This window comes from Juglans microcarpa x Juglans regia, chromosome 3D, assembly GCF_004785595.1.
Source record: "Juglans microcarpa x Juglans regia isolate MS1-56 chromosome 3D, Jm3101_v1.0, whole genome shotgun sequence".
Taxonomy (NCBI): Eukaryota; Viridiplantae; Streptophyta; class Magnoliopsida; order Fagales; family Juglandaceae; genus Juglans; species Juglans microcarpa x Juglans regia.
This window is the reverse complement of record NC_054598.1, coordinates 26,468,208-26,612,386: the sequence shown is the minus strand read 5'-3', so window position 1 is coordinate 26,612,386 and position 144,179 is coordinate 26,468,208. Positions and strand designations below refer to the sequence as shown.

Below are 144,179 nucleotides of genomic sequence, written 5' to 3'. Positions count from 1 at the left end.
GCTAAAGGGATTAAGCTTGACTTTCCAAAATTTTTTAGCAAGAATCCTGCAGCTTGGATATATAGGGCCAATCAGTATTTTTTGTATCATTAATTTCCTCCTGGACAAAGAATTTTTTTGGCTTCATTTCACATGGAGGAAGAAGCCCTTGTTTGGTTTCAAGATGCTAGTGAAGCTGGCACTTTTCATTCCTGGAAAGAATTTACACAAGTTGTTCAAGTGAGGTTTGGATCATCAGCTTATGATGATCCAATAGAGGCATTAACACGTTTAAAACAAGTTCATTCTGTTACTATTTACAAGGCAGAGTTTGAGTTACTTTCAAATAGAATAAAAGGGGTTTCCGAAAAAAACAAGCTTAGTTGTTTTTTGAGTGGCCTGAAGGATGAAGTAAGGCTCCTAGTGAGGATGCTTAACCCAACTACTTTAAATGATGCCTTTGGTTTAGCCAAGATACAAGAACAGTATGTGTGGGCAACGAGAAGATCTTGGAAGGGCACTAGTAGTGATTTTGGTGGGAATTCTGCAGGTGGGTCAATCTTAGGAACACCTAAGGTATTGTCTAATAATAAGCTGCCTTATCAGAAAGTTTCTGAAGCACATATGCAAGAAAGAAAAAAGAAAGGTCTTTGCAATTTTTGTGAAGATAAGTGGCATCAAGGCCACAAGTGCATTAAGCCAAAGATCTATGTGTTAGAGGGAATGGATATTTTTGGGGATGAAACTGTTGAAGATCAAGATAAGGTGGAGATTGTTGAAGAAGAAATGCAGCATGGTGATATTGCTTCCATCTCTTTGCAAGCAATTGGAGGAACTCCAAATCCTAAAACAATGAGGATTGTGGGGCAGATTAATAAAAAAAGGGTGGTCATTTTGATAGACACTGGTAGTACCCATAACTTTGTGGATACAATAGTGGCTGCTAAGTGTGACTTGGATGTTGATACAGATCAATCCATTCAGGTTCGTGTGGCAAATGGAGATGTTGTGGAAAGTTTGGGTAGAACTTCTGCTGTAACAGTCCAGATGCAAGGTACAAGCTTTATTGCTGATTCTTTACTCTTAATTTGGGAGGTTGTGATGTGGTTATGGGAGTGCAATGGATGTTATCACTTGGTCCCATACTTTGGAATTTTACTGAGCTACAAATGCAGTTCTCTTATGGCACAAAAACTGTGGTTCTTAAGGGGCTGACATCAACAAATGCTGAGTTGGTTGATAACAGGGAATTAGCTACTATTTCTAAAGTGGGATCAAAAGGGTTTTGGCTCCAATTCCTGGCTGTGGAGCCTATTCAGAAACAGTCTACTATACCCCCCCCCCCCCAGATTGAGGAGCTGTTGCAGACTTATCAAGTGGTTTTTGAGGAGCCTAAAGGTCTTCTCCCCATGGATCTCGAGACCATCAAATTATCTTAAAGAATGAGTCTATTCCAGTATCCTTGAGACCATACAGATACCTACACTTTTAGAAGGCAGAAATTGAGAACATAGTAGTTGATTTACTTAAAACTAGAGTTATTAGACCAAGTCAATCCCCATTCTGATCACCTGTGTTACTGGTCAGGAAGGTAGATGGTTCTTGGAAGATGTGCATAGACTATCGCATGCTTAATGAGACTACCATTAAAGATAAGTATCCAATTCCAGTAGTTGATGAACTCTTGGATGAATTATTTGGTTCAACTATTTTTTCAAAGCTTGATCTTAGATCTGGTTACCACTAGATAAGAATGAGACCTCAAGACATACACAAAACTGCATTTAGAACACATGAGGGCCATTATGAGTTCTTTGTTATGCCCTTTGGACTCACTAATGCTCTCTTAACTTTTCAAGCTCTCATGAATGATGTTTTTAAACCATTCTTGAGAAAATTTATAATTGTGTTCTTTGATGATATTCTAGTATATAGCAAAGACCTAGAAGCTCATTTGACACATTTAGCTACTGTTTTGGGAGTTTTGAAGCAAAATCAGTTATATGCTAAAAAGTCTAAGTGTCATTTTGCATGCCAAGAGATTGAGTACTTGGGCCATCTGATTTCTAAGGAGGGTGTGAAGGCTGACCTAAGGAAATTAGAGGCAATGATTAACTGGCCAGTTCCAAAAACTCTTAAAGCTTTGAGAGGTTTTTTGGGTTTAACTGGTTATTACAAAAAGTTTATTCAACACTATGGTAAGATTGCCAACCCTCTGACTTCCTTGTTGAAAAATGATGCTTTTTTGTGGAATGAGGAAGCTTCTATGGCCTTTAAGGAGTTAAAGGAAGCTGTTGTGACTCCTTCTGTGTTAGCATTGCCAGATTTCACTCAAAAGTTTGTCATTGAGTGTGATGCGTGTGGAGTTGGGGTGGGTGCTGTGCTCCTGCAGAATCATAAACCAATTGCTTTCTTAAGTCAAGCTTTAAAGGGAAAAAATTTAACACTCTCTACCTATGAGAAAGAACTGTTAGCATTGGTTTTAGCCATTAAAAAATGGAGACCTTATTTGTTGGAATCTGTTTTTACAATAAGAACTGATCATTTGAGCTTGAAGTATTTGTTGGAGCAAAAAGTAGGTACAGCAGCTCAACAAAAATGGATCTCAAAGCTATTGGGCTATGAGTTTTCCATTGAATACAAAAAAGGGATAGAGAACAAGGTTGCTGATACCTTGCCTCGAAAGGATTGCCAAGAAGATGAAGCTACACTGTATGCCATTTCATATCCTACCCCAGTTTGGTTGGAAGAACTTAAACAAGCTTATGCCTCAGATCCTGTAACTCAACAGCAGCTGTCCTTGTTAACAGATGGGGTTACTTCACACAATTCTTTTACTGTGAAACATGGAGTTGTTCAGCAAAGGCAAGATTTATGTCCCTAATTGTCAACAATTAAAACTGAAGTTACTACATTTTGTTCATTCCAGTCCATCTGCTGGTCATTCAAGATTTCATAAATCCTTACAAAGGGCAAGGTGTGACTTTTATTGGCCTGGTTTAAAAAATGATGTGAAGACCTTCATTCGAGAGTGTGAAACTTGTCAAAGAAATAAGGTAGAAAGCATCCATCCAGCTGGTTTGTTACAGCCCTTATGAGTGCCACAGACTATTTGGACTGATTTATCAATGGACTTTGTGGAAGGCTTACCTAGTTCTAAAAGTTACTCGGTGGTGATGGTTGTTGTGGATAGATTGTCAAAGTACTCCCACTTTATGGCCCTTAAACACACTTTTACAGCAGAGAAAGTGGCTTCCTTATTTTTTGACCATATTTTTAAATTACATGGTATGCCCCAGAATATTGTTTCAGATAGAGGAGCTACTTTCACTAGTTCTTTTTGGAAAGAATTGTTCAGATTACAAGGTGTCACCCTTTCCTATTCATCTGCATATCACCCTCAGAGTGATGGCCACACTGAGGCAGTGAATAAATGTCTTGAACATTTCCTGAGATGCTTTGCAGCTGACAAGCCCAGCTCATGGTTTGATTGGTTGACTTTAGCTTAATGGTGGTATAACACCACGTTTCATGCATCTACCAAGTTAACCCCTTATGAAGTGGTTTATAGCAGATCTCCAACCAAGTTGCAATCTTATATTCCTGGGTTATTTGCTAATCAAGCAGTGGAAGAAGTGCTTAGAACAAGAGAAGAGCTATTGGCTACTTTAAAGCTGAATTTACAAGCTGCCCAAGAAAGGATGAAGTACCAGGCTGATAAGTCAAGAACTAAAAGATAATTTCAGGTGGGAGAGTGGGTGTTTCTCAGGTTACAACCCTATAGACAACAATCTTTGGTGGCTAGGAGGAATCTAAAATTATCTCCTAAGTACTATGGGTCATGTCAGATACTGGAAAGGGTTGGGCAAGTAGCATACAAGTTGAATTTGCCTCAGACTTCGAGTTTGCATCCACTGTTTCATGTTTCTTGTTTGAAAAGGAAGTTAGGCCAGTAGATCTCTCCTCTGTCCATTTTGCCACCAGTAAATTTTCATGGAGAGTTAGCCCCAGAACCTGAGTATATTCTGCAGAGGAGAACCAGGAAAGTCAATAACAAGCCATTGGTTGAGGTTCTTGTCCAATGGAAGGGAGCTGCAATTGAGGAAGCTACATGGGAATCTTATTGGAAGTTGCGTGAAAAATTTCCTCACCTTGTGGGCAAGGTTCTCTAAAGGGAGATGGTATGTTATGTGCTTGAAGGTTGGAGGGAATACAATAGAAGGTTGCTGTATTGAAGGTGAAGTGCAAAAGGATCGACAGTTATGTTAGTTGTAATACGGTGTCGTTTTCTTTTAATAAATTGGTTAAATACGGTGTCGTTCTTCCACTTGTATTGACAGTTGTAATTAGTTTACATACGGTATCGTTTTGCACATTTTGTAGCAGTTAGCATACGGTGTCTTTTGTATTCATTTTAGGAGATTAAACACAGTCGTGTTTAATCTTTTCCATGCATTGTATTTTCATAGTTTCAGTATAAAGAGTTAGCCATGAGTTGGGATTGAGGCCAACTCTGGTATTCAAGTGTTAACTCTTTCTTTCCTTCTCTCTCTCTCTCTCTCTCTCTCTCTCTCTCTCTCTCTCTCTCCCTCTCTCTCTCATTTTGATAATCTTTCTGGAGGCCTGACTCCCTCGAAGCCGTCATCACTGTTAAAGAAACCATTTACAGCATAAGGGTCCATTACAGGTGTGTTCTGAGAAAGGCAGTAACGAGAAGTAAGGCTGTGTCGTGGGCTTGGGGCTTGAGCTCGAAGATCATAATAGTGGGCTACAGGAAGCATGAGCAACTGGGCTGACTACAAGAAGGAAGAGCAACTGGGTGAGTGTAGTTGATATTAATAACACATTGCACAACATATTGCACACCAAATGTTATAAAATGAGTGTATTTTTATAAAATGATGTTATTTTTATAAGATACTTTACAAAAATATTCCTCATTTAAAATATAGTTGTATAAAGTATTGTGAAAAATATTGTGTGTAAATCATTTTCTTTATTTGCCTGTCTTTTTTATTACATGTTGTAGTGGTAACTTTGTCTTTAGCCTAGGAGGTTAGTTACAAAAAGAGCATATAGCTCTGCAACAAGTAGGAGTCTGTTCTCAAAAGATCAAACAAAATCAATACAATTTCTCTTTTCCTTTATTTTCTCTATTTCCATCGGAGGCCCTCACCCTCGAAGTGAGTCTGCAACCACCATCCACCATTGCCGTGTAACATTCAGGAACAGATCCTCCTTACCACTCACGCCCTTCATCACTAGGCTAATTGTTGGGTCAAGTAACGTATGCCTAACGGTTATTAGTATTGATGCGATGCGCATAACAATTTATGAACAGATTTTTTATAGGTAAATTAATTTTAATATTTGCTAAAATAGGTCTTTGTTATTTGTTTAAGTAATGGCAGATTATTAAACATTTTATTGTTTGAATTATTGCATTAAGTATTTGACTATTTGGATTTTCACCAAATTAATCTCTCTATCATTCTCGCGTTAGTAAACTTAATACTATAAGAAGCATCATATCAACATCCATAAATACTCAATACTTGATACATATAAGTCACATGTATGCTATGAGTAGAAATATTTAGCAAATGAATTAAAATGGTAAAAAGTTAATTTCAAAAATGAAAATAGTTATTAAAAATTTATTTTGATAACTTTTTTTTAAAAGTGGAGGGAACAGTTAGCATCCCTTCCCACCAAGTTGAGGTGTAAGTCTAGGGTTGCAAACAAACAGAACCGCTCATGAATAGTTTGAACTCGGTTCGTATATATTCGGCTCAAACTCGGTTCATTTGATAAATGAGTTATTCACAACTATTAATATTTGTTAGCAGGAGGGGCGCCCACGTGGGCTGACCCCAACCCCTCCCTTCAAGCTTAGAGTAACGTATGGCATTAAGCCATACGTTACTTGACTTGTAACGGATGGCTTAATACCATACATTACATTGTAGCTTGCAACGTCTGCAATTCAATTGCAGAGTAATGGCTGGTCTTCAAGGCCAACCGTGTGTTGGTGGACTATAAATATAGTCCCTCTCAGTTTGGTTTTGGTATCATCTGAAATACATAAAAGTTTTCTTTCTTTTTGTTCTCTCTTGATAAGATATTTAGGCTGTAGATTTGTTAAGTGTTACTCTAGTTTTATACTACGTAGTACACTTCACCACTAAGAGGAAACGTTAGAGATTTGTCAATCTGGAGAAACTTGTGGAGCAATTTTATAAGCTGAGCTTGATGTATTTTTCCGTTGTGTTTTCTAACATTGGTATCAGAGCTTTTATACTTGCTTCTAGTTTATATTTTTTTGATTTTCTCGCATATGTTTGAGATTTATCTGGGTGTCTTTTTTATCCTTTTTATTTTTGGATTAAGAAAATAAAAAAATAAAAACCTCCATTGGAAGTGTTGCGCGCACCTTAGGGGGTGCCACTCCGCGCATACCCAGTGGTGTTGCACGCACCTGGGGGTGCCGTGCGCACCACAGGGGTCTCGCGAGCACCACAGGAGTGCAACGGTGACTCCGAGCTTCTTTCTTCTGGCGATGGGCAGTAGATTGAGCCGCTGCAAGTCGTTGATGAACATCTGTTTTTAATTGGGCCTGCTCATTTTTTTTTAATTTGGACTTGGGCTAGGGGTTTCGGCCCATCATTTTTTTTTCTTAAAAAAAAAGGGAGTTTGGGCGTTTTTTTTTTTTTTTTTTTTTTTTTTTTTTTTTTTTTTTTGTGCTGCCTTGAGCCCAATTTTTGTAGAAATAAAAGGGATAAAAGTGACACTTGTGAGACTCGAACCATGACCACCTAGTGAAATTAAGGTAATAGGCGCACCATTGAGCTACGACTTCCCATTAATTTAGGTGAGGGTTTTAAATATATTTGTTATACATTTATTTCGTTTCTATAATATAAAAAAAAAAAAAAAAAAATTGTTTGCATGATTTAATATATGCTTAGATATATTGTTATATTACATGTGATCTTTTATTTAATGTTTTAGATTAAATGTGATTACATGTGAATATATGGTTATATTCATGCTATTTTTTTATTCCATTATGTTATATTACATGTGATATTTTATTTAATTTTTTAGATTAAATGTGATTACATGTATATGTGAATTGAGCATGTGGATATGTGATTATTTTATCATCTATAAATGTTAGGCTTGAATGTTTATACATTAGTCTTTAATGATAAAATAGAAAAATTTCCACTTAGTAGTCTTAGTTAGAATTTTCAATATAAATGATAGGCTGAAAGAATTGCAGTGAGCCCAGTAAGAACTGTAAATGCACTGTATAGCCAAAAGACCATGGTGGCCTCAGTAAGAACTGTAAATGCACTGACGGAACAAGAAAAATGGACTGTAATGGTCTTATATGAACCATATTTGTAGATTGGCCCAACAAGTTGCTGTGGTTGGAGTAGTTGTCCTTGTAGACTGGCCCAAAAGGTGACTGCGATTTTAGTAGGTTATGTCTTTACATGTGACTAGGGCTAGATGACTATTTAAGATAGTGAGAGTATGATTGAGATTTATGATGATTAATTCTCTCATATTTGTTTTTTTTTTAAATTTGTGCGGGAATAAGGTTAGAAATTTAATAATTGGATATTGTGGCATAAGAGATGATTCTGAAGCCTAGCGATTTTTCGATCTTGCGGCATGTCTAAATTATTCTTTTCCTAGCTTGGATAGATGTGGCAGATTTCTTAGGTATGTGTATAATATCCATTCTTTGCATATTGTAGTGAAATGGCATCCAAAAGTATAGTTGTCGATTTAAACAAAGGGGAGAAATTGGATGGGAAGAACTACGACATTTGGCATTGCAAGATCCAATATGTCTTAGATGAGCAAGAGGTCTTGGAGGCCTTATCTCACTCCCTTACTGCGTTCGGGAAAGAGACCTCGAAACAACACAAGATAGATCAACTAGCCTATACTCAATGGGCTAAGAAAAGTTGGTGTGCACGCATAATAATGTTAAGCAGCATGTACAATGATATAATATGTGAGTTCGAGATCTATGACACTGCCCAAATCATGTGGGAGGCTTTGAAGTTGAAGTTTGCTGGAATTTCAGCCACTAGGTTGCGTGGATTAACAATGAGGTTTGACTCCTATAAGATGCGCTCTGACCACACGATGAAGCAGCATCTTAGGGCTATGTCGACCATGATCCACGAACTTAAGTCGGTAAGAAACAACCTGACTGATGAACAACAAGTCTAGGCAGTAATAAGATCACTGTCGAATTCTTGGGAGAATATGAGCTAGAATCTGACGCATAACGAGAATATCAAAGACTTTGATGATGTCTCGCATCACTTGGAATTGGAGGCTGAGCACCTAGAGGCTGCTAAGCCCAATCATGCAGCCTATGTGGCTGATTCTGGTTCCGGTAAGGCATCAAGGCCTAAGCGCAAGAAGTCCAAGAATGGGGTAGCTGCTGGACAAATTAAGAAGGTGTCAGTAACTTTTCAGCGCAGCAAGAGGGGCAAGCGTGGGAAGAACAAATCAAAATTAGAGTGCTTCACCTGTGGAAAGAATGGCAACTTCACTCATGACTGCACTGAGCCTAAAAAGGTACACTCTGACTTTTCTCGCATTATTTTTGTAACTAGCCATGTGATGGTTGCTCACTCCTATCCTGTGTAGATTGTTGATTCAGAAGCGACCGAACACATAGCGCGAGACAAAGTCAGATCTATGGAGTATCGTCAGATTCTAGCTCGGAGCCGTGATATCAAGGTGGGGAATGGAGCTAGCATAAAGGTACTGGGACTTGGTACCTACAAGCTGGATTTGAGGGGTGGCCACACTCTTTTCCTCCATAATGTGCTATACGCTCCTGAGATCCGACGAAATTTACTTTCTGTAGTCACTCTATTAAGATTTGGTTTTCTAATTGTATTTGAAAACAATTATATTTCCTTTTATTTGGGCCATGTGTTTTATGGCAATGCTTTTCTTCAAAACGGTTTTATGATATTGAATTTGGATTATTCAAATATAAATAAGTCTTTTGCTTTTCTTTCTACATCTGATAATTTGGATTCATATAAATGGCATGCTAGACTTGGCCATATAAGGCAAAATAGAATGGCTCGGTTAGCTAGAGAAGGCCTTATAGGCAATCTCACTAAGGTCATCTTGCCCACATGTAAACATTGTCTAATGAGAAAAGCTAAGAGAAAATCATTTAGAAAAGCCACTAGGGCATCTTTTCCACTGCAATTAGTCCACTCAAACATTTGTGGTCCAATGAGTGTGAGGGCAAGACACGGAGGTGTCTACTTCATCACATTTATAGATGATTTTTCATGTTACGGTCATGTCTACTTAATCTCCAATAAGTCTGAAGCATTGGAATGCTTTAGGCGATATCTAAGAATGGTTGGAATTCAGTTAGACAAGAGTTTAAAAACTCTAATAAGTGACCGAGGACGAGAATCTCTCTCTGAGCAATTTAGAAAGCTCTGTGATAAAAAAGGAATCAAAAAACAGTTGACGATGCCGAGTACGCCGCAGCAAAATGGCGCGACAGAAAGGAGAAATTGAACACTGCTTGAGGTGGTTAGGTTGATGATGGCGCAAGCAAACCTACCAATTTCTTTTTGGGGTGAAGCACTTTTGACTGCTGCCTACATTCTTAACCGAGTGCCCTCCAAATCAATAACTTCCACCCCATATGAACTATGGACCGGCAAGAAACCCAAGTTGAGTAACTTGCGGCCATGGGGTTCAACAGGTTTTGTTCACGATATTTCTCATAAGAATGAGTGGTTAGGCCCTAGAGGGAAGAAGTGTATCTTTATAAGGTACTCAGAACACTCTAAAGGGTATGTGGTAATAGGTGAACAATTTGATGGAAGTGTGACTGAGATTGAGTCACAAGATGTGAATTTCATTGAAGATGGGTTTCCAAGTAGAGGTGAGGTTTATAGGAGTTTAGAACTTCATGAGATTGTGGAACAAAAGGAAAGTGTTCTAAGGAATTTAGTTGAGAATGAGGAAGAAATTCTTCAAGCTCCTACAAACTATAAAAATGATTTGAATCCGAGTGGGAGCACACCACTTGTCAATCAATCACAACAACCTCAGTCGCGTAGAAGCACACGTGAAAGTATTCTCCATCGTCGTTTTGAGATTGAAGGGGAAGCTTTTATGATAGCTCGCATTATGATGATGAGCTTGGACAATTCATGAGGCTCTCTCATATTCTACTAAAGATGAGTGGATGAAAGCTCTTAATAATGAGATTGAGTCTATGAAGACTAGCCAAGTCTAAGATCTGGTTGATCTACCGATAGGGCGTAAGACTATTGGGAAGAAATGGGTTCTTAAGGTCAAACGCAAGTCAGACGGATCAATAGATAAGTACAAAGCTTGCTTAGTGGTGAATATACTCAACAAGAGGGTATAGACTATGAGGAAACATTTTCACCAGTGGTGAGGTTTGCCTCAATTCGCCTGATTCTAGCTATAGTAGCAAACATGGATTTGGAACTCTATCAGATGGACGTTAAAGACAACATTTCTCAATGGAGAACTAGATGAGGAGATCTATATGGATCAACCAACGGGTTTTGTGGTCAAAAGTCAAGAGTGCAAAGTGCGCAAGCTCAAACGATCTATATATGGCCTAAAGCAATCATCTAGATAATGGTATCTCAAATTCCATCGAGTCATTCTCTCGAATGGGTTTACGATGATCACCGAGGATCATTGTGTCTATGTCAAAAGGTCTAAGAAGAGTTTCATTATGTTGTCATTGTATGTTGACGACATACTACTCGCTGGAAATGATAAAGGGTTGATAGTCGCCACAAAAGAATGGTTATTCTTCAATTTTGAGATGAAGGATATGGGTGAGGCATAATACATTCTGGGAGTTAAAATCTACATAGATCACTTAAAGAGACTTTTGTGTTTGTCCCAACAAATTTATATAAAAAAAGTCCTCTAGCGCTTTCTAATGAATGGATGTAAACCCATTGACACCCCTGTTGCAAGAAACGAGAACTTGTCTAAAAAGTTGTGTCCTAAGACTCAAAGAGAAAAGGAAAAGATGGCCCCTGTCCCTTATGCTAATGCAATGAGTAGTCTGATGTACTCAATGATGTGTACTCGACCTGACATATGCTATGCAGTTAGCTTAGTGAGTAGATTCCAATCTAACCCCGGACTGGCTCACTAGAAAGAGGTCAAAAGGATTATGAGATATCTCAAGGGAACTGCGAACTATGTGCTATGCTATCAGTGTTCAGATTTGCAGCTAAGAGGTTATAGTGATGCTGATTGGGGCAGCGACCTAGATGAGTGCAAATCAATCACTGGCTATGTCTTTTTGCTCAACAAAGGCATCATTACATGGAGCAGCAAGAAACAACCCTGTATAGCTTTATCCATCATGGAGGCAGAATACATAGCTTGTTCTACAGCAGTTCAAGAAGTTGTTTGGTTACAGAGGTTCCTCAAGCATTTAGACATTGGCACGAATACTTTAGATCCGGTGACGATCTTTTGCGATAGCATGGCAGCTCTCGCATATCCTAAGGACTTAAAGTATCATGGAAGAACTAAATACATAGATATCATATATCACTACATCAAAGACATGGTAGCGCAAAAGGAAGTGCTTCTGAAACGCCTTTCTACGAGTCGCATGGTTGTGATCCCTAACGAAGCTTATAGCAAGAGATGTCTTCGAGGCTCATGTTAGGAATCTAGGACTACATAGACTGTAAATGTAATTTGTGTTTCAAATGACATTGAGATGTAACCTTTCCTTTGGGATATTAATACAATATGATTCAGTTCTTTTTCGTATTGTTTTTCTAATACACACACAAGATATGTCAACAGGCTAAGATCTGCTCACTCACACGAGCAATCGCCTCTAGCACTTGAGTAGCGAGTAGAGATGAGACATTGTGTCCCTAGGTACTTGTCCAAAGGGATAAGTTGGTTGACACAAACATATGTCGCATTAGTGGGAGCTAAGCTGAGGTCCATTGAGAGGACTATGCATGGATTACCCACCATCCATGTAGCTTGTAGTTAGCCAAATGCGAGATCCTCTTTGAAGCCTTGGAGGCGTGCAAATAGAGGACCTCAGGTTAGATGCTTAAGAAGCGACTAGACTAAGATATGTACGGTGTTGATATAAACATATGCTCTTTGAGAAAGAAAAATTCACCGTAACATGTGTTTCATACTATATGTGCTTATACAACCATATGAGTAAGTGAGTACAATGTTTCCCTCTTTCTCACCGTGTGAGTCTCATTTTTTAAAATATCCTTCACTTTTGACTATGCCAAGAGATGGAAGTTGTGATGTCTGCTACTTTGGCATGTTGTCTATAGCCATGATTGATACGGTCTAAAGAGGTATTGCTAGGAAAGCGGTTCGACCAAAATTGAGTGATATGAGTGCAAATGGAAGACTCTTCGATATCGTATCTTCGATAGTGTTTGCTGACGTCAAACAATGACGCTACATTTTGGTAGCGGCTAAAGGTTGTAAACACATTGAAATGATTTGAAGGTAGTCAAGCATTGTTCTGAGTTTTTTTTAACTCAAGAGGGTTCGAAAATACTTGATCTCGATGCGATCGAATGAGTTTAGGACATGACCAAACACTTTAGGGATGTTACTATGTTGGTCTTCTCTGAGAGAGATTTGGTGTGTGTATTCCCACCTTTCTACAGATGTGCTTGGTGGTCGCACGACCTATTTACTTGTATGAACAAGATTGAAAACATTAGAGAGATGCAGACCTGAGGCTATGCCCACTGTGTGCGAGTGGGAGATGTTAATAAGAGGGCAGGAGGGGCGCCCATGTGGGCTGACCCCAACCCCTCCCTTCAGAGTAATGCCTGGCCTTCAAGGCCAGCCGTGTGTTGGTGGACTATAAATAGTCCCTCTCAGTTTAGTTTTGGCATCATCTGAAATAGATAAAAGTCCTCTCTCTTTTTGTTCTCTCTTGATAAGATATTTAGGCTGTGGATTTGTTAAATGTTATTTTTATACTACGTAGTACACTTCACCACTAAGAGGAAACGTTGGAGATTTGCCAATCTGGAGAAACTTGTGGAGCAATTTTATAAGTTGAGTTTGAGGTATTTTTCTGCTATGTTTTCTAACAATATTGGTTTGAATATTAAATAAGCCAAACTCATATAATTTCAACTCAACTCGATTTAAGCTCTTGAGCAAAACTCATATAAACTCGACTCGGCTCATTTTGAACTCATTATAATACTCGTAATATGTGTGTGTATATATATACATATTCTTACATATATTCTTTTGTTGTATATACTTTTATGTGTTATAAATATTATTTTAGATACTTTGTTACTCTATATATAACTAGTTTATGAAAAATTAATGTTGACTATAATTATGTATTAAGTTCACAAGAGAATTCTTGAGTCAAATATCATATAAAGAGTAAGCAACTGTAATTTGATTACAACACTCTTTTAGGAGGAGATTGTAGAAATTTTGAGAAGTACAGGATGAGGATTGAGATATTACAATATGTACTAAATACTTCTCTTTTGAAGCTTGAGAGGGTCCATATTGTAGGGACCCTACTTTTGTTAATGCATGGTTTAACTCCTTTGAATGGTTTATGTGAATTTGGTTTATGTGAATAGTTATTGACAACGTAGTTAAGTTTGGGATTAGTATTATGGTACTTAGTGTATTGCTCAAAGAAAAAAAATTATCTGTTGTGAATATTACATATTGTTTACATTCATGTTAGGTGCATTATATATTTATATGTCATAAAAGGAGGTAGGTAATCTTGTGTTGTATGTCCCGATACTTTAGAGTCCGCTAAAGCCCAAGCGAAATCTGGGGCCGTCACACAACTTTCCCAAACTTCCAAACAAACACAAAAAATAATATAGCTTTTTTAAATTTCAAAATAAAAATAATATTAGTTAAGAGAGATGAATTGAGTCTTCTTAAGTTCATGAATAAAATGGTAGCATATGTCAATATGCGTAGTCCTTAAGTGTTAGATAGGATTCTTAGAGATATCTATCGTACTCATGTTATCACAATACATAGTCAGGGTCTCTTGATCAATTCCATGGGTACCAAACATTTGTTTCATCCAAAGTTGTTGAACACAATAGCTGGTGCAACAACGTCCAGCAACAATATATTATAATTTAGTAGTGAACAAGAATATTGGGTTTTGCTTCTTATTAATCTGATCCACGAGATCGTGCCTACATAAAAAATACCCATTCGTAGTAATCTTCTTATCATCAGCATCACTAGTCTAATTTGCATCTGAATAGCCAACTAGCCCAACATTCAAATCTCTAGTATACAAAATATCATACTCTGCAGTCCCATTGATATATCGTATAAAATGTTTTACAGCAATCAAATATGAGTCTTTGGAATTGACTTGAAATCAAGCTTATTTCATAATGCTAAAAGCAATGTCAGATCTACCACCAATAAGATACAATAGACTCCATATCATATTCTTATAAAATGATTGATCAACACTCTTACAAGCAAAACCAATAGCAAGTTTGACACTTGTACTCATGGGCTTCAAGCATGACTCTTGTCATCTAATCCAAACTAATTAACAAAGTCTTTTACATATTTTGATTGAAATATAAATATTCGATTATCTAATTGTTTAACCTCTAGAACTAGAAAGAATGTAAGTTTACCAACCATGCTCATTTCAAATTAATTCTTCATTTGAAACGAAAAGTTATGAGCAAGTGCAATAGTAGAGGAACCAAACACAATGTAACCTACATAAATTTGGGCTATAGTGATGTCATCACAAACACGACAACAACCAAACTTTCCTGATGAATAGGGTTCCATCTACTCCACTTCTTGAAAATGTTTCTTTTAATAGGTAAGTAGTAAGCCTCTCAAACCAAGCTCTAAAGAGCTTGTTTCGAACCATACAAGACTTTCTTCAACCTATAGTTATGGTTAGGGTACATAAGATCCACAAAATGTTGGGTTGCTCAATATATACCTCTTCTAAAAGGACTCCATTAAAAAGGATACTCTTGGCATCTACTTGATAAACTTCATGTCTCAATACTACATATTGATAAAAGTGGATATTCCTTAATATCCATTGGGTACCAATGGCATTGTAGTCCTCATGTCTAAACACTAAATACCATATATCATTCTAATAAATTGATTAAACTCTTCATGCATGGGATTTATCAAGCTCACATAACATAGTACCTTTTTTACCTTTTTGGGTTCAATCTGGGAAATATGACTTGAGTGAGTTAATTGATTGGCCATCTTCCTTCTTAACTCATCTCCCCATTTAAATTTCTAATATTGTTAACCTTGGGATGATGTAGCTCAATGCTAGATGAAGGTTCTTTAGGTGGATTAGATTCTTAATTAGGAAATGCTGTGAGTTTCTCGTCTACATTTTAAGCATCTATTTCCTTGATCTTGTCATGTGCATCTTCTTTTCTCATTCTGTGACTCACTAGCCTAGGAAGATGACCTTATAATTCTTTTGCTCAAACTCAGCCAAATTCTCTCTATATCTCAATATGTAGTATTTACTTGCAAAGACTTAAAGTATTTAAAAGTGGGCTTCTTTACTTCCACAACTCGTATGGTATCTTAGAGCATTGGCCATTGTCAAGTTTAAAATTTAGTTAGGATGTTAGATTTTGGCTATAACATGGACTTATAGCTCGACTAGTCCACATTGGACTAGTTATCTTAAAGTCTAAATAATAATAAAATATTATATATTTTAATAATATATAATTTTTTTAATATTTTACAAATACAGTTGATATATTAATTAATAACTTTATTAATAAAAAAATTATTATTTTTCAACTATTTTTTCTCTCAACCTAACAGTGGGTCATAATCAGATACATAATAGTGACTGAATTTGCCAATATCAACACTATAGAACTCCACAAATGCAACACACACATATATATATATATATATATATTTATATATATATATATATATCTAAAGGTGAAATCCTAACTTCATATCTCAATTTTTTAGTTTAAACAAAACTTCATGAAATTAAAAGAAGTGTGACAAGAGGATTGTAAAACTAGATGATGAGCATTGTAAAACTATATTGTGATAAGCATCAAATAAACTCAGAAACATGATAATATAACACTCATATTTCTTAAACAAAGACAAATATAACATTCTGACACCACCTATGTAGCAAAATGCAACAAAGGATTCAATCACATGCATAAAGGATAATGCGTGGTACTGAGTCTCCAACATACATAAAGGGATTGTGGGACTTGCAAGAAAATGTGCTCTAGATCTACTGATACAAGCTTGAAATCATTGAAATGTTCTCATACCAGATTCAAACCAAAAATATCCAACTTGATCTACTGAGACAAGCTTTTTCCCACTAAACTTTAGTCTTTAAAGTTGTTTATAAGAGTTAAACATGTTTGTCTCCGAGGCCAGATTCTAGCACAAAAATCTCAAATCCCAAATCTCAACTCAGATTCTAGCACAAAAATACCCAAATCACAAACCAAAATATCAAAATCTCAAAGCAAAATACCTAAATCATTGAACACTTCGCATGATCGCAGACTACAGACAAATACCCAAATCACAAACCAAAATACCAAAATCTCAAAGCAAAATACCGAAATTATTGAACACTTCGCATGATCACAGGCCACAGACAAATACCCAAATCACAAACCAAAATACCGAACTCTCAAATCAGTTACACAGAAATACCTCAACCGTGATTTGCAAGTTCAGTTTGTAGAGGAAATATGCAACCTTTTGGACGAGGATTCACGGGCACGGCAACTTTGCGACAGAGTTTGGGACGCGCAAACCCTAACACAGAAAAATCACTTGATGAAATGGGAGAAAATAGAAAGAGAAGGGAGAGAAGAAATCTAAGCAGAGAAGAGGGAGGGAGGAGCGAGGAAGAGAAATTACCTTTTGGGCTGGAAGACGACGGCAGGACAACGGAGAGAAGGCGTCTTACGGTTGAAGAAGATGCAGGCCTGTTTGGTGCATGCGGGTGAAGAAGACGAAAGGCTACATAGATGTGTGCTTCGAGATAAAGAAATGAAAACGAGGGAAATATACGAAGAAAGAGAAAATAACGTGGGAAGATAGATGAAATAATAAAATACTAGTTTAAACCATGAACAGTAACTCGCTATGTTTGGAGAGTCCACTAATTTTACTATAGCTGAAGTCTTTAACTTTGGACTTTTAACTAGTCTAATGTAGATGTTTTTTTTTTTTACATATAGCTAAATTATACACTTGCATTGGCATTTGGCTAGGCCATTGCCACTGCTCTTAGATATACCTAGCTTATGCTAAACCCTATTCAATAGGTGACATGTGGTGTTTACAGCTTCTCCAAAAAAATACATAGGTTAATTTTTGTTGTGAATCATGATATAAGCCAACTTTTGAATGACAATATTCTTCTCTCTATCACTCTAATTTGTTGGGAGTGATAGGTATAGAGAATTTTTTATGTATTCCATATTTATTGCAAACGTCTTCAAAGTTAGAATTCTTAGACTTTTCATTATAATAACTCATAATCTAGCTATGACTCTCCATTTACCATTTCCTATGTCTTCCAAAATTGCACATAAGAAAACTTGTCATGCCCTTTTGTTCAATGTCCACTTTAGGCAACTCCATATTGCCAAGTAGTTGAGAAAACAATCGTTAAGCCATTTTACTACTTAGATGGTTGATAGTGTTTGTAGAGGAGATCATTCCTTACTTCTTGTAAAGCTAATTTTATACTCACTGAATCAGTGGAGTGTTACTTCCGACAAACAGTTACTTAGGTCTCATTCGAAACCTTTTGACTTTACCTTATCAACCATGGAATTCCACAAACTAATTTAAACACTCCAGCATGGATAAATGAGTTGCACTAGGATAATTTCTCATCTTAGCAATTGAGGTTGTGGTAAAAATAAAAGATATATGCATGACTTAGACTTAACTCATAACATACTCATGTAACAGATGACATGGCATGTAACATATAAATATATAGCAAATGATATGGCATTTGTGTAACAAATGAACATGTAACAAATATCATGGCATTTGTATAACAAACAACTGTATGACAAATGACATGGTATCATGGCATTTGTATAACAAACAAAATTATAACAAATGACATGACATTCGTGACATTTAACATAATAAATGTGTAACAGATAATCGTGTAATGGTAATAAATGACATGACATTCGTGTAACAAATATACGTGTAATAGATAAATGATGATGTGCCATGGTATATTATAACCATTTCAATAAGTGTGAGTGATGTGAATATAAAAATAATGGCAATCTTATTTTCGTATATACATAAATACAAGAAAAATATGTTAGAGGCTAACTTACAGATATGTAGCGTATGTAAAGTGAAGCGTAAAAAGTCATGAACTAAAATGAGATATTTTCTAAAATTAGAATATCTCACTAAACTCTTATAAAATTGGAACTTACTAACTTACAACTAAAATTACAAAGTTATCCCTTTATTTGTAGAAAATTATAATTTTGTCCCTAAAATAAGAATTTTGCATATGAACTTCAAAATTTACCAAAAATTAAGTGTTTTTTTCCAAAATCTAAATATCAACTCATAAAAATTCAAAACAAATCACAACCATGAGAAACATCACTAGGCCGAAACACTTAAAAGCCAAAAACTTGATTTTTGTTGCAACTTGACCTCCTAATATGCCAACATGCATAAACCGATTTTACCAACACTCAAAAATCACATACTTAGTTCTAAAATCATGCTAAGACATTAAAATCAAAATTTCATAAATACTTAAACTCATCATATCAAGTAAAATGTCAAAACATTAAAATTAGGTCAAAATGAACCAACCCTTGATATTCTTGGTCTAACACTTTTCAAATCAACTCCAAAGACTCTAGAAGTCCATAAACACTCTCATAACGTGTTTATCATTCAAACCTATGTGATAAAATGCTTGATTTAACAAACAAAAATCACAAAATACATATCAACACAATCGGCTTGCACTAAAGCACTAAAACCAAATATAGCATGCTTTGGACTTGAAACAAATTGACTAGATCCTAGATATTCATGCAATAAATCTTCAAATAACAAAGCCATGCACCTCACATTCAAGTTTTAACTTGATCTAAGCATTAAGCTTGCATGACATGGCAAACATTTCATCCAAACACAATATCATACTCGAGAGCTTTTAGATTGAGCTTAAGCCAAACTTTTGCATGTTCAACATAATTCCAACAAAGATCTAAACTATAAATATTCAAAAATAAACTCTTAAATCATAGATAAGAGCCTTAAGAACATCATATACAGAGATCAAAGTCATAGGATCAAGTTTCTATAACTAAAATCACAACATAATCCAAAATAGAAAGTGTTTTGAACTATACGGTTTCCATCACCTTGAAATCATGTGAAACTCTTTTATAAAAATACTAACATGCTATGAGTCCAATCCTAACTTGCATACAAACATGTTAACACTTCACTGTAGCAGGATCTGCCTATTATTTCACCAAAAACTTCACAAGACTTTCAAAACACAAATATCAAAATTGTCACCACCGAGACCTTATCATCATTAAACTCAACTTTCACTAATCAAAACTCCATGAAAAATTTTCAACACATATCAAAGTACAACCTATGAAGAGGAACAATTCTTTGTAGTTATGAAAAAATAATCATTAGGAACCATGGCTGTTGTAAAATATGTCTGTAGAATTAGAGATTTTAGACTATATGGTCTGCTTTAGGATCTTTGACGTGATATGTTATTGAAGGAACTAGTCATGGTTATAAATGAATGACCTATAGATGTAGAGGGACATGAGAGAAGAACACTGTGAGAGGAGACTCATTGAACTGGATAGGAAAACCACTGCCTATTGGCAGGAGATGGATCGGTTGGAACATCATCGCACCCATATGATGGACATAGATAAGAATGGGGTAGGCTATGAGAGGAAGATCTTGCCTTATGAGAAGTGTTATTTGTCCCTCCATCCGACCACCTGGATGGATCGAGAGAGCTTAATAGCGAGGATGTCACACAACAAAGCTGAGTCTAGATATGCAGTTGAGGAGCACGCCGCCGCCATTGTCATGCCCACGACATCTAGATCATTAATGTTGTCCACTCATCGAAGATGACTACTCATTCAAAGGTACATTCTCAACAGCAATGATGAGGAGGTTGAGCAACATATTAACCCATACATTACTACAACATGGTGTATGACTCCGACGACGGTGTGTTATACTATCTGCCACAGCATACCACTTCAGTGGAGCTTGACTCAACACCACCCGCATCGCCTAGCGACTATATGTCTAGCGATTGATAGTAGAATTGGTGAGTGTTATATTCTCCTTTTGTATTATAGTAGTTATACTATGCATGCGCGTAGATTTCGAGAATGAAATCTTTTTTTAGGAGGAAATGATGTAATAGCTTGCAAAAAAATTCATCCAATGAATTTAGTTAGAACTTAAGAACATCGTGAAATCCCAAAAATATTTCATGAACCGAGTGACCGATTAAGTTTTAGTCTGTTAGTATAGTTAGTATTCGACTTACTATGGTGACAAATTTTTCTTTTGATTTATTTAAGGCACTTATGAGTATAAGTGGGAAAAATGACCCTTAGTCTCAAATAAATATTTAGGATTCTACGGTGCAATATTAAGTTTTTTGTTTCCTGGATGAATAGTACCTAAGAGTGCCTTTTGATTTAATGAGGGCACTTAAAGTCAAATTTTGCAAAACTAATTGCACATTTAGGCTCATATGATTATTTAGGATTTTATGGTAGAATAATAATTTTTACAATTTTTCAGGTGAGTAGTTAACACCCGAGATGTTGCCATATAGCACCCCATACAAACGATTGTCAAATTGTTATATGAATTTTACAAAACAACCTTGATGAGTATTTAGTGGACACTTGACATGATCGTAGCCACACTTGGTGAATAATGTAAGATACTTGGTACAAGGAGGAATCATGAGATGAACATGTGAATGAATGGAAGGCAAATCAAGCCATGTGATCATGCCACCTAAGCCGAACACCATTCCATCTAACCAAAAACTTTGTAACCAACCAAAAAAGAATTTCAACCCTAGTAAAATTTCAAACCATTGAAATCCAATTGAAACCCCAAAACCCATTGGGGAAATAGAAACCCTAAATGGTTTCTTAAATTCTAAATGACCAGTTTTTGGTTAAGTAATTAATCACTTGATTAAATCACTTTCACATGTTATTAACTACTAAAATATATGCTATTACACCCTATTTTTTCTTTTATATTTTGGTAATTTCATTGGACAAAGAAAGTTTGAAATGAGGCTTGATCAAAACCGAAACCCTAAACCAAACCCCATTTATACCCTAAGTTGAGGCTCATTCGGTTAGGCCCATAAAAAACCACCTCTAATGGAAAGATTCTTAAGGAAGTTTCCTCCACCACCCAAGGCAATCCTATGGGTGACATGTTAGACCAAATAGTGCATGGATGAGAGTCCAAAACGCCAGCCAAAACCGCCCCACCCATTTTGCCTACAACACCCGATACCATGGTTTTGGACACTATTCTGGCTGCAAAACCCCCATTAAGAGGTCACTCTGCCATCTCACATCAGCACCCTCTTCCTATAAAGGACTCCCCATGAATTTCCCTCACTCCTTAGTTGGTTCTCATTCACGTGTTTGGAGAGAACTCAAGTGAGAGTTTTAGATAGTTTTTCTAATAGTTCTTGCATTGAATTTTTCAACCCTTTGTAAGTCAATTCTCATGAAACTTCCTTCATATGATTTGTTTCTTGTTGAGTCTAGTTTTCATTGATATATTTTATGTAAAATCTATTGGTGAACAAAAGTCATGCTAGGCGACATTTTGGATGATGGTGTGAAATCTTGAAGTTTTGATAAATCTTTTGTTAAAGTTAGAGGTAGATATTGATATAATGAAATACTAACACATTTTTATACATTTTATAAGTTTATCCAAAGCATGTTAGTATTTTTATTAAAGAGATATATACATTTTCTTTGAGGTTAAAACAGGAATACACAAAACAATTTCTATTTTTAGGTTATGATGTTTGTTGGTTCTAGAAACCTAGTCCAATGACTATTAAATTCATATATTCTGTTCTTTGTGTTAAGAGTTTTTACACATTTGATCATATATACTCATATAAAAAATTTAGAACTTATATAGATTATAGTTAAATTCAATATTATATTAGTATGTGTTAATTATTATAAAATAATATATTTATACTATAATATAAATAGACTAAAAGTTTAGTATATGTAAACATCATATTATTACTAACATATATAATCAAGTATGAAATAAGTTGGACACTAATATAATAACATGGAGTCTGATTTTGTTTATCCATAAAATCGAAAAAAGGGACCGAAACTGAAAAAAATCAAAAGTTTCAGTTTCGGTGGTGAATTGATCTGGAATCGATTCTTAAATTTTTAAAATCGGTGTATACCAGTTCGATTCTAAAAGATATCCATATACTGACCATTACATCACGAGAGAGAGAGAGAGAGAGAGATGAATAGCATTAGGGCAGAGCACTAACCAAGTCGGAGTCGGTATGCCCTACCTCCGACTCCAACATGTGCATCCTCTGCTTCGACTCTAACTTCGACTTGTCGGAGCAGAGTTGGTTTTTTTTTTACACTTTTTTGTAGCTTTATATTTGGCTCTTTTTTAAAAAAATGATTTTGTTTCGGCTTTTAAATTTCAATTTTTTTAAAAAAATTACAATCTAAAACTAAATCATTCACTATTATTTACTTCAATTTTACTAAAAACACAAGTCAATGGCCACTACAAGTCTACAACCTGAATGGTCTTAATGGTAAGTTAGAAACCATCCAAACAAAATGGATTTCAAAATTGGTGTTGCTTTCAACCAAGCATCTACGAAAATACTAAATTATGAACAAATGAAAAATGCTAGGATCTACCTAAAAAATGTATAGAACAAAAACATAATAAAGACTACAACTAATCACTATTAATTTGTTGCAACTTACAAGTCAAAACTAAAACATAAAAAAAAAAAAAAAAACCTAAATCATTTAGTCAAGAATTAATACAGACCAAAACTAAAATTGTTCTCATTCCAACAACAAAGAAAAATAAATATTGCGGGCTTCCTCCCATTCTAAGTTGAACAAAAACACAATCAACCTCCCAAATCATCCTACAAACCCAGCATTATTCATCAAAATCATTCACATCCACATCCATCATTTATTATAATGTTCTCATTCCAACAACAAAGAAACCTAAGAACAACAAAACAAGTTTTTTGTGCAAACCAAATTAAATATATTCCCAACAACAACAAATGAACCAAATTTCAAGTGTCATTCGAAGTTGTGCTTGAAAAAAGATGACAAGGTTGGTAAGGAAATAAAATAGGCTAACATAAATTTATAAAAATAATGAAACAAAATTGAGCAAACAATAGTTATACAATTTCACAAATGCACCTTAAACCTCAATCATCTTCATGTAGTAAACTCGTCATATTTGTGGTTAATTCTGCATGAAGATGTTAAAGTATAAGAAATTAGTATTAAAAAATGACAAAATCAAGAAAACGGCCCCCAAACCACGACAAATAAATATTAACTCAACTTGGGGCTGTTATAAATTTATAATAACCATAGGTGAGGTTGTTTTAGTGATTTACTTTCAAGTTAATCATTCAAAATAGCTCCAACATTTGCATCATGTTAATATATAAATAGCCCAAAACCACAACACAAACAAAAATAACTCAAAAACAAGTATAATCATTGTTTAATCATTCAAAACATCTCCACAAAAATATTCTCAAAACACAAATAAGAAATATTAGCTCAAATATTAACTCAAATTGGAGTTGTTTTAAAGCCCCCACATGTTCAAGTTTATCATTCAAAACATCCCCACAAAAACAATCACAATTGTGATTTTAACAACTAATTACATGTGTGCTTGTGCCTTCAACATTCATGATTTAAAAATAAAAATACAACACAACACAACACAAATAAAATAGCTTCATGATCAGATTATAAACTTTGTAATAAAAAAGTACTATAAGCAAGTTTTCACAAAAGAGGTTGGTTAACAAAAAACTAAAACGTTTATCGTTACAAAATTCAATTGCTTTGACCACATTATAGATTCACAAACAAATTCATGACATAAAATGGGAACAAAAATCAACATTTGTGGCATCAGACATATTCATAACCATATGATTTTACACAAAATCACACATGAAAGGCATCCACCAATAATTACACAAAAGTATACAGATTCACAACCATATGATTTTATACAAAATTACACATATAAAAGGCATCTACCCAGAATTACACAAAATCACACAAATTCACAAACACATGATTTTACACAAAATTACATAGATTCACAACCAATGATTCACAACCAATAGATCAGTCCATTGCACTTCAAAATATATCAATTCATTTTCCATTTTTCAATTGTACTTCAAAATTATATCAGTAAAAAGAATGCATAATTTCAAAAAAGCTCACTCTAATTTCGTGATATTGAGAGAGAGATAGAGGGAAGCGACAGGAAAAACTTCAAAGAGACCTTGAAGCTTTGTTAGCCTCGAGATCCTGGAAAATCTTCAGAGAAAATTAAACATCAAACCAAATAAGAGAGACAAAGATAGAGAGAGTTGAAAGGCGATGAGAGAAGAGAGAGAGAGATAGGTGACAAGAAAAGAGAGAATGGCTTACATGGTCTCCATAAGAGAGAGAGAGAGAGAGAGAGAGAGAGAGAGGCGACGAAAAAAGAGAGTAGAGACACCTGACGCCGATCACGGGTTGGGTGAACACCGACCACGGGCTAAGGTTTAGGTTTGTGCTGCTAGGGTTAGAGACAGGGAAAGTTTTCGTGAATTCTGATGGGTAGGGGCGAAGTCCTTAAGGAAAATAAGTCAAAACCACGTAAAATGACACCATTTTAACCTCTAAAAATAATGTCATTTTATGTTGAATGTAGTATTTTGTGATCAACACAAAGTCAAACAAAGCCATTTTGAATCTGTTTTGACCCTTTTGGGCGGCCTGAACTGCACCACTGCTGTGTATTGGACTCTTAAAACCTGTTTTGGGCCATTTTTTTCCTAAACCCTAAATCAAACCTAAACCAATTTTAATATTTGTTTTAGTCATAATTTTTTTATTTATGGTTTGCATAATCTTGTAATCACTAAATTTAATTGTTAGTATTGATTATCAACATTTACCATTTAGCTAGTGTCTAATTTTATGTTATTATATTATAGTATTGCATGTTATTAACTATTAACACATTATAATATTTTATACTAATGTTTAACCCAGTATAACATGGTACTAAATAAACGAGTTTGGATTAAAACGGATTGACCTAGTGAGACATAATTAATAAATACGTCAATTGTGGATCAACCTACAAAATCCACAATCAACTCGTATAATCCGAATAAACTCTGTTTTCAAATTTTATACATGTTTGACTTTATATGTATTTGTTATTGTTGGGATGTAATATTAATACTAGTATTGGAGTAGTTAATATCTAAACTACTATTAATATATTTTTAATATGTAATTTTACTTTTCTAAGACATTTTTTTTTTATGTATTATTGGTTTGGATTTTAATTATAAAATAGATGAAAATTTATCATGGAACTTTTTCATCAAATCTCTAATCTCTTGTATTAGGTTACCCAATAATGACAAAGATGCTTCACTAGCTTGTAGCTCTTTCACCATTAACAATGAGTCACTTTTCAAGATTAGCTCATGAATTCCCAAATGAACACACAGTTATAACCCTTTAAACATAGATGAAAATCGCTGGTGGGCATTCAAGATTTTTTCTTTAATGAAACGGTACGTTTCATTGAAAGTCAAAACACACTGTTTTACTCAAGTTTTTCCTCCTTACCACCTTCTCCTTCCCCTTCCATGTGTCCCCTTCTCCTTTCTTCCTTCACCTTCATCTGTTTTTTCCTTGAATTCTCTAAGCCTATATGTCTCTTTCTCCCTAACCCGTGTAACCATCGAAGTCCCTTATTCTTCTCTAAGCCTAGCGACCTCTGGTAATCCTAACCCTAACCCTAAGACCCTTTTTTTTCACACCAAAATGAAACCCTAGTTTCGATTTAGATTACTCATTCTCCATTTTGATTTTGATTTTCTTACCTCTAACATTCATAGATTTACTGATTATCCATGTTAATTTGAGAAATTACTCATTATCCATTTTGATTTCCTTACCTCTAACCCAAGTTTTTCTTTTTTATAGGTGGTCTTCAATGCTTTCAAACAGCCTTTGGGCTAAAGGTTGGGACAACCTGTGAGGCAAGGGTCTTGAAAACTTTTTATTTAGTATGTCTATAGATTTATTTATAAATTTGTATGTATGTTTGTAGATTTGGACTAATTTTACAGTTTGTGGTCTATTTAGATCAGGTGTTTGTTTATTAATTTTGTAGTTTATGTTTACTCTATTGTGATGACCACTTTTATAAGAAGGTTTTATAGAGTTGACCACTTTTCTTTTGAAAGATTCATGTAATGGTGAAAATCTATGTAGTTAAGCCCATGTTTTGTTTTGTTTGATTAGTAATTAAAGTTATTATGATCAGTTTCTAAAAGACATAAATTTTGTTTAGAGTCATATGTTTTCCTTTTGCAGAAGGGATGAAGGGTTATAGTTGTGGCATTCCAGTTGGACATTTAAGCTCGTATATTTAATGCCACAGAATTATGGTTCATTTCACATGCACAATTTTGTAAACTTTGTCTTCAATCATATCTTCGAATGCTTTCTACAGTTTTCAACAATGGATGCAACTTTAAAACATTATCCGCTTTAAAGGTTATATACTATGTTGAATATCATATTCTTTATAAGACTCTCTCTCTCTCTCTCTCTCTCTCTTAAAATTATTAAGGGTGGGCAATAGTGCATGCCATCTACCACAACTTTATAAGTTCAAGATGGATTCTTCATGTCTTAACTATAATGGTAGAACAATATTCTCTGCCATTAGATGAGACATTAAATTTACATAATAGCTACAAGATAAGCATAGGCTTTCTAAAAGATTGGTTACCCCTTCTACATAATGCACGTAAAAATCATATGGTTTACGGGATCAATCATTGAAGCTACCATATATGTGTGATTGTGACCCTTTCTCTTACCTTTAGATCCACTTATCATGTATTTTATTTTCTACTTTGATGAAAATTACTTTTAAGTTTGCATTATTATGGTCAATTGGTAAAATATAGAAAAATTAAAAATGCTCTTAACATTGACACAAAATTAAGGCACCAATAGATGCAAATTTACTTCGCACCTAGTTGTGGGTTGGATATAGGTTCACATCTAGATAAAACAGAAAATGTGATAAACATACATGTGGGTAATCGTACATATAGTTTGGGAAGTTTGAATAAATAGGTTTTGGTATGGCCTAACACCAAAAAGTAATAATAACAAACACAATGATGTTGTACTTAAAAAAATTCACAAACTCGACATGTATATTGAATATTTATAACAATATTCCTATACCTCGGTTGATGGATTTAAGACAAGAGGTATTAGGGGAGATGCATGTTCTTTCCCATTCTCCATCTACACTATCCCAATAACAACTATATCACAATGGGGTACATCAAACACTACCAACTATTAAATGTATAATGACTTAAACGAATTCCATCAAATACTGTCACATATTACAAAATCAAATCATATTTTTCTTCTCTTTCTTCAAGTTAAAGAAATGTTTTCAAAATGAGGACCAAAAGAATGCGATTTTTTTCAAGTCTTTCTTCAAATTAAAGTTGAACAATGAGATTTTTTATAATATGATATATCTCTCCTATATATTCTAGGCCTTAAAGTTTGGACAGAAACTTTAAGGATCCAAATCCTTGGCCAACAATCTTAATTAATCATCTAGTTAAACGTTTCTTAGGTAATTTGGAAATGAACATGATCATATCACATATATAATGCGGTCAAAATGAACTCCCTAGTAATGGCGTTTCCAATTGACTTGATTTGCTGCAAATTATTGCTTTAGAGACACATAAATCTTGCTTAACATCTGTCGACATTCACAACAAAGCCAACATTTCTTGGGAAACTTGACAAGGAACACACAATTGTTGAGGCACAAATCTATGACATGTGAGTTGAATTTATACTCTTGTCTCTAACTTTTGACAACCTAACATGTGTGTTGATTTTATCTTTTCATCTGATGATATATGTGAATAGACTCAACTGCAAAAGCATGGTTGTTTGCTTTATAGTTGGAGTGTAAGTAATTTACTCAAATTTCACAACTAAGAGTTTTTGTTTTGCTAATATCATGTTTGATTGATAAAAAAAAAAAATGTTTTGCTGATATCATATTTGGTTTATTTAACAATTATCTTCTTGTTTGCTATCTCAGATAACATTGTTCGCGAAAAAGTATATCTACAAGTGTAAAGAATCGTCACAAGTAGTAAAGTTTTTTAAAGAAAACAGTTATCGAACTCATAGGGAATAATTATGCTATTAAGTATTGAAATTGACTAAATTAATTACTATTTGGAAAACTGAAATTTGAAGAATAGTTTTTCTAAATTAAACTAAAGAAAAGAACATTAAAATTAAGATTTTAAAAATAATAAGAATAGATCTAGAGCATTTGACTTCACCTAGCAAATCCCACACAACTTAGTCTTCCTTGTTATAGAATCCCAATTATTCCAAGTTGATGATATAAATCCTTTAACTATTCAATATTTTCTCTAGAACAATACCAAAAATATCTCTAATTAATAACTTCATATCTTTATGTGAATTTAACTAATTGGAGACTCATTAAGTTTTTTGAATTTTTCTTAAAAATCACACTAATCACGGTAAAGCATCTCTGCTTTCTCTCAACTGATAGTGTTTAATCCTAGAGCTTTAATTACAAATCACCTCTCGGTTTCATTGCAATCCAAGAGATCGAACAATAATTAGCTAAAAAATTTTAAACATTAAGAACAAAGAATAAACACTCAATCATGGAAATATTGGAAATAAAATAACTTAGAATATAAACTGTGTTCAATGCTAGGCTACATCAAAACTCTAGAATATAAAATTAGTTCATAATGAAATTAACAAGAAAAAGAATAAAATTAGTATTCTTCGTTGAAGCTAGTTGATGAAGCATGCGGTTCTCGTCTCTACTCCCCCATATCTGCCTTCTTGAAAGAAACTCAAATAATAAATTTCGAACTATTAAAACCTAAACTTAAACTTTCTAAAACTCAAAACTAAGATTAAGAACTCAGACTCCCTATTCATTCCATAAGATGTGATTAAATAGATGTCAAAACTTAAATCTGGAAACAAAATAAATGTGGCTACAATCTAGCCTAAAAATTTGGAAAATAGTTTCTAAAAATAGATGTTAATATAAAAGGAAATTATCCCAAAAATATCGAAATTATCTAAAATGGAAGATTCAGTGATATGCGGCTTGAATTACGGAGTTCGGGAGGATTTGGTCATCAATAGATTGATTGCAAAACTAGGAAGGATCCCACCGGGTAGATAGCGTGTGCACTGAATATAACTGGCGAGCGTGGAGGTCACAAAGACCACACGACCCTCTTCTTGCCTACCAAGTGGAATGACTCCCGTTCGGGATGAAAGACTCCTCTCCCATTTTCTAGCTGTTGTCCACAATGTTATTTAGGTTGGTCTTCTAAGTTGGTCGTTTAGACTAGTCGCCCCATCTAACCGTCTAGAACCTTGTCGCCAAGTCTTTGCGCCTTCAGGTTGCCTAACGAGATGTAAGTCTTCTAGCCTTTGGGCGAGAAAAATCTTTTTGCTGCCCAAAAGACAAGGCTAATCGCCCAAATCTCTTCGACTCTCTTTAGATCTCGATACCTCTCATTGGTCTGATCCGTAGTCTCTTCTTTTGTACCAAAATACTCTCATTTTGCACGAAACCTTCTCATTCCTTTAAATCCAAGAAAAAAAAATAAAAATATATAGAAATAAAATAAAATCAATAATATTTTAGGGAAAATGACACTTTCCATAAATAAAATAGTGATAAAAATCATATAAAAACAACACTTATCAAACACCTTTTTGTTCCTAACAATTTTTTGAATTTCTACTAGTGGAAACTTCTTTTCTACTTGAAAAATATAAATTGCTTGTCTTCTACGGAATGCTCACTGACATACAACAATCCAACCAAGAAATGAACTCCCTTAGAGTATCAAAAGTCAAAATATGCTCATTGAAGTACACCAATATGCTTCCAATAAATTAAAGAAAGCTTAGGAGGAACTGATCTAGAATCCTAAGCTTCTACATCTATGTTATTAGAGGTTATAAAAATTAATTTCAGTAGGTAACAAAAATAGATGACAAAATAAGAAGAACATATACTTCATGTGGCCTCGAATACAAACTAACGAAATTGTTCTTAGAGCATGCAGCTAGAACTAAAATCCAACAAACAAAAAAAGTCGGCATTTGAGAAACTAATAGGCAGATCTATATCTATAATATTTTCAAGATTAGGCAAAGGCAAGCTGAGAGAAGAAATGGGTTTGTAACCTTGTTTTTTTTCTTAGTCGAAATACTCTGTTGAAAATGGGTTTGGGTGTTTCCTTTTCCGATGGTCTTCTTCCTTTCAATCGAAATGCTTTGCAGTTGAAATGGGTTTAGGCATTTTTCTTCTCAAATGGTCTTCTTCGTTCTTTTCGAAATGGGTTTCGACAGTTGTGAATGAAAGTTTCAATCTGATGTCTTCTTCCTGAGTTTCACTTGAAGGACGAAAAATGAAAGATAGAAAGAACGAAATTCTTCTTCCTGAGTTTCACTAGAACAATGAAAAATGAAAGATAGAATGCACAAAATGCTTCTTCCTGAGTTTCACTCGAAGAACGAGTTTCAGTTGGCTTCTCAGATGTCTTCTTTCTTGAGTTTTAGTTGGTTTCTCAATTTTTTTTTATAAATTTTTTACAGATGTTGGCGTGACAAAATGCCACGTCAATCGGTTACACGCCAGTTGTACGTAGTAGAATTGCTAAGAATAATATCCATCCCTATTTTGTGCTGATAAATTCATTTATATAAAATCAGTTGAAATGGATTGTGTTCATATTATCATAATAAGAGTTGATTATTAAACTGTGGGCTATGTCTTGTCACATGTTACTTATATGGGCTGTTTTAAGATCTTAGAGTCTGACAAGCTTAAATTAAATGACTCAAGTTCAGGTTGGGCCATATAATCAAATGGTCATAACCTAACATGAGATGAATATGACATACAAAAAAAATGAAACAAAGGGCAACAACAAAATTCTTACAAAGCATAGAGAAATAACTAAGGGCCTCACTTGGCTTTTAGATTTTATGATGAATTTCAATTCTGTTAAGTTGTTATAATGTTCTGAACATTACTTAATACAAGGAAAACCTTAAACGTGGGTTGATTTTGTATTTATGTTTTTTAAAGGTATGGATTTGATTGGCTTATATAAATATATGCTTTATGTTCTTTGTATTGTAATGCCACTATTTTTTTTATTTATTTTTTTCACCTAAAAAGGTAGGTCACTAACCTTAGCTCTTTTATGTCTAGACCCAAAATGAGGAAATGTATCATACGTTTCAAACCCATTTGGCCTCTTGAAACAAAAAGTTCCAACTCTGTCCCTAACGAGCACAAAAATAACCATTGTTCATAATAGGGTTGTGCATAAAAAGCTTGGACTCGATCAGTCCAAAATACCCGACATGGGCCCACTCGACCAAAGTCGGGTTCATCGGATCAATCCCAATCCTGATTTATTACAAACAATTATCGGTCGAAACCGATGACCCGATGAATTATCACTCCTAGAGAACTTCTCCTCAAACCTTAACAGCCGTTCATCGTCGTCGTTCACCACCTTGAACGATGACTACAGCTTGCTATAATTACGGACCTTGAGTTCAAATGCCAGAAGAGAGGGTAGCAGAAGACTTTTCAAGGAAAGAACTTAACTCAAATGATATATAAATCTAACTTAGAGAACTTCCCATACCCAAACACTACCTTGAACCGTTTTCTCAAAACCCTTCGATATGGATATCTCCTTTAAGGTCTTAAAGATCGGTACGAGGTTCCACCCAAAGCCTCTGCTTCCTCCTGAGGTGAAGATCGTCGATGATCTCAAAGAAAATTAAATAGATCATGAAATAGATCTTAAAGAAAATGAAATGCATCTGAAAGAAAATGAAATAAATCATAAGCTTCATCACCAGTGAGGCATCCAACAAGTTCCAGAGGTAGAAGCGATGATCAACGACGACGATCTATGGTAGGCCATGACCACCCTCGGTTTTGAGGACTACATGGAGCCCCTCAAGGTGTATCTGCAGAGGGAGGGGAGGAACTGACGATGTGGGAGAGGTTAAATTTGCAGAGGAGCAAGAGAGGGGCGTGGGTCTGCAAATGAAGTTATGAATGTGAATAGGTGAAGGATCAAAAATGATAAAAAGCAAGAAGAACAGGTTTGACCCAATCCGAAATTTACAAGTCGGGTCAAGTCGAGTTGACACTGCCTTCCCTGATGGTCAGGTCATGTCGGGCACAGATTTGATCGGGTCGGGTCGCTGTGTAGGCCTAGTTCATAATACTATTCTCTTCTTTCACTATATAGACGTAATGCTATTCCCCCTTAAAGTATACAAAAAAAAAAAAAAACATTAGATATAGAAATCATATAAAGGATAAAAAGATATCACTTCTCATAATTATAGCACACAACTCTGCATAATGAAATAATAAATATGAACTTCTTAAAATCTTTTAAAACTTTAATTTAATTCTAATGTGCTTATTTAAATTAATAGCATGTTTGGATAGGTAAAAAATTCTAAAAAAACAATTCTAAAAAATTCTTATAATTTCATTCTTTCTAAAAAATAATTCTAAAAATTCTTATAGTTTCATTCCCAAGCATCACTCAAATACAAAATAATTTTTAATTTTTAATTTTTAACTTTTTTTATTAAATTATTAACTAATAATTATCCAAACACAAAAACTAATACAACTTTTACAAACTTAAAAGTAAAATATAAAAATCAATACAACTTTTACAAAATTTAAAATAAAAATATATTAAAAAAATTATATTTAAACATTTTTTGATGTTATAATATTTTTATTTTATTTTTTAAAATTTAATAAAATATTTTTGAATTATTTCATTACCATTCACAAGATTCTTAAATTCTCCCAAATGACCATACATATGTGCCCTAAAGAAAAGTTTGAAACGGTTCTTTACATCACTTATTGAAATCATAATTCATAACTATGGCACACCGACTTTTATAGCGTCAGCATCTGAAGTTACCGAGCAATAGGGGTGTAATCAGTTTGATGAGGTTTAGTTTTGTACATTTTTTAGAACTGAATTAATATATATTGGTTTTGAAAATTTAAGAACCGATACTAGATTGATTCACTTTCGAAACCGTAATTCTAGTTTCGGTCCAGTCCAGTCCCTTTTTTTCGATTTTACGGATTATTATATTAATAATAATATCATATTTATATAAACTAAATTTTTAGTCTATTTATATTATAGTATAAGTATATTATTTTATAATAATTAATACAGACTTATATAGTATTTAATTTAACACTATAGTCTATATAAGTTCTAAACTTTTTATATGAATATATATGATCAAATGTATAAAAATGTATTTACAATATATATATATATATATATAATATATATATATATATATATATATATATATACTAGCAATGGAGGTACGTGCTAGGCACGTTTGCCTATTTGGGAGAAATTCTTTTTCAAAATTAGTAATGTCCATAAAAGACAAAAGTAATATGATTTTTTACTTAAAACCGATTAATGAGTAGTTTAATGCATTGAAGCAGAAAAACAACCATGCAATAGCTATAAAAGCTAAAGATTTTTTATGTTTTTAAAATGTTTATGATGATTAAAAAAATACATAAAAAAAAAGAAGAATAAAAAAGTGAAATGCACTTATCAGGACATACTTTTGGGACACTTTTTCAATTGTTGTAGTGCTACTGTAGGATTAATTCAATGTTTACCAAAAAGAACAACATATATATTCTTTGAAGCAAAGACATCAATATTATATCTACAGCTGTGATATAATATTGTTAGTGAAGATATATATATATATATATGGAATTTCAGGACTGCCATCCTTTTAAGTAATATATATGTGCTTAAAATGTTTTTGTCACATCTGACCCATTTACACCAAAAGACAAATAAATCCTCATTTAAACGGATACAAAAGACATAACACAAAGGTAAAAATGACATAACACAAAACATGAACTATTCACACCGATGAATAAAAACACAAATGACCCATTGTCTCGTTTGTTTTCTTAGATGAGTTGAGATAAAAGTTGAAAATTGAATAAAATATTGTTAGAATATATTTTTTTAATATTATTTTTGTTATAGAGTTTGAAAATACTGAATTTTTTTATTTTAATTTGTGTGGAAATTTGAAAAAGTCATAATGATTAAATGAGATTAGATGAGATGAGAATGCTTATGAAAACAAACAAGACACTAACACAATATGACTAACATACTAACACAAACTGACAAAACAAAAAAAATGGGAAAAAAATCAAATTTTTCAAAAAGGACAAAAACATAATAAGCCCAAGCAAGCCATGGGCATAAATGGAAAAACCAGAGAAAAGAAGTGTCAGTCACTAAATACTATTTATTACTGTTCATTCCCTTGGTTTCCGATTAAAATATACCGGTTGGTTTCCGATTAAAATAATTTTTAAAATATAAAAATTGGTATTGCACGAATTTAAAATCAGTTTTGATTCTTAAGGACGATATTGTATTTGATTGCTTACAAACCGATTCGATTCGGTCTACTTTGATCTGAGTCAACTGATCTTTTAATTTTTTTTTTTACTCCCTACTCGGCGATTCTTTGCTCCAAATCAATTCGGAGCCCCGAAAGATCAGCCCGACTTCCTTGTCGAGTCCATCACCACCGTTTCCTTCAAATCACTTTTCACCTCTCTCAGTTCCTAGTCTTTTAGTTGCCTTCCGGGTGTCCCCCTGAGCCCCAAGAGTATCCTGCATGAGGGAATGGATCAAACCCAACATCAGCGACCCGTTCCGGCTTCGGCTTCGGCTCCAGCTCCAGCTTCTCGGGCCTATCAGTTCCACCCTGCCCGTGCCGCTATTGTTGATCTCTTCGACCTCTACTTGGGAGTAATCATCCTGTCCCAACTTTGTTGTTGTTTTTTTTTCTTAAAGTTCAATTTTCTTTTTTTTAATCTTATAATTAATTAACATTTCGTTCGTTATATTGCAGAGAAGTAGCCGCCAGAAACCTGAAGACTCTAGTCGAGAACCTCCGTAAGTATACACATATAGAATGCGTCTCATAGCGCTTGAGTTTGCATATCCAATTGTTTAATTGTACTTGTATTCACTTCCTGTAAAACGAGAAATTCTATACAATTCTCCGTCCGGGATAGCTCTATTCTTTTGGTTCATATGATTACTTTCTCTAGTTTGAACGTAACTTTAAAATGTAAGGATCTCCTTGGGACCGTCAGTCAAAGGTCATCTCTTTTGTCTCCGTAAATGATCAGAAGTAGGGTTTGAATTTTTATCTAGTTTTGGGAACTTTTAGGAATTAGGAATTGGGGAAGAACTGGCTAGACTACGGGTAGCTGAAGGCTGTAGAAGGTCTAAAAGCCGGAGAAAGGATCAGGAATAATTAATGTTGAGGAGGCGTGTTGAGCAAATTTGAGTGGTAGACATGGGAAGACAGGGAAGGCATATGTCTGGAAGATCATGGAAACACATGGTTTAATCCGACGGGGGCATGTGCCGGGCTTGAGGAGCAATGCAATGGTTGTTGGGAGCCACACGCTATCTTGTGTAATTTGCTTGGAAGATGTATGTTCTCGCATATGTGCCATATCACGTGGTGCCCTCAATTTGTTTGCTAGAAAATAATGGGCAATTGAACCCATTTGTAGTCACTTTCCAAGTCCATATTAGTTTGTTAGTGGTTTTAGTAGTTACTAGTTCCTATATATTACTTACTAATAAAAGTTATTAGCTCCAATACATTAGCGAATTCTTTTAATTGGGTTAAAAGGGCTTGATCCACCACTTGTATAATTCAATGGATTTCATAATAAAGTTATAAAATAAATTATGATCCAAATTTTGTCCCTAAGGACGTAGAATAACCTCAAAGGCCACAATCAAGAATCATGGGATCGCACTTAATGGATGCTTTAATGGATCTTTTAGGAGTATATAAATGGCCACAATTCAAGTGAAACAAATATATCCCGATGAAAGAAGGGAAAAAAATGGCTTTGCTACAATTGTGGTGCCAAATGGGCCTAGAGTCACAAATGTAAGAGTTCTAAACTATTCCTTAGTTCGAAACTGAGTACAACTAAGCAGAGGAAATGATTAAAAGATCAATAGGCTAGATTCCTTGCAAAAGATGGACCTTTCGAGTAAAATCTTTCTACCATGAGCTCATCCAGGATAGCCCTCCATTTTAGTAAGAAGGGCTGAAAAAATGTTGATCATCTTTTGCTTCAATGTGAGTGGAGTAATGAAATTGTATTGCAAAAAAATTGTACAAGAATTTTTTTTTTGATAAGTAAGAGATAAATATTATTGATATGAATGAATAGGCATAGCTCGTGTACACAGGAAGTATCCAAGAGAACACCTAAATACATTCTAAAAACGATAAATCAAAGACAAGAAGTCATGAACATTATTCCCATTTAACACAATGGCTGAAAACCAAAGTAGTAAGGTGTGAATAAAAAAATTCTTTAGTTCCGTCATTGTGCGCTCCTTATCTTCAAAATATCGAGCATTCATTTCTGACCAAATACACCACATGATGCACAATGGGATCATCTTCCACACTTCTGTCACTTGAGGACAGCCTTGCATTTTCCTCCAACAACCCAACAGATCCACCACTCTCAAAGGCATGACCCAAACAACATCGACCTTTTGAAAAATCTCGTCCCACAACACCCTTTTTACTTCACAATGCAGTAAGAGGTGGTCGACAGATTCTCCATTCTTTTTGCACATATAGCACAGCTCCATCACTACACATCCCCTCTTTCTCAAATTATTTGTAGTCAAAATCTTCCCAAGAGCTGCATTCCATACAAAAAAGGCTACTTTAGAAGGCACACGAGACCTCCACATGTTCTTCCAAGGGAAAGGAGCAGAATTTTGTGTTACCAAAATTTTATAGTACTTCTTAACTGTACATTTCTCGTGATTATTGGACCTCCATTTCAATCTATCCCATTGTGCAATTGGGGTCCCCATGGAGTATATTAGTCTGAAAAAATCTGCTACAATGGATAATTCCCAATCATGAAGATCCCTATTAAAAAGAATGTTCCACTAGTGAGAACCATGAGAAAATATCCACATATCTGCCACTGAAGCCTCCCTATTAGCTGCAATACGATAGAGAGTTGGAAAGACCCTATCTAGTGCGTGTTGTCCACGCCACACATCCTGCCAAAAACTGATTCTGTTGCCCTCACCAGCTACAAAGCTAATATGCTTTTCAAAACATGGCCATCCCTTTCTAATAAACTTTCATAAGCCCACACCATACCCCCCCTCACCTCGTTAGAGCACAAACCCCCCAAAAAATTGTACAAGAATTCAACTAAACTAGTTGCAAACCCATGAGATGTGCATGAATAATTACAATTTCAAAGCTTTGCTTTGTTGTTACTAATATCTTAGGGGAGGTTTGGATACAAAAAACCTTTTAACTCATCTCACCTAATCATTACAACTTTATCAAATTTCCACACAAAATATAATAAACAATTCAACTTTTTCAAATCTCAAAACAATAATAATATGAAAAATAATATTCTAACAATATTTTATTCAACATTTCAACTCATCTCATCTCAACTCAATATCCAAACCTCCCCTTAGTAAAAGATAACATTTTTTTTTTTATATAAATAAGTAGTCACCAATAAAATAATAAATTAGTCTAGATAAATTGCATGAATATTAGCTGAGGAGCAACTACAATAAACACTATTCTAGGTGTATGAACAATAGTATGCCTTCGTCTCTGAGTATTTCTCTGTTCTGAGTTATTCTACCTTGGCAGCTCATACCGAGTGCAAAGTTATGTCCATTTCTTCATGAGCATTGAGCTATTTTATTCTAGTATGCATTTGTATTCTAGTATTTCTCCATTCCGAGCTATTCTACTTGCGCAATCCATGTAGAATACAAAGTTTGACCATCTCTTTCCCAGCAACGAACACAGTTCTGGCAACCTCCATTTTGAGCTTTTATACGTGGGTAATCCATACTGTGTACAAATTTTCGACCATCTCTTCCCAAAGCACCAAACACATAGTTCCAACCTTCAACATTCTGAGCTTCTTTTTTATCGGTAAACAAAATTTTATTAAACATAAAATAGACAAAGGCCTAAGTATACATGACATATACAAGAGCATTGCCTATGCATGCTAGTTTAGTAATACAAGGAATTCATGTCATTAAAATCAATTACAATCGACCAAGGGAGTAAAATATTGAAAAAGAGGTATCTAAGCTCATCCATTGACTGTTCTCAATCTTCAAAGCTTCGTTCATTCCTCTCCCTCCCATCTTCCATATCGTTGCAATTTGAGAGTTACCTTGAATGCCTATCCAAGAAGCTAGCTTCATCCGAGCAAAGAATTCATTCCATAAGGTCGTGGCAGTCTTACAAAGAAGTAATAGATGATCGATGAACTCTCCACTCTTTTTGCACATACAACACCAATCCATGACTATGATGTGGCATTTTTGTAGGTTGTCTAGTGTTAGGATCTTTCTTATTTATATAAAAAAAGTAATGATCTTCCCCAAGGAGGCTTTCATACAAAAAAATTGCCTTCATGGTGCATTTGTCTTCCAAATATTCTTCCATGGGAATGGATTTGTTTTATGCGTGGTCATGGCTTGGTAGGAGTGGATTGTGAACTCCCCTTTCTTAGAGGGGCACCAAAAAAATATTGTCGTCAACTCCCCTCATCATACGGGTAAACTGGCCCTACCACTTCTGGATAAATACATTATCTTCCAACTAGCCAATTTTCGCTTTATTTTTTCTAGTACACCATTCCAAATGGATTTTGATTTGAATGGGGAACACAAAGGGAGGCCCATATATTTCATAGGCAGCTGAGATATCTTGTATTCCAAAATGGAGGCCATGCTCTCGACGTTTGGAACATCCCCCATCAAGACTACTTCTGATTTAGCCAAGTTCACCTTCAACCTTGAAGCGGCTTCAAAGTATAGAAGGAGAGCCCTCAAAGGTTGAAATTGATCGTGGCTTGCTCCGCAAAAGATTAGGGTATCATCGACAAATAATAGATGAAATATGTTAAGTGAGCCAATATTTGCCCCCCCACACCCGCCTTCCATGACACCTTAAATCATCTTGGTAAAAGCTTCCATTGCAATATCAAAAAGTATCAAAGATAGAGGATTACCTTGTCTTAAGCCTCGTGAGCTTTTAAAGAAGCCCTTTGGTGTACTATTCACCAAGATAGAGAAACAAGCAGTATAAGTACATTGTTTGATCCAAGAACACCATTTTATACCAAAGCCATATCTCTCGAGCACATAAAGCAAGAATCTCCAATTGACTCTATCGTAGGTCTTCTCCATATCAAGCTTGCACTAAAGCCCTGGCACTCCCGACTTGAATCTAGTATCCAAGCATTCAGATGAGATGAGATGAGATTTTTTGTTGAAAGTTGCATAAAATATTGTTCTAATATTATTTTTATTTTAGAATTTGAAAAAGTTTTTTTTGATAAGTAATCAAGAAGTTTTATTCATAATAATAGGCAAAGTCCAAGTACATAGGAAGTATACATGAGAAATAACTATCTATAATGTACAACTGAAAGAAGAAAGTCATGGACATTGAGTCCATTACAAACAATAGCCCCCACCCAAGAAAACAATGTTTTAAAGAAAAAAACTTTCAGCTCCTCCATTGTTCTCTCTTGGTTTTCAAAACTTCTATCATTTCGCTCTCACCAAATACACCAACACATACATATAGAGACCATTTTCCATATTGCTGCAACTTGTGTGTTTCCTCGGAGGCCCCTCCAGCATGCTAGAAAGTGCACCAATCTGCCGGGCATGACCCATGATAAACCAAGTCCTGTAAAAAAAAGCCCATAGGGTCTTGGCCACCTCGCAATGTAGAAACAAATGATCAACAGATTCGCTATCTTTCTTACACATATAATACTAGTCCAATACCATTAATCGACGTCTCCTTAGATTATTTGTGGTGAGAATTTTGTCCAAAGCTGTTGTCCAAACAAAAAAAGCTGCTTTTGAAGGAGCTTTGGTCTGCCAGATGCTCTTCCATGGGAATGAGAGCCTGCCTGGGTTCGAAAGTTGTTTATTATATTTTGTGTGGGAGTTTGAGAAAGTTGTAATGATTTTTTTTTATAAGTAAAAATATTATATATATAAATCAATAGGAGTAATCAAGTACACTGGACGTATACAAGAAAACACCTAGTTCATACAAGAGAGTCTCTAATGACCCAAAAATCCCATGAAACCTACCCAAAATACACCAAGCCCGAATTGGACACACCTCTCCAACCCCAACCCCAACCCCTTGTTTCCATAAAACTAATCCTCTACCCGAACATCCCACAACGAGATTGTCTTCACAATGCCCTCCCTTTATTCTTCCTTCGACTTGAGCTACCTCCCTTAGCATCGTAGTTGATTGAACATAGAAGACGCTTTAAGTCCTTGCTTTTCTTAAAATGTGATTTGGTTTCAAGCGCAACTCGCCTCAATCGCATTGAGTAGAGCTTCAAATTGATCTTTATATTCTCCCTGTTCTTCATATGAAAGCCCTAGGATTTGCTGAAGTTTGTTAACTTTATTTAGAACCCAATCTGATGGTGAACCCGCTCTATCGTTTAACAGAGGGATAGAAACCAAGGGAACAACATTATCTCCAGCCACCGTACCCAACTGCACTCTTGATTCCAAACCTTCCCCCACATGAGGCACCAACGACAAACCGTTAGTGTCCATTGTTTCTGCCACCATATGAGATAAGATGAGATAGTTCGGTTTTGTGTAACCAAACCAGCCCTAAATGTAGAGGAGGTCTATAATTGTGTTAATTGGGACTTTTTGCTAAATATGTTGAGGAGATGTGGAATTGGGGAGAAATTGTATAATTGGATAGCACATTGTATTTTATTGGTGTGCTTCCTTGTTTTTGTGAACAACTCTCTTATGGGGTTTTCAATTGTTCTCGTGGCTTGAGAGAGGAAGATCTTTTTGAGGCAAGTCCTTTCAGTCTTTGTTTGTTACAATACTTATTTTTATGCTTTGAAGCAATGCCAGGTCTTAAGGGTAATCTAGTTGCATATAAATTGCTCCCTATTGTGAATACTAATAATATGAAGATTTGGCTGGTATTCTTGAATAGAGGATTTTGTCCTTGTCGTTGAATTATCTTGGTCTTCATTTAGAAGCTCCCCGTAAGGCTAAACTTTTTGGGATGATATTATTGAGAATATGAAAAGATGAAGCACTGTTGTTTGGTTGGAAGATGATGTACTTGTACAAGGGTACACAACTAACATTGATTAATGGCACTTTGTTCAATTTATCCACTTTTTTACGTCCTCTTTTTCCTCTACCTGCTGTCATTACCTATCGTTTAAAAATCTACTTAGAGATTTATTGTGGGATGGTTTGGGAGAGGAAATCAAAGCTTCATTGGATTCATTGGTCAAATTTCCATTCACCAATATCTTTAGGAGGTTTTACTTGTATGAATATAGTTTGTAGGAGGTTTTGGGGTTGGAAAGCTACTTTTGTTCAATTGAGCCCTATTGGGGGAATCGTTATGGTGCCATGCAAATAAAATGAAAGTGAATGCTAAATATGTTCGTCAAGGGGTGGGTGTGGAAGGAATTCTGTAGCTTTACTAGTTTGATAATGGAAGATGATTCCACGATTCATTTTTTGCATGATGTGTGGTGTATAGATCAAACTCTCATGGAAGCTTTTTTGGAGTTATTGCGCATAGCTCATTTTGAGGAGATGTGTTTGTGGTAGATAACTTACAATCCTCTAATGCTTCTCAAAAGTGGAATGTCTCTTTCATCAGGGTGGCGTGAGATTGGAATGTGGATTTCTTCATTTCTTTTTTGAACAGTTGCATTCCTACAGGTTAGGAAGGGGTAGCGAAGATAGGATTTGGTGGGCCCTTCTAAGCGAAGATTTGAAAGATTTTTCCGCGAGCTAGGTAGGCAAAAAACCAAAATTTATTAAATAAAAGATAGTCGTAGGTAGCACTTATTAAATAGTTTTCCAAGTCTTGTGCTAATTCATTGATCACTTAATAATTATCACAAAACATAAATTGAAATTCTCATAAATAGTCTAGGCTTCTCCTAGAGCCATGTTTTGTCCTGCTGCTTCATCCTCACATTGTTCCTCACCTAGATGGTTAACACATAAACCCATATATGAATCGAATACTAAAGCAACTATAGCTTTTTTATTGGCATCGGGTGTCCGAAAACAAAGTCCCAACTAATCTAGGGAGTGCACAAGACCTTGGCAAGGAGTTTCCCATAGTCCGATGGCCCCTAGAAATTGTTTGCATCTAAGAGGACTTGAATCTTAGACCTGGAGAGAGCATACCATTAAGACCAAGACTTTTACCACTGGAGCCCAACCCTTGGGGTTACTATATTATACAAGGAACAATATGATAAGATAGATTCAGTTATAAAACAGCTTTTAGGTGAAACTTTAGTCATATACTATATAGTATGATACCCTCCATACTGACTGATGAGGATAGGTTTTGTTTGGTTTCTCACATTACTTGGGTGAGAGAAGTTCTTATTGTTTATGACTCTAATGAGACTTTAGTTGTATTATTGATTAGTCATTTTGGAGTATCGGCCCAGATGTGGCTTGGGCCCTCTCTTGGGCATTACAAATGGTATCAAAGCTTATCCCAACTAGAAGTGTGGGACTTGAGTCATGCCACTTATGATGGAATGGCCCGACGAGTTGGGAATTTACGTGGGAGGATTGTGGTACCTTGTACTAACTGATGAGGTTAAGTGGTGTATGGGATCTCATAATGCTTGGGAGGAAGAAGTTCTTGCTATTTATAATAATTCTAATGGGACTCCAATTGTACCATTGACTAGTCCTTTTGGAGTATAGGCCCAGATGTGACTTGGGCCCTCCTTTGGATCATTACATATGGATAGTTTCCTTTAATCTATAGATGGCTAGCACACTTACCTCTGTGTATGAGGGTTAGTGATTCTTGTGATTTTGGCTCTTCTAGAGACTTTCAAGTAAGAACCTAGTCCTCCTCAGGGATGGGCATCACGAGGTGCATCATATAATCATTGAAGTATGTACATTTCCTATAACTTTGCAAAAAGAGCATTTCGTTGATATTAATAACAAGAAGGGTATGATCACATTTATTACCTCTTAAGCCTTATGCAAACATTTGGAGACACTTCCTTTCCTTTGAAGTGTATTTGGAGGACTAAGCCACAACAAAATGTAGCTTGTTTTTTTGGGACAACTACTCTAGGGAAGATTCTCAATATGTATAATCTAAGGAAGCGGTACCTGTTGGCTGTTGATTGATGTTGTGTGCACAAAAATTGTGGAGAATTTGTTGATCAACTATTGCTTCGAAGGGTGGTTGCCTCCTTCAACAGTCTTTTGGAAACGTATGGGGGAACAAAAAGAACAAGTGCATGGAAATTCAGGAATTAGAAAGACTTCAAGAGGGGAGGCCACTTACTGAGGAGGAGCAAACATAGAAAACTTTGCTGGTCGCAGATCTTGAGAGGTTAATTTTACAAGAAGAAATGTCATGGTGACAAAAGTCAAGAGCACTATGGTTAAGGGAAGGAGATTGAAGTAAGAAGTTCTTCCATAGAATTGCAAACTCGAATAGAAGAAGTAATAACATTGAGGTGCTGAAAATTGAGGGGGTGGAGTGTAGAGAAGAGGAGGTTATTCAAGATCATGTTGTTGATTTATTTGAGAAGCTCCTTACTGAGCTGGTGGGGTGGAAGCCTACTCTTGATGGGTTGGTTTTTGACACTATTGAGCTGGGGGATGTAGCTAGGATGGAAAGGGCTTTCGAGGAGGAAGAGGTGTATGATGTAGTAAGGAATATGGTAAAAGGTAATGCTCCCGGATCTGATGGTTTCTCTTTGGGCTTCTTCCAAGAATGTTGGGAGGTGATAAAAGAAGATCTATTGAAGGTGGGGGCTATTGAGATCATGGATTTTCGGCCTATTAGCTTAGTGAATGGAGTCTACAAGATTATTTAAAAAATGCTTGCTAATCGGTTAAGTGAGGTTTTGGGGAAGATTGTAACTAAGCCTCAAAATGCATTTGTAAAGGGTAGATAGATTCTTGATGTGGTTCTAATTGCCAATGAGTGTCTGGACAGTAGACTGAAGCCTGGCAGCTCAGGAATTATGTGCAAGTTAGATATGGAAAAGGTGTATGATCATGTTAATTGGGATTTTCTTCTATATCTTCTGGGTAGGAGTTGTTTTGGGGAAAGGTGGAGGTCTTGGATCAGCTAGTGTATATCCACGACAAGGTTCTCTGTGTTGATCAATGGCAGCCCAGAGGGTTACTTTCCGAGTTCTCGTGGTTTGAGACAAGGGGATCCGTTATCTCCTTTACTTTTTGTTATTGTTATAGAGGCACTAAGCAGGATGATCTCGGCTCTGTTGGCTAATGGTTTTGTAAGTGGTTTCCAGATTGGATCTCCGAGTAGGGGTATTACTACTATTTCTCATTTGCTGTTTGCAGATGATACACTTATTATGTGCGAGGCCGATCAAGATCAGTTGCGTGCTGTGAAGACGTTAATTCTTTGTTTTGAAGTAGTGCCTGGCTTAAAAGTGAACTATGTTAAATCCGAGTTGGTGTCGATTAAGGGAGTCCAGAATGTCCGGGAGTTGGCTGGTACATTGGATTGCAAGATAGCGTCTTTTCCTATGACGTACCTGGACTCCTGTTGGGTATAACTTCAAGGGCGTGCTCGATTTGGATACGGTGATCGAAAAAATAGAGAGGAGACTAGCAGGATGGAAGAGAATGTACTTGTCGAAAGGGGGCCTGATTACGTCGATCAAAAGTATACTTTCTAATCTACCCACCTATTTCTTATCCTTATTCCCTATACTGGCAAGTGTGGCGGGTCGACTTGAGAAGCTACAAAGAGATTTCTTTTGTGGGGTGATTTAGGAGAAGAATTTAAATTCCATCTACTCAAGTGGGAGATGGTCTGCCATCCTATCTCTAGTGGCGGGTTGGGTATTAGGAACTTGAGGTTGTTTAATCGGGCATTACTTGGAAAATGGCTGTGGCGATCTATCAAGGAACCTGAAGCCTTATGGAAAACTGTGATCGAGAACAAATATGGTGGTTTAGGGGAGGGTTGGTGTACTAGAGAAGTTAGAGGCGCCTATGGAGTGGGGCTATGGAAACATACAATAAGAGGGTGGGAGGCCTTCCATCATCATACTAGGTTTTAGTTGGGTACAGGATCTAGGATCAAATTTTGGAAGGATGCTTGGTGTGGCAATAGTGCTCTTCAATATTTGTTTCCTATACTTTTCCTGATTGCAAGTAACAAAGATGCCATAGTGGCGAAGGTTATGGGGATCTCGGGAGGGAGTACTCACTGGAATATCAATTTCAACCGGGCGGCACAAGATTGGGAGTTGGGGAGTTTTGTAGATTTTTCTAGTCTTTTGTATTCTTGTCGTCCGAATATCCAGCATAAAGATGGTCTGTGGTGGATTCCTGCAGGGAGGGGTGTTCACTGTTCGTTTTTTTTATAAGGTCCTCACACAAGAACCTGAGATACAATTTTCTTGGAGAAGGCTTTGGAGGCACAAGACTCCTCCCAAAGCTTCTTTCTTTGTGTGGACAACTTCCTTAGGCAAGATTCTCACTACGGATAATTTGAGACAGAGGAGGATAATCATTGCAGACTGGTGTTGCATGTGTAAAAGTGGGGGTGAGTCGGTGAATCATCGACTTTTACATTGTGAGGTCGCTAAGACTCTTGTATGAGGTGTTTAAAAGAATGGACCTAGCGTGGGTTATGCCGGAAACAATGGTGGAAATATTGGCGTGTTGGACCTCCATTCGAGGTGTGCAACAGATCAAAGCGATTTGGAAGATGATCCCTATTTGTATCATATGGTGTTTGTGGCAGGAGCTCAATGAGCGAACGTTTGAAGACAGAGAGATCTATGGCGGAGCTAAAAGTTTTCTTTTTTAGGATTCTTTGTACTTGGGCCATTGCTGTGGACTTTAATGGCATGGACCTTCATGATTTCTTAGTTTCTAATGCGCTCATGTAGATAGGGCATAATGACTTCTTGGCAGTTGTTGCCCATTCTTGAACTAATATACTTGTTTACTTATAAAAAAGAAAGAAAGATGGTAGGCACAATGTGAAGTTTTGTGGAAAATTGATTCCGTTTTACTTGATATGATATATTTGGAGAGAAAAATATGATTGAAGCTTTGAATATTGTGAGAAATCAATGGCAAAGATGGGCATGCATGAGACCAAAATTTTAGAAAAAATCCCTATTTTATTTTATTTTTTTTAAAAAGATTATCTTTAGTTCAAACATCTTTTACACTAAAACAATTTTTTTTTTAATCTCCAAAACACATTTTTCATCTCATCATTTGCATCAGCTTTCATGATTTAAAAATCATGAAAGAACTAAACAACTTTCACAGAAACCAAACATAATCTCCCAAAATGCTTTCTTCTATAATCATTTCAATGGGCTCAATGACCTTTTCAAACTCTAGTAAAACATATTTCAATGCATTTCTCAATCCAAACATTTTTTTATACGTTTTACCACTTTCACAATACCCTATAAAAACCCAATTTTAGAAATGTTTTCAACAATTTCTGAAATTCTCAAGAAAATCTTTAATGCAAACATGCTTAAATTTTGTTTTCCTTGAAGCCCTTAACTTTTGGTCGGCTGCTTATACTTTTGTTTGTACCTAATTGCCAGGATTTTGTTATCTTACCTTTTGCTGTTTAGGTGTATATTTTGTATACTTCCTGTGCACTCAGGTTTTCACAAAAAATGTAAATGTTTTTAGTCCTTTTTTTAGTTCCATTGTTATGGGTTTTCACAGTAATCTGTTTGGCCAGCTTAGATGAGTTGGCATGTCCTTGTTTAAAGATTTGAGGTCAGCTATACAAATTTCTGTTTTGATTCAGTTATACAAGACTTGAAAGTTACCTAGAACTATGATATAAATTTACACATTTAGATGCAAAGGAATAGCAGAGTTGGAAAAAAAAGTAAAAAAACAAAAACTGATTCATAACATATGCTTACTCATAATTGTGGTGTCAGCATTTTCTGCTCTAACTATGCAAATTTCAAACCTCGAGTAGGTAGGATAAGAATTATAAATTTTGGACATTGGTAGGGCTTCTCTCTCTTTTCCCAGCTTTAATCTTTATATCATCAATAAAATTCTTGTTTACTGAAAAGAAAATCTTTATTGAATAACCAATCTTCAGGAACAAGACACAGAAGCGTGTGCATGCGCTAAACAGAGAACTTCCTCCTCGCAATGAGCAGTTCCTCATAGATTTTGAGCAACTTCAGAGCCAGTTTGCAGTGAGTTTAAGATTTAAATTATTATTTTAGAATCACATTGTGTCTCTAGTCCTTGTTTTTTCCTTCTCCTTTGTTTCGAGTCTATTTAGCCATACCTTGTGCTTTATGTGTGCTGAACTGTTTTATTTCTTTCAGGAGCAAGATCAGTTGCGTTCTGTGACAGAATCTATTTTTATATCTCTGGTTGTGAAGTGTAGTGGTCATGCACCACGAGCTGAATTTCTTCTCTTTGCTTTACGGAACTTGTGCAGTATAGGTTTCATTAATTGGGATACTCTTTTGCCATCTCTTCTTTCATCAGTCTCCTCTGCAGAGATGACTGTGGGGAGTCAAGCAATGCCTGCTGTTTCATCTACAAGTTTACCACAGACTGGGATGCTGCCGCCTTCAAGCTCAATTCCGAATCCTTCTACTTTTCAGTCCTCAAATCCGGCATCTCCATTAACTACAGTTCATGGAATTGGGTCCCCTGCTCAATGTGCTCTTGAACCACCATCTTGTGCAACTTTGTCACCAGTCAAATCATCTGATATTTTGTGTAATGGACAACAACCTACAGCAAGGATAAATTCATCAATAAGAGACAATGCTATAAGCAGTCTGCGGCAACTGTGTTGCAAGATTATTTTAACTGGTCTTGAATTTGATTTAAAACCAGTGACTCATGCTGAAATTTTCTACCACATGCTGAATTGGCTGGTCAATTGGATCAAAGACAACAGGGGATTGATGAATTTGATGGAGCAAAATCTTGGAGACCACACAAGGCTCTTATTGAATGGCTGCACAGTTGTTTGGATGTGATTTGGCTTGTAGTTGAAGAAGATAAATGCCGAGTACCCTATTATGAATTACTGCGCAGTGGCTTGCAGTTTATAGAAAACATACCTGATGACGAAGCCTTATTTACACTAATCTTGGAGATCCATAGAAGGCGAGATATGATGGCCATGCACATGCAAATGTTAGATCAACACCTTCATTGCCCTACCTTTGGAACTCATCGAGTTCTGTCTCAGACAACTCCCAGTATTTCAGGTGAAGCAACAGCGAATGCACGATATTCGCCGATCACCTACCCAAGCGTACTTGGAGAACCCTTGCATGGAGAGGTGAGAATTTTTCTTTTATATCATAATGAGGATATGTGTAACACTCCGCTCCCCAATAAAGTCATTTTTAGAATTCTCGGGGAACCGGTTTGCTACTAAACTGACATAAAAAATTTTCTTCTTAACAAAGCGTCAAATACAAAAGATTCCTAAATAAATAAATTCAATCTTTATTAAATACTTAAAATCCCAAAGAGAGTCTGTAGAAACACTTATTTAAAATTAATAAAGTCTCATGTGCTTATTAAAATAACTTATTAAACTGGAAATCATAAAACTGAGCAGACATAAATTGTCTAGGCATCTGCCTCGCCTCCCTAGGCCAAGTCCTGTCCTTCCATCCTCATAAACATCCTCACATGGGGTGGTTAAAATATAAAAAAAATATAAAAATGAGTTGAATACTCAATAAGCAACACATTATACAGTAAACATAATAAATATAAGGTTTCTTGACAAACATGCATACTTATAGTTACGTACGTAAATAACATAAATATGAACCTAATCCGTGCATGAAATGCATTAACTTGTCTTTCACTTGTCATAGGTCGGCACCCACTGTTTGATCCCCGTGAGTTAGGGTTAGTGAATCTAAATAGATTCCAATTCCGCCCGTGCTGTGGGTTGTGGAATCCATACATAAGGAAGACACACTGGGTGCACTACCAGCATGTACAACCTGACAATGCAATATACCCATAGCATATGGTACCGTCTTTATATTATAACATAGGCCGTTACATATCTTATCATTCATACTTTATCATAAACATACTTGCATACTTTTCATATCTTGTCATATCATAGATTTCAAGTGAAATCATGCCTTATTGGTCATAGATTTCAAATGAAATCATATTCTTTTATAAAATGTCATGATACATGTTTCCTCACATAAAATTATGCATGGCTTTTCATAAAATATCTTGATGCATGTGTCATGCAATTAATGTGAAACTTATGCGTAAAATCATGGTATTTATAAATTTATCATGACTTGGGTACATAAAAAGGGGTTTTCAATGGAGGCGTACCTACATAATACTTTTATAAAAGATATGTCGTTTACCGTACATTCGTGTGAGGGTATGATCATGCTATTTACCTCGTAGTACTAATCTAATATTTTCGGAGTGCAGCTCATTTCCCCTATCAAATACATGTAACTTACGTAAATTCTCTAATAAATCACATAATTCGTAATTTAACTTGAGATGATTAAATCTATATTTACATAAAATAAAAAATCCTCGTAACTGTAAAATATCATCACCTCCCAAGTAATTGATATCCACTTATTTTCTCTCCCTAATGGATTAAACTCTAAAATATTATCCACCCCCACCATCCAATTCTCTTGATTTTATCATAGGAAATAATCATAAATACTAAATTCTATGATCAACATTGACTTGGAAAGGGGTATTTTTGTAATCTCACCCAAAAAACATCACTAGTTATTTCACATACAAGTTTTACGCTATATAAGGGAGGGTAGCCTTACCGAGGGCAATGGAGCTTTGGCTGTGTGCTTCCAGCGATGGTGAGTAGTGACTAGAGGTGTGGGTGTGATGGTGGTTCACGATGGCTAAAGATTGGGCACTAGGTGCTGGCTAGAGAAAATTAGGAGAGAGAGAGAGATTAACTGATGTAGAGTGAGCTTGACATTGAGGGGTAGGGAGAGAGCTTACGCGGGTGGAGAAGGTTCACGTTTGCTGGGCGTGGTTTTTGGGTGGTTCAGGCTTGTTCCGGTGTGGGCTTCGAGGATGAGCTACGGTGAGCGTTGGGTGGTTATGCCTTGGCTGTGCTCTGTTTTTTCCTTGCTCAAGACAGGGGCTGCGTTGGTTGTGTGTGGAGGAGGTGGCTAAAATATAGGTTCTCGGTGGTGGTCATGTGGGTGTGGGAAGGTTGGTTTGGGTGCAGGGTCTGGTTTCCGTGGTCGTTCACAATAGAGGGAGCGGCTTCGTTTGGTGTATAGGTGTTGCTGGTCTTGGGTGACGGAGATGTTGGCAAAAGTGTTGGTGTGTGGATTGACAGAATGCCTGGCGCTGGGCAGTATCTTGGGACTTGGATGTTTGCTGCCAGTTTTCTGGTCGTGCCCTGGGGGAAAGAAATCGTGAAGGCTGAGTGGCTTGGGGAGGAAATCTTCTGTGGAGAGAGTTGGTGTATGTGTGCGGCAACCCTAGGCTAGAGGAAGAAAAGTGATTACGTGCATGGGTTTAAATATATAAGGGCAGTAGGTTTAAGGAATTTTAGCGTGAAGAGGATCATAGAGTTGTAATCTTGGTGTGTTTTGAATTGAAGACTTTCATGGGCTTGGAGTTCTGGCCATAGTCCTCGTGAGTTTGGATCCATAAATATTAAATGGGCTTTTGTCCCATTATTTAGCCCAATGAAAATCTCAAAATCCCCTATAGTAATTTATTGGCCCGTGAAGCCATTTGAGATTTGAGGTGGGAAGGGGAACACGAATCAAATTCTGGTATGACACTTGGTGTGTTGAAGTTGCCTTGATGAATGCCTTCTCCTCTCTTTACAAGATTGCATTGGACAAGGATGCTTTAGTTGGTGATAACATGGACATTTCTTTTGGTTCTCCTCAATGGTCTGTGAGGTTCATTAGAGTTGCCCAAGATTGGGAGATGGGAGATATTACAGAATTTTATAGTGCATTATATGTGCTGAATTTAAATGTCGGAAGGGAGGACAGGTTGCTTTGGATTCATTCGGGGAACAAGAACTTCTCAGTAAACTCTTTTTATAAGGTTTGGTCTATCCATTCTATCATTGTCTTCCCTTGGAAGAGCATTTGGAGGAGTAATGTTCCCGTCAAGGTTACTTTCTTTGGCTGGTTGGTCTCCCATGGAAAAATATTGACTACTGATAAGCTAAGAAAGCACGGTGTTGTTATAATAGATTGGTGCTTTCTGTGCAAAAGAAATGGTGAATCGGCGGATCATCTTCTTCTTCATTCCGACGTGGTTAAGGCTCCATGGGATGAAATCTTTACCATGCTTGGTATTGCTTGGGTCATGCCTAGGAGGGTGGTAGATTTACTGTCATGTTGGAGAGGTATTCAAGGCAATCGTCAAATAGTGGTTGTATGGAAGATGGTGCCTCTATGTCTCATGTGGTGCACTTGGAACGAACGGAATGGTCGTTGTTTTATAACAAGGAATGTTCAATGGGAGGGCTCAGAGACTTTTTTTTTTTTTTTTCCTCCCATACGTTGTTACTTTTGGCTTCGGCTATTGTATTTAATAGGATTAGTTTTAATGACTTTTATGTTGCTTTCCACAACGCTTAGCTTGTAATTAGGTTCATCTCTTGTATACTTCCTGTATACTTGGGCAAGTATGTGGATCAATAAATTCTTCTTATTTATCAAAAAAAAAAAAAAAAAAAAATCTCTAAAATCATCAAACATTAACGACTTTAAAATAAAATTTTGGGCCTTTAGGCCTAACTAAATCCCAATAAATAATAACTCGCACCTTATCCAATATGACCTATAAAAAAAATCCAATAGCTTCAAAAATCTTAATAGCTCGTGGGCTATTCCAATAAGGCCTATTAAATTTTCCACATTTCATCCCTAATAATATTGGATCGGGTTGTTACAATATGACATAGGAAAATAGTTCTCACACAAAAATACCAAACAACATTAAAAAAAACCCTTCTTGAATTGTATTTTACCACAAAAAGAAAATAACCCACATTAGGTTTGGGATCTCCCCTTGGGCTTCTGACACTTTGTATTGGGGGAATCACCCCCTGTAGTGTGTGTGGGCGAGGGAGCTCTACCTCTACTGCACGCACCATCCCTCTTTGCTGTGAAGGGGGAGATCCCTCCTCTGCTGCGAGTGCAGTGGTGGGGAGAGGTCCCCTGTGACGCCCCCAGACCCCACTTGGGATTGGACGAAGACTGAAGCGTCGGGACATGTAACTCAAAGTTACACACCCCTTGTTAATGGCAATTAACATGCAATTCACCTAGCATGTTTCTATTAGTATGCAATAATCGTAGCGGATAAAGCTCAAATCTAAGTAAAGATTCAAGTAAAGATAAGATTGAGCAATTAAAGTATAGTACCAAATAAAGAAAACTATTAATCCCAAAAGTATTTGTTCAAAATATCTCCCAATGGAAACAAAGGGTTTAAACCACAACCCTAGATGCCACATTCTCAAAATCCATCAAAAGTCACTGATGACATCTAAGCTATTCAATTTTCCAAATACAACGTTTCATCTGATCCAATAGTTCTTGGACTTCCTTGATACGCTCTAGTAGCCTTGTCAAGTCAATGACCGCGTCTTCGAGACTATCTCTCTCAACATGATGAGAGCTAGAGGCTACACTGCCCTCGCCCTTACTAGTGTTTTCCTTGCTAAGCTCATTTTTAGTCTTTGGGGAATCCAAGCGCTTGCGTTTCCCCATTGTTTTCTCCTAGACCTAGCTGACTCTAGTCTTTCTACTAATGTTAGCTCCGCAGAGCATTCTGGACTTTTAGGGGCCTCCTTAGTTCATGGGGGATCTTCCCTCTTGCATATCCCCATCACTATCATCTAGACCTTTCATAACTTTTACCATTTCGGGGGGAATAGTAGTGGAAACTACCACAGTGAGATTTCAAGAAATTTCAGCAAGTTAAACCAATAACATACAAGGAGATAATATATGCATGTATAGGCAAACTATGAGTATAAATGCATGGACATGAACTTGACCAAAATCATGTAATAGAATGACAAATAATCATGTAAGAAAATCGTTTCTTAATTTATATTAATCACTTATAACCATTAATCCATATAACAATGTGGGTGGACACCTTACGGCTCCCCTATGCACCGTGGCTCCCTATTAGTTACCGCATCACATTGATGGTCCTCTTGATTGGGTGTGAGTACGTCAGAGATCATATGATATGGTAGTTCGCAATTTGCCTTCACCGCATTTTCAATGTGTTACACCCACTAGCATTAGGTGTTACTTCGCTTCGGAATCCTTTAAAAAGAACCCATTCAAAGTCTGTTGACTGTTATTCGTCAACCTAGGCGTTACCATTCCAATTTAAGCACTCCAAAGTGGACAGAGGAGTTCTATTAGGATATTCCCCCACCCTAGCATTTGGGGTCATGTCAAAACCCTTTCTTTAATGCATAACCCGAAAACATGTGACATGAGACCATGTAACTTTCATGCAACAATGTCATGTACTTATGCCATATATCAAGAGTGCATCACATTTACAGATTGAAAGAATTAGAACATGCAAAAACGTGTACTTGAGTATAACACATGGAAGCTCAACAAAGCATACACCATTTCTCAAAACTTCAAACATGTTATTTGAATCAATAAGCAACATTTGAACATAGCATGCACGTATAAGATATAAACCATAGCATGTGACAGGTAACAATTGCATAATCCAATTTGAACAACAAAATGCAAAGTTTACACATGACATAAATACATTGTCCAGGAGTAAGTTAGAGGTTAACTTACAAAGCTTCAAAAGTATTATTTTCTAACAATCAAGCAAGCTGAAAGTGTATGTTTCAATCATTAGACTTATCAAAATCAACAATACTTCAAACCGAACGTGTGTGTCGTGTTCTAGGGTTTAACCATATTCGGTTCTAGGGTTTCTTTTCTCACTTCGTGACCCTTCCCTTGCCTTGAACCTCCTAGACTCATGCCTTGAGGAAAAACCCTAGGCAGAACGGTGCTAGTTGATCCTTGTAACCCTAATAGTTACTTACGTGCATTGTGTGAAAATAACCTGCTAGTGTGTGTATAACAACTCTATGGCCGAAAGTTCTTGAAGATGTGCAAGGACTTCTAACTTGTGTCTTACTAGAAGGAAGATCTTCATGAAACCCTAGTGGTGGCCAAAAGTTGCCCAACTCTACAACGGTTCCTTCATTTTCATTTGGCCATTGATGATTCGGGTTCCTTGAGAAAATCCTAGACAACCCCATACTCAACAAGCTTGAATATGGTTGAACCAAATACTCCACTAATCTCACAAAACTCGCAACAAGGCCATAACACCCATTCTCTTAACTTTATCAAGCTGAAAATTCTTCACTCCAAAAACCCTTGCAAGTGCGTGTGTGTTCATGAGAAGAGAGTAGATAGAAGTTTGAAGAGTCTCACTGTGCAAACCTCTCCAACACGAGTTCCTCAGCTTTCCTCCTATGCTTGTGCGATGAAGGTGTTTGGATGGTAGGAAAAATAGTGTTTGGCTTTCTTTCCTTAAGGTAGGCAAGATAGAGAGAGGAGAAGAGAAGAAAATCTGAAAATGGGACAAAATAACCTTTGGTGTGCCTTTGGTGAGGGTAGGATGCCGGTTCCATTAATGCCTTCCTTAAATACCTTCTTCCACCTTTTTATGATCTAGTTTCAATGAACCTATGTTTTTGGACGAGGGGCGTGTGGAGCCTCATAGCCGAAACCCTAGATGTTCCTCATCATGATTAGATCATTCTAGAATCCCTAGGGCTCATTCGTGGATGCCGTGTTGCAAGTGGCGTGTGAGTCCCTTGCCAAGCCCGAAGTCCTTTTCCCTACTTCCTTTTTCCACTTTTAGGTCCAAATACAATGAACCTAGTGGGGGATATGACATGGTTGCCAAGTGGCGTGTAGCTTCTCCAAAAACCGAAAATGTCTTGGCCTTCTTCCCTTCTTGAAGACTCAAGCTCCCTCTTGCATGTGTGCCAAGTGGCACTTCTCCCCCTATGGCCGAAAATGGTCTTTCCTTCACTTATTCTTTTTTTTTTTTTTTTATTGGCACCGGGTGTCCAGGAACAACGTCTCGGCTAATCCCTCGGGTGCATAAACCTTTGGCAAGGAGTTTCCCGCAAGTGCACCTCGAGTAATTCAAGGAGAAAATCCCCCAATCCGATGGCCTTTAAAGATTGTTTGCACTTCAGTGGATTTGAACCTTAGACTTGAGGGGCGCATATCCCTAAGCCGAAGGTCTTTACTACTTGAGCCAACCCCTAGGGATTATCCATAGGGCTAAATTCTAATTGGACTATGGCCAAAAATAATGAAAGTAACAGGCGAGGACTTGGCTAAGTCCGGGTTATCACATCCCCCTTCCCTTCCCACGTGTGGCTGCCTTGGGGGTAGGTCACCTATTGCCTCTGTGAGGCCACCATGGGAAGATAACCCCGCACAATGGTATGCAGACATGAGGTGCAGATTTTGCTTACTGTGTGAACCACTGTGAGGATCTCTCGCCTTCCTTGTCGGGAGAGGGGGCAGAGATATACTCCACTCTCATTTTTTTCTAAGCTTTTCTTTTAATGTTTCCTCCACTGGAAAAATATTTCATGAAATTCTTACCAAGATCTCCCAAGGTTGTTGTAAGAAATGAAAAACAATCGCAAAACTTTTTAGAATGTTTTTGTAACAATATAAGAAAATGCCTCTCTAAAATAGTTTCCAAATGGATCATAACATTTCATATAAATAATTCAAGGGATGATCACAAGTCCCAAGAATTACATCATTTTACAAAGAGTAATGCTAGATGCAGTCTTAGGGTGTGCCAGCCCTGCGTACTCCCTTTGAAAAAAAGTGGGGTCCACCATTAAAAAAATAATTTTTTCATGTGGGTCCCAGATTTACCTATTTTTTAAGGAAGTGCGTGGAGCTTGCACATCCTACGATTGCAAATATCCTTTTGAAATCATGTAAAATTTGCGGGAAGTAGATGAGCAACGGACTTGAATGACCGGATTTTGGCTTGTACCTGTTTGTATTGGCTTCAAATCAGTCTATATTGGCTTTGAACCTGTCTGCATCGATCAAAACCAATATGTATCGGCTGGAATTGGCTCTGAACTGGTATGTATCGGGTCAGAATTGGTATGAACAGGTCGATATCGGGTCCAAATTGGGTATTATACCGGTTTCGGTTTGAAACTGGATTGAAACCTGGATTTGTTTATCTTAAACGAGAATAAGTGGGCTATGGATTACCTTATTCTCTCGTTACCAAATAAGCACTATTCAAGATAGGAGTAGAAACTTACTCCGGGTTAAGGACATCCTCACCCCATGGCTGAATAGCTAAGCTCAGCAAGCAAATACTCCCTTAGCTTTGACATTGCTAGCAATAGGTGGCCCTACCCGCGTCCTCCAACGACAGGAAAGTCATTGAAGGTACATAAGACAATGGTGAGATCAAATCCTACAGCCACTACTGGAGGCGACGCTTGAACACTTAATAACAACATAAAACCAATTGTTGTGCTGGAAAAATCCATTTTGGCCACACCCAGCGGCATCGCCACACCATCGACCACCACAGAAAGGGCCAGTGACCACAACCGGCCCTTACCAACTAACATAACAATCAATGGCAATACTGCCATCAAACAAGCATCACAAAGTCGGTTTTCTTCTTTTCTTTTTTCTTTTTTAATGTATGCATACAAACAGGTGAAATCAAATGGAATAGCAACAACCTAGAGCACTCTCTGATGCCATGTTGTTAAGCATAGAAAGAACACAAACGAGAGGGAAAACCATTTGTTCAAAACCATACTGTTTATTCATTACTGTTTCACTATATATACTAAACATACAATTGATGATTATCCCCTCATGAGTTATACTTATTACAGTAATGCCCTCTAATAGTAATGATTCCAATGGGACTCCTATTGTACTGTTAACTACCCTCTCCAAAGTATAGGCTTAGATGTGGCTTTGGCCTTCCCTTGGGGTATTATAAATGGTATCACAACCTATTCCAACAAAAAATGTGGCACTTGAACCTTCCGACCTATGATGGAATGGCTAAACGAGAATGTTTGGAATTTAAGGGGTGGAGAATGTGATATTCCATACTGACTTATGAGTGTGGCAGGTGTATGGGATCCCCACATTACTTGAGATGGAGTTCTTTCTCTTTACAATGATTCCAATGAGACTCTAATTGTACCATTGACTTCCAATGGACTAAAAATTGAACCATGGACTATTCCTTTTGGAGTATGGGCCCATATATGGCTTGGGTCTCCCTTGGGGCATTACATGCTGTATTTTTACAAAAGCAAAAATGATGTTACTCGGTCATAAGGATTTTTCTTTTGTTTTTTCATGAGTTTTCTATTGATAATATTTTGACTCAATTGCTTTTTAATGATATTTTAATTCTCATTTGAGTTATGCACACTCCCTTTGTCCTAATTCAGTTTTAGTTTTTATAATTTTTTTTTTTATCAGTAAAAGATAGATATTATATATATGAATGAAAAAGGTATAGCCCTTGTACACATGAAGTATATATAAGTGCTCCTAAATACATTCTAGAAACGATAAATTAAAGACAAGAAATCCTGAATATTGTCCCCATGCAATACAATAGTGGAAAACCAACTCATTAGAGTGTGGAGAAAAAAATTCTTCAACTCGGTCATTGTGCGCTCCTTATCTTCAAAGCAATGCGCATTCGTTTCCGCCCAAATACACCACATAATGCACAACGGAATCATCTTCCACACTGCTGCCACTTGTTGACAGCCTTGCAACTTTGTCTAACAACCCAACAAATCCACCACCCTCATATACATAACCTAAGCAAACATCAACCCTTTGAAAGATCTCATCCCACAACGTCCTTGTTACCTCACAGTGTAATAAGAGATGGTCTACAGATTCTCCATTCTTCTTACATATGTAGCACCAATCCACCAATACACAACCTTTCTTCCTCAAATTGTACATGGTCAATATCTTTCCAAGAGCAGCATTCCAAATAAAAAAAGCTACTTTAAAAGGCACACGAGATCTCCAAATATTCTTCCAAGGGAACGGAGTATTGTCAAGATGTGTTGTCAAGATGCTATAATACGCCTTAACTGTACATATCTTGTGATTATTAGATCTTCACTTCAAGCTATCTCGTTGTGCCATAGGAGTCTTCGTGGAATATAATAAGCTGAAAAAAACTGAAACACTAGATAATTTCCAATCATGGAAATCCCTATTAAACAAAATATTCCATTGGTGCGTACCATGAGAAAATAACCGCACGTCCACCACTGAGGCCTCCCTATTAGCTGCAATACGGTATAAAGCCGGAAAAATTCTTTCCAATGCTTGATCTCCACACCACACGTCCCGCCAAAATCTGATTCGATTGCCCTTACCAATTACAAAAACAAATTTGATTTGCAAAGCATGGTCACCCCCTTCCTTATATACTTCTATAATCCCACACTGTACCCCCTCTCACTTCATTAGAGCACCAACTACCCAACCGAATACCATATCTAGCGTCAATAATATCCTTCCACAATGATCCCCCCTCCAAATGATATCTCCAAAGCCATTTTCCTAATAAAGCTTTATTAAACGTTCTCAAGTTACACACACCCAACCCCCCCCATTTACAATCGAGTCACATACAGTCTTCCAACTCACCAGATTAAATTTTTTCTCCTTCCCCGTGCCTCCCCATAAGAACGCCCTAAAGAGTTTCTCCATTCTGTTCACCACCCTACAAGCATAGGAAACAAAGATAAAAAATAAGTAGGGAGGTTAGTGAGAGTACTCTTGATAAGAGTGAGGCGGCTCCTTCTGATAAATACACCCGTTTCCAGCCAGCCAACCTATTCTCTATCTTCTCCACTACCCCATCCCATATAGCTCTATTCTTGAAAGTTGCTCCTAACGGAAGGCCCAGATATTTCATTGGGAAAGAAGAAACGTTACAATCTAGAAGGCTTGCTAAACTGTAGATATTAGATACCACACCCACAGGAACCATCCCAGACTTGCCCAGATTCACCTTTAGCCCTGACACTGCTTTAATTCTGAGTAACAGTGCTCGTAGAGTTTGGATCTGGCTTTTATTTGCTTCACAAAAAACTAATGTATCATCTGCAAAAAGAAGGTGTGAGATGATAGTAGGGCCACCAGAACCATTGCCCACCTAAAAGCCAGATAGAAACCCTCCCCCAACAGCAACTTGCACCATCTTACTTAAAGCTGCTATAACTATAACAAAAAGAAGAGGAGATAGAGGATCTCCCTGCCGCAGACCCCGCGAACTGTCAAGGTTGGGTGTGCCGTTAACCAGAACTGAGAATCGGGTAGTTGAAATACAATAACACATCCATGAAATCCACCTATTCCCAAAACCACATCTCTCAAGCGAGTATAATAGAAATTCCCAGTTCACGTGATCATATGCCTTCTCCGTATCAAGCTTGCACAGAACACTTGAACCTCCCTCCTGTAATTTGTGGTCCAAACACTCATTTGCAATGAGTACTGAGTCAAGAATTTGTCTCCCACGAATAAATGCATTCTGAGACTTGGAAATAATCTGTTCCAACACCAGACTAAGCCGGTTAGCAAGAACCTTCGAGATAATCTTATAAACACTACTAACCAGGCTTATAAGCCGGAAGTCTTCAATAGTCAAAGCCTTGTGTTTCTTGGGAATGAGAGCAATAAAGGTCGCATTAAGGGATTTTTCAAACTTTTGAAGAGAGTGAAATTCATTAAATACCTGCATAACATCACCTTTCACAATGTCCCAACAAGTTTGAAAAAAACCTATTGAAAAACCATTCGTCCCCGGCGCTTTATCTTTAGCCATTCCAGATATGACCTTGTAAATCTTCTCTTCAATAAAAGGTCCCTCCAAAACACTCACACTCTACAAGTCAATTGCCTCAAAATGCAAGGCATCAAGCTTCGTCCTCCAAGGAAACGATTCTGTGAGGAGAGTCTCATAGTAATGTACTATATGGTTTTCTAGCTCGGAAGGAGAAGAAAACACTTGAGCTTTTTATAAAGTCAAAAGCTTTTTTGTCTCCATCTTCACATAACCATCTTCATGTAATACCCTTACCTTAAAAAATGATTATTTTAATATATGACACCTTAAGGTAATGGGGTAAAAGAACCATAATGGTTTCTAGATAAGTCACGATACTGTGTATTATGGATAAGCGCTTGGGCGCAACCTATGTACCCACAGGTGGTATTAAAAGGAAAACATCTAATTTAAGGAAGTTTAGGGAAGATAGAACTAGTAAAATCTATGAATGATTTGCAACGGAAATTGCTATGGATTGTTGCCCAATCTACAAAGTTCTAAGCATGAAAATTCGAAGCGTCAGCAAAGTTCTTTTGCAATTTTTGAAGTTTCAGATGTACGTTGCTTCCAATACTCCACATTAAGCACAAAAGAGCCATCCTTTTGACGTCTATGCCATGACCCCACCTTGTATACCTCCCCAAACAGCCATTAGCTCCCTCACTTGAAATGGTATCACCCATTCTATCCCAAGGTTTTGGAAGATTGCTGCCCCAACACCCTAGCCACTTCAAAGTGAAGCAACAAATAATTGATTATTTTCCCACTCTTCTTGCACATGAACACCAATATTTTCTTTTATCGGTAAACAAAGTTTTATTGATCATAAGAATAGCCAAGTGCGTATATGGGACATATACATGAGCATCGCCTATGCGTGCTAGTTTAGTGATACAAGAAATTTGTTTTTTGATAGGTCAATTAGTGATACAAGAAATTCATGCCATTTAAAACAATTACTATCGAACATTGGAGTAAATTATTAAAGAAGAAATTTCTAAGCTCATCCATTGACCACTCTCAAATCTTTGAAGCTTCTTTCATTCATCTTCCTCCAAATATTCCATCATAGGCATATTGGGACCCTCTTCCATATTGTTGTAATCTGAGAGTTGTCTTGAAGATGTCTCCAAGAAGTTAGGTGATCAATTACCCTTCTTGACATCACCCAAGCTAATCCCACGCGAGTAAAGAACTCGTTCCACAAGGTCATGGCAATCTCACAATGAAGTGGTAGATGATTAACAGACTCGCCACTCTTTTTTTTTACATACAACATTGATCCATGAAAATGATTTGGCATTTCCTTAAGTTGTCTAGTAGTGTGAGGATCTTCCCCAAGGAAGCCGTCCATACAAAGATTGCTTTTAGGAGTGCCTTTATCTTCCAAATGCTCTTCCATGGGAATGTATTTGCATTATGCGTAGTTATGGCTTGGTGGAAAGAGTGGACGGTGAACTTCCTTTCCTCAAAGGGGCACCAAAAAATTTTATTTTCAATTTCCCCCATCACATGAGTAGAGTACACTAGATCATAGAACTCCGGAAAAGCGTCAACTTCCCAATCTTGGACATCTTTGAAGAATGTAACATTCCATTGGGGAATACCACTGGAAAGATCTAAGAGGTCCGCGATCGAGGCTGCTTTCATTCTTGCTATACTATGGAATTTTGGATAAGCTTGAGCGCCCTATCGCCACACCATACGTCATGCCAAAATTTTATTTTGGTTCCATCACCCTCCTCAAAACTTTTGCTTCTAAAATATGAACACCAATCTATAACAATTATGTCGCGTCGTTGGATTATCTATTGTCAAGATCTTCGTTGCTGCTTTGTATGCGACGAATGTCACTATTGAGGGAGCCTTATTTTGCTAGTACTTTTCTAAGGAAAGATTCAGGTGGTATAGGACAGGATAAAATTATTTGACCTAAAATAGTCGTCTTGTGCTATGGATCTACCGAATTTTGTCCTTACGAACTCCCATAGCCTTTGGCTTTGTTTGAGAGTTTATAAATGAATGGAATGGAATGGAACAAAGAAGAAAGGAAAGAAAATGAATGGAATGGAATGATTAAAATAAATGTAAAGAAATGAATGGAATGGAAAGCAGAGAATGGATGCTTCAAAAGGAGAGAATGGAAAGGAATGGAAAGCAAATAACATTGTTTAGAAGTATATAATGAAAAGGAACGTAATTGAGTATTTTGTGGCAACATTACTATTATGCCCTTTTCCTAAATTTCATTTCTAATTTATAAATTGTAATTTATTATATGAACTTTTTAATATCATTTTCATTGAATAATTATAGAGATAGACTTTCAAATATAATTTTCATTTGCTAATTATATCAATATGCAATTCATTTGCAACCAAACTATAAAAATTACTAGAGACTTATTTCAATTATCTTTTTCACTCTTCACCCATCTAAATGAAGCATTTATGAAAGGGACGGGTAGAGAGAAAATGAGAAGAAAGTTGAAGGATAATATACGAGAGAAAATGATAGAGATGGGTAGTTTAATATTTTAATAAATATATGGTGTAATATAGGGACTTTGGTTAATATTTTATTAACCCTCAGCTGTTTGGAAGATGGTGCCTCTATGTTTAATGTGGTGTACTTGGAACAAAAGGAATGTTTGTTGTTTTGATAATAGGGAACGCTTGATGGGAGGGTTTAGGGACTTTTTCTTTCATACATTCTTACTCTGGGCTTCGGCTATTGTATTGAATAAGATTAGTTTTAATGACTTTTATGCTGCTTTTCACAGTGCTTAGCTTGTAATTAGGTTCATCTCTTGTATACTTCCTATGTACTTGGGCCATGCCTAACTATGTGGATTAATAACTTCTTACTTATAAAAAAAAAAAAGATATTTTACTAACCCTCATTCCATTCGCTCCTATTTCTCTCAGTTTTGGAGTGAATGAAAAATTGAGATTATGAGGGAAATGGAGTGATGAGAATTTCCTTCCACTCATTCCATTCCCTCTTAATTAAACTTCCAAAAAAGGGGATGTTCATTCTATTCTCTCCTAATTAAACTCTCAAAGATGGGAAATACGGGAATATTCTAAAGAAAATATATTTTTTCCATTCCATCCCATTCATTTCCTTCCTCCCAAACAAGCTATTAGTGAATACAAGAGGTTTTGGAGTGAAGTGACAGATCCCACTTCCTAGTCTTGCACCGATATGATGAAGGAGATACTCCACCATGGTCTTTCATTAGTAACCTGGAGAAATTCAACCACTAGGGTCTCCTTGCAAGAGGGGATACGGTACAAACCTGGATAGGTTTCCTTTAAGGCTTGATCTCCACACCACACATCCAGTCAAAACTTGGAAGGGAGAAGAAACTCAAGGTTTGGAATTTACTTAAGAGTGGAAGGTGGATGTTGCGTGCTTCCAAGAAATCAAATTGAAAGTTATGACAAGGGTGGTAGTCTGTAGTTCATAGGGTTGTCAGCATATGGACTGGTGTTATTTAGGGTCAATAGGCGCTTCTGGTGGAATTGTGCTGCTGTGGGCAGTGTTGGTGATTAAGTGCAAATGCTATCTAGATTACAGGCTCAAAGCGCAAGCCTGTGCCTGATTGAAGTAAAGTGCACATTTTTAAAAATCATGTATAATAACAAAAAATGCATAAAATGCAATAATAAATGGTTTAAAGAGCAATATGGTAATATGTTTAGCCTATTAATTCAATTTATCATTGAAAGAGAGAAATTTACTTCTAAGACATTAACATTTCAGTTCTCATAAGTGGCTTGGACATTCTCTTTATCCAAAGCCTTTGAATTCATCCTTATTTTTATTTATTAAACATTTGGATTAGCATATAGAAAAAATAAAGTATGCACATGTGAATTTTGGTACAGATGGAGATGGAGTATATACATTTAAACACCTAGTCCTAGTGCATGTGGAAACAATATATTATGCACTTGTGATATAGGTATATATATGTGTGCATTAATGCATATTTATGCTCCTGTTTGCATGCGTATGTAGGAGTTAGATTTGGATTAGCATCTGCTTTGATTGGCTAAATTAGTTTCTTCTCATTGGTACAGGATCTTGCGATGTCTATTCAGAAGGGAAGTTTGGACTGGGAGAGGGCTTTGCGCTGCATAAGGCATGCTCTTCGCAGTACTCCTTCACCTGATTGGTGGAAGCGGGTGCTTCTTGTGGCTCCTTCCTATAGGTCTCCCCAAGCGCCCACTCCCGGTGCTGTTTTTACTTCTGAAATGATCTGCGAGGCAACAATTGATAGAATTGTTGAACTCTTGAAGTTAACGAATTCAGGCAAATATCTCTTCCTAATTTATCTGTACAGAAATGTATTCCAGCATTAAATCCCAAAATTACCTTCCTTCAATAACTTCTACTGACATAGTTTTTGTTTTCTTTATATCAGAAAAATGCATTTCTTTGATGCTAAGTCTATCAGTTTCTTGTTTCTTTTGTCCAAATTATTTCAAGCGTGTTAGTGTTGGTATCTTGTGTGTTTAAATAAAATTGTGGTAGAGTAATATGAATCATGGTTGTTGGTGGGCGCCACTTGCTTAAGTCATATGAGGGATACTAGTTACAGTCAAGTAAGAAAAATTTGCTGGTAATGTTAATCCTAATAGCCTATTCTTTTCAAGTAACATCCTATATGTTAGGTTCATATCCTGTTTTTAGTTAGATCCTCACCTGCACGATTTATTTGTTGCGGCTTTGTGTGATCACTAGTTATGGGCAATTTTTGGATTAGTAAATTTAGTGACCTGATACCTTAAAGAGTTTTTTTTCTTGCTTTTGCAGAGATAAATTGCTGGCAGGAGTGGCTTGTCTTTTCAGATATCTTCTTTTTTCTTATGAAAAGTGGGTGTATTGACTTTGTTGATTTTGTGGACAAGCTAGTTTCACGGGTTATGGAGGGTGATCAGCACATTCTTAGAACGAATCATGTGACTTGGTTACTTGTACAACTTCTAAGGGTTGAGCTTGTGATGAATGCTCTGAATTCAGATGCGAGAAAGGTTGTTTCTCAAGTGTAAATATTCATTACCTTTCTGCTGTGCTGATATTCTTCCCACTTTCTGTTACACCCCTTCCTCTAGATTAAGGATGCTACTAACTTAAACAATTATATGAGCTGGGCATAAAAGATTTAATAAACATTAAAACATTCAGAAACTTTATTAATTAAAAGTTGCTTAGTAGCACTTATTTAAAAGCCATAGTCTTGTGCATTTTTATAAAGATTTCCATAACCCATAAGAAAGACATAAATACATTCCCCATATTCACATAAATTAAGTCTAGTCTTGTCTTAATCTCCACTCCTGGCCAACGGACTCATCACCAAACACTTCTTCAACCAAGTCAGTCAAAACATAAAATAATAATAATAATAATAATAATAATAATAATAATAATAATAATAATAATAAAAGGTGAGTCATACTCAGGAAGCAACTCATCACATAGTAAATATTGTCATAACTTAAATAAATTTCAACATTTAACTAGCATGCATATCTTACATATTATTCATTCCATCATTACATGCAATTACACCTTGTGGGCAAGTGTTGACGATCTTAAAGATTGTGATTCCTGCTCAAGGCCTTGGGTGGAACCCAGTCAAAAGCAGATGGACATCACGAGGTGCATGTCAAATGAGCCATTCCTGCCATTACCATCCACCCCATCATAAATAATCCTTCATCCGTCATCTGTTATCCGTTATCCATCATCATACATAGCAAGCAATCATATGATCAGTTTTATTTTTATTTCTTTCTTATTTTATCATTCATTCATTTAAAAAATAATAACTACTATATGTACATCGTCCCATAGTGAAAGCATGCATACAACTCCATATGTATTCAAATGCTTTCATAATAAAGGGGTACATCCAAAGGGCTATCACAGTATAGGCTTAAAATTATAGTAATTCAACACTTTGAGTAAAGAGCATTATATTTATATTGAAGAAATAAAGACATGTTCATGATTTCTTACAAGTCAAAAAAGAAGCATCTCATATTGATATGTATTGAACAACCAAGGGTGTGACGATAGTTTCTTACCTCTTAGCTTTAGCAACAATCAATATTTCTCTTAGTCCCTATGAAACCATAGACATAATACCATGCCAATCCATAATCAAGCTCTCATTATCTAAGAAAGGAACTTTCATTCAATGGGGTCACTTACTGGAATTTCCTGCAAGGTATGGCTGTGATTTGGTCCTAAATTATCTCCCTTGGAGGTGGATTTTGAGCTGTCCATTTAATGGCAGCAACTATGACATGTATAAATCTGATTTTCGAGCCAAGAATTCTGCCATCAAACCATGCTACGGGCTGTGTGTGTGAGTTTATGATTCATGTGTGCATGCTTTTAACCTTTGATATGTCGAATAGGGTGAGAAAAATTAACTTGCTATTCTTGGTATGCTGCTGGAATTATTTCCAGCAATTGGCTAATAGGAAGATGTTTCAAGGATTATTGGTATTTAATTCCACATATGTGTAGTGTATTTAACAAAGAAAACAAGTTTCTAGTGCTTGTAAACAAGAGTTTCAAGGTTGTTCTAGATGTGGATTCTTACCCAAGGCTATTGGCTACTCTTAGGGCCAAATCAATTTCCCTCATCAACTTTCTTGATGCTGTAAAAGCATGGACAACAACCTATTAACGAAGGGACTGCCATATCGTTAAAATCATATGGAAACAAGTACAATTTGATGAAAACCCACTTAGGGCTTCTGCCAGTAAGAGAAACTAGGGAAGAATGCAGCTGGCTGTTCTTTAGAACCTGAACAGTCAATGACCAAATTGATTTGTCTTTTTTCTTACACTTATACCACTAACACAGCATCATCAAATCTTTGTTAATTCTTCTGTTGTCTTGACTAAATGTTCAGTTTAGCTAAACTATTGCTAACAAGAAATTTGTATGTTCCAGGAATTTTAGTTTCTGAGAAATTTTGTTTGATGATTCTTTTGGTTGAACAAATCAATCATGTTGATAACTTATTGTGTTTCTGCTGGTAGGTTGAGACAACCAGAAAAGTTCTATCATTTCATAGAGAAGATAGAAGCTCTGATCCTAATAATCCTCAAAGTATCCTTCTTGACTTTATTAGTAGTTGCCAAAATTTGCGTATTTGGTCATTGAACACGTCCACCAGGGAATATTTGAATAATGAGCAGCTTCAGAAGGGAAAGCAAATAGATGAATGGTGGAGGCAAGTGAGTAAAGGTATTCCAGTAAGAGGAGTGCTAGGTTCATAAAGAGATTTCACAAAAATAAAGCTCACAAATCGATGTGGCTAAATGTGATACATTAGATTTAATTTAGGAAAAAAATAGCTTTACAATTTGATGTACCACATCAAGCTACATCAGTTTGGGACTTTATTTTTGTGAAATGTCATTGTGAGCCAAACATTTCTCTTCCAATAACTATTGCAGAGTTTAGTTTATTTGACCATGCTGATACGGCTGGTGATGAAACCAAGTATCACTGTCATTGATTGTGCTGTGTATTTAAATGCTAAATTTATTTATAATATAACCAGTCACCTTACAATAGCTGCTACTCTGGATATGGGGGATACTTCTCCCATTGTTTAAGGAACTATACTAGTGTCACTAATCCCCTCCCTTCGCCTCATAACTATACTGCTGTCAAGTGAGGCTTTACACTTCTATCACCTCTCTGTGCTTATACCTAAGGGACTCAAGTCTTCTTGTTATTAAGAGACGTTTCTTGTTCAGTTTGTCAAATAGTGTGTTATTCAGTTTCCAAATTCTAAAAGTGATTTATTTAGTTTTTTTTTTTTTTTTTTGGGGGGGGGGGGGGGGGGGGGGGGGGGCTAAGAATGATTTTCATGTAGTTACTATAAGTAAATTATTCCTTCTATGGGTTTAAGATAGGTGTAATGCAGATTCTTCATTTATAAAAACATGCATATCATGGTAACCCATAAGTACTGATAGCGAGTGACAAAAATACCCCTACTGACTTTAGAAGAGCCCATGTCTTATGACTATATCATGATCTGAACATAATGATTATTCAGATCTGCTGCATAATGTTTGTACAGAATTATCTTTATGTAACACCCTGTCGGTCTAAGATTAAGTATATTATAGTGTTGGTGAAAGCGCTAGGCACACTTAAGTGCAAATGCGGTCTAGAGCCTGGGCGCAAAGCGCGGACCTGACAGTTGTAAACCACACATCTTTTTAAATGACGAATAATAATAGAAAATCTATAAAACGCAATAAGAAAGCAAGATGGTAATATGATTAGCTAGTTTACTCAATTTATTATAGTGTTATGCCGCATGACAATTAAGTAATCAACTTATTTCAGAAAATTTAAACATGACATTCTATATAAATTCTCTCATGCTTGACTAAATAAACACATGATATTTGATACCCATAATTAAATTAAAGTACATAGTTGAATCAAAATATACGAAAATGGCCACGACCAAAAAACTTCAAGAATTGTAGGTATTGACTTGCAATCAAATGTCAATCTGCTAGAAAGCCAACTTGGACTATTATATCTGCTTCAAAGCATATGCATCAACTATGAGAACATGGCCAATGATACATAAATGATCTTCAATATCAACCCAATACGTAGAATATTTGTTTTTTGGGTCTTAAATTGAATTTTCTTTTTTATTTTTCGGAAAAATACAAGTACAGTTTTTTTCACTTTAAGCTCACACAAAAAGTGCCAAAAATCTCACTCTTTTGTAAATGCACTTCACTTTTGGTAAGTAAGGCGCTTCAACCTTGGTCCTTTGCGCCTAAGTGCACTTTTACCAACACTGGGATGTCACTAATGTAAACAGTTCCATGAGCCAGGCATAAGAAGATTCCATAAACATCAAAACATTTTGAAACTTTATTCATAAAACTCAACGATAACATTTATTTATTGCAAAATGATAAAGTTATAATCTTTTGTAAAAACCCAAACCCATAAACATTATAAAGGACGTAAATAAAAATGTCTTTCATCATACAATAAACATAAATTAACTTAGGTTTTACTTGGAAAATGTTAGTACTTGCATGGCATATGTAACAACCAACGTATCACGTATCCGATAATTTGTAAAAATGACTAAACAAACACCATATTCATCATATCCAACAATTAGTAAACAATGACTAAACGAGCAATGTATTCATCATATCCATGAATGAATAGACGAACATGTACACTGCATAGATCATTGAACACGTCTCTCTTTTGCTTTCTCGCCAACACGTGTTAACCCTTTGTGTGTAAGGTTGTGCATCTATCCTGTTGCCTGTCTCCATAGGGACAATCACTAGACTGCTCATAACGTAACTTTGGTGGACCACACCTTCTTGTAAATGTCATCTAATTAATACCATGCATCCCTTATGGCCACCATTTAATGCTTAAAACATTCATTGACATAGCTTTGATTTTATCTTGTTCTGATTTCTTCACGGCATGTACAATAACATGCGAGCTGATATGACATTAATATTAAGCATGTACATGGCATGACATAGCAAATACTGCATTGCATTTATCATATCATAGCATTCATTATACATCATGGGATTCGCTAACAACTTGCATGTTATCAAAGCTTTGGTACATAAAAAGGGGCTTTCAATGAAGGGCTGTACATAGCATAATAATTTAACAACACTTTTCAAGCAAGAACAGAATGTTTAGGACACACATAAGGGATGATCATGCTACTTACCTTATCTCATTAGCTTCACTAACTCAATCAGCTTCACTTAACCTAAAAGGGTTTGGATCTTAACCTAAAAGAGTTTGGATCAAAACCCTAGGAAAAACACCAAGAGTGGTTGGTTATTCAGTTTGTGAAAGAATTAGATGTTGCACTAATTTTCATGACAAAAACCATTCAAGAAAGATGTAGAAATTTATTAGATTATTAGATGTCTAGACTTGAAGGACTCACCTAAATGACCAAAGGGAGGCCAGCACATAGGAATTCTGTTAGGAGAGGAGAATGGCTGTGATTTTAGGAGATTCTTTGGGTTTTGGGGGTGGAAAGGAGGCAGCAGTAAGGGGAAATTGTGGCTGGGGTGAAATAATAGGATTTAAAGACTTGGCTTCCATAGAATAATACTTTTTATAAGATCATTATACAACAAGGATTGGTCAAGAGGAGTCGTTATACAAGGATTCGTAGTTTTTCATGGATTTCTATTGATTTTTCTTATTACCACCTGGTTTGGGCCTTGCTACACCTTAATCAAGGCACTATACTACTTGTCTTCTACTTCTTTAAAGCCCCTAGGATAAACCTTCAAAAATAATTATAATAATTACAAGCGCAATTACAATACTCCTATTTTATCCCTTCAATAAAGCATGGGGTGTGTGTGACATCCATTGCTACTTTTTTCAGGGGATCGCATGATGGATTACATGAATATGGATGATAGATCAATTGGGATGTTCTGGGTTGTGTCTTACACCATGGCACAACCTGCTTGTGAAACAGTAATGAATTGGCTTTCGTCTGCTGGAGTTACAGAAATCTTACCAGGACCAAATCTTCAGTCAAATGAGAGGTTAATGGTTATGCGAGAAGTAAGCCCTTTGCCAATGTCATTATTATGTGGCTTTTCCATGAACCTATGCTCGAAGCTGGCCTATCAAATGGAAGAAACTTTATTTTCTGGGCAGGTACTCTAATTTTTGTTGGTTTAAGAGACTTTTTCTCTTTTGATGAGTAGTCGAAAATCTTATTTGTTATCTATTCAGACTAATCTTTTACATACAATGAGACTGTGGTAAGGTTGTGCACGGCTCCCCAACCTGTGGTCACAGGAGCCACTGCTAGACTGTTAGTGAATACACTCATCTTTGGTGGATCGCACCGTTACTCGTACTCTTGTGCAGCTTGCACATCCACATCTCTTTGCACTTGCATCTCTTATGCCCATCTCTATACTAATTTAATTTTCAAAAGCAAATGCCTTACTTTCATGAAGCCACACCATCCACTATCTTATTTTATTATCATTAAATGAAAAATGTTCCTATAAAGCGACATCATCCCTCCAATTTTATTATTGCTAAGTGAAAAATAACTAATATATTCAATTAAGTACTAATTAAATGAACAAACTAAATCAAACATTTGTATTTAAAACTGAAATTGTTAAACAATATATTTTGTCAAGTTACTAATTTTCATTATAAATTAGCAGTCTTTTAAATTTTTAAATCCTTTCTTTTAAAAAGAAAAATAAACTTCAGAAGAAGTCTAGATGCATGATTAATTTCATTATCTAATGATATTGCAGAAAAAAATAGATTTATAAAGATGGGTTCCTCAAATTTTTCTTGATTTTAAGATTTAAACATTTAAAATCATTCGAAGTATAACGTTTTAAAAAGTTATATATCTGATTTTAAATTAAATATATTATATTATTCTTGCATGGTGTGGGTCTGCGACCAGTTATATTAATGTTTGAAGTATTAGAACAACAAAGCAAATCAGAAACTGCAGCAAAACGATTAGAAGCCAATCAAAAAATAACCGGAAACACACTATTGTGGGCCCGATCACCATACCAAATTTCAAACTATAAACGGATCCTAGATCCCTCTTCAACATCATAACTGACATGACTAACAAAACTGTCCCAGCCCTTTCTAATGAACTTCCATAGACCCACACCATAAACTCCCCGAACTTAATTAGAAACTAGGCGCCCCCCCCCCCCCCCCCCCCCCCCCCCCCCCCCCCCCCCCCCCCCAAGCACTTCCATTCTTCCGCGATCAATGACCTTCCTCCAAAGTGACTCTCCTTCCGATTGATACCTCCATAGCCACTTTCCCAATAAAGACTTATTAAAGGTCCTCAAATTACAATCCTCCAACCGAAATAGGGGCAAAAAAAAACTTTATTCCAACTAACAAGATGAAATTTAGTTTCTTCTCCCATACCACCCCATAAAAAAGCATGAAACAAACTTCTCAATCCGGTTGGCCACCCCTGCAGGCAATGGAAACAATGAAAGAAAATAATTGGGAAGATTGGAGAAAGTCTACCCCCTTTAGAAGCCACTTCCAACCAGCCAACCTTTTCTCAACTTTCTCAACAACCCCATCCCAAATAGCACTAGCCTTAAAATGCACCCCCAACGGAAGGCCCAATATTTCATAGGTAAAGATGCCGTTTTACAGCCCAACAAACTTACCAAACTATTGATGTTACGCACCACCCCCACCAGAACCAACTCCGACTTTCCAAGGTTCACCTTGAGGTCCGATAAAGCTTCAAAACATAATAATACAGCCCTTAAAGCTTGAATCTGACCATGGTCTGCATCACAAAAAATGAATGTCGTGTGCAAAAAGAAGGTGCGAAAGGGTAATAGATCCATTAATGGCATTACCAACCTAGAAACCTGAAAGAAATACCCCCCAACAGCAGCCTCCACCGTCCAACCTAGCATCTCCATAATATGGGGCCATACCTATACAAATCAGGTCATTCCAAACCTATATAATGCCATATATAATGATCAGGTAAAGCACTAGCCATATATAAGCTATGTCTGTATAAAAACTAATCAATTGAAACTCCCTAGAATCTTACTTATAGATTTGGAACGACCTGATTTCTTTGTCTTGGATGTTTTTATTTTATTTTATTTTAAGTCTTTGTTGTTCGGTTCCATAGTTTCTCCTGTTGAATCATATCTGGTTTTGCCTTTGTAAGCTTTCTCGCCAGTTCAAGTTGGTTTTCTGTTGTTTCTTCTTCATGGAGCAAAAGGATCTTGGAACTTCAGTTAGTTTAGTCTTGGTTGATTGCTATCTTATGGTTGAGTGGATTTCTCAACCCATTGATGCTTTGTAAGATCTAAACCATAAACTCTCAAGTAGGATGATGGAGAGTTATTTGGGGATCCTTCAAGATATTCTCGACTAGTGGGAAGTGGATTATCATAACATCACTAGATCAGCTATCTTATATCTATTCTGTTTGGTATGTTAGTTCCCTAGAAGCTCCTAGGGTTTCACATTACTGTCACTTGTATTATTCACTACCTCAAACAAGTTTTGGGTTCGACTGCAAGATATGCCAAATGTGCATTTTAGAGTGGAAGGTTGTTCCAATGTTAATTTGGCATTCTCTCCCTTAATAGATTTTTGGTGGCTGCTTGGTAATGTACAAGAATTAGAAACCAGTGGTAGTATATGATCTAGTGAAGAAGGCTAGTACAGGGTAGTGGCTCAGGCCTTTGGTGAGTTAAGATGTTGAGTGAAGATATAAGATATTGAGTGAAGATATTTTCACACCATTTTTTTGAGGAGATTGTTTTTCCGGTTCCAGCTCCTAGTTAGTTATTTTGCAATAATCAGGTTGCCCTTCTTACAGCTTCTACTTCTAATTTTCTTACTAAAAAAGCAAGTATATGGGGTTGATGGTCGCTTCATTCGTGGGAATATACTAAGTGGAGATATTTCTGCGCCATTTGTGAAGTGTGATGATCAGTTTACATAGATGTTTATATCATTGAGTTGTATAGGTTGGGATTTCTTTGGCCCAGCTTGGGTTAATGAGGAACGATCCTCTTTCTAATCACTTTATCCATGTCTCTTTTTCTTTCTAAACCCAAATGTTAAGAGATTGCTTAGCATGAAGTGTTTTGTTTGATATTATATTAATAAACTGATTTGCATGATTCATTGCCGAGTCATATTTAATTCAGGTATGTGGTAAATCGCTAGAAACTCTGTGCTATCTCGAGACATTTATATTCAATATCTTGATGCAGGGTGTGCCCAACATTGCTATGGTTGAAACATATACTAGATTGCTGCTCATTGCACCTCACTCATTATTCCGTCCACACTTCAGCGTAAATTTCCTTTTCCCTCAAAAAGTTTTTTATTTTTGTCTTTCTTGCTTATGCTATTATTCTCGTTTTTCATGAAAACTTGAGCACTGTATTGATGTCATACAGTGTAGAGAGGGGATTGATGTCTACTTTAACCCATAGTGAGTTCGCCTGCAGCCCTGCTGACACCTTCATATCTGAAACTTTCTGTGTCAAAAGACAAATGTATAATGCATAAGAAATGTCCAAGTAATTTTTGGATACATTTTGCTCTTAATTAAAATTAAATAAAATTCTACAGTTGTCTCGCTGCAGTACAAATGGTACAAAAGAGAGGGGAGTGGTAATTCCCATATGCATATATATCATTTCTACAGTGTTAACAACTCTCATAGGCACCACTTTCTGCAGAATTTGGCACAGAGGAACCCATCTTTATTGAGCAAGCCTGGGGTAACACTATTGGTGCTTGAAATTTTGAACTACCGTTTGCTTCCACTATACAGGTGATTACTTAGTGTGGTCCATCTTTTGATATAACAATTTTTGTAATCAATAGATCGTGTACTTCTAGATCTCTGTATTCCGAAATTTGAGTGAGTTTTAGGGCATGTTTGGATGCATAAAGTATCTCAAAATTTTGTGAATAATCGTGAAATGGTTTGAGTGAAAATGTTTTATTGGGTTTTGTGAAAGGAGAGAGAAAAAGTTGAATAAAAATATTTTTTAAAATAAGTATTGTATTAGAGTTTGTGAAAGTGAATTGATAAAGTTAAAAATTTGTTTGAATATAATTTTCTAATATAATTTTTGTTTTGAAGTTTGTAAAAGTTATATTATTTTTTTTACTTATAAAAAAAAGTTATTTTGATTTTTGTGTTTGAGTAATAATTAGGTAATGATTAGATGAACAGTTTAAAATTTGAAATAGAGAAGTATTTTGTGTTTGAGTGATGTTTGGAAATGAAATTATGAGAAATTTTAGGAATGTTTGGTGTTGCTCAAACATGCCCTTAGAGTCCCGGGACTTCAAATGCTATGGCTTAATCCCTTTGTATATAGTCACTGAAATACTGCAACTTAATTTGTTCAGTTTGACATCTTTTCAATTTTTATTTTTTATTGTTTTGGCTAGGTATGAAGGAAAAAGCAAAGCCTTGATGTATGATGTCACAAAAATAATTTCTACACTAAAAGGGAAACGTGGAGATCATCGTGTATTTAGATTGGCTGAAAACTTGTGCATGAATCTTATTTTCTCACTCAGAGATTTTTTCTTGGTTAAAAGGGAAGGAAAGGTGGATACTGTGGCCTCCAAACTGATTCTCTCTCTCTCTCTCTCTCTCTCTCTGTGGGTTTATTCCCCTTGATGAATTCAACTAAAGTATGATTCCTAATTTTTTGAAGGGTCCTACAGAATTCACAGAAACCCTAAATCGGATCACCATAATAACTCTTGCCATAACCATTAAAACGCGTGGAATTGCCGATGCAGATCACCTGCTTTACCTTCAAACTATGGTGGAACAGATAATGGCTACTAGTCTACATACATGGTCTGAAAAAACACTGCGGTACTTTCCTTCTGTTCTACGTGAGGCCTTAATGGGTCGGATGGATAAGAGGAGCCTGGAGATTCAAGCATGGCAGAAGGTTTTTTTTCTTTATTCCTTTCTTTCTTTTAAGGAAAAAAAAAAAAAAAAACAAAATCTGTTGTCTATCAAAATTTCTTTTCTATGTCTGAGGTCAATAGTGTCTGGACTCAACTACCGGATATAAATATTATGACTTGTCGTATTAGGAAGATTTTTTATACACGTATAAAATTAGAACTATGATAGCTCTTTTCTCTTCCTGCCGTTTCTTATGTAAATATGATGGATTTCTCTTCATACCACAATGTATGAAATATGCTCTCAAAGATCTGTAATGATGCTACAAGTGAAATTTGGGAGCTAACCCCCATTTAGATGTCCAGTTTCCTACCCTTATTTTTCAGATAGAAAACACTTAAGTTAATAAGAATCCAACACTACACTTTCACTGCTCTTCAATTCTTTAAAAAGAAGCATTAAACACTGATGCCAAGGCCATGTAGCCTTAGCAGCAGTATCTTCATCGACCTTTGCTCCAATCTTTTCTTTGATTGATATCTCATCCTTCTCTTGATGGCTATCTGTAACACCCCCATCCCGTAGGGTTAGGAATGCTACATAGCACATTGCAATATGAAATCAATAAAAGTAGATACCTGCAACAGTAGTTCATTTATAATAAATGGTAAAAAGGTTATTACTAGTTCTGGACTAAGGTAGGGTCTCATGAGACTCATCTACTAGTTCTGGCCTGCTTGCTCATCCCCATCCTCTTCACTTGGGAATTTAAAATAGAAAAACAAAAATGAGTCGTATGCTCAGTGGATAGCACCTCATATGGTTAAAGATTTTAGCCCCAGATTTAGTAATAAAAGCAGTCTTAATGGCTACACAGATTTACCCTAATGTGCAAGTTGTGCACTGATCTCACATCCCGTGGTCATAGGGGCACTGTTATACTGTTGGATGTAAATATGTCACATGGATCACTCCTTCTCAAAGTCCTTCAGTGTGGCTTTCACACCCACCCATAACTTTTCATTGTTACAAGATATCATCATATGGCCAACACATAGCATTCATAACATGTATTCATTCATTATTTCTTTTTTCGTAACTTCCATTATATTAGCCTTTTCATTACATTAATATTACAAGCATAACCATGACTTCAACTTATCAAAAAATAATAATAATAATAATAAATAAACATGACTTCATAAATTGCATAACTTTCATATGAAAACATTAATATAATATGTGCAAAACTTTACCCCCATAACATTTCATATCGTAGGTGCAAATAAGGGGCTTATAGCATAATAACAGTTTTCAAATATAAAATGGGGTTAACCAAAAAACTGGTCCCTGTGGTTTTTTATTAAGTCAAATTACTGCTTGTACTTTTTAATTGAGCTTTTTACTCCTGTGGTTCCTCCCTCCAGTCCACCACCCCTCCCCACATGACCAAGTTATTCTTTCAAAAGAAATTTTATGCTTTCTTTCATATTTTTGTTTTTATGTTTTGGTTTTATGAGTTTTTATTTTTATGTTTATTTGTATATTAGTTGATTTTATTACATTTTAAATTTTGTGACATTTTAAGTGCTTTTTTAGTTCTTATGTGTATGATTTTTTAAACAAGTGGAGGCACATGTGGCTTGTTAAGGGACATGTGTTGAACAATGTTAGTAAAAGCATGCTTAAGTGCAAAGCCAATTTACAAAAACCGACGTGCATTTACAAAAGTGCATTTTTTTTAGCTTTTTGCGTGAGCTTAAAGTGCAAAAAAGCAAGTCCTTGTAATTTTTTTTAAAAAAGAAATTATTGAAGTCAGTTGAAAACCTAGAAAATGTTGTAAACAAGTATTGTCAAGTATTTAGCTGATATGGAGGATCATTTACGTACCATGGCGCCACATGTTGTCATATGTGATGTAAATGCTTTGAACCCGATATAATAGTTTAAGTTGGCTTTCTAGATTGACTAACATTTGATTGGTTTTGTTAGCGTAGAAGTCCATTCCTACAATTCTTGAGCTTTTTTGGTCATAGCCTTTTTGGTATGTTTTGATTGAACCATGTACTTTAATTTTATATGGCTATCAAATATCATAGATGCAGGTATTTAGTAAAGCACAAGAGAATTGTCTAAAATGTGGCAAGGCCCAATTGACAGCCCTAAATTGTTTGGTGCTGATGGTAGTTTACTGGCCAATGAAAAGATTTATCAATTGATACTATTGTTCCAATTTCCTTAGACTTTTGATTGGGACACACTGCCTCAATAGGTCTGTCCCAGTTTCCCATCATAATTATTGTTCTTCTCTGGGTTGAAGATGAAGTTTTATCCCGACATACTGTTGTTTGTACACTACAGCAACTTCTTCATCACTGTTAAAAGAAGTAAAAAATAGACATTTTAGTAAATGCCCATGAGACCAGAGAAAAGGTCAAAATTAATATTTAAATCTCTAGTATATATATTTCAGTGGATCTTCAAGATTTTCAACTATTGGGGATGCAAAGTATGTGCTTTTTTAGCTTGAGAAATCTGCCAGTTTGTGAGAGCATTCGTTCATTGTGCAGGCAGAAACAACTGTGATTAACCAATGCACACAACTTCTTTCACCATCAGCTGATCCTTCTTACGTTACAACCTATATCAGTCACAGTTTCCCCATGCACCGACGATATCTTTGTGCTGGAGCTTGGATACTGATGCATGGGCACCCAGAGAACATAAACAGTGTAAACTTGGTATGAATTTTCCTCTGATACTGGAAAGATATTTGTACATATTGATATAGCATTAATTGCAATTGTTACTTGTATAGTATTAATGCCGAGTGCTACTTCATTTATACTGGAAATATATTTTTATGATATTAATGCCCATTTGTCCTCTCCCATGAGAAATTATTGAATCATATCTTTTGAGAGTTAAATGTTTCTTCTCCTGACATGGAGAACAGGCACGTGTGCTGAGGGAGTTTTCCCCAGAAGATGTTACAGAGAATATTTATACAATGGTGGATGTACTAGTACATCATATTCAGATGGAACTTCAGCATGGACATCCCTTGCAGGTTTCTAGCTTGTGCTGAGGTTTTTATTTTTTTCAATGTATATATATCAATGCCTACTATGTTGTGCATTCAGTCTTTCATGCAGTCTTTCATTTTTCAGGACCTTTTATTAAAAGTCTGTGCAAACCTTGCATTTTTTGTCTGGACCCATGAGTTGCTTCCCTTGGATATTTTGCTTCTAGCACTTATCGACCGTGACGATGATCCCCATGCTTTGCGTATAGTGGTATGCACTTTCTAATTTATCCTTTCTTATGCTGCAAATGATCTCTATGGTGTAATGTTAATGTAACCATTTGTCATTACTTTTTGCTTCTAGCACTTTTTTTCTTTTTTCTTTTTTATTTTTTTTATAAGTAAACAAATTTTATCGATCAAAGAATAGGCAAAGCCATATACAGAGTTCTAAACAGTAAAAACAAAAGCATGCCTTAAGCTACGTAGGCACATTATAGACAAGAAAATCATGTAGGTTCATGCCATTGAAGTCAACAACAATGGCCCAACTACAAAGTGTTCTAAAGAAAATAACTTTCAGCTCCTCCTGCGATCTCTCCTTGTTTTCAAATGTCCTTTCATTACGTTCCTGCCATAAACACCATGTAATGCGTATAGGGATCATCTTCCAGACAACTTTAATTTGTTGCATGCCTCTTAGATTTGTCTAGCTGGCCAGCATTGCCACCACTGTCTCCGGCATAGCCCAAGACAAGTCTAATCTACTGAACACCTCATTCCATAATACCCGAGCGGTCTCACAATGTAATAGGAGATAGTTTACAAACTCTCCCCCTTCTCTACACATGCAACACCAATCTACAATGATTACCCTTCGTTTCCTCAAGTTGTCGATTGTGAGAATCTTCCCCAATGAGGCTGTCCACTCAAAAAAGGTTGCTTTGGGAGGCGCCTTATCTCTCCAAAGCCTTCTTCAAGGAAAATGAGTTTGAGGTTCTTGTGTGAGAGCCTTATAAAAGGAGCGAACTGAGAATACCCCTTTACCATCAGGTATCCACCACATTAAGTCTTTCTGCTGAGTGCTTGGTAATATAGAATACAAAAGGCTGTAAAAATCTGCAAAGCTGCTCATTTCCCAGTCTTGTGCCGCCCTGCTAAAGGTGACGTTCCAACGGATCTACCCCTCGGGTATCTCCATAACTTCCGCCACTGATACATCTTTAGCACTAGCAATATTGAACAGTGAAGTGAATATCTCTTGTAAAGTATTATTACCGCACCAAATATCTCTCCAGAATTTAATCTTTGAGCCCTCACCGAGAAGAAGTCTTAAGTGGCCTCCCATCCTCTTCAAATGTGTTTCCACAAACCCACTCCATACGCCCCCTTACTTAGAGCACCGTCCCCCCCATAAATCTCCATATTTGCTCTCAATCACCAATTTCCACAGGGCTTCTGATTCCTTATGATATCTCCACAACTACTTTCTAAGTAACGCCTGATTAAAGATCCTCATACTTTTGATGCCCAAACCACCATTAGAAATAGGGCGGTATATCGTCTCCCTCTTGACAAGGTGAAACTTGAACTCCTCCCCCACTCCACTCCACAAGAAATCATGTTGGAGTCTCTCAATTCGAATCGTCACACTTGCAGGTATAGGAAACAAGGATAAAAAATAAGTTGATAGGTTGGATAAAGTACTTTTAATCAACGTAATCCTACCACTTTTTGACAAATACATCATTTTCCATCCCGCCAATCTCTACTCTACTCTCTCAACCACTATGTCCCATATAGAAGACGCTCTCGAAGGAGCTGCCAACGGAAGGCCCAGGTAAGTCATAGGAAATGAGGCTATCTTACACCCCAACGTGTTGGCCAACTGTCGTAGATTGAGAACGCCTCCACTAGGCACCATCTTTGATTTGTCAAAGTTCACTTTCAACTTGGATGCTGCTTCAAAACAAAGGAGCAAGGCTGTCAATGCTCGAATCTGATTTTCATCAGTCTCAAAAAAGGTAAGTGTATCATTTGCAAATATCAAATGAGATATGTTAATAGTTCCCCTCTCCGTGGTTCCGATCGAAAAATCATCCACGAAACCATTAGTAGCCAATGCCGAAGTCATCCTACTAAGCACCTCCATCACAATAACGAACATCAATGGCGACAATGGATCTCCTTGTCTTAGGCCTCGTGTACTATGAAAAAAATCAATTGGACTGCCATTTATCAACACTGAGAATTTCGCCATTGATATGCACCAACGGATCCACGACTGCCACCTCTCCCCAAATCCACACCTCCCAAGAAGGTAGAGAAGGAACTCTCAGTTAATGTGATCATACGCCTTCTCTATGTCTAACTTGCAAATGATCCCTGTTGAAGCCCCAACACCTCACTTATTCCTTCTCTACCTTCTCCATGTCTATCTCAGGAGGTGTATTATTGTCCAGACATTCATTGGCAATAAGAACTGCATCAAGAATCTGTCTTCCTTTTACAAAAGCATTTTGGGGTTTTGTAATGATCTTCCCCAACATCTCACTTAGATGATTCACCAACACTTTGGAAATTATTTTATAAACACCATTCACTAAGCTTATGGGCCGAAACTCCTTTAACACCTGCAAGAAAAGTGGTGTTAAGGTTTTTCTCAAATTTTCCCACCAAGAATAGCTTTTGAAACACCCGCATAAGATCTTATTTTATCACTTCCCAACAAGTTTGAAAGGAATCCATTGAGAAACCATCAGGCCTTAGTGCCTTGTCTTTAACCATTTTCCTCACTATATCATAAATCTCCACTTCTTCAAAGGCCCTCTCCATTTGAGATACACCATTTTCCGCAGCCAACATTGTCATTTTTGCTAGCTCGTCCTGTGTAAGAGGCCGCGTCTCTTGTAATCTCTCGAGCTCTTCGATCCCATCACCTTGCTTTTCTTGCACTCCCCTATATCTCCAAAAGTCTACATATTCCAAAGCTTCAGATCTTTTTTTAGCTCCTTCAATTTACCTGCTAGGATGAAGCTAGGGGTGCTCTGAAACTGATACGAGGACCACCATTGTTTCACCCTCTCTACAAAGCTTTCTGATTTCAGCCACATGTTTTCAAATTTGAAATACCTTCACCTTCTTCGGATACCACCACAATCAAGCATGATAGGCTAATGATCCGAGCAAAGACGAGACATTCATTTTTGCCATACATCCGGAAAGTGGCTTTCTCATTTTGGTGATATTAAGAAACGATCCAAATGAGACTAAGTCTGATTGTTAGACCACTTGGCTGAACCCCCTGCTAGAGGCAAATCCACCAAGTTCAAATCAAATATGCACTTCGAGAACTCAGTCATTGCTTGCCTTACTCTTCAATTCTCCAAACACTCGCTTGGAAATCTTATAATATTAAAGTCTCCCCCAATATACCAAGGGAGATCCCACCAGCTACATACTCCAGCTAATTCTTCCCACAATAATCTTCTATTATTATCCAAGATTGGATTATAGACAGTTGCAAAAGCCCACAAAAAGTTATCTGATACACTCTTGAAGGAGCATGCCACCAAGTATAACCCTATAAAGTCCTCTATTTTCTCCACCACCCGTCTATCCCGCATCAGCAATACACCTCTTGAAGCCCCAATAGAGGCCATATTCACCCAATCCACGTGAACACAACTCCATAAACTCTGCACGATTTTTCCATCAATCGTTTTCATCTTCGTCTCTTGTAAACAACAATGTCCGCTTTCCACTCACAAAACAAGTTTCTTATTTGAAGACGCTTATTAGCCTCATTGAGTCTGCAAACATTCCACGATACCATTTTGGGTTTCATTGAGGGAAGGCTAGCCCCTTCCCTTTTGACCTGCCCTTGCTGGAGCTACCCTCAGAATTCATAGACCAAGTCAATCTTTTTAGCTCACGCTATTTTTTATCCAGCTTTTCTACGACTTTGATGCCCCACTTCAATGGCTGTAAGCAAAGCCATAAATTGATCCTCATAGTCTTCACACTCCAACCCCATACATATTTGTAGTTCTGTTACCTTTTGAAATACCCAATCTGAGACATTATAAAATGAACTGGTAGCATGTAGCTTAGAGGGACTGGATCACCTCCCCTGCAATCCATCGACATACCTTGGGTCTCCTCCACCAATGAAATCTGTCCACTTAGTGCGTACGCAAGACTCCCAAAAAGTTCTGCATCAGAAAAAGAGGCTTGCTCACTATCGAGATGTGACAAGCCATCCGAGCCCCCCCCCCCCCCTCCTCATCCATCTCAGATTCATCATAAAACTGTGCAGGTGGGTTCGCATACGTGGGGCTTGCACCCACTAAGCTTAACAACTGTTTCTGCCCTTCCATAAGTGTCAGGGACGCTGTTTCGGGCTCGCCAATCGTGTTCTGCCCTTTCAACACCTGTTGGCCTTCATCGGAGGCCACCACCATTGTCGCTGGCGTCTTCTCTACCGCCGCCGGCACCTTCAGACCACCACCACCACCCCCAGATTGTGTCGGGGAAGTCAATATGGGTTCACCTGTCTTTTTCTGCAAGATCAACCGTTGCTGGCCGTCATCAGAGACCCCCATTGGCATTGCCAACAGATTTTGTGTCGCCGCCAGCTGCACCTCCACCGACGGCGTGGTGGCTGGTGGGCGAGCTGTGCTCCCGCCGCTAGAAGGAGCCCTCAGGCTGAGGCCCATAGTGAGGCCCAGCCCTTGCTTCCGAAGGCCTCAATGCCTCAGATGGCCTAGCCCAGCCATAGGCCTCAGGAAGCTTAAGCCTCTTCTCGTGGGCCTCATAAGGCCTTTCAACGAAAACTAGCCCTTTTCCTCTAACCTCTCCCCCTTCTTTTTCGTTTTTATTCCCAACATTCCTCAGCACTTCATCTATTTTCTTCTGTAGCTACCTCAATTGACCCTGCATGTCCATCAGAGCACGCCACACATCTCCTTCACCCTTGTTGTCAGACTCCCTACCATAGCCCACGTTACGTACAAACAGAGGGGCTCGATGCAGCTTTCTATCCTTAAACCTCACACCACTATCTCCACCTCCTTGCACATGAAGCGGCGCCACCTGCACCAGAGCATCCTTGTATGACCGAGTGCCTCCATGTAACCCATCCCTGTTTCTTCCTTCCAGTGCATAATCCACCAGAGTCTCCTTCAATCTCCTCCATCCCCTCCCTCCTTCACCCTCAGGTACCAACAGAAAACTCCTCCTTCCTCCCTCACAATACTCTGCCACCACCATATATTGCCCTCAACTATTTGAGCACTTCTATGCTAGAAAACTGCGATATCCTTCCCTAGTTGCTGAATAAAAATCCTTCTTTTCCCCATTCAAGCATTCCTCCACTGCACCTCCAAGCCATTGCACTATCTTTGGTTCCAGCAATAATGTACACTCCCCTTTCCACCCTCTCTCTGTGATACATAACAAAGCACCCTCTTGCACAAGTATGAAGAGTTTTGACTCTATCACAATCTCTCTTTTGAAGCCCATCACAAAACTTAACGTATCATCATCAAGCAAACAAATTTTTTTGCATGCGTACAGAGAGAAAAGTGGTTAGGAGAGAGAGAGAAGAAAAGTAAGACTTGCTTCTAGCACTTGATGCTAGAATCAATTGACTTTCACTGAACTTGATCTTCATTCAGTGTTTCTGTAGAGATATGCTTGATTTTCATCGTGTTACTTGACTTCTAGAAAGTTTTGAACTTGAGCAAACCCTTCATTGATGGTTGAATGAAAGATCCTTAAACTTGATTTCATTGTGTTACTTGACTTCTCATAGAAAGTTTTTAACTAGAACAAACCTTCATTGTGGGTTGAATGAAATATCCTTTTCTTTGTAAACTAATGCAGGGGCTCATATATTGAGCAGCTTCGGTTGTTTTTGTCTTAATGTTTTGCCATGGTGTAAAATCTCTGTTGCAGATTAATCTCCTTGAGAGGCAAGAGCTTCTACAAAGAGTGAAACTATATTGTATGAATCGTGGAACTCCTGAGCATTGGCTTTACACTGGGATGTTCAAGCGAGTTGAGTTGCAGAAGGCTCTTGGGAATCATCTCTCATGGAAGGACAGGTGACATCTGTTATCTTGACTAGTTGGAATTTACATGAGATGGAATCAATAAAATCAATTTATATGTTCAATTATGGTTATTATATTTATTTTGCTCAAAACTGACCGTTATGATGGATTCTTTTCAAAGTTATCCCTGCTTTATTGATAGTGAATGACCAACATTGCTCATGCTGATTCAGAACATAAAAGGAATGAGCCCTTAGATAGGGTATAACCATTATTTTTATAGAGGCTTGGAACTATAGGCCTTGTTTGGATGTTGAGATGAGATGAGAAATTTGTGAATAGTAGTGAAATAATTTGTGAGTAGTAGTGAAATGGTTTAAGATGTTTTATGGGGTTCTGGGAAAAGAGAGAAAAAGTTTAATAAAAATATTATAAAGTTAAAATATTATTCGAATATAACTTTTTACTATTATTTTTGTTTTGGGATTTGAAAAAATTAAATTGTTTTTTGTGTTTTGTTTAGAAGTTTGGGAAAATTGTAATGATTCGGTAATGATTAGATAAGAAAAATTGAAGATTTGAAATTGAAAAATGTTTATGTTTGTGGTGTTTGGATGTTGAGATGAGATGGGATGAAATGAGACGAGACTATCTTGCAATCCAAACGGGGCCTAAGAGTAGCATATTTGTCCTATTGGGAGAATTCTATAATCTGGAAATAGTGAATGAACAAATGAACTCTTTAAGTAGTTTCGGTCTAGAAACTTTGTAAAAATGCATGCAAGTTGATTTTCAAAAGTGAGATGTCCAGTCATTTTTCACATCATTTTTTTAACGCTTTTAAATATTTTTAGAAAAAGAAAAAAATTCACAATATTATTAAGCAATATTTTCTTAATCACTAAGTGAAAAAAAAACTAAAAATAAAAAATAAAAAAAGCAAACGGGCAAAAAATACTAGTGGAGGGCCTGCCTGGTTAGTAGCAGTAAACATTCCACTGCCCATAGCTTTATAAAAAGTAGTTTAAGATTTGGAGCTCATTTAACATGGCAAATAATAGGAGTGAAAGTATCTCACTGTGGAATCCTAGGAGCTTCCAAGAACTAGCTAATTTTATTGACCACATATAGGGGTGAGCACCGACTCAATCGGAGTTGGTATCGTCTAAATGTGATGTTGACTCCTAACTCCAACTTCAACTCTGGCTTACATAGGCTCCGATTTGACTCCGACTCCGATATATCGAAGCAGAGTTACTTACACATACACGTACATTTTAAATAGTGCATATATCGCCTAAAACCAACCATATTTTGAACAATAAACAAACCTGAATCCACCTCAATCACCCAAAACCAACAAGACCTGAGAGAGAGAGACAGCGATCAAATTATTCAAATTAAACAATTTACATACACATCAGAAAGGAGATAGATGACGGGCCAATGGAGAGCAACTAGACAGGGAGGATCCAACGGCGGGGCAAGGGTAGTGGTGGCTGGTGAGTGAAGGAGAGAGGGTTTCAGGCAATAGTGGGAGGGTTTTAGGAACGAACACTAGAGATAGAGAGAGAGAGTGTGTGAAATGAAGGGTTTCAAGTGACCGCAGGGGGGGGGGGGGAGTTGTTAGGGTTAGAAATGGGGGCACAAAACGACGCCGTTTGGGTGGGGGAAAACGGCGCCGTTTAATATCACCTAAACGACATTGTTTCGGTCTAAATGGGCTGGGGCGCTTTTTGGGGTTGGCTGACTATGCGGTTTTGGGCTTTTTTTTTTTTTTTTTAACCCTGTTTTTTTCCCTAAACCCTAAATTGAAACTCTAAATTTAATTTTTGTTTAAACCATAATTTTTTTATTTAAAAAACATATTTTTTCTAGTCTTTTAAACACTAAATTTAATTGCTTGTATTGAATCATTAAAATTAACAATTACTAATTTAGTAGTATTAAGTCACGTGTAGTTTATAAGTTATAACTACTAACAATTGTTCTATATCTACATTTGTTACATACTACTATATTAGAATCTAGATAACAGATTAATAGTCTTACAATATATACATTATACATGATACATGTCTCACTATTAGTTAGTCAAGTTTCACCTTAACATATGTAATATGTATGATAGTAATACTATAATGTGTAAGTGTGTACATATAATTGATTATTAATCTATTAATATTATTATTTAACAATTATCACATTGATTATTAGTCTATTAGTATTTTTGAATTTAATTATATAAATTCTATACTAATATCTAACTTATTTTTATAGTAGACTTATTTCTAGTATCTAATTATATGTTATTATACCTTAGTAAATTAGTATCATGTGTTGTAACTTATTATACTAGACTTATTTCTATACTAGTGTCTAAAGATCTAATTACACGTTATTATACATTAGTATTACATGTTATTATTATACTATAGTGTCTAATTACGTATTATAATAGTGTCTAACTTATTTCTAACTTAATTATATACTAAACTTATTTCAGTGTCTAATTACATGTTATTATATTATGTATGGCAGTAATACTATCATGTTTAAATATACTAAACTGTTATTAGTTTATTTATTATAGTATAAGTATATTAGTTTATAATAATTAGTTCATATTAGTATATTTGAATTTATCTATATAAGTTCTAGTTATATAACTATACTAATATATATGATCAATATATAGATTGTCAAATTGGTCTGAATGCCCTTTCCAAAGGGTTTGCTTTCATTATATATAAGAGAGGTTACACAATTGTTGCTAGATTTCCAGTGCCTAATCTGCTATACAAGGTATGTATTTACATCCTAATAGACAGTCTAGCTAGGAAGGAAAGTATTTATCTAGAAATGAAAGAATTACTAAAAATACAATAATTGACTCTAAATCATCTCTCCGTAACATCCCCCCTCAAATTGAAGCTAGGAGATCTAGAAGTATCAATTTGTCAATCAAGAATTGATCTTGATGCTGAGGAAGAGCTTTAGTGAAGATGTTAGCTGTTTGGAGTTTAGTGGAAATGTGAGGAAGAGTAATCACATGCTTGTCAAAAGCTTCACGAATGGAATGACAATCAACTTTGATGTGTTTCGTACGCTCATGAAAAACAGGATTAGCGGCGATCTAAATAGCATTAGTATTATCAGCATGGAGAGGAGTGGAATGGAGCTGAGGAAATCCAAGTTCACCCAATAACCCATGAAACCACGTGATCTCAAAGCAAGCGGAAGACATAGCACGATACTCCGACTTGGTGGAAGACTTGGAAACTCTATCTTGTTTCTTACCCTTCCAAGAAATAAGTGCATTGCCAAAGAACATGCACCACCCTGTAACAAAGTGATGAGTATCCACACAATCAGGCCAATCAGCATCACTAAAGCCGTAAAAGCAGACACAATCATTTGTTGTACCATTGCTGGTGTGAGAACAGATGAATCAGAGCTTATGATGGGGGCTGCAGAAGAATAGGACTGAATAGAAGCCTAAAAAGCTTGGGATTGGCGATTCTGAGGTTGCACTTGACAGTCTTTGATGATATGGCCTTCTTTCTTGCAGTAGTTACAAACTTTCTTAGAGCAATTGCGGGCAATATGGCCAAACTCCTTGCAACTGAAACACTGCAACTTGTTCCTCTCTCTCTCTTGTGCTGCATAGGCTATAGTAACAGTTTCAGAAGTCATACATATCTGAGTGGAGAGCCGTTGTTCTTCACGAAATAAGTCTCCCAAACAAATATCCAAAGAAGGAACTGGATTACGGTTCAATAAGCCAGCCCGGAGAGGTTCAAATTCAGGCCGCAACTTCATCAAGAATTGGTTGCGTTGATTCTCAGCATGAACCGCTTGAAGAGCTACTTGTGCCGCCAAGGGAACCTTAACATGAACAATTGCAGAATACTCGCTCCAAAGATTAATAAAATCATAATAAAATTGTTCAATGGTCAAATTACCTTGACTGTAATTACTAATTTCCAACTCCATTTGGAACTTCCGAGCACTGTAATCTTGGTGATAAATACGGTGGAGATAGTCCCACATGGCCTGGACCATAGCAAAATAGCGAAGATTGGTCACAAGATGGGGCTCAATCGTCCCCAATAGCCAAGAGACCACCTTAGCATCTTCGACCTCCCATTGTGCAAATTTATTTTCATCAGTGGGAACTTTAGCAGAGTTATCAATATGATTTGATAATTCTTTTCATTTCAAAAACATCTTAAACTGAAATTCCCAAGTAGGAAAATTCTTCCCAGTAAAGCGAACAATAGTATTCTCAATAGACATGATGAAAGACAGGAAAAAAAATAGCAACAAATCCAACCAAAGAAACCAAAATAGACAGATGGCCCAAAAAAAGAGACAGCCCACAAGAAACCAAGGCACGGTAAGTAAAACCCACAGATGGTCCAATAAAACAACCCAACAAATGTCAAAATAGATGGCCCACAAGAAAAAGCCTACGTAGAGATACCTGCCCAGGAAACAAAAGGCAACCAAAGTGCCCAGAGAGCTTGTCGAAACCAATAAATCACGACTGAAGTGGCCGATTGCCACACAGCCACCCACAGACAACACCGATGGCCATAGACGGTGCCGACAGCCACATAGCCACCCACAAACAGTGCCGACAGACACCACAAACACCAAAAAGGTCGAACCCACGACCGAGAACAACCATAGATAGCTCCGACTCCTCAACCGAGAACAACCAAAAGCAAGAAAATCTTGCAGAAATAGAGGAAAAAATAATTTCCTCCTATCACACACGAATGATTTAGACCGGAGAGATGAATATCAGAGTAGGAGCTCTGGTACCATGTCAAATTGGCTGAATGCCCTTTCCAGAGGGTTTGCTTTCAATATATATAATAGAGGTTACACAATTGTTGCTAGATTTCCAGCGCCTAATCTGCTATACAAGGTAAGTATTTACATCCTAATTGAAGGAAAGTATTTATCTAGAAATGAAAGTATTACTAAAAATACAATAATTGACCCTAAATCATATCTCCGTAACATAGATAAATATATATTTTTATAACATATGTACAATATCGGAGTAGGTCTGGCGACACCTCCTACACCAGCGAAAAACGAAAAAAAAAAAAAGTCCTACTCCAACTCTATTTTGTTGGAGTTGGATTCGAAGCCAAATTTTCAGATTTTTGCTCAGCCATAACTGCATACATGGAATCTAGTCTTGTAACCCTTCAGCTTCCAACTAGTTTGGGTGGAAGTTTGTAGCACCACAGTAGCAGTTGGCCTTGAGCAACAAGAGTAAACCTATTAGGGTGCAACAGCATGCAGTGACAAAGGAGCTAGGATGGAAGATGGAACATGATTTGGAGCTAGGAGGCCAAAGATCAGAATTAGGACTGACATCTAGAAAATATGGTGCAGACTCATTGAAGGTTGGATCAACACTGAAAAAGTAGCTAAAGAACAGAAGCCTAGCATCAGTAGGCTTTTTGGGTCTGAGAATATTCAAGAAATGTACATTTCATAGTACATAGATTATTATAACCAAACACATTCAAATGCTTTAGACAGCATAGGAAAAGGAGGACGAAACATAACAGAGGGGTTGTACCATCTAATACATGAAGAAATACGAAAAGTTAGATCACAAGCAAATAAGTACAACATTATAATCTTGGGGGTGAAACACTTGAGGTTTGATGAACGCCTTTTTTCACTAAAATGGGAAGCAAAAGGAGAAGATTCATTTTCCTTACCTTTTTTTGTCCAATCTTGTATGCAAGATATTTAGGAAGGTGAGGAATGGGGTCCCACATTGCTTGGGAGGGAAAACTTCAAGCTCTTTACAATGATTCCAATTGGGTCCAATTGTAACCTTGAGTAATCTTTTTGGAGGTTAGGCTCAGTTGTAGTTTGGGCATTCTATATTGAGAATGATGAATTGGCTTGACGAGGGCATCAATGATTTAAAGAGGGAGATTGTAATACCCTTGATGGTGTATAGGAGATAATGAATGGGATCCCATATTTGCTTGGGAGGGAGAAGTTCCAGCCATTTATACTGATTCTTGGAGCTGCAAGTATGACCTTGACCAGCTGGAGTATAGGCTCAGACGTGGCTAGGCCTTCGTTGGGTCTTACAAGCCTGAGTTTTAGTTTCTTTACAAAATATTTGAAAGATAGAAAACTGACCAGTTGGAACTTCAGAAAAAACAACCATGGAATTTCAGAACAAGGAGGAAGAGACACAAATTCAAGGTAATAAAGACCCCCAACGACTTATCAAAAAAATACAGACCCCCAACAATATGGCCCTGTTTACCAACATTTCATATAGTTGATGGATTGGGTCTTGCCTTGCTCCAATCCTCTTACATATTCACGAAAGTGGTTGCAAACTAAAACAACGCTCAAGAGCTCTAGTTATCTTTCCGATAGATACTAACTTAAAAGAGTAGCCGGGAACTTGTACAACAGATGGTGATACTTAAAAATAATAATAACAATAATAATAATAATAAATATAAAAAATAAAAAATCCTTGTAGAACACATGATGAGCTTATATCAAGAGTAAGCTGACTGTTTCCAAAACCTTTAACTTTGGTTAGATAACTGTTATCAAAGTAACACTTTGAGGATGTTTAATGAAATGATAATCATATAAATTATTGGGCAAACCAATTATTTATTAGGAGGCACTTGAACAGAGGACCCATGGCTCGCAAGTGGATGAGAGGAGACATGTTGGTTTCATACCTGAATGGGCAAGAGTGGTGGTGGCTGAAGAAGTGACCTGCTTAGTCGACAAGCTGAAAATATTCAATATTCATCCCTTGGCATTGTAATCATATCTGAATTTGAAAGCTGACCTGAATGATAAAAGGGTCCAGATAATTATGAATATGATCTGACAAGAAGTCTGACTGGGAGGTTCAATGCCTTCACAACAATTGCCCCAAATATCGTGGCCGCCATTTGGTACTACAACCTCCTAGACCAGCACGTGAACTGCTAGAACCAAAATGGGAACCCAATTGAAGCCACTGTCCCCGAACAAAGTAATGCACAAGTCACACCACCCAGTCTTGCTATCCCCTGCACTTAAGCTCTTAAAGCAGATAGTAAATAACACTTAGTCAAGTAACTTCTTTAAAAATCATTTCTTCAGAGCCAAGTATAAAAGATTCTATACTTTGAAATAAAACAAAACAAATATTGAAAAATTAAAAGAGAGTCAGTGGAATACTTGATAAAATTCTTCAAAGTCTTGTGCTAATAAAATAACTTTAAAAAAAATAATTAAAACATAAATAGCTAGGCCTCTGCCTTGTCTTCATGGCCAAGTGCTGTCCTATAGCTCAAACCTCATATAAATCATGACCTAGGAAGGTTAAAACATTTAAAACAAAAAAAATGAGTCAAATACTAAGTAATAACACATCATACAGTAAACATAATATGAACATATGTTTTCCTTGAAAAACATTCGTACTCATGCTTATAAAACACAAACATGTAACATGTACTGTGCATGACTCTTTAAACTTGTCTTCCACTTTCCATGATACTTTAGCTATTTGTATCATTTTTTTTCATGGTGTTTAATTTATACTAGGCTGTGATGGTATTATTTTAAATGTGTCTTACGGTACATTGTTTATTTATAATTTTGCTACATTTTTATCTGTCTTGATGATTGCATATTCACTGACGTTTTTTCAAATAAGCTTCACAGGTATCCCACATTCTTTGATGATGTTGCAGCACGTTTACTTCCAGTTGTGCCCTTAATTGTTTATAGACTTATTGAGAATGATGCCACGGATCCAGCTGAAAGAATCCTAACCATGTATTCCTCGTTTCTTGCTTTCCACCCCCTAAGATTTACATTTGTTCGTGACATACTTGCATATTTCTATGGTCATCTTCCTGGGAAGCTCATAGTCGGGATATTGAATGTACTTGATCTCAGCAAGGTAATGATATTCTTTCTATTTCATTTGGGTCCCTCAAAATTTAAGTCTGCCACCATCTTATTGACCTCCATTGTTGTTTCAGATACCTTATTCAGAGTCTTTCCCGCAGCTCATTAGTTCATCAAATCCTGTCATGTGCCCACCTATGGACTATTTCGCTACTCTCTTAATGGGACTTGTGAATAATGTTATACCTCCACTACATAACAACTCTAGATTTGGATCAATGTGTGATCCCTCAGGGCGTGCTCCATATAATAAGACTGCAGCAACTTCTCAGTCTGGGCTGGCAAATGCTTCTGAGGGCCAAAAGTCATTCTATCAAATTCAAGATCCTGGCACCTATACCCAGCTTGTTCTTGAAACTGCTGTTATAGAATTACTCTCTCTCCCTGTGTCTGCATCTCAGATTGTGTCTTCGCTGGTCCAGATAGTCGTCAATATACAGCCAACCCTAATACAATCCAGTAATGGTCTTCATGGAGCTCCAAATGGTGTTGGGCAAGCTTCAGTATTGCCTACATCCCCTTCAGGGGGAAGCACAGATTCCTTGAGTGCAGGCAGATCAACTCCTTTAGTTTCAGGAATTAATACCTCGAATATTGTTTCTCGAAGTGGTTATACATGCCAACAACTGTCTTGCTTACTGATACAAGCTTGTGGTCTCCTACTTGCTCAGCTCCCCCCTGAATTTCACTTGCAACTTTATGCGGAGGCATCACGTATTATAAAAGAGAGTTGGTGGCTCACGGATGGGAAGAGGTCACTGGGGGAACTAGACTCTGCTGTTGGCTATGCTTTGTTGGATCCAACATGGGCTGCTCAAGACAATACCTCAACAGCTATTGGTATGCTTAGTATATGATTGTATAATTGCTATTTACTGATAAACAACATATGTTTGTTTGCATGAGCTAGCTTTTGTGATTTTTTCGTTTGAATTTCATTTATTTTTATTGGTCATTGGAAAATGAAATCTCACGTTATTTCCAATATTCAAAATGCTCCAAGTCTTAGTTTTTGTAAACGATTTTGCATTTGGCCCTTATAGTAGGTAATTTGGTCAATCCCAGGTGATCGCTGACATTAAATAATTTTTGATGCGATAAATAACTAGTGATTAATTGGAGGCTTTCGATAGGATAAGTATCCTGTCAATTGTTAAGTTTCAATCCTTAAGTGCAATTAGTACAGCCATTTTACTTTATATGCTGTGCTAGATATACGTGGGATTTCAAGTACAATTCTGCACTCATCCTCGATTATCACCTCCAAAAAGGAATTGTCTTCATTGTGATATGTTAACAAAAATCCTTTTTAGAAAAACCATAATTGTAGTTGAAAAAACCTTTAAATTTTTCAACTTGTTTAGTTGTTTTTATATCCAGAATTTCAACTTGAATGTTTCAAGTGAAAAGATAGCAGAGTGTGGGGCCTGCTCAGTTGCATTAGTTCCACCTGCTGTTTGCCTACCACAGCAGGGTCCTCCAAGGAGAAATATCCATTCAGTCACCCCGGTATTCTTACTTGCTTGGGAAGTAAACCTGAAGTAATTGCGTGTTTTAATCTATGTGCAGCAATTTCTCTTAGTATGTTCTGTCCTGTAATATGGAGACTGGGTTCCGAACAATTCTTAATGTTGCTAAAGCTTCTTTTACTTGCATAATTCTAGTCTTCTAGAGCTTCTTTCGATTTATGCAAAGAGAGTAATCTTCAGCCATTTCAGGGTTTTTGCTGATTAATGATGATCAACCTTTATGTGTTTTGTTTGTAACATCTGATTGGGTTGAATTTAGCCTTAGAACTGGAATTTCTGAATTCAAGTCCAATTACAGTATTTGAGCCGTGGTTACAAATATTTGTGGCAAGATATTGTTCTTTACACTCTTTCTAGTTGCCACTAGCTATTTTTTGCTTACCTCACTTTTATTGCTGGTTCATTTTTTATGACAAGGAATCCTAGAGACCGTGCAAGACTTTCACCACCCATTCATCAATGTCAAAATGTAAATCCTAGGTTCAGTAGAGGCATTACCCTCTAATGTAAGCTACTCATCAATCATTAATGGTAGGAAACTGAAGGAATTTTACAACTCTCCAAGAAAGGAATTACTTTCTTTCTCGGTGGAATTTTTTTCTTTTGTTGAACGGTCCTTCATGTTCATTTAAAGAAAGCTTTAATAATATTATGTAAGAAAATATAAAGATAAATGTAAGCTATTTAGAGAGCTAAACTTGGTGGTAATTTAGGTAATTCATAACCATGTTGTTTTTCTACTCAAGGCAATTTTTGCAATTCGAACCTTTCTGCTTTTATTATTTGGAATTACATGCATGATCTTCTACATTATGCATTTCGGACTGGAAGTGTGATCATGTTATTCTTTTACAGGTAATACGGTTGCCCTTCTGCATTCTTTTTTCAGTAACCTCCCACAGGAATGGCTAGAAGGGACCCATGTCATCATTAAGCATCTCAGACCAGTGACATCAGTCGCAATGTTGAGAATAGCATTTCGTATAATGGGCCCATTGCTCCCAAGACTTGCCAATGCTCATAGTCTCTTCAATAAGGTACAGTGAGTAATTTGTTCCTACTGTTTATTTGAAGGCTTTCTTGGAAAACAGCATGTACTTTGTAAAGAATAGGGTTCACATAGAAAAGGTGAGGAAGAAAGTTATGCTTCCTTCTTGTCAACGTTCTATTATATAGGGATCGTAGTTGACCTGATATTTATTACAAAAGATCCCCCCATATACTTTCCTTACTAGAAATATATATTCTTCATAACACTTCCCCTCAAGCTGTAGCATAAATATCATATAAGTCCAGGTTGGAAGAAACAAGCAAACGAAAAGCATCAAAAATGAAAAATAAAAAAGCATACTTTAATACTCCCCTCATGCTGGGACAACTTTAAGCCCAAGATACAAAGAGACAGATACAAACACATGAACAAAATAGTGCACTGAACCAAACATAAAATTCTATAACCAGTTGAAAACTAGTCGGAAAAAGCACAATGGGGTTTTTATATTGCCACAAAACACCAAGGCTGGTCGGATCTTGGCAACCAACAAGAAGCAATGGCGATCATGTTTCCAGGGATTGACACCACTAAGAATAATCAACCACAACCAACAACAGACAACAAGAACCACAATTTGTACCACAACAATGGTCAACCAAGATCAACGATAACTCGAAGCAATCGAGAAACCACCTAAACCAACCAAGAAACCACTTGAATGGGCTTAAAAGTGATTGAATTGACTAAAAATTATCTTAACCAATCAATAAAAAAATAACCTGCCAAAATCCACTGCACTGAAATAAATCAACTCAAACCAAGATTGAACAACTCTGAACAGCCGAAACACAATAACAGAACCCCAAAAAATTACTGGAACCAGCCGAAACAAGTAAATATCAGCCGAAAGTAGACAACTAGCCAAAATAGAAGCAAATTGGCTGAAATAGAAGCAGATTGGCCAAAAATAATACTAGAGACAGCCAAGACAATGAAATATCTTATATGTACTTGCAAAAAAAAAAAAAGAAAATCAACAACACCATACCATCCAGAGAAGCTGCTTATGCTTGGACAGCTACCCTTGGGGAAATTCGTAATAGATTGGTGTTGTATGTGCAAGAGAAGTGGGGAGTCCATTGATCATCTTCATCTTCATTATGATTGCAAGCACATTGTGGAATGATTTCTTCAGGCGTGTGGGAATGGCTTTGGTAATGCTTAGAATTATTGCGGAGCTCTTTTTTCTGTAAGAAGGCTAGGAGCCTTGGTAGCAGCCTGCAGATTGCAACAATATGGAAGATGGTCCACAGTTGTCTATGTCGTTGTATTTGGAATGAGAGAAACAATAGAACCTTCGAGGATCGTGAGTGGAGACAAAGGAGCTAAAAGCTTTCTTTATCAACACCCTTTTCCTTTGGACTGTATCTGTAAACTTTCATGTACTGAATCTGCATGTATGCTTAGTATTTTTTTCACCTTCTAGATAGGTTTTTCTCTAAGAGTAATGCTACTCATCATTCCAACTTTCATCATCCTTCCATCATCCTATGATGTGGCATTAGGTGATTGGAACTTATTTATTACATTTCACTTGTAAACCTATCATTTAATGCCACATCATGGGATGATGGGAAGATGATGGGAGTTGGGATGATGAATAGATTTTTTCTTTTCTCTAATATACTCCTTGTGTAGTTGAGTTGTGCTTTTATGCCTATCAATAAATATCTATTACTTCAGAAAAAATCAATGGAATCAACCAAATCAGAAGTCAACGGGCCAAAAATGAGCTGAAACAACACGAACCAGGTAGTATGAGTCACTTCTTGCAGGTTGTTCCGATGGATATCAGTTTGAACCAAATATGTCTTGGGATGATCCGAACAGGAAAAAAAACACTGGAGGTTGCTAGAAACCACATCTACAGTCTCCAGAGGCCACGGGAACTGCCCAAAAACCACTATGATTGCTGGAGACCACAAGAGACACCGGTAAACACCATAAAATTCACCAGAAAACTCATAACACCACCAATTCTTCACCACTGCAATCCCCAACAACCCAACCAAGATCATTGGGCCCCTGTACACACCATATACTACCAAAGAAAACGTCAACCAATGCAACAACACACCATTAGTGATTTTTTTCTCATGCCACAGTTCTCCTCCACAACACACCACAGTTCTAGTGATTTTGGGGTTATAGCACAGATCTGACTAGTGCTTCCTGCAAGTTGTTATATATGGTATCAGAGCTAGGTTGTTAAGGCCAAGCATGTGATATTGGAGTATTGTATGACATGGCCCTAATGAGGACGTTAGGAATTTAGGGGAGTTTGTAACACCTTGTCCCACATTAAGAATATGAATAACCCCTCGGGGTTGGCTCAAGTGGTAATGGCATTGGGCTTGGGAGTATGCTCCCCCCGGGTCTAAGGTTCAAATCTCCTTGAATGCAAACAATCTCTAGGGGCCATTGAGCTGAGGGATTTTCCCCTTGAATTACCCAAAGTGCACTTGCGGGAAACTCCTTGCCGATGGCCTATGCACCCTTGGGATTAGTCGGGACGTTGTTCTCGGACACCCAGTGCCAATCAAAAAAACATTGAGAATATGAATGATCCATGCAGAATTTGTTGGTTATAAAGGTATTCATGAGTACAAACTACTAAGTCCCACATTGGCTACATATTAGCTGAAACTAGGCTTTATAAAGTGATTATAGGGAAGCTTTAAATTGCTAGTCTGTTTGGGATATAGCACAGATGTCACCAGTGCCTTCTCTAGGTCGTTACAAAACCATACCAAATTCTTGCACCATTTATTTTGAGTTGTTAGAACTAAAAATCAGAGCCACTAGGATGGATTTGAATATCCAGGGATCTAGAAGCCAGTTGCAGATTTAAAAGGGGTGGCCCTGGTCCAAACAAAAATTTTGAAATTCATTTGTCTCCTTAATTTTTTAATAAATGTATAAAAATAATTATACATGTCCCTTGAAAAAAAATCCCCATTATCCTCCCAAGATTTCTTTAAAATATGAATTTTCCCCTTTGTTCTTTTTATACATTTACATCAAATGGTATTTACCGAAAAAATAAAAACATTTACAATAAATGTATTATTATCCCTACTTTGTAATCCTTTTGCTACGATAAACATGTACTACATATTCCTAGATTGAAATGTTGATGGATATTTTTTGTTTGATTTATGTTTATAATATTATGCAAAGCACATTATACATAATCCTATATATACACACAAAAAGATAGTTATTTAGAATACTCCCCCCCCCCCCGGGGGGCAAAAAAAAAAAAAAAAAAAAAGAAAAAAGAAAAAGAAAAAGGTAAATTCATGTATCTGCCTCTGCTTGAAAGTTCCATCCTGCCAGCATTCACTAAAACCTCAATGCTTTGCACACCAACAGAACTTTAAGGGCCTTATATTGATGAAGCATATAATTCTTACTAAAACGTTTGAGGTTTCCCATGTAATGTAGAAGAAAGACCCTTTTCACTAATCTATGGAACTCATTTCGTTGTATAAGCTGCTTGAGCAGTGAATTTGCACTTTGAGGGTTAGTCCTTTTGGGGGACGGTGGTTTTCATGATTGTTTTAGTTTAATACACATTCTGAAACAAAGTATCGTCGCTCTCCCTACAGAAATCTCTCTTTTGCCTCTCCTCCCTCCCTCCATCAGGGGAAGACGGAAAATGGGGCTTTGCCAGCCCGCTTGGCAGACACTTGGGGGACCTTGAAGTGGCCCCAAAAGTGGTGTTTCCACTGTAGGGGAAGCCTAAGGGAGTTCACAGGAAGGTTTCTCCCGGCCTCTATTGAATCTCTAACTTACCGTAGAGTAGGGAGAAGTGATGATCCTTTGTTGTAGAGATCAAGTTATGAGTTTTGTGTTCAACCCCTCCTCAAGGGAGGATGAGCACAGCAATACTATCGAGTAATGTGCGCCTTACCCGTGAGAGTCTGCTCAAAACCCAATTCGAAAGCCAAGCTCAAAATGCATTGATTTCGAGTTAAAATAAATCCTAGTGATCCTCCTTTCTGAATTCTTCCCTGAATTCAACATCCTCTCTAGTCTTCTCCTGCTTTTCCCTACTTCCAGTATATCATTTATCTGCCCCACTTTCTTTTTCCAAGTGCACCCTGTTATTGTTATAAAACCTTTTACCCCATTAGGGCAGGGAAATGCATCTGGACAAGGAAGCAATGAAGGATGAAAACATGATGTTTTCTTAACCACGGAGAGTTTAGAACCTGTGGTGATGTATATCAATCTGTGCCAGTGAAAGATTGTCCTATTATTGAATGAATGTTACAGTTTTGAAATCGATAGCAATTTGTCATACCAATCAGGAAAGAGACGCTCTACATACTAAATTTGATTTGATTCCATCTTCCTAGTTATCATTATGGATATAGCATGTGTGAAAATGCTTTAATGCATCGAGGTCCTATAGTAACTGTAATTGGTGACCTTTCTGAAGTCTGAAGCTCCAAAGGTTGAAGGAAAGTGTATCATTGAAAAACCCTTGAAGATTTAAACAAAATTCAAGGACATCATGTGAGATTAGTGTAACTGAAAGATAGAAAACTTTTGAGTTTAACACCTTGTTCATATAGGACGTCTGCATATCATTTACACAAATGGGTTGGAATTGTTGATTTCAGGAAAATATATTCTAAGAAATATTTTGTAACACCCCATCCCCCTAGGGTTAAGAATAACGTCACTTTTAGAAAATCTAGGGGAACCGGTGTGCAACTAACTTTGACTATAAAAATTTTCTTAATGAAGCGCTAGTTACAAAAGATTTCATAAAAAATAAAGACATTCTTTATTAAAATACTGAAAACATACAAGAGTCTGCAGAATCACATATTAAAATCAATCAAGCCTCATGGGCTTAACGAAATAACTTGTTAAACTGAAAATCATAAAATCAAGCATGTCATAAAATATCTAGGCTTCTGCCTTGCCTCCCTGGGCCAAGTCCTGTCTTGCAACTCCATCCTCATAAAGATTTTTGCCTAGGGTGGTTAAAACATACAAAAATGAGTCGAATACTCAATAAACACACCATACAATAAACATAATATAAACAAAAGGGTTCCTGGAAAGGGTAGTGATAGGGTTACTACCCTTTTACTACCCATTTACTAATAGTGTATTTGTTTTTTTATCATTTTCTTTTAAATATTTTTTTAACATCCTTAATCATTAAGAAAAAATTAAAAAAATATATAATTTTATTAATAGTCACTTCCTTAACCATTAAGTAAAATAAAAAATTAAAAAAAATAAATACAAAAAGAGTAGTAAATGGATAGTAGGAGGGTAGTAATCCTATCATTTTCCTCTTGGAAAACATGCATGCTTATAGTTACATACGTAAATAATATGAACATGAACCTGATCTATGCATGAAATGTCTTGTCTTTCACTTGACATATGCCTGTACCCATTGTTGACCTCCATGAGTTAGGGTTAGCGAATCTTAAAAGATTCCAATTCTGCCTGTGGCCGCGGGTTTGGGAATCTATACATAAGGAGAACATTGGGTGCATTACCAGCATGTACATCTGGATAATGCAATATGCCCCTTAAACATATGGTACCGTCTTCCGTCTTCATATCATAACATAGGTCATTATGTATCTTAACAGTCATACTTCATAATCATACATGCATACTTTCTTGTCATATCTTGTTTTATAATATCATAGATTTCAAATGAAATCGTAATCTTTCATATGTTGTGATGCATGTTTCCTCACATAAAATCATGACCTTTCATAAATATTTTGATGCATAGCTCTTCACATAAAACCATGATTTTTCATAAATATTATGATGCATAGCTCTTCACATAAAAACGTGGGTTTCCATAATTATTTTGATTCATAACTCTTCACATAAAATCATGGTTTTTCATAAAATATCTTGATACATGTGTCATGCAACTAACATGAAACCTATGCATGGCATTTATAAATTTATCATAGCAGTCGAAAACCATTTCCTTCATGACTTGGGTATGTAAAAAGGGGCTTCCAATGGAGGGCGTGCATGCATAATATTTTGTAAAAGACGTGTCGTTTATCATACATACGTATAATGGTGTAAGGGTATGATCAAGGCTACTTACCTCGTAGCGTCAATACAATATTTCAGGGGCAAAGCTGTTTAGCTATAAAATAGGCAAGTAACTTACGTAAATTTCTAATTAAACATGTAATTCGTAATTAAAACCCTAAACACATTAAAGGGCCTATGATTTTCTTAAAGCCTAAAATCATCATAACCCTAAAGCATTGTCACTTCCCAAATAATTTGATTAGCACATAATTTCTCCAAATAATCATGTGATTAACCTCTAAAAATATTATCAAGCCCAAACATTTGATCTCTTTATTTTCATCATCAAACATGTCACCATAAAATAATTTCTCCATGACATCATCAGTAACACCCGAGTACCATAATGTCACGGAGATATGATTTGATATGATTATTGTATTTTAGTAACATTTTCTTTTCCAGTTCGATACTTTCCTTTCTAGCTAGATATACACGTAATCGTGTAAATACTTACCTTGTATAGATACTTACCTTGTAAATTTCACCAATTTGACACATAACGCTCATCCTAAAGCATAGCAACCTCTAATGCATGTTAATCATCTCAAAACCTTAAGATATAGCCCATGAACTTTCCCCCACACAAACTTTAGTGTTGTTATGCAAATTAACAATGCTTCTCAAACAAAGCGATAGAGAGGTAGAGAGCTTAGGGTGCAGTGGAGGGTGAACGTGATATGGCTGAGTGGGTGACCTCCAGCATAAAGGTGGTTGGGAGGGTGACAGCGACAAAAACACGAAAATGAGAGAGAGAGAGAGAGTACCGAGAGGTAGAGATAGATAAACCAAGGGCTGTTAGGATGGTCCAATGGTGGAGGAGAATGTGTTACATGGTCTTCAACACTGGTGCAACAAGCGCAGCAGAAAACGGATGAATCTCGGTAGTGCTGTGCGTTGGGTTGCATCCGACTGCCGGCCAGGCAGTTTGTGGTGGAGCTTCCATCGTCGGCAGTGCAAGTGCAGTGGCTGATTTTAGGTGCTCTGTTTATGGGTGGCTAAAACAGGGGCCTTTTGTTGGCTGTTTATGGTATTACGTGGGGCTGATTTCTGCAGTGATTGGCGGTTATGGACGGTGCAGATGTCTTATGGGCTGGGTGATGCAGGTTGGAAGCAGTGTGGAGGGGCTTGCAGTTGCTGTAGCGGTGGGTCTTGGACTAATTCTCCTCCAAACCGAGGCTGGCGTGTGGTGAACCAGGCAAGGTGCTGCTGCTAGGACAACGGAGGCTAATGGTTGTTGCTGTGAGGAGTGCGACGGGGCTGGGTGTGGGCTTTGGTGGAGACAGCAGCAACGTGAGGCTTGGTAGAAAGGTGGGTTGATGGCAACCCTAGCAGCACCTGGAATTTCTCTACATGGATGAGGGGGTCGGACTGTGCGTGAATGTATATACTTATGTATATAATATATATATTGTTGTCGTGAACCCTAGTGTATTTGCTGATGAAGACATTAATGGGCTTAGAGTTTATAAACAAACCGGGCCTTGGTTCTCATGGGTTTGGGTCTATTTCATTGCCAAGCATTCAATAAATTCCAACAAGCCTGGTTTTGAGTCCAAACTATGCCCAACTCGTCCAATAAATATTTTTGGACTTTTAAATTAATTCTTGGGTCTATTACCAATTAAATAGGGTCTACGTGGTCTAGAAATATTAACTGGGCTTTAACCTAATTATTAAGCCCAATAAAATCCCATAATCCACCATAATAATTTATGGGCCCATAGCTAATTCAAAATTATCCAATAAATCTCAATTGGGCTGCCATCAATATTAGCCCACTAATACCATCCAAAATCATCCACTAAACCTTAACGGCCCTTAAAATAAAATTATCCATATTTCATCCCTAATAATATTGGATCAGATCGTTCATATTTGATCGGGAAATTTGGGATTAAAAGACTGATTGATGCATCATTTCTTAGCACTGAAGCTGGATGGTCAAAGTAAGGGAATATTCAACTCCTTTTTCTGTTGTAAGTCATGGACAGTGAGTCTTATAACCCACAACCCAAACTTGTAAGTTCTACGAAAAGGAGAAAACGGAAGGGTGAGAATCATCATTTGATACACCAAAAAGTGCAGTGGGATGCAAAAGAGCTTTGACCCTATTCTGATGTGTGTAACCCCACCCCTCTTATCAAAGAAAGTGTAAACTACGCTAGTTGAGGAGTCTTGGGAATAGCCTCCCAATAATTTTCACATATATGCAATGTAGAAAGAGGTATTCATGTGTTTTGGGGGCTGAGGGACATAGGGGACACAATAGGATATCTTCCTTGATGGTAGAATGGTGCGTGTGGTGCTCACAACTTTAACACTCACCAGCAAGATTTTCCATGCACAGAGCTAGAGGCATGCAAGGAGTTTTTTTTTTCTTTTTTTTTTCCCTTTTAGATAGCCAGTCAGATTCATCAAGTGGTCCTGAGATGTGAATTTGTACACTGATTTGAATGAGAAGAGGCCTTTGAGGTCAGGGAGGTAGATTTAAGGAATCTTTTGTTGGATTAGGAGGACGGCAGATTTGAAGGATGCTGGATGCAGTTGGAGGATAAAAATGGAATGGATGAGGTTCTCTTTCCAACAGTGGTTGTAGGGATCAATTATGTTAAAGCCCAGTTAATATTTCCTGCCATAGAACCCTCTCCAATTGGTAAAGAGGATTCTCTAGACAGTTTGGGGTGCAGAATTATAGAAACTTTGAGGATCTTGAGTCCTGACGGCCTCAAATTTAAGTAGATGAGGCGGGGGGGCAACTACCTCATTCGTGGAGAGCAAGGGGGAAAGTATGAGGCAATCACATTAGAGGCAGGTGTAGGACAGTGGCTATAGGAAAAAGGAGACATCAGTGGTCATTTGCTTAGCCCATATCAAGGTATTCCCAAATATTTGTTGAGCCCAATCTTTTGTTTGTCCAAGTAAAGGGTTGCCAGAGAAACCTAGGTCATTAGACCATGACTAGTGTTAAGGAGATCAAACCAGAGCATGAGGAAATGGACATTCTCGAAGCCTTCAGCAAGGATGGTGCTGCACAACCGAATGATGTAGACCAAGGTGGCAAATAGAATACTCTAGAATTATTCTTGTAACCAATTCTGTTAACTGGAATATTCTACTGAGATGTAAAAGCTCTTTAAATACCTTGTGATCTGTTGTATTCGAAAGGTAGAAAAATATTTCTCCTCTGCATGATGAATGAAATTTTCTACAATTGAGGCCTTCCTTCATACACCTTTCGTCCCCTTTATTTCTCAGCTTTAACATGGTCCCAGAGCTACCAAAAGACCCTCGTCTGTTTCCTTTCCAGTAATAAAAAATGGATCCTGGCAACTCTTCGGAAAAAATCCACCAAAAACTCACCACCACTTCCTCCCAATACCGCTGCCATCATCAACTCTGCCACACATTTTGTCACCATCAAGCTTACCATTGACAATTACTTGTTATGGAAAGTAAAGCTTGTTCCTTTCCTCAAATGCCATCAACTGTTTGGCCATGTCCCTCCCATGCCCTCCCCTACACTAGACGGCCAGCCGAACCCAGCATATACCAGATGGATCCTTCAAGACCAACTCATTATATGGGCCATCAACTCCTCTCTTTCTGATCTGGTTCTTGCCCAAGTTCTTGAGTGATCAACCTCACACGAGGTTTGGTCTACTCTTCACAATCTATTTGCTGCCCAATCTTCTGCTTATATCATGCAAACTCAATACCAATTAGCTACCCTCAAAAAAGGATCTGAGACCATTACAGAATACTATCACAAGGCCAAAACACTTTTTGCTTCCCTCAGTGCTGCCGGCCAGCCTCTTTCATCCTCTGAATTTTCTATTTACCTCTTAGCTGGATTAGGCACCAATTATGACTCTCTAGTGACATCCCTCACCACCAGACTAGATCCTTTATCCCCTCAACAGATTTATAGCTACCTTCTCAACCACGAATCTTGGCTTGCCCATCAAACCCAGCGTCTCCTCTCGAATAGTTCGCTATCAGCCAATACCACCATCACCAAATCTTCCTTCTCCCCATCACCTTCAACTCGAGGCTGAGGATTTCGTGGGTTTCGCCGTGGCCGAGGGGCTGGTATTGGCAGCTCAAATTTTTTCTCAAACAAACCTGATAGACGGCCTGTTTATCAAGTCTGCCTTAAACCAGGACGCACGGCCTTATCTTGTTATCATAGGTTCAACCAGATGTATCAAGCCCCACCTTCACCTTCCTTGGCTTCTCATTTGACAACTCTACCCTCTCCCTCAATTCCCACTAATGCATGGTTTCCTGATACTACAACTACTAACCATTTTACTGCAGACTTTGCCAATCTCAACTTAGACTCTGCAGCCTATCAAGGTCCTGACCACGTTAGCATCGGTGATGGCTCTACACTCCCCATCCACACCACTAGCTCGGCTCATCTCCCTACATCATCTAGCAAATTTCTTCTTCGCCAACTCCTTCTTGTTCCCTCTATTTCTTGCAATTTGTTGTTCGTCCGTCAATTTTGTATTGATAATTATGTATACTTTGAATTTCATGCCTCTTTTTTCTTGTGAAGGATTTGCATTCCCGGGAGGTGGTTCTTCAGGGCACCGTTGAAAATGGATTGTATGTTCTTCCCACTGATGCTGCGGCCTCTTCCAAAAATACCTCACTGTAGGCTTGTATGGATGAACGTACCACTCCTCAAATTTGGCATTCCCGACTTGGACATCCTTCCCCTCGGACTACTTCCCTTACACTTCGACATTTTCATCTTCCAATGACTAGCGGCATAGCCTTATCCTCTTGTTCTGCCTGCTCTCAAGCAAAATCACATGCACTTCCTCACCCACCTTCACCTTCACCTTCACAATCTAATAAACCATTTGAACTTATTTTTCTTGATGTTTGGGGGCCGGCACCTATGTTGTCTACACTTGGTTGACGATACTATCTTGCTATTGTAGATGATTTCACTAAATACATTTGGTTCTTTCCGCTTCAATCTAAATCTGATGTTTCCTTTGTATTTCTTGCCTTTTTACGTTATGTTAGTAATTGCTTTTCAACAAACATTATTTCAGTTCAATCAGATTGGGGAGGCGAATTTCGTCCTCTCTCCTCCATTTTAAAATCTTTTGGAATTAATCATAGAATCATGTGTCCTTATTCTCATGCTCAAAATGGAAGTGTTGAATGGCGTCATCACCATGTTGTTGAGACTGGGCTTTCACTTTTAGCTCATGCCTCTTTTCCTTCCAAATATTGGTCTGCAGCATTTCAAACAGTTGTTTTTCTAATTAACCACTCCACTCCTTAATAACATCTCTCCTTTTCAAAAGTTATTTCACCATTGTCCTTACTACAAGTTTTTCTGTACCTTTGGCTCAGCCTGTTGGCCTAATTTACGCCCCTTTAATAAACACAACATGGACTTAAGGTCTCAACTCTGCGTTTTTATGGGATATACTCCTGACCATAAGGGCTATAATTGCTTGCACATTCCTACGGGTTGTGTTTATATCTCTAGGGATGTCAAATTCAACGAGTTGCACTTCCCCTTTGCTTCTTAGCCCAATCCGTCCACTTCATCTCACACGGCCCCTAGTACCATCTCTCGTGGGCCACTTGTTGATCTCACTAACACATTCTCTCCTTCAGGCCCCTTTTTGCCACCCCATCTACACTTGAGCCCACATTAAACTCCCATCAAACCCTACCCGATCCCCTTCATTCTTCATCCTTGCCCATCTCTACTCCCCAAGAATCCCCTTCTTCTTCCTCTGTGTCCTCTTCTCCCATACTCGGTTCCACGCCTTCCCTCCTTTTCGATGAACCACGACCCCATATAGCTCCTTGGCCCCTCCCAACTCACCCTATGGTCACCCGTCTGAAAGCCCACAAATCCTTTCCTCTCCATCAATCCGATGGTCCTATCCCCTGGCCTTCCTCTAAACCATCTCTCTCATGATTTCTCAGTCCTCCTTAGTTCCAGAAGAATCCACGTCATACACCGAGGCATCCAAGTACCTTGAGTGGCGCTCTGCCATGGATGTCGAGTTTGAAGCTCTTCTCCTCAACCGAACCTGGGATTTGGTACCATTGTCTTCTCATCTCAATATTTTGGGTTTAAAATGGGTTCTTAAAACCAAACGACTTGCTGATGGCTCCCTTGAACTCCACAAAGCACAACTTGTGGCCAAGGGTTTTCATCAGCAAGCTGGCTTGGACTACACTGATACCTTTTAGTCCGGTTGTAAAACTAGTCACAATTCATCTCCTCTCTTGTTGTTTCCTCTCACTTGTAGCTGCATCAACTGGACATACAAAACGCATTTTTTCACGGGGATCTCGAAGAGGCTGTTTACATGCAGCAACCTCCTACCTTCCTCAATCTGGATCTCCCCACTCATGTCTGTAAGTTGAAAAAGTCCAGGTTTTTAAAACTGAGTGATCGATTGTTGACTCTTGGTTTTCAAAGTTCCAAATCAGATTCCTCACTTTTCATTCTTCACTCTGCCTCTATTTTTATTTATGTTTTAATTTACGTAGATGATATTATTCTTATTGGAACTAATGCCTCTATTGATTCAGATTTTATTGATGCATTTCGTGCTTATTTTCCTATTAAGGATCTCAGGTCATTACATTTTTTCTTAGGCATTGAAGTTTGTCGTAATTCATTTGGTTTATTCTTGTCTCAATCCAAGTATATTTCTGATTTACTTATTCGGACCAACATGCATAAGTCTAAACCTGTGTCTACCCCCATGTCCTCTTCCATTAAGCTTACTACCCTGGATGGACCTTCCTTTGAAGACCCTCAGTTATATCATAGTGTCGTCGGTAACCTGCAATATCTAGCTTTTACTCAACCTGACATATCCTTTTCTATTAATAAAGTGTGTCAGTTCATGCACTGTCCTCATGTCCCTCACTGGCAAGCTGTCAAACAAATCCTTCGTTAGAGCATTAGTAATGGTCTATGCATATGCATATGCAAAATCACCTCTTTTGCATAACCACTTTGTCATTCAAACAAAATTCCCACATTGACTTGTACATATTTGACACAAAATAATAATAAAATATTGTTTTATTATTATTATTATTAATTTTTTGCTAAAATCAGTTTTTTTATATATATTTTGCAATTAGCATCCACTACATACATTTGACATTAATAATATAAATGCAATAATAAAAAATATAATTTTTTTATATATTATATTAAAAATATAATAAAATGAAAAATATATATAATATATTATAATAATAAAATGAATGTGCAAGTGAAGGTTTATTGTGTTGTTGAAAGAGGGAGAAAAGGAAATGATTGTGAGAGAGAGAGTGTGGAAGGAGAGAGAAATAATGATTAAAATATGTTATGTGGAGTGAATAGTAGTTATCCAAATTTAGATAAGCACTGTTCATAGCTAGCTAAATATTTGGATATGCATAAGTCAATGTAGATGATTTTAAGGTCATATTATGCAAATATGACTTTGCATATACATATGCATAGACAAACCTCCCCTCTTTTCTTTTGATATCCCCGATCTAATGAAAATAATTTTTATAAATTTGATTTGGAAAAATAATAAATTAAAAATTTCGGATTATACAAAGGAAAAGACAAAAGAAAGTGAGAAAGAAGAGGAGGACAAAAGCGAAATATACAAAAAAGAGGAGGCAAAAGTAGGGGCTCGCCACCTTGCAATGAACTCCATGACAGGTTCATTATCCCTTTGCTTGGTCTTGAGTTGTTCGGGCACTCCAACCCTTCTTTGTGTGTTGCTGAACTGCTTCATAGACCAATATGGATGCTCTTATTTACATCTCACTCAACACTTTGGCCTTCATTTGTCCTCAGTCTCCTCTCCCACTCTCTCTGCTTACTCCGATGTTGACTGGGCCGGATGCCTTGATGACTGCAAGTCTACGGGTGCCTTTTGTATTTACTTTGGATCCCATCTCATTTCTTGGAGGCCTTCCTTCATACACCTTTGGTGCCCTTTATTTCTGAGCTTTAACAACTAGTAAAAAATTCTTTAAGGCCACCCATAGAGGATGAGGAAAATGGATTGCCACCCATTTTGATGGCCAGTTAATTGCATTGAAATCGCCTAGGTAGAGGTGAGGTTCGTCAAACTATATTTCTATTGTCGACAGCTATTTCCAAAAGGACTTTTTGGTGTACTACCTAGTGGATCCATACACAAGCAGCCGGGGCATTGGGGGGGTGCAGGAATCATTACATTCATGATGTGTTGACTCAGGAAAAGCACAGCAATCTCTTGTACTACCTGTGCAAAGTAACTAAGCTAAACACATTAATTCAGATTGACTTGAATGAGGAGAAAATCAAAATAGCAAATTAGATTCTCTAAATTTATATTGACTTCCACTTGTCAATTTTAAGGGGAACTGTTGCCTATATTCGTTTTCTTGTTGCATTGTTTAAATTGGGGATGCCTGTCATTGGTGTATCAACTTGGCTGTGTCATTGGTCCTGTCTTTTATTGTATTCCACAGTACATTTTTTTCTTTTTGGCTCCCCTTTATTGTGGTTCCATAAACATTCCATCCTTAGCAATGCGGCATCTCTTTTATTTGCTATTATTTTGATATAATATGAATAAATGAGATTATGTTGGAGCAATTGGATAGTGTTTTTTATAAATAAAAAAATAAAAAAAAATAGAAACGTTAAAGCACATTGGAGTTAGGTTTCTGAACTTATCGTTTCCATATTGTTTAGGCCTGCTAATCATTCTCTCTGTTAATCATTTCCCTTTACCAATGGCAGCGCATAAAAGAAGTATGAATCTGATCTTTGTTTCTGACAAGGATGTCCAAGCATGAGATCCATTTTCTATGAATGGGTTTTCTCAGAATGTGTCATGTATATCGAAAAATGTTTTGATTTCTAATGCTTATTTTTGTGGCATGTTTTTCAGACCCTCTCCTTACTTTTAAGCATTCTGGTTGATGTCTTCGGAAGGAATTCACAGACATCAACTCCTGTAGAAGCATCAGAAATAGCAGATCTCATAGACTTCCTGTAAGTGTTAGGTTTTTAGTGCTTCAAACTTACCCTCCTGCAGAACAATGTTGGTATTTCATTATTTCTATTGCCTCAAATTTCTTACATGTTGCTTATCCATTGTTATTTTACAGCCATCATGTTATCCATTATGAAGGGCAGGGAGGGCCTGTGCAAGCTAACAGCAAACCTCGACCAGAGGTATTGGCTCTATGTGCGAGAGCATCAGAAAATTTACGTCCAGACGTACAGCATCTTCTGTCCCATCTAAAACCTGATGTAAATTCTTCCATCTATGCTGCTACTCATCCAAAGCTGGTCCAGAATCCATCATAAAATCTGGGTTCAATTGGCATGTTTCCGGTTTGCTAATCACTGAATGGTGCTGCTTTCTTGAGCGAAAATCATTATGTATAATTCGCTACATACTTGTTGGGATATGGGGCTCGAAACACTACAGCTTGCCCCTTTGAAACACATAATATTGTATCTGTAATAAGATTATTCTTGTGTATCTTGATAGGAAAAATAGACACACTTCAGTGATCAAGTATGTAGTAGTATAGCTCATCAATTAATATTCAGTGTTGTTCTAAGGTAAGAAAAATTATATTTGCAAGTTCGTGCGGGAGTCCACACCCTAAATTTCTCTTGCAAATCAAATTTTACCATTTTAGCAATGTAGAGGCTATTTCCTCCAGGCCAACTTTCTACTGCTAAAAGATATGATGTATATTGATTTTTTTTTTTTTTTATTACTTTCTTTCTGGGGTTTTGGATTATGTATTGGAATGTATGTGCAGTGATCCATCTAAATTCGAGGCTAGCTAGCGTCCTTGGCAACACTTTGCATGAAATCTATACCAACTCCTTTGAACTGGGGCAAATTGAGCATTTGCGCGTCTTAATGCTTAACAAATCTCCCTTCAATGAACAACGTAACCTATTCTCGTCGGTCTTATAGTTATATGCACAACAAAACAGCTAAGCCACGTTAGATGTCACACCATATCTACAGCAGCAACCAACTCGGTCGGACGCACACATTCCACATGCAAATCTCTTACCTCAGCCTCATAAATCCCATCCGTCCATGTATATATCATGCACCATCTCCTCGTCTCTTTATTCTAACATTAACAACACTCCAACTACCACAAGGTTAATTGTGTCTAAACGACATAATGCCGTTCCCTTATTCATTGTAGCGTATCTAGGTCTATATAGAAATCAATGAAACAGGCCGTCGTCGATGTGAACAGGCAATAGGAGTCTAGAACCGGCCTAAACCAGTAGAAAATTGATGAAACCGAGGTAAACCGAGGTCTTTAGTCCCAATTTGAATCAAGTTCAAACCATCTAACCGGCCGATATAATATATATACATATATTTATATATATATTATATCTTAGGTAAAATGACGCCGTTTCACTTAAAATACTATATATATCTTAAGTGAAACGGCATCGTTTGGATTTAGGGTTTAATACTCCCCCCCCCCCCCTTCTTCCTCTTCCGATTCATGTTTTTCTTAGACTCTTTCTGCTCTCCCACGCAATGCCGTCTGCGACTCTGGCGCGCATCTCTGTTTCTCTCCTAGCTCACATAGTGACAGCACCACCAATCTCTCTCTCTCTCTCTTTCTCTCTCTCTCTCTCTCATCGCGATGTGAACTCTCTCGATACTATCTCTCATCACACCACTGACGTGACACCGATAAATCGACCGGCATCACGCTAAAACCAAGCATGCTGATTTTCTCCCCTTTAACCGGCCGGTTTTGATCGATTTTAACTATGTATGAAACTTGTCAGTTGCTCATCGATTTTGGATCGAAACCAAACCGACACTGTTGGTTTTTACCCCTAAGCATATCCATTGAATCACCAATGAATGAAGATTTTTTACTATTTTGTAACCTAAATACTTTTTGCAATTGGAAGAGCGATAGACGTAATATGTAAATCATGCAGTATTAAATGCTGCTCGTGAGTAATATGGACTTCAACATGAAACATAAAGATATTGGGACATAAAATTGGAAGAAATCATGACAAGAACCCTCTTTTATTCATTCAGCAAGGTTCCGGACTTAATCCTTATTAGCTTCTTCCTCTTTAAAAAAAACCATGTCCCTATCATCAATTCTCAAATCCAACATTTGCCTAATAACACAACATCCATTCACCTAAAACAACCTGTTTTGACACAACAAGATCCCCTTTTGCCATCCAAAGCCATGGAAACTCAACATCTCTTTAGTTTGCTCGATCTGCTGATTGCCATGATTATTACCTTTCTTCTTGAAAGCCTCCAATCGAGGCCTCTAGGGTTTCGGCTTGAAAACACCATGCGAGTCCACCACCTATGGAAGCTTTAGCAAAGGCAAAATTAGCTTTCTCTAGAGAAAGATTGAAGATAGGAGGTGGGTATATGCATCTAACATTGAAGATAGGAGGTGGGTATATGCATCTAACATGTAACACTAATGTATTTGTGATGAACAATGGAAGGAAATGTAGGATGAAAGGGAATGCCTGAACTTTGAGGGTAGGCTCTTCCAAAAAGTGAATAGGTAGAGAGAGAGAATTATATAGAGATAAAAGGAATCTTCATAGCATTTCTCAATAACCAATCCGTCTTAAATCACTGACTGTTACTTATCTTAAAATAAAAGACACTACAGCTAACTGGGCTCACAAGCCCATTTACACTGACCCAACTAAAAGAACTGAAACATAAACTAGATCACCTTGCCCACAAGGTAATGGAAGGCGAGTTTGACCTCTGCATATGGTTCCCACGTTGTGTCATCCTCACTCATGTCGTGCCATTGAACCAAGATCTCTGCTTGAGAAAGATTTTTGACTTTGCACACCCTTCTGTCAAGCACTCTCGCAGGCTCTGGGTTGATGATTAGACTTAAGTTGTTTCCATTCTCATTAAAGGAAAAAGCCGAAACTTGGTTGAATTCCTTAAGGCCCAGATCTATAGGGACATGGCAGGAAATGCAAATTGAGTTTTTTTTTTTTTAAAAAAAAAAAATCCTATGCATAGAACTAATGCATTAAAAAGACAAATCATGAGTTTTGTTCAAAAAGATACTGAAACTTTTTACTAATGTTGGGAGAGATTCAAGGATTTGCTTGATACCTGCATCCACCATGGGTATGAAAACTGGAGAATAATTAGTTTTTTATATGAAGCTTTACAACCTAAGATGAGGCAATTTGTGGAGACAATGTGCAATGGTGAATTCTTTAACTTGATGGAGGTTATTTCAGAAATTATATTATGCATGCATGAATTATATACATTATCCAAACACTTTTTTCTTGATCGAAATAGTGTTTGAAGAAAATCGAGAAGTCCTAACCCTTCTTGTGAAACCAATCTGTGAAAGGGAACCCGCAGCCAAAAACTTCTTGGGTAGCAGTCCTTAATAGATTCGTGTCAAGATCCACCAACAAGTGTCTACCATTTTTTAAGGTATTGCGGAAGGTGCGAGCATGGGATGACAAGTACGACTAGGCATTCAAGGCTCTCAAGAAATATTTCACCAGCCCTATACTGTTCAGCCAACCCAGATGTGGAGAAACTTTGGTCTTGTACCTATCAATCTCCCCGTAGGCGACTTCCTTGCCTTGGTACGAGATGAAGGTGTGGTCTCAAAGCCCATGTACTACATCAGCCGGGCTTATCGAGGAGTAGAGACTAGATACCCATGCATAAAGTAACTCACCTTCGCCTTAGTGGTGACCACCCGAAGACTCCGCCCATATTTCCAGGCTCATCCAATAAGGGTCCTCACTGAGACCCCTTTAAAGAAGATCCTACAAAGACTGAATGCCTCAGGCCGCCTTACGTACTGGGTCGTGGAGCTAAGTGAGTTTGACATCGAGTACGCATTGCAAAATTTTGTTAAAGGGCAAGTGTTGACAGATTTTGTGGTAGAATTTACCGACTTCTCGAAAGGGGTTAAACATGCACCTCCCATGAAACTCTGGCAGGTCTTCGTTGACGGCTCGTCCTGTCAAGCTGGAGGGGGAGTGGGGGTACATATTGTTACAGATGAGGGTGAAGAGCATAATTATGCTATTAAGTTAGCATTCAAAACCATGAACAATGAGGTAGAGTACGAGGCACTATTCTCTGGTCTAGTGATCGCCAGGTCTTTGGGTGCCAGAGAAGTAGAGGTGCGAGCCAACTCTCAGGTAGTGGTCAATCAAGTACAGGGGGAGTTTGCTGCGATGAGCGAAAAATTGAACAAGTATTTAACACTGATAGAGGTCGAGCGCACCCACTTCAGATACTTTCAGATCCAATAAGTGCCGAGAGTTGAGAATTAAAAGGCAAATAAATTAGCTCAAGCGGCGTCCAAGCAAGAAGATTCTCCCCTGCCATAACTAACGATGATCAGAACTATCGAGATACCCGTCGTGAGAATTGAAGTGGTAGAAGTAAAGCCGGGAGCTCTAGAATGGGCGTTAGATATAAGTACATAGATGCCAACGAACTACCCGACAACAAATGGGAAGCTAGTAAGATCAGGAACAATGTAGCGCATTACACTCTGCTCGAGGGGATCCTATATAAAAGAGGATACTCCACACCTCTCTTGAGATGCATCTCACTTGAAAAGTCCTAATACATGCCAGCAGAAGTACATGAGAGAATCTGTGGCGACCACTCCGGGTGAATGGTGCTAGCAGGCAAAGTAATGAGAGTGGGATACTATTGGCCTCACGCCCTCCAGGATGCAGAGGCGTATGTGCGGAAGTGTAGGAAATGTCAAGAATGCTCCAAAGTACCCCATTTCCCATCGAAAGAATTGACTTCAATCATCTCATCATGGCCCTTCACCAAGTGGAGAATTGACCTAGTAGGCCCCCTCTCCCCGGGCAAAAGATGAGTAAGATTTGTAGTAGTAGCAGTGGACTACTTCACCAAATGGGTAGAGGTTGAGGCATTGGCAACAATCACGACGAGCAACATCACATGCTTCTTGTGGAAAATAGTCATCTGCAGATTTGGCATTCCCCATATCATCATATCAGATAATGGGAGGCACTACCGAGACTGGTTCCAGGAACTAGGGCTCAAATTCAGCTACTCGTCTCCAAGACATCCTCAATCTAATGGGCAGGTGAATGCAACCAACAAGATATAGATGAGAATACTCAAAAAGAAACTGAGAGACAGAAAGGGCACATGGGTGGAGAAACTTCCCAAAGTTTTATAGGCATATCGGATCACAATGAAGACCCCCGGGAGAAACCCCCTTCACTCTCACTTATGGTCATGAGGCGATGCCACCGGTCGAGGTCAAGATCCCTACCTACAGGGTGCAACACTTTGAGCACAACTCCAACAACAAACGATTAGAAGAATAGCTTGACATGCTGGAGTAGGTCAAACTTGAAGCAAAAGTAAGGAAAATCATTAACAAGAGGAGAGTGGAACGATGTTTCAACAAATGGGTACGCCTAAAGGTATTCAAGATCCGGGATCTCATATTGAAACAGGCGGGAACAACTACCCGAGATGAAGAAAAGTTGGGCCCTCGATGGGAAGGCCCCTATGTGGTTATCGCCAACAACCGTCCGGGCTCCTACTAGCTCCGAGACTCCCAAGGGAACGAGTTGCCAAACCTCTAGAACGCTGATCACCTGCGGAAATTTTATTACTAAAAAAGTTTATGACTTGTAATTTACATTTCCATGTCAACGATGTATACTCTATTAATGTAAGTGTGTCTTTTTAGGAATAAAATGTGTCTCGCCTATCTCGACTCCTTAGTCCAACAACGTAATCTCCATTGCCGACTACTTACCTCTCCACGAGCCCCAAAGAGATGAGTTGAGCCTAAAGGCTACTTTATCCCTCTCGCGGCGAAGAGTGGACCAGCCTTAGTTGCCCTGGTAGTGGTGGACAGCAGGGGCCCGCCCCCGTCCACCCCACCCCAGCATGGGTGGGCGGGCTACCCAGCACCGCCCATGCGGGGGTGCCTGCCTACCCATGCTGGGGCGAGGGGCGGGCTGACCCCAATAGGGCCTCGCTCTTCCTCCTCTAATATAAAAAATTAAATTTAAATATTTTTTATATAAATATTTATTAAATAAATATCTTGTATATAGATATATACAATTTGTTGAAAACTTGAAGTTGTATTCAAGTTATTGGATTGCCTTGGCCTCTTATACTAACTTTTATATATGAGGCCAAGGCAATATAAAATAGAACTAGGGCTGAACAAGAAACCGAAGAATCGACTGAGACCGACTCGAACCAATAGGCCGAGCTCGGAACCGGCCGAAACCGGCAGAGAACCAGTCTACAGGCGGTGGAATTTTATCAAAACCGGTGTCGGCCGGTTCGGTATCAGTTTGAACCAAAAGAAAACCGTTGAACCGGCCAACGTCTTAAACCTATTTATATATATATATATATATAATCCATTCTAAAACGTCTTCTTTTCACTTAATAGGTGAAACAACGTCGTTTTTCTTATGCAGTTTAAAACAAAAAAAAAAAAAAAAAAAAAAAAAAAGAGAGAGAGAATGGCGCTGTTTGGCATAAGCCAAATGGCACCGTTTGTGCCTAGGGTTTAAACAACCCTCCTCTCAGTCTCTTCTCATTTCTAGCGGCCCCTGACTCCCTCAACACTCCTCCCATCCCCTCTAGCGTCCGCAGCGGCACAACCCTCCTCTCAGTCTCCACTCTCTAGTGGTAGTGGCATCAGTGACAGCGGCCCAGCTTCCACTCCAGTCTCCACTCTCCAGCGTCCGCAACCCTCCTCCAGTCTCCACTCTCCAGCGGCATCGGCATCGCAATGGTAGCGACCCAACCTCCACGACGTCAACGTCCCTCCGATAAACAGCACAACCCACGCCAACAAAGTTCTGTAATCTGAATTTTTTTTTTTTTGTCTATTTTCTTGATTCTATTTTTTTTGTCTATGCCGATCTAGTTCTATAATTCTAGTAGTCTAGCTCCTTGGATGTTGCTGGATTCTTAGATGATTATGCTTTTCTAATTTCGAAATTGCTGTATATTTTGAATTTGGTGGTGGTATTGAATGGCTAATTGAATTACAAGACACGTTGTCCAGATCTGATTTCCAACAAACCGACAAACTGATCATGAACCGGCCAACAACCGAGAAGGCCGGTTTTATCCCTTACACGATCGATTTTCGGCTGATTTTCTTGCCAAATTAGCAGTTTTCGGTCAGTTTTTATTTTTAAACAAAACCGAACGGATGGGTCAATTTTTTACCCCCTAAATACAACTCTAATGAGTTTAAATTCTTTTGTATTTTTAAATTTTAATATAATTTAAATTATATTATAATTTGGGTCCAAAAAATTTTTTTAGACAAAAAAAAAAAAAAAAACTTTTTAGACCCAATGGATCGTGGCTTGGGAAGCGAGTGGGGTCAGTTTTGATCCCACCCCCAAGCACCGTGGGTAGGGTTGAAAACCCTTACCCCGCATCGTGAGGGGTGTGGTGCGGGGAAAGGTCCACCCCCCCCCCCCCCCTTGGGCACCATGCAAGTATTACCCCCACCCGCAGGCATTAAAGAGTGAGATGTGCCTTAAGGCCATCTTATCCATCCAATGATGAAGAATGGGTCCAGCCCCTCGGCTGCCCGGCAACTTACCTCAACATCCGCCATGACAAAGAGTGGGATTAGCACCAACCTGACCCAACACTAACCTTCCAAGTGATGCCAACGGGCAGGTGCGGGTCTAGTTCCAAACTGTCCGAAAACTTACCTCCTCATGAGGGTTAGTAAGTGGGCAGGCAGCCCAACCTCCCTCACGTTGGAGAGCAAGTCCAGCCTTTCGGTTGCCTGAAAACTTACATTTTCCCCGTCACGGTGAAGAGCGAACCGACTGCTCAGCTATCCAACACTTACCTCCCCGCAAGATACAAAAGAGATGAGTTACATCTAAAGGCTGCTTTATCCCTCTCGCGGTGGAGAGCAGGCCAACCCTCGGCTACCTGACATTTACCTTCCTCGTGAGCATCAACAAGCTAGAGCGGGTCCAATCCCAAACTGCACGATAACTTACCTCCCCACGAGACCCAAAAGGGCGAGATGTGCCTTAAGGCTTAAGGCCATCTCATCCCTCCAGCGATATAGAGTGGGTCTAGCCTCTCAGTTGCCCGGCAACTTATCCTGACCTCTGCCAAGACGAAGAGTGGGATTAGCATTAGCCTAAGTCAACACTTACCTTCCTTGTGATGTCAACGGGTGAGAGCGGGTCCATTCTCATCCCCAATACGACAGCAACAAGCTGAGACAATGCAAGTTTACGATTGCGATAATGAATAAGCCATACTTATGGTTGTTCATAACACAAGTAGCATCGCCCCCGCACCCCTCACCTAATACACTCCCAAAGCACTCGAATGAAAACCTAAACGAAAAAAAAAAAAAAAGGAGTGAAGAACGCAAGAAGAAAGGAAAGAATGTACAGGAAATTCCATTAATGTCATCACATGGTACAAGCACAAACAGAGAAGAATGAAAATACATCAATACAAGGGGGAAAGTATTCAATTTGCAGGGTTGGCACTAGCAGGGTGGTCTGAGAGTGCGCTCGAGATTAGCTCCTTCCCTATCGAGGCACCTCACTTCAACACCGCTGGGTTCAGACGGAGGTCTTGCACTTTCAATGCCCTCAAATTGCTTCAAAGGTTCAGGAGCATGTGGTCTCTCATTCTCTCCAAACCCTCCAAGTAGCCGCAATTCCAGGCGTCCTTGTAGACCAAACAGACGTGTGACAACTCCTCGCGCAGTCGGGGAAGGGCGATTTTAGCGCTATTAAGGCAAGAGCACAAGTCTGAGATGGTGGCCTCGTGAGCAGTCTCACCAAGCTGGGTCTCCAACCCTGCAGCCTGGCTCTTATCGCTAAACTCCCAGCACAGGCCAGAGCATTCTTGGCCTCCAAGTCCTTCACTCTCTTAGATTTTTCCTTGAGAGAGTCTTTTTTTTTCCAACACAGCCTTGGAGGCCTCATCGAACTTCCCTTCTAACCATTTGTATGATCGGGCATCATAATCATGTTGTTTGACCAATTTCGAGTTGTCAACTTGTAGTCGTTCTAGCTCCTCCTGCTGATGATCGAATGACTCCTGAAGGTTGTCCCTTTCCTCCTTAGTAAGCACCACTTCAAGACGGTGCAAACTGGCTTCCTTCTAGGAGCTCGCCTAGTCAAACTTAAGTTGGGCCTTACGTTGACGAAGCTGGAGTATCCTCTTCAGCCTCTGCCACCAGTAGAATTGCAGCTTGATGAGGGTGTCCTCTAACTCCTATTTGTTCTCCCTCTCTTCCTTGGCATGGTGCAAAGTCAGCCGCGCCAAATATCAGAGCGCTTGGTTCTCACCTTCCAGCCCCTCCCGTCCATCCACAATGAAGGCCGCCAACCGCTTTACGCCCTGCCATGAAAGTTTCAAGTTAGTGTCAAAGAAAAATGCACCAAGAAAACTTGAAAGAAAATGTAACGAGATGATAGCTGACCCCGGACTTTGAGCCTTCTAGCCATTTCCTATACATGGTCAGGACGGGCCCTGCCTACCACAGGCCTTGGAGCAGAATCACCCCACTTCTCAAAAGGGTTCTCGATCAAGATGTCATCACCCTTCAATGCCTCAACACCCACCATGAACTCCATCGAGGATGGACCTCCCCAGCGTTCACCCTCACATTCGCCTTCCACGGCACATTCAGGAATCTCTCCAACCCTTGGGCCCGTGGAAATTGCTAAAGCCTCGCCAACTGCCAACTCATCGGTACCAGGACCAAAAAGGCTCCCTCTATCTCCCTTGTCACTTTCATCCCCGCCTTGACACCAAGGCCAAGATGGTGCCAGTAAAGGACAAATAAGCGCCAACATCCACCAAAGTGGTCGGGATCTCACTACCCTCGCCAACTTACTACCCCAGCTCTAACTTTCGCAGGCCAAGGCCGGGATGGTGTTAGTGAAGGGCAGTGGAGCCCTGGCATCGGTAGCAACAGTCGAACCTTCGTTAACCTCCACTAACACCGTTGTGACCTTAGTCTCGGATGCATCAGCCAGAACCCCCTTCAGCCCATGATACAACCCTTGCTATTTCCCTCCCGAACACAACGTTGTCAACTCCATTGCCCTCTAAACTGGGCTCGATTGAGACAATCTCAACTTCCAGAGAATAAGCGATGGGAGACTCTAGGATAGAAGCCCAAAGAAAATCCTCGCCCCCAGCAGAACACTCCTTAGATAAGGGCGAGGAAACTCTCTTGAGGTCAATGTCAGGATATGGGGGCACTATCTGGGACTCCCAAATATGACGATCTAAAAGGACCCCATAAAATCACAAGAGCAACTCCTCTCCGAGCAAAAGTTCCATAATCCCCACATTGCCCGACAGGGTCGGAGAAGAAAATTTTGAAATAGTTGGGAAAGTCCCCCCAGGCTGTGTAAGACCAGCCATCGGAGGATAAGCCTGAACTTTCTGAAGAAACTTAGAGTCGCCCACCCCTCATGGGGAAGGAGAAGAAGGCGCGACGTGATGAGACAATACGGTCTCCTTTACCCTCTTCGACGATGGCTTTGGCCACTGAACTAGCACCGTAAAAGAAGTTTGCCCCAGAGGGGGGATAGGTGTTTCGTCAGAGTCGCCTTTGGCAGGAGACTCCCTCTTGGGCTTCTTCCATTTTCCCTCCACCAGCAGGCTAGGGGGAACGCCTAAGGACCTGAGGGACAGTTGCCTGCATGTTGGCCGGAGGAGGCAAATATCGTTGAAGGTTGCCCTCATCCAACAGGGCCTCGAGAAAAACAACGTTCGGATGTGCTTTCACCCATGCATGAACAGTTTCAATACGACTCACCTCCTTAGAAGTCATCGATGGTTTGAAGCACTTGTCATCACCCATGACCCCCCAGATGGCCCGAATTGGGTAGTCGCGCCGGCTGACATGTGTTGCCACTTTGCTTCAGAAGATTGTTGGTAAGGAGGAACTCGCAAGCAGTGAGATCAAGGTATTTGAAACCTGCCTCCTCCTGCACTTGCCGCCAGATGACGCAACATGATACTATGATCCTTCACGCATTTGGGTAGAGTTGGGCAAGAGCCAAATGCAGGTAGTCTAGCACATCACGAACTAGACGGCAGAAAGGTAGCCTAAGGCCACTGGGAAACATCTAGGGTACACAGCCACCTTTGACGCGTCGTTGCTTACCCTTCAGAATCTACGGCACCTTTATTGGGGGACGACACCTCAAACTCAACGATGTCAGGCACCTTGTAGTTTGACTTTAGCGACTCCAACTCATCGGGAGTCACCACCGACTGCCACGAGAACTCATTGAATCTTTGTGACTCAGTTCAGACCTCAAGAGGGTCTAGGCCCCCGAGAGTTTGCAAGGAACCGGAAGGCTTGGCAGGGTTAGGATTTCTAGAAGCAAGGCGTGAAGGGTTCTTTGGAGCCATGTGAATGAAAGATGGAAGAAGGGAAGGTAGAATACACGCAGAGGAAATTTGAAGACAAAGGAAGGACGCACGAACGACTTTGAAAAAGGAGGAGAGAGCAAAGTGGGCTCCAACAACGATGGAGGTATTTAAATAGACCCCAGCGATGGTTAGCATCCCAAAGTTGTGAAAACGCACGCACCCCATGAAGCTAGCAAGACGTGCACGAATCCAGCAGCATGTATTGTACGATGCGATGTGGGTAGAATGATCCGCTTGATACCATCAATGCTAAGGGAACTAGAAGGACGTAATCAAGTATAAAATTCAACCGTCAAAAAATGCACATAATTGGGGGGATAATTATAAGGGAGCTTTTCTCTCTTATTGGCTCGTATAACAAGCTTATGAGGGATCTCTGGGAGAGTGAGTTGAAGAGTCCGATCAAATCCAACGACTTTCATTTAAAAGGAGACAGTGAATCTCTACAGAATACTCGACCGACGCTTGGAAAAGATGTGGTTAGTGTTATATACGGTCCCTATTTTCAAAACCTAGACCTCGAAAGTGACCCTAATGGTGGTGACAAGCCTTACGTCACCTGAAAAGAAATGGTATTCTCTAATTGGTTGCAAGCTTGAAAGAGCTACAGCTGGACCCACACGGTATTCGTCACAAACTTTCCATTACAAAAACGTGGGCTTAGATATGTTTGGCTTTACTTCTGTTCTAAGTTGCGGTAAATGTGCAAGTGGGCACAACTAGATACAGGAATATATTCTTTCTTTCTTGTATATTGTTTTCCCAAGAAACAAACAATGGAATAGCATCCAACCTCTGGTGGGAGGGATTGATAAGAACCATTAATGTGGTAGGGAGGGGCAGCCACTCGTTAGTTGTTGCCATGTCGTGTCGTACTGTGAGCACGTGAATGTTGTGTTGTGTGTATGTATGGATAGACTCCACAATTTGAGATTCTTCCTTTCATCCATGTCTGCCATTTTTTCAAATCTCATTAGTCTTTGAATTTATTTACACGCAATATGAAGTAAATAATGACAGTTTGAATAAGATGACGTTTCGCCTCTTCTCATTTACATTCCCAACCATTGATTACTGAAGGGATAGGTTTCCATCTCATTAATTATGGGGATTATATATATACTGATCAATGTTTGTATAGAAGATAATATTTTTTTATCCATATATTATGAAACATGTATTTCAGATGGAAAATGGTAGGCATAAAATCTTTTTTACAATTTTTTATATAATTATTTTTAAATAAAGAGCATTTTTGTATATCTTTGATATAATTATGGGGACTCCAAAAAGTTGAGACTACATGGAGAATACTACTCATCATCTTAATTTTTATAATCTTCTCATCATCTCATGATATGACATTAGATGACTGAAGATTATTTATTATATTTTACTTGTGAACTTATCATTTAATATCACATCATGAGATGATGAAAAGATGATAAGAAAAAAAAATAATGAATAATTTTTTTCATAAAGGAAACTTACAAATACTTTATGCATATTTAATACTATCCAAAAAATTTACGCTAGTAATACATATTGTTATAACTATTTTATATATTTCTTTCTTTCTAATTCAGGCTCTCGAGTTTAAACAAGAACTGGAGAACTTTTTCCTAAGAACTCAGCCAAACACTGAGAGATTTCAATGTAAAAAATATCATTAAATAGCAGGAAAATGAGCGAAGAAGAGAAATGAACACTGGAACAAACAGCAAATACAATCTTAAGACTGGCAATTATTTCCATAAAGTACCAATACTTATAACAGTTGCATATCGTACTAAATTAATGTCATCTCGGAAACGAAAGATCCGACTGCATTCGAAATAATAAGAGGAAAAATCCTACACCAACTATATATATCGAAACTTGGTTAAGTTTCGAAATTAAACAGAGTCAGGTTCTAGAGTTCTCTGAAATCCATCTGCTTACACATTCAACTTAATACATAAATCTGCAATAATCCCTTCCTAATTTGGCCTCATACATCATGGGTTACTGTCCTTGCTGGATGAGAGAGCCTGGAGCAGGACTTCCAAAATTTGCACCATCGCATTCTTGGGTGGTGCACTCAGAAGACTTCTTGATGTGGTTGTATGGCGCTGCATTCATGGCCCTGCATGCATCAACAAAAGCTAGTTCATGCTCAAACTGCAGGAAAAGAATCAGAATTTCTGACTACTGAATATATAATCAAGTTTGCTGGATGCAAGTAAGAAGTTTTGAGCTGCCAGCTGAATTTATGCTCTGAAGAATTATAAGCCATACCCAATTCAATATAGGACCTCAAAATAAGGTTTGAACATGGCCTCTTCCACATGCAAATAGGTAGATGGCAAACTCAAACAATCATAGGTCCTAACTTGCATTAAGAACGGCCTTGTAGATTATCGAAATGTTTCAAGGGTTCTGGTAGACCAGAAAAGGCTAACACATCTTGTAAAGTGACTGACCTTTCCTTGCGCTTCTCCAAAAATCGAGCCAAGGATGCTTTTCGTGCCTGTGGAACAGCTGCACAGAATATTGAATGTCATTCTTATGAAGTGACGTGAGATAGTAAATCTAATTATTAGTAATCATCTTCATGATCGGACACACAGACTGACAACTTCAGGATTCAGTTAACTGATGCATGCTGAAAATTGAAGCTTCCTTCGCTATAATGTTTTCCTTCTCCTTTTTAAGAACAAGTTAAGAATTGTACACGGCAATTAAATGAGAAGGCAATTAAAATATATCATGAATACATTCAATATACTTTAGGTATGGTTCAAGAAAGGTCACAGAATAATTGAGTTCTTCATTTCAGAGTTTTATTTACATCACCCTTTCATGGCAAACCCTTACCAGATGGAAACATAGGGGTTACAGCAACAGATCCCACAACATTAGATATGTTCTGAGGCTCCACTTTGCTAATAGCATTTGGAACTCCATTGGCTTTAGCTGCCATCAATTCATCATTGCTAGTAGACCCACTTCCTGACTGGGCACCAGTATGTGAAGAGACAGATATAGGGCTTGAAAGACCAGAGCAAGGCTGTGTGTTTATGGGCTGATTCACAGGAACATCACCAGCTGCCAATTTTGAGGTAGGTGCCTGAACTTGATCTTTTGGATGGGCATTGTTAAGAGCAACAGAAGACACATTCCCAGCCAGAAGCATTATAGCCTGAGCCTGGAAAGGATGGCCAAATTTAAGCTCACCTATGACGAAATAGGAACTTGACAACCACCACAAGTTTATGGTGTGTTTGTGTTCTAATAATGTACATGTGTGTGAAGGAAAGAGAGATAATACCTTCTCAGGGGTTATGTCATCATAGACATGCACGGCACCTGCATAAAAGAGGGTCAATTGAGCAGGAGACCCAGAAGCCTTGACACCAGTCCTACAGGCAATATCCCATGTAAGACATTCAATACAACAGAAATATTAAGTTGTAAGAGAAAATGTGATAAAAACTACAACAACAAAAATTACCATGGTTCAGCTGTCCCAGCAAGGCAAGAAATAGTGGGAATAATTGTATGAGGAGCTGTAACTGGAATTCCTCCAAGTAATGGTTGCTTCACAGTGGTGCCAACCAAATTCTGACCAGTAGCAAAATGATTCTTGAAGAAAGGGTTTCCAACTGAAACTGAAATTGCTTGGTTTGAAACAGAAAACATCTTCACATCATGAGGACGGTGCACAGAATGCAGATCATGTGGCACAGGATAAGAAGTCAGGGAAAAATGAGTGCCACCTTGCCTATCGTGATTGAACGACTTCTATATAGTAAAAGCAAGAAACCAACGTAGGGAAGGGAAACAAGATATCAGTCGAGACTCAGGAAACGATATCAAGCTGATAACCAACCAAGCGGGTGCTTTAACAGAACTTGAAATCTCCATTTTCTTAAGTACGGCAACAGAAAGCAAAAAATTCAAGCTACAGGCTTATGGACTTTCATCCTAAACATCGGTACTCCAAGATCCCAACAGAAATTTTCATAACATTTTAGTTTTTTAAAAAGGACCCCTCTACGCCATAAGAAAGACTCTGTTCAAATACAGAGTAAAAATTAAACTTGTCTAAAATGTTATTCATGCACAAATTAAGCAAAACGGTTTTATTGCCATTTAATGCTCAAACGGTCCCTAAATGCAAACAAATATATTCAATAAGAAATGGAATAATACCAAACCTGGATTTCACCCATGGATCGCTTTTTACTGGTATCAAAAGCATCTGTAGTGGAGATATTCATAAATCCAGATGATATGAGAGGATCTGAGACAATCTTTTTGGTCTTATATTCTTGAGCAATCTTGAAAGACATCAAATGAGAAAGGGCAGAGACCTTGTTTGAGAATTGCCATTCTACACCTGCACCATCCAGTAAACAGTACAGATCCTCAGAAAATTTTCAGCAATTTTCAACTTGATGCCGTATTTACCTTCTTCCCCTTTATAATAAAACAGATTTGTGAAAAGCAAGTATGAAAAGTACAAAAAAAAAATCATAGGACAACATCAAAGGGAGAGATTTCTTCATTCTCTCGTTCTCTCTCCCCTAACATACCCACCCCCCCCCCCCCCCCCCCCCCTCTCCCCCAGGGGGGCCCTCCCTCTGTTTTCTTTTTTCCGGATTGCAGAGATAGACTGGAAATACTGAAGTCACAAACAAAAGCGTTACAAGGGTCTTCCTTCTAGGCATCTACAAACTGCTTTTTCTTCTCTTTGACAAAACTTACAGGAAGCTGGAAGACCAGATTTTTTCTATAAAAATGCATCAGCCTTGAAAACCATTCTAGGAAATTTTTCTCTAGTATTTGAGTATTACAAGCCATGCACACAAATTTACCAATTAGAGCAAATTAAATAGATACAAGTAAATTATGGCAAATATTCGAGACTCCAAATAAAAAAATCCGAAGTATATAACAAGAACATACCAGGGTCTTTGCACCCATCACTGATAATCTCCTCCTTTACCACGGCCAATGGTTCTTTCGAGCTCAAACCCAAGAAATCTCTCTCCATATTAGACGCAAAAACAAGATTTCAAAAGCAAGAAGCCCACCTCAAATCCAGAGCCAATATCCACTTTCTTCGCCCACCTACACCCTCCTTCCTCACATGAACTCTAGAAACAGAGGCAAAGCAAAAACAAAAACAAAGACAAAAAAAAGCTTTCAAACACAGCAAAAGGCAGAGAGAAAGAGAGAGAGACTGAAAAAGAGATTAATTTATGTGCGCAGTGCAGGAGTGGTTCTATGCTTCTGTGAGATATTCACCGCTCCTTTTCTTTTGTATCTTTAAAAGAAGACACTTCTGTCAGCAGGTGGTCGAGTTACCGATATGTCCGGTTGGGCGACCGGCTGGTCCGGTGCCCTACCACGTGCGTGGGTCCTTAACTCGCACACTACCGTATTCGATTCCCACCTGTCGGTGTAAGTACAGCAGTTTTGTACCCGAAAAATACTGATCCTGACACGTGTGTTCTAACACGTGACGAGTTTGGCTCGTGAATTTAAATTGGGGCCCGATGATTGGTTTGCAGTGGATTTTACCCAGCCGATTAATCGGGCTCTGTTGTTTAATAATCGCCATCTATTTAATAAATGCTATTTATATTTCACAAGATTACCACGTCGGCAGAAAATGCTACGTGCACCCGAATGGTGGGGCGGGTGTTTCGTGCTACGTTCCCTGGATGACCGGTTTCCATGCATAACATCATCTCATTTTATATTATTTTATTATTATAATTTTTTTAAATTTTAAAATAAAAATTATATTTTAATAATATTTTATTTTATTTTTAACAAAATATCTAATCTCATCACATTTATTTAAAGTGTATAACTAAACCAAGTGATAACACGTGGACCAAATACAAAACAAACCCAAACACCGTGAAAAGCAAGAGTCTCTTGATATGGATACCCCGGATTTCAATCTCAAATCCATATTAGATGAGAAATAGGCTAAGATGTAATCCGCAATTACATAATCTATCACAAAACATCTGTTATGAGAACCGATACAATTACTCGCGATGCTCAACAAGAAAAACACTGGAAAGCACCAACAGATCTGGCTTGAAATCTTAATCCTGGAGTGGGTGTGTATTGAAAGCAAGCTTAGGCTACAAAACTCGCCAAAAATAAAAAGTGGGTCTCTTCGACTGCAAGTTTAAACTCAAAAATCGCAAATATAAGAAGCGAGTCTTGCTCGAAACTGATGGTGGAAGTGAAGTAATTCGTGGAACTGAAAGTGACTCAACTGTCTAAGAGAGAGAGAGAGTGAAATAGATACCAGGACCGAGTGGGGCATTTAGAGATGAGGTTATTGCCAGCGATGACGAACTCGGAGACGCTAAGAACGCCTCTCTCTTTGAATGAGGATACTGTGCGGGCGACGTGATCCTCTCTACAGTTCCCTTGAAAGCTTCGTCAAGCCTCTACGTCAGAGCCATCTCTCTGTCATTATCTCTATTTCCTTCTTATTTTTAATGATTTTCCTTCCGATCGATCTGGGGTTGTTCTGATTTTATTCAGAATTTCGTTTCCAGAAATTGGATCTTTAAATTTCCAGTTGTGTAGGATTTTCTTTTTTTGATTTTGGACTTCCTTCCAACTTTTTTTTTAAAAACTAAAAGGTGTTGTGAAATTGAAAAGGTGGAACATATGTTTTCTCTGTATCATACTAATATAATCTATTTTACATTGTTTTAAATTGAATAATTATATAAATATATATATATATATTACATTTTTAATATTATAAATTAACTATGAAATATTTATTGGTAAAATAAACTCTTTTATATATTTATGTTCTATTTTTTATATATTTAATATATAATTTTTTGAATAACCGAGAAAGTGATTATGTATAAGAAATTATTTAGAATTATAAAATTTAATATGATCTGTGCATTATACGAGTTACACCCTCGTTTATTTAATTAAAAAGAGGAGTTAGGAAAAATAAATATTTACAATCTAATTACCACGCAATTTGTAAGGTAATCTCTTATAAATCTTTTTATATATTAAATATTTTCCTTAAGCGAAAGATATAAATACATCATTAATGGTTAACTACTCCACTCAAACATTCTATAAAGATAGTATTCAATACTGTAGGTTTTAAACGATTTGTGCATCTCTCTATAGTTTGACTGGATAATTAAAGATTTATGAAAGAAGAAAATGATTCAAACAGTACTCATGCATAATTTCTTAATGAGTTTTTGTTACAAATCAGTCACTGTATACATCATACATTCTACATCTATAATCGTTTATAAGATATATATATATATATATATTTATAAGATGTAAAGTATAGAATGGTAAATAGCAATAATAAGAAAGATTTATTTTCTTAATTTTCTTAAAAAAAATCATTAATTTCAATTCAAACATTTTGAAGCTGCATATATATATATGGAAAGGGTGGGACTATTATGCCGTCTCACTTTTATTCATGAGCATACTGCTTAGTTATTTTTTTGATATTTTTTTAATATATTTAAATATTTTTAAAAATAAAAAAATATATATTAATATATTTAAAATTTTTTTTTAATTATTAAATAAATAAATCAAACGGTCATTTTGAACGGTCAAAATGAGGGCAAAGTAGTATTTTCATATGAAAATCTGTGCCATGTACTGAGCCGTCCGTATAGCGACGAAACTGCGTACTAGATAGAACCAGCCCACGTGTGAATTGAAAATATCGCCCTAATAAATAAATATAAATACCAATGAACTGAGGAAGAGGCAAAAATAAAAAGCATATTTATTGTTACCAGATATCGTATACTATTCCCGTGCTACTGCTTTGGCGCCTATCTCACTTATTCCACATCCTCGCCTATACACCCTGCACATGCACCAAATTTCTAGACTACTCTTTCCAAGCTGTCGTTTTCTTCTACTTTTTCTCTAATATTTTTTCAAATATTTTTCTTTACGTTCTTCACACTATTTTACTTTTTTCTTCTTTCCTACCTCTTCTATTTCATACTTAATCCGAGGCTGTTTCCGAGGCTCGTTTTAATATTTAAATATAAATTTTTTTAATTTTTAATTTTTAATTTAATTATTAACTATTTATTACAACTTTTTCAAACTTACAACAAAATATAAAAAATAATTTAATTTTTATAAATTTTAAAACGAGATTAATATTAAAATTAATATTATAACAATATTTAACTTTATAATATTTTTATTTAATTTTTTCTCTCTCATTTTTTAAAATCTTGTAAAATATGATTTTAAGTCAAATCATTTCACTATTATTTATAGATTTTTTTTCATTTCATTTCATCTCATATCATCTTATGAATATCCAAACGTGGCCTAATTTATTTTTTTTTTTTCTCAATTTCCCTTTTTATGTGTACAAAACTTAAGGATAAGTAACCTATTTTCTTTTTCTTTTTTGTTATTTTTTTTTTAAAGAAAAGGAGTGAATGGTTTGTAGTGCATCTGTTCTTCTTGCGGTGGAATTGGAAATGGCATGTTAGCTCTTCAATTGAATCTTATATTTTGGTACAAAGTTTGGGGAGTGCGTTATTTACGTAGTTAGAGGTGGGATATTGTAATTTCTTGTGAGTGAATTGCAAATGATTTGGGTGAAGGCACAAGTGAAAGGATTGCGGGCCCCCCCTTATTCGGATAGGCACTCGGACTTGTACGTGATCATTCCCACGAGGAAAGGATCACCTAACAATGTTATAAATCATGTAATTCATCATACTCGCTATTTTTGTTGGGTTGAGTTTTTAACATATTTCTCATCTTTTTTTTTTTTTTTAATAATTATCATGTTCTATAATATAGTATTAAATTATTAGAAATCATTTATTATTAAGTTGTATAAAAATAGTAAAGAAATTGTCAACTTATCATTAATTTTCAATTTAACTTATATCAATTTTGTAGATTATGTCAAAGAAGAATTATATTCATCAGTCACTATTTATTTTTACACTCTATATTTATAAATTTTTTAAAAGGTATAGGAGTATTTTTTATAAGATATAAGAATATTTTTGATAGGATATGAGATACAAGATGATAAATAGTAACTGATGAGAAGAAATTTTTAATTTTAAAACATTAATTAAGATAGCCATCTCACAGTACTTGTGCTAGCTGTTGTCGGATTGCCTGTAATCTGGCAAGGAAATTACAAGCAACCTCCATCCAAGTTTTCCATCACTTTCAAGAGGAAGTTAATTAAAACACAATAATGTATTATCAAGTGACTGATTGAGTGCTTATAAAAAGAAAATGATGTGAATGATTGACCCTTCCGTTGTTATCTTTTCTAATCGTTACCAAAGGACAGTTTTATCCAATCAGAAAAACTTCTTCCCCCCTCTCTCACGACAGTCTTGATGATTGTTGATGCATCAAGCGACATTCCTCAACTTCAACCTTTATGGGGTCCATAACAGAGAGAATTTACTGGCAACAGATAAAATAAATATAAAATACCTTACTTTACGACCTCCTTTTGCTGTCTCGATCTCTAATTTTGGTAATAATTTTTTCAGCATTAATATCCTTTCATACAGCTCAAATGCAATTATTGGGGGGAGGGGGGATAGCGGGCAAAATGCTTGTGTGAGTAACAGTGAATGAAGTGGAAAAAACTTCATAATTCAAGAAATCTAGTTCTCGGGATCGTACAAGATACCCACAAAGATATGCTGGAGAGTTTCGTTTTACCAATATGACATCGTTTCGCAGGAAACTCATGCAAGATAGAAGTTGTCAAAGAGACAATCTTCAAGTCAATCGTGGTGAAAGTAATCTATAGAAAAAGAAATTTTGGTTGCTAATAGTTTTTCACTGTTATGTGATGGAAATTTCTATGAATGGTTCTCAAGAAATTGTAAAATTTGTAGTAAGGATTTTCGAGAATGGGCCTTTGTGAAGCTTGTTTGTAAGAACATTTGCGTAGTGATTGTATGTGAATGTTTATTATTAGTAAAGTGTGTATATTTATGTGCTCGATGATTGTTAGTGTTTTTACATTTTGAAGTGGATGTAAGAGTTTATTTGTAGTAACCTGCACTCAAGTGGTCAGGCACCCGTTGACCCCCCATATCCATCTTAGGCAGTTGGCGAGCTCGTCGACTCGTTCCCAAAAGACATTCGCGCAAGGCGGTTATAGAACTTGGAGGCTCGTTCCCGAAGATAACCCGCTAGCGGTAGTTGTAACGAGTGAAGACACTCAGATTTGAGTGTAGCGGAAGAGTGCCTCGACCGCATAACCCTGGCGATGCGAGTGTAGCTAGAGATGCCCTCGACCGTGTAACTCTGGCGATGGGTGTAGCGGGAGAATGCCTCGACCGAGTAACCCTGATGATGCGAGTGTAGCGGGAGATACCCTCGACCGCGTAACTTTGGCGATGGGTGTAGTGGGAGAGTGCTTCGACCGCATAGTCCTGGCAATGCGAGTGTAGCAGGAGATGCCCTCGACTGCGTAACTCTGACGATGGGTGTAGTGGGAGAGTGCCTCGATCGCGTAACGCTAGCGATGTGAGTGTAAAGGGAGATGTCCTGGACTTCATAACTCTGGTAATAGGTGTAGCGGGAGAGTGCCTCAACCACGTAACCCTTTAAGGTGGGAGGCAAAGCGCGACTACAGTCTGCGACGAGAGCTAGAGATTGATCGTACCAACAAAAACAAACATATTAGGTTAAATAATCAAAATCACAAGTTTGAAGTTTCAAAACCTAGTCCATCTCGCTTGAGTGGTGAAGGCTGGTGACATATGGGCAGCATCCGTTGGCCACCATTCTTTGGCAATGATGAGGACATGGGATGCTCGTGATACCGAATGGTCAAAGTAATTTGTCCCGATTGAGATCATTTGCTGCTGAATGATTTTTGCATGGGGAAATTGTTTATCCTTGAGCGCTTTTGTAGCAATGAAAATTCTTCGTCTTTGGCGAGTTCAATTTCGAGTCAACTAGCTCGACTTTCTTTCTTTCTTTCTTCTTCTTCTTCTTCTTCTTTTAACTATCGCTGAATAAAATTTATGTGAATGGCATAGAAAATACTGTGTATGGCGAGAGGCACTTTGTGTGGTGCGTAACTGGCGAGGAAGGCTCTATGCAGTGCGTAACTCGCAAAAAGTATCTCGTGGTTAAGCAATTGGCGAGTAGCACCTCTCGGTGAGCAAACCATGCATGGACTGAAGTCCCTGTGGCGAGTAAACCTACTGTGGCAAGGAAACACGTAGAAGGAAGCCTACTGGTAGTAGAAACTATTGTAGGTGGCCTCTGCTTGCTACTACGGGTTGTTCGCTTGCTAAGGAACACTCCATGTGGGATCAGCAACTAACGAGGAATAGTTTGTGCGGTGCGTAACAGGCGAGCATCATCCTGTGGCGAGAACCGTTGGCGAGGAACAACTTCTTCATCTCTCGATTTTCTATATCAGGGAAACGGCGAGAAGATCCTATATGTGCTTTGTATGATCAGTTGGTTGGGACACCGGACCTAGGTCGCGCCACACACGAAGGTGGCAGGCAGCAAGCCCGCCATGCATAGTGATCCTCGCAGGGGGCAATGTAGGTGCACTAGGCCATGCACATTACGTGCTGGCATACGGTTTATGGTGTTTAGGGTCTCGATGGGGCTAGAGACCACCAAACTAGTGACAAGATACATTGGCAGGTCCGATGGCAGAGGGTCTTCACACTGGCGACAGAAAAATTCAGCTATCTAGGCAGTGGTTAAGTTGGTTTTGTTGGCATCAAATGGTCTCCTTTGGTGGGCACAGGCGAGAACGGCAAGGTGCATGGCGAGGAGCTCCAGGGGGTCGAGAACCACCTCGTCGATGGTAGACAATGCGGGCGAGCAAAGGGGTTGTTGACGATGGGCTGGCCAGTGCACAGACGCCTGGTTTGGTGGTCCTTTGACAGTGTGCCTCACCTGCGTGGCACATGCATAGTGCATGGTGCACGTGTGCAGTGCATCCGTTTCTTGCATTCTTCCTCCATATATAATATATATATTTATTTGCTGCAGTGTTAATTTGTGAACAAAAAGAAAAATAACAAAGTTAAGGAGATTCTTATCTTTTTTTTTTTTTTTGAAGAAGTTCTCGTGAGTGTAGAATTCACATCGTGCAGGGGTGTGGCATGCAGCATGCAACATATAATAAATATATATATGTTTATATTATTTTTTTAGACAATCTCACAAATGAAGGAATCTAAACTTTTATAGATGATCTCGTGAGTCGGAGAATATCTTTCTCCCAATTCCGGTATAGAGAAAAAGTCGATCCCACAAACAGCCCCAACTGTTAATACCAAAAATTACACAACAGACCAGAAAGGAAAAAAAAGTCATCCCAGACCCACGTTGGTGACTTGGGCTTCGATATGGTGCTCTTCGCTTTCATCCATAAAATAAATAATAAATAAGCAAATAAAAATAGATAAAGAGAGACATAAGAATTTACGTGGTTTAGCATAAAAACCTACGTCCACTAGTTGTTGGGGGCAAAATCCACTATAATAGGTGATGATTTTACAATGTCTTATAACCTCACATATCATTCAATATAATGAGAGAATTTAGTCTCAGAAGAGTTGGTGGAGAGTGTCTGGAGAGAGCTTCCCAGATTTGTGGAGGAGTTACTCCTTATATAGAGATTCTTTCCTTAGAGTGATAAAGTCTAACTTGACTTGTGATACATTTTCATTTTAAGAGTCTGAGCGAACTTCTTTGCCTTATCTTTTTCCTGTCTTATTTCTTGGTTTTATGTCTTCTCTTAATGATAGGTTTTCAGAAGGTTTGACCCAGTCATTTAGTCCCTAACAGAACTCGTTCCTCCTTGGCCAACTGTCTCGCTCACTACAGGAGCATCATTATCTACCTCAGTCCTCTTCCAATCCGATGTACACCTAGGTTGAAGGATGCTATCCAATGGAAAAACAAATTGTGCAACGTTGTGCAAGGAACCCATGAAGCCTTGTTTCCCTCTCTTTTTCTTCTCACCAGCTATTTCATTCCCTTATCTCACCATGTTTCCAAAACTTTTACTCCAACTATTCAAGTTCTCTCTCTCTCTCTCTATCTCTGTCTCTGTCTCTCTCTCTCTCTCATACGTTCTAAGTAATAGATGTCACATAAATCATGCATGTCAAGATTCCTTGATTCAGTCAATCACATCTCATGGAGTTAATTGTGTTTACTTCTTAAATTCAAGTTACTGTAATATTCTGTACAACAAACAACTTAATTGCTCCTTCCATTTTTGTAGACAACTAGCTGCATATAAACAGGCTCTCTTGTAAGATTTTGAAATATGTTTTTTAATACAATACAACACGAACGTGTTTTCAATTATCTTATATGGTATCAAGAGATTTTTCCTCTTAATCGAGTTGATCCTCTATTTCTTCTGCTATGGCTCAGACACCTCCCTCTATCACCAACTCCACCAATTCTATTCATCCTTTCGAACCTAATATCATTTCAATCAACGCCAATGCTCAGCTTCCATATAGGCTGACCTCCTCTAATTTCCCTGCATGGCGTGCTCAACTTGAGAGTCTTGTCATTGGGTATGATCTACAGGGTTTCATCAACGGTTCCAACCTATGTCCTATGCTCGGGAGTAACCCCACTGTCGAGGCCATTACTGCCCGCAGCCACTGGATTCGCCAAGATAAACTTCTTCTCAATGGAATTTTTACTTCAATTTCTGAAAGCATCATGCCTTTAATTGCTACATCAAGCACTTCAAGAGAAGCTTGGCTCAAACTGACCCATCTCTATGCAAATCGTTCTGGAAAAAGGGTCATGCAACTCAAGGACACACTCACTTCCTTGTGTCGTGGCTCCAAGAGCGTTACAGATTATCTCCAGTAAGTTAAATCAGCTGCTGATGAACTGGCACTCGTTGATTCACCCCTCACAAATGATGATCTCACGCTTTACATTCTCAATTGCTTGGGATCCGAATTTTCTTGATATTGCAGGCTCCATTCATGAAAATCCTCTCACGTTTAAAGAGCTCCATGACTTACTTGTTAGTCATGAAGCCTATCTCCATCGTCTTGAGATGTTGCAGCAAACCACCATTGCTACTGCTAATTATCATCAAAAGAAGGCCCCTATATTCTCCTCCCATCGAGGCAAATCCCACATAACCTACAATAACTGACGGCCTCATCAATGGTCTTCCAATCACAGAATACAAATCAATCCTCCAATAGATCAAATGTGGTTTGTCAATTCTGTACATCACCTGGACACACAACTCGTCAATGTAGGAAGTTCTGGACTCCACCTTCTCCAACTGCTAATTGTGCTGCCATTGGATCTACTATAGAAAAATCCTTGGTGGTTGACTTCGGTGCCTCACACCACATCACCTCTTACATGTCCAAGCTTTCTATCCAGTTCGAATATGATGGAACCGATGAGGTTATAATAGGTGATGGATCAAGTTTGAAAATTTCCCATGTTGGCACTGTCAAATTTCAGTTACCTACTCGTATTGTGTCTTTAACCAATACTCTTTGTGTCCTTGAAATTCATAAAAAAATGATCTCTGTCCATGAATTCACCAAGAAAAATAATTTTGTGCTTGAGTTTTACCCTTTTCACTTCTTTGTGAAGGATTTGATGTCGGGGGCGACACTAATGCAAGGACCCTGTGACAAAGGCATCCACACACTGTCAGCAACATCCTGCAATGTTGGACACCCAAAGGCAGCTTTTACCATTGAATGTGTCTCTTCTAAAATTTGGCATAACTGTTTGAGTCATCCCTCTCAACAACTTGTTTATCATTTAATAAAAGCTTTTCAATTACTAGCCAATAATCACATTTCCACTTCTTTATTTTCTTCATGTTCTATTAATGAAAGTTAGAAACTTCCTTTTCATACTTCTAGCATTTCGAGTTTATCACCTCTTGAGTATCTGTTTACTAATGTTTGGGGTCCTGCTCCCCACCTTTCTATTGAGGGTTATCGTTACTATGTCTTATTTGTTTATCATTATACAAAATATTGTTGGTACTTCCCTCTGAAATTAAAATCTGAAGTCTCTAAAATTTTTCCACAACTCAAGGCTATACTTGAAAAACAATTTTCCTTGCCAATCAAACATCTCTACTCTGACAATGGAGGTGAGTTTGTTGCTCTTAAAAGCTATCTTGGCCAACATGGAATTAGTCATCTCACAACAGCTCCACACGCTCCTGAACAAAATGGAGTGGTTGAACGCTATCATCAGCATATCATGGAAATGGGCATGACTTTACTCCATCAAGCACAACTTCCATCCTCCTACTGGAATTTGGCATTTCAGGCCGTTGTCTACTTGATCAATAGAATACCCACACCTTTACACTCCCTTAAATCTCTTTTTGAAATCTTATTTTAGTCCTCTCCAAATTATCTCAAACTTCGAAGTTTTGGATGTCAATGTTTTCCTTGACTCAAACCTTATTCTCAAAATAAATTGGACCCAAAGTCACAACCATGTATTTTTGTTGGCTATTCCACCTCACAAAGTGCATACAAGTGTCTTGATCCAAACACCAATCGGATCTATCTTTCTCGTCATGTTCGCTTTGATGAATCTGTTTTTCCTCATACACAGCAAACAACAATTTCCTCACCATGTCAGCGTGTCCTCACCTCTCCTCCACTCTTGACACTTGATCCTCTTGTGCCACCTCTATCCCAGCCACCTTTAAATGGTTCAACTACCTTGGGTTCATTGCTGGATACCGCTAGCCAACAGGTGTAGTCACAGCTTTACACTAGTGTTTCCCCTGCGGCATCTTCTTTTGGTAGTACACTCCCAACCATGGGTCATTCACTTTCAGCTGTTGAACAGGTTGCTGCCACCATGCCTTCTTAGCCAACTCACATGGTCACACGATCCATAAACCCAAGCGGCTCTTCTTGGCTACGAAGCATCCAATAACCCTAACATTGGAGCCCACTGGTATTCATCAAGCTCTCAAAGATCCTCATTGGCACCAGGCCATGAATGAGGAGTTTACAACCCTTGTTCGACATGGAACCTGGAAGTCGGTTCCTGCTACACCAAAGCAAAATTTAGTTGGCTCAAAATGGGTGTTCCAAATTAAATGCAAACATGATGGATCCATTGATAGCTACAAAGTGCGCCTAGTTGCCAAAGGGTTTCATCAATGCCCTGGACTTGACTTCACAGCAACCTTCTCCCCAATTGTGAAGCCTACCACAATCCGAGTTATTTTATCTCTTGCTGTGATGAAAGGCTGGTCTCTCCGACAACTTGACGTGAATAACTCATTCTTGCATGGGACACTAACTAAGGATGTTTTCATGGCACAACCAACTGGTTTTATTTGTGCCTCCTATCCTCACCATGTCTACCACCTTCGAAAATCCATCTACAGACCAAAACAGGCACTGCGGGCCTGGTATTGTGCACTGCATGATTGCTTATGTGGCATTGGATTTGTGAAATCTGCTTTAGATCATTCTCTATTTATCTATCAGCATCACAAAATTGTGGCATACTTTCTTGTTTATGTTGATGATCTAATCCTCACAGGAAATGACCCTGCCTTCATCTCTACCATCATCAAACAACTTGGTGCACAATTCTCTCTAAAAGATCTCAGGCCTCTTCACTTCTTCTTGGGGATTGAAGTGACCTCTACCTCAGATTGTTTGTTTCTTTCTTAGCAAAAATATGTGCGAGACCTTCTATATGAAACTGGAATGGATGGTGCCAAAGATGTCACCACTCCTCTGGCTACTTCCAGTCGACTACAGATGAATGATGGTTCCAGTCTAGCAGTTAGCACTACTTACAAAAGTGTCATTGGTGCACTTTAGTACCTAGCTCTCACTCGGCCTGATATTGATTTCCCTGTTAACAAGCTTGCTCAATTCATGCACTCTCCATCTGAATTCACTATATCTCAAGCATTCAATTTATCATGGTATACAATTTTGTCACTCTACTGCTCCCCAACTTCTGGCCTACTCCGATGCTGACTGGGCAGGGAGCATCGAAGATCTACCTCAGCATATATCATCTTCCTTGGTGCCAACCCTATCTCTTGGTGCATTAGAAAACAATGAGTAGTGGCTCGCTCTTCCACCTAAGCAGAATACAGGGCACTTGCGAGTGCCACATCAAAAATTGCTTGACTTCAATCACTCTTACGTGAACTTGGTGTCACCATGAAGTCCACACCAAAGCTTCTCTGTGATAATATTGGTGCAACGTAGTTAAGTCTCAATCCCGTACTTCATTCTCGGATGAAACACATTGCCATCGACTTACACTTCGTTCGGGATTATGTCAGGAAATGAATTCTTTAAGTTGCTCATGTGTCTACCCATGATCAGCTTGCTGCTTTAATGACCAAGGCCTTATCACGTCCGCGTTTTCAGCTTCTACGGTCCAAGATTGGTGTCACTGATGAGAGCACCATCTTGAAGGGGCGTAATAGATGATCACAGAAATCATGTATGTCAATCTTCCTTGATTTAGTATGGAGTTAATTGTGTTTACTTCCTAAATTCAAGCTAGTGTAATATTCTGTACATCAAGCAACTTAATTGCTCCTTTCATTTATGTAGACAACTAGCTGTATATAAATAGGCCCTCTTGTAATATTTTGAAATATGTTTTTTAATACAATACAACACCAATGTGTTTTCAATTATCTTATACTAAGTTCATTCTCCACAACCATTTCTCTCTTAATCTCTAAGCGCAAACATACACACACTTAAATGATTCAAAATATGATTGGATTGGGTAGTCTCGGCTTGAGTTCTGCCAACCAACAACCGGCTAAAGCTCCTGTGAATACTTGTAATTGCTTGAGGTAAGTTATCTTCCAAAACAATACTTACAAATGCATATTCGATGACCCTGGGATTATACATTCCGTTTAGATCATCATCATTGGTTTGGTCAAATGCATCTTCAAAATTTAACCAATATTACATTTTTTTGCATTTGCTTATTCTATTTAAATTCAATCCTCACATTGAATTAGCTATTCATTCTCTATATAATAATAAAATATTATTAAATTAATAGTTTTTTATTTAATTTATTTGTATCACATTTTATAATTCTACCAATTCAATATTAATAATAATTATATTCTAATTAAATGAATATTTAAAAAAATTATATTTTCAAAAGTCATTTAGTGCTAATAACAAAAAATATTTTATTAAACTCATCTAAAATTCTATCTAAATTTCTTAATTACAAACCAAATAGTATTTTTGCTTGGAGTGAGAAACAAATATTTTAATGTTTGCTTGGAGTGAGAAATTAGTATTTTAATGTTTGGTGAATCAATTATGGTTCTTCATCTTTGGCCAACTACTGTAGCAGAAGTTCATCTTATTTTAGATTTGGTCAATCCAATGTGGGGTGTTTTTTATATCAATTATGTAAATTTTAGCTAACTTTCTCATTTAACCAAGCCAATGTGAATGCTCTTAGTTTATAGCTTTTACATCAACTATGTGGGTGTTTTTTTTTTTTTTCTTGTATCTCGCTATATCATAAAGAATTTTGTAAGATCGCCTTTTGGTTTCTCTTGTATGATGACTATGTAAGTGGTTTTATGGTTGTATCTCACATCATATCACGAGATTATATAAGTTTTGCCTTCTTGTTTTCAATAAAAAGGGTGTGTGGGTGATTCACAATCCAAAGTCAAGATAAGGTATTATCTTGGTGGAACTGAACTCAAAGTCACTTAGGAGTGTTTAAAAATGGAGTAGCATTTCCTGAGTTGACGTTGGACTATTAAATAGCTTGGCTGAGGTTGTAACGATATCGGATCGAGTGGTCGCCTCTCTGGTGGTGGAGGCTAGAGAACGCTTAAGGTAATAGACAGTTACACGAAATCGTAAGCAATTCTTGTGGTGCATAGGTAGTTAATACATAAATGGTTTATGGTGATTTTCATGGATGTTAGAGAATCTTGACTCGCGAAATGTGAAGGGGGTTTGTCCCCTTTTGGGCCATCCGTTTAGTTGTTTTTAATGTCGGTTACTATGGATCTTGTACATTTGGTGACTTATGATGGATGAGACTTGATTTTTCATTAAGGGCGTTTAACTTTTCTCGTATTTGTAGATCTAACATGTGTTTTTAATGCTAAACATACGAGCAAAAATATATACTATTATTATGGGATGTGTAACCCAAGCATTGCACACTCCGACACCACGGCCTTCCGCCAAAACACAACCAGAAGCCGGTGACGTCACAAATATGCTAATTATTTTTATTATCTATAGTTTATGGTTTTTAATTACCATAAATAACTAAGTTAGATAAATAATCGATAATTCTTCTTTGTATTTTGAATATACGTTGAAAAACATATCTTTTTTGTTTTAAGAAAATACATATTATAATAGGAGTGGCTCTACGGTCACCGCTCCCAGCTCCCGCTAGGAGCTACCATTACTTATAGTAAAAAAATTAAAAAATTATGAAATATTAAAAAATAAAAGTCACAATATTATTAAAAAATATTTTCTTAATTATTAAGTAAAAAAATAAAAAATACGGCTGTAAGAAGGAGCAGTAAGAAGGAGCATTTTTCTTATAATAATAATAATAATAATAATTCGATCCTATAAATATAAATATAGATCCTTCAATTCGGTGGGTGCATATATGGCTCATATATTGTACGAACCATGCACTAATTATTCACATGCTGCAATATTGAATTGTTTGTAACACACGTGAAGTTGATTTTTGGATTCCCAGATCTGCAAAAGCATCTTCATGCATGTGACATGCCTGTTCATTACGTAAGTAGGGGCACCCATTTCATCATTGCTGAGCTATGTATAGCTACCCCCATTTTTGTTTTTTTATTTGTCCCCAATATTATTTCTCCTAAAATTTATTTATATTATATATTATTAATTATTAAGTATTTTTTAAAAATTCTCTTATTATAAGATAATTTATGTACATAATTTCAATGACATAAATATCATAACATATGTATTTTTAAAATATCTAATAACTTTTCACTACGCAAGATTAAAAAAATATATAGGATTTGCAAAATCCTCACGGATGTATTGTAGCTTTCCGAGCCATGTGTCAGTATATGAATTCGATCTTATGGAGATTTAAAGTTATTTGATGAGTGAAATAAGCTTAGGTGTTATTGTCATAATTGAACGACAGAGGTGTGGTACTGGGGACTTCCTCCGTGGACCCTTTCCCCAACCAATTTTCTTACCAGGGGTCATGGCTGAGCAGCACGAAGCTTTATCATGTTATTATTATATTATTTTTTAAGGCTATTTATACAACTATTTATGGTGATTACAAGAACTAAAATATCTTAGAATTAGCTCCTACTCACTCTCTAGTTGATAAGAATCCCGTCGCAACACATGTTAGTTCGTAGATTTATTTTGTAAAATTTCTTTATAGTTAAAGTATTTTTTTATCTATAATATATCTTAACACTCATCTTCATATATGAACTAGACTCATTCTCAATAAGTGAGCCCAAAATATGAGTGGCCAGCAGGGCCCGCACCCCGCTATACCTCCCCGTTCGCCTCACCCCTACCCATGTGAGGCGGGGGTTCTGTTCTGCTAATGCGGGCGGTGGGGGGCCCCGCCAGCACCAGAGTCCTCCAACAGAGATGGGAGACGGAAGGGGGCTCTGTTTTTCCCCCGCCGCATAATATAATATATAATAATAATAATAAAAACTCCATAAGTGAAACGACGTCGTTTCATTTTAGTATTTTACTTGTTAAGTCCCTCCTTCAACACGTCTTCTCGAAGACTCTCTCTCTCTCTCTTAGACTCACTCTCTCGCGCTCTCTCTGTCTCTCTCTCTTGATCTCTTTTCTCTCTCTCTCTCTCACGAGCACGACATTTGAAGATTGAGATTGCTCCGTCATTTGTTGTGCCAAAGGTAAGACTCCTTACTCTGAACCTCGATTTTTATTTTTTTATTTTTTTTTGAGTTTTGAATTGGAGATTAGAGGAAGGATCGATTGAATCGGAGATTGAGGATGTGAATGAATGTGAATTTGTGTGCTGTGGATTTTGATTGTTACATGTGTTTGAAATTGAATGACACTGTGTTTGAATTTTTTTTTTTTTTTTTTTTTTTTTTTTAGTTTGTAGGTTTTCGGATTTAGAACCCTAAATTAGTTTAGGGGAATTGAAACCCTTGAATCAATTTATTTAGGGGTTTGGGATTGAACCCTTAAATTAATTTAGGGAATTGTTTCAATTGAAACCCCTTTTCAATTGAAACCCCTAAAAGGCTAAATCAATTTATCTAGGGTTTTCTTTGATTCTTTTTTTTAGAAAGAGAATGGTTTTAAATATTTGATGACCCATTTTTTTGTTTCTCTTAATACATTTAGCTAAAATTTTGTTCTTTCGTTTAAAACTCTTAGAACTAGAAAACATTTTTTT

General features: G+C 37.5%; 2 protein-coding genes across 5 annotated transcripts; one reads left to right on the top strand and one right to left on the bottom strand.

Moving 5' to 3' along the window:
* The first annotated feature begins 35,144 nt into the window (after positions 1 to 35,144).
* Positions 35,145 to 111,738, top strand: LOC121256458 (mediator of RNA polymerase II transcription subunit 23). The gene is given in 22 exon segments (XM_041157263.1): positions 35,145 to 35,515; positions 35,619 to 35,662; positions 47,991 to 48,090; positions 48,226 to 48,796; positions 48,799 to 49,202; positions 64,936 to 65,167; positions 65,672 to 65,889; positions 67,919 to 68,126; positions 71,317 to 71,597; positions 74,708 to 74,791; positions 75,182 to 75,276; positions 75,906 to 76,068; positions 76,178 to 76,423; positions 78,954 to 79,124; positions 79,340 to 79,453; positions 79,554 to 79,679; positions 85,367 to 85,515; positions 93,196 to 93,436; positions 93,519 to 94,284; positions 95,829 to 96,010; positions 111,075 to 111,178; positions 111,295 to 111,738. Coding segments are annotated over 22 exon segments (4,827 nt in total). The 5' UTR covers positions 35,145 to 35,389; the 3' UTR covers positions 111,497 to 111,738.
* A 12,641-nt stretch (positions 111,739 to 124,379) lies between these two features.
* On the bottom strand, positions 124,380 to 127,970 carry LOC121255596 (protein TIFY 6B-like). Of its 4 annotated transcripts, none has more exons than XM_041155984.1 (7): positions 127,614 to 127,970; positions 126,863 to 127,044; positions 126,157 to 126,446; positions 125,974 to 126,064; positions 125,520 to 125,850; positions 125,126 to 125,183; positions 124,380 to 124,788 (listed from the first exon to the last, which is right to left on the bottom strand). In XM_041155984.1, exons 1-7 carry the CDS (start codon positions 127,699 to 127,701, stop codon positions 124,668 to 124,670), a joined length of 1,161 nt encoding a protein of 386 aa, XP_041011918.1. In that variant the 5' UTR covers positions 127,702 to 127,970; the 3' UTR covers positions 124,380 to 124,667. The 4 variants fall into 4 exon arrangements, with proteins under 4 accessions (XP_041011918.1, XP_041011919.1, XP_041011920.1 ...); XM_041155985.1 differs by having other exon boundaries at positions 126,157 to 126,443; XM_041155986.1 differs by having other exon boundaries at positions 126,157 to 126,344.
* Between the last annotated feature and the right edge of the window lie 16,209 nt (positions 127,971 to 144,179).

Coding starts and splice junctions, on each gene's coding strand:
- LOC121255596 (XM_041155984.1), bottom strand. CDS start 127,701: ATGGAGAGAGATTTCTTGGGTTTGAGCTCGAAAGAACCATTGGCCGTG. Junction 127,045..127,613: donor TGATGGGTGCAAAGACCCTG/GTATGTTCTTGT, acceptor TGGATGGTGCAG/GTGTAGAATGGCAATTCTCA. Junction 125,184..125,519: donor AACCCCTATGTTTCCATCTG/GTAAGGGTTTGC, acceptor TATTCTGTGCAG/CTGTTCCACAGGCACGAAAA.